Here is a 144,179-nt window from a genome sequence, read left to right on the forward strand (position 1 = left end):
CTATGTTGGTAAAAGCTTTGGTTTCTTGTCTATTACAAGTGAGGACGGTTTCTAAAATATAAAAGTTTTCAGGAAGGTATCAGGAAAGATTAGCATCCAGCAGAAATTGAAAATAATCAAGATTTAGTTAGGTATTTTATTATTAACATGTCATTCCTCTATTGCTTCTTCCAGTCTACTTCCTTTTACTTAATGAATCTCAAAATTTTATTTTGTCTTTTACTGTGAAAGCTGTGAGAGAAATGCCAGGGTTCCATCCCTGCCCTCCTGAGTCAGACCATCTGGTGTGTGGAACTCATTCATCTATATATTTAGAAGAATGTATAAAATACAACAAAATTGACCATCTAAATCATTTTTAAGTGTACAGTTCAGTCGCATTAGCTATATTCACATTGTTATGCAACCATCACCGCCACCCACCTTCAGAACTCTTTTCATCTTGCAGAGCTGGAAGTCTATGTCTATTAGACAACAACTCCCCACTCCTTCCACCTGCCCCGAGCCCCTGGCAACCACCATTGTACTTTGTCTTTATGATTTTGGTTACTCTAGGTACCTCATGTAAGTGGAATCATACATTGTTTGTCCTTTTGTGACTGTCTTATTTCATTCAGTTTAATATCCTCAAGGTTCTTTCATGTTGAGGCATTTGTCAGTTTCATTCCTTTTTTTAGGACTGAATAATATCTATTGTGTGTATATGCCACATTTTGTTTATCCATTCATTCATCAATGGACACTTCCACCTTTTGGTTATTGTGAATAATGCTGCTTTGAACTTGGGTGTACAGATATCTCTTCAAGACCTTGCTTTCAATTATTTTGGGCATATACTTAGAAGGGGATTGCTGGGTCATACGATATTCTATTTTTAATTTTTAAGAAAGCACCAAACTTTTCCACAGTGGCTGTACCATTTTACCTTCCCACCATGAGTGCACAAGGGTTCTGATTTCCATATATCTTTCCAAAACTTGTTTCCTGGTTTGGATTCTTTTTTAAATAGTAGTTATCATAATGGGTGTGAGGTGGTATCTCATTGTAGTTTTGATTTGCATTTCTCTAATAATTAGTGATGTTGAACATTTTTTCAAGTGTTTGTTGGCCTTTTGTATTTCTTCTTTGGAGAAATGTCTATTCAAATCATTTGCTCATTTTTAAAATTGGTTGGTATGGTTCTTGTTAAATTGTAGGAGCTTGGGGATCCCTGGGTGGCGCAGCGGTTTAGCGCCTGCCTTTGGCCCAGGGTGTGATCCTGGAGACCTGGGATCGAATCCCACATCGGGCTCCCGGTGCATGGACCCTGCTTCTCCCTCTGCCTGTGTCTCTGCCCCTCTCTCTCTCTCTCTGTGACTATCATTAAAAAAAAAACTGTAGGAGCTCTTTATATATTCTAAGTATTAACTCCTTATCAGATATATGATTTGCAAATATTTTCTCCCTTGAAAAGTTGCCTTTTCATTCTATGGATTTTTGTCCTATGCACAGAACATTTTTATTTTGATATAGTCTAGTTTATGTCTTTCTTTCTTTTGTAGCCTGGGCTTTTGATGTCCTTTCCAAGAAATCATTGTCAAGTCTTGAACTTGTCAAGTTCATTGTCAAGTCTTGTCAATGTCTTGAACATTTTTCTCCTATGTTTTCTTCTAAGAGTTTTATAGTTTTAGCTCTTAGATTTACTTAGGTCTTTGATTCATCTTGAATAATTTTTTCATATGGTATATATGATGTAAGGTAAGGTAAGTTCCAGAGATGTTTCTGGTGTTTGTGAACCACTGTGTTATGCCAGTGATATTTGGCTAGCTCACTTCTTCTCCAAATATCAGATGACCCATTTGTGGCCCAAAAAAAACAAAAAACAAAAAACAAACAAACAAAAACAAAACCTAAACTAAAAGGGCCAAGCACAGAGACAAGTATGTCTACAAAATTCACATACACTAACTAGATTATGTTACTATTCGAGGGTAATTTAAAACGTGAAATGACTGCTACCCACAATGATATTTCCATATTTTTTCTTTTTTCACAACTATTGTCCCAGATCTCCAGCCCCCTTCCCCAAATCAAGCCTATAAATAAGAATTTAAAAAGAGGTTCTGGCGGCATCTGGGAGGCCCAGGGTCCTGGGATAGAGTCCCACATCAGGCTCCCCATGGGGAGCCTGCTTCTCCTTCTGCCTATATCTCTGCCTCTCTTTCTGTGTCTCTCATGAATAGTTAAATAAAATCTGTAAAAAATAAATAAAAATAAAAAGAGGTTCTGAGTTAGTTACAGAGCTGCATCTCTGGAAAAAAAATAATCCTCCTATTGGGAGACTTATCTGTAACCTAGGCCTCACAGTATGACCACAAATGAAGCTTCTTTAAAGATGAGCTCACAGTCCAAATTATAAATATTCAAGGAAATACTTATCAAGTCTGAAAGTCAGCAGAAAAATCAAATATACTTTATATAATAAAATTATCAAATATAATACATTGTGTTTGAACTTATGATTTTAATTCTATCTTTTGTTTCTTAAATACGAAAAATAAGATAAAGTATTTTCTGCTTTAACACAGTCTATGTTACCCAAGGTTAATTGAGCTAGAAAGTTTTCTGTTAATGTTACAGACCCACCTACACCCACTTCCACAAAACAACCAAGTAAGAATATTATTAGAACTAGTGTGATGGAAATTAACTGATTAATGAGGGGGGGGGGAAGCCTTTTTTTCTGAATATAGAAAGAAATTGATAGAATTTAAATTTCTGTTCAGGATGAAAGTTCACAGACAAGGGAATAAAACACCTATAGTGTGAAATTCACTTTACAGTACGTATTCTATAGTTACAAGGTGTATACTGTGTATACAGTGTTTATACTATGCATATACAATATAATCTCATTCTGTTAAAAATCTATGTGCATATATTCTTGTAGTTCATTAAGGTGTTAATAATCATAAGCTCTGCTAATAGAAATATAATGTTTTTTAAGATTGATTGATTCATGAGAGACACACAGAGAGAGAGAGGCAGAGACATAGGCAGAGGCAGAAACAGGCTCTGTGCAAGGAGCCTGATGTGGGACTCGATCTGGGAACTCGAGGATCATGCCTTGAGCTGAAGGCAGATGGTCAACCACTGAGCCACCCAGGCATCCAAGAAACATAATGTTCTTATATGCAGTTATCTATATATTCTCACTTTCCACAATGTACATACGCTGACTTTGCAAAAATAGAAGTAAAAACAAAAAACTATAGCAAATATCATACTTAGATGTGAGATGTGAAACATAGGAGTCAAGGAGACCCCTGCTAGTTCTTTTATTATTTTATTGGAAGTTATAGTCAGTTCAAAAAGGGAAGGGATTCTTTTTTTTAAGATTTTATTTATTTATTTGAGAGAGAAAGAGCATGAGTAGGGGGAGAAGCACTGGGAGAGGGAGAAACAGACTCCTCCCCAAGCACAGAGCCTACAAGGGGCTTGATCCCAGGAGCCCAAGATCATGACTCCGCTGAAGTCTAATGCTTAGCCAATTGAGCCACCCAGGTGCCCAAGGAAAGAAAAATTTTTAAATGATATAAGGAAAGAGGGGCCCCGAGGTGGCTCAGTTACTTAAATGTCTGACTTTGGCTCAGGTCATGGGATCAAGTCCCAAGTTGGGCTCTGTGCTCAGCGGGGGTCTGCTGCTCCCTCTCCCTCTGCCCCTTCCTACAACCCCCCCAAGTTCTTTCTTGCTTGTGCTCTCTCTCAAATAAATGATCTTTTTAAAAAATGGCATAAGGAAAGAAAAAGATGTTTATGAACATAGAAAACTCAAGAGGATCTACAGAAAAATGATTCAAATTTAAAAAGTAATTCAGGGAGCGCGGCAGGTGCGGCGTTTCCCCAGTGGGCGGGGGACAAGGTGCGGCTCCTGCTAGTTCAGGCACCTGGCGGTGGGTCCGGAAAACGTGAATAAAGGTCATAAAAGCCGCCACTCCCCGCGAGCTCGTGGGCGAGGCGCTCGCGCCCGTTACCCCGGGTAGGCCGCAGCCCGCGCGGCGGGGCAGGTGTGAGTCCTCCCGCCCTTTGCAGCCCAGACGGAGGCGCGGGCGTCCCGACGGGGGGCGGAGCAGAGCGGGCCCCGGGCGCCCCAGGAGGGCTCGCAGGAGGGCTCGGGGTGCGCGGTTGGCCCCGCGCCCTCCCCTCCCCGACTCTCCCGGTGCCGTGGAAGCGGCGATAGCCAAGGTCCCCAGGGCCTGCGTGGCCCCGGGCTGTGTTGCTTTTCGCACGTTTTATCATGGACGTTTCCACACAAGCTTAAATGCTTTTTTTGTTTGTTTGTTTTTGTTTTTTTTTTAATAGTTTCACGTTACACGCAGGGAAATTGAGGCTCACAGGGGTTAAGGAACTCCACAGCTATTGACTTGCATCTTCCAATTACTTAATATTGTTTCTCTGACTTGAAACCATCAAAATGCTCTTTGAGTCACCTTTAGCACCGGTAGTAGGGTCAGTAGGGGGATCAAAATCCTAGGAATTGTCCCCACACTGGGATCTGAAAAAAGCGCCTTGAGATATACATGTGTGTGTGTGTGTTGGGAGTAGGGAGGGCTAGTTCTGAGTAAGGGGCCTTGCTCTGGTTTTTTTTTGTTGTTGTTTGGTTGGGTTTTGGTTTTTTTTTTTTTTTTTTTTTTTTTTTTTTGGTCTGGTTCTTAGCTTCAGAAAGTCCTAAACTGGAAGGAAGGAGGATAGGATAAATAATTTACGTATTTTAGATTTGGTACCTCACCAAAGACTAATCAATGATGACTCAAAGCAGAAGTGCATTTCACTTACAAATAAAGATGCAAGGTTCAAATAAAATACTAGCAATTTGAGCAAGGTAAACCAAGCAGTGTAGTAACATAAATAAATAAATAAATAAACATAAATAAATAAAATGTAATTCAGTAAGACTAGTGGATATAAAGTCATATAAAGAAATAATTTTCATATCTATATAGCAGCAATAAACAAAATTAATTGTAAAAAAGACACATTGTTGGACATCTATTTGCCCCTCCAGATTCATTATCTTTCTCTACACTGGTAGTACCTTGGGATACTGACCTGCAGTAACAGGCTCCCTTGTTCTCTGGCTTCTCATTAGGTTTAGTAAGTGGTAGCACCAGCAGGAGATCCAAGAGAGGACGAAATGAAGATGGGGATTATATTACCTCTTCTCTCTCCCTGTGGGGTTGTTCTTGGCTGGCTGTATACCTCTACAAAGGTCATAACTCCCATCAGAGGGCTCTCTCCACATAGCTATTTCTGTCTTTGGATTCTGGAAAATTGCCTTCTTCCTATCCCTTTAAGTTTAGGAGTAGTATGATTCTCTAACGTTACTGTCCCCTAGGTACTGTATAATGCCTGGTAGTTTGCTTAAACTCTGCCTACGTCTTTGTAAATGACCTAATATGAAGGTGCTGTTTCCTATTTGGACCTTCAATGATATAGATATTATTTATGACAGCAACAAAGAATTTAACTGGAAATAAATGAATAGAGGTACAAGATCCTTATGAACAAAATTTTAAAGCTTAATTAAAGGACATTTTTAAAAGGCTATTGAGACGTACCATCCACATACAGACATTGGTTTTTCTCCAAATTGACCATAGATTTGATGAAATTTCAAATTCCCAATACCTTTTTTTTTTAAGGGACTTGGCCAGGGAAATCTAAATTTCTATAAAAGAAAAGAGGGCAAAGAATAGCCAAGAAAAATCTGAAGAACAATAAATCAGGTAAAGCCTTGTTGTTCTACCAGATAGTGAGTATTACTATAAATGTGTAGCAATTAAAACTGAAATTGGTGCATTACAGATCAATAGGGAAAGATAATGGTAATGGGACAATGATTATTCATGTGGATAAAAGCATAATAAAATTATACACCTATCTTACATTACAGAGAATATATGAATATCAGGTGAATTATAGTTGGATCATGAAAACTTTATGATCTCACATTACTAAAAGAGTATTTAAATAAGGCCTAAAACCCCACAGTAGATGCAAAGGAAACATTTGATGAATTTGACTACATTCAATTTTAAAATTCTGTGCATTAAAAGTCATTTTAGAGAAAGTAAAAATATAAGCCATGGCTTGGAGAAAACAAAGTAGACATCCATGTAATAGCATGTAGTAAGCTCACAAACATGTGGATTGAAAAGCTATTTAGGAAGTATGGCTCAGTCTTATTAAACATGCAAAATAATATCACACGTTTAGAGGTATTAAAAGTATAAAGGCAAGCATGGGGATGATAAATGCTATTAAAAACAGAATAGTGCTATCTCAGGCAGAAGAAATGAGACCAGAATATGGACAGTGGTGCATAAAAATTGCTTCCACAGTTTTTCTTATGTAAGTTTTTTCTTTTTTCTTTTTATTAAGATTTTATTTATTTATTCATGAGAGACACACACACAGAGAGAAGCAGAGACAGGCAGAGGGAGAAGCAGGCTCCCTGCAAGGAGCCTGATGTGGGACTTGATCTTGGATCCCAGGATCATGCCCTGAGCCAAAGGCAGATGCTCAACCACTGAGCCATGCAGGCATCCCAACTTATGTAAGTTTTCTTATGGAAACATGGGTGTTCATATTATTCTCTATACGTTTATGTTGAAGATCTTACTGATGCAAGTGGACATGACACAAAAGTAGAAACTAGATATCAGAAATCAAAGTCCAATAAACCAAAAGTTGTGGGATTTAATTGAAATCTTATAAACTGTTATATAAGGAAAAAATAGGAAAATATCAGCGTTGTTGAAATGAATAGGTGCATTAAGAAGAAGATAAAGCAAAATACTTCCTTATTAACTGGAAGCCAAAACAGATTTTCTTTCTTTCTTTCTTTTTTTGGATAGAAAACTAACCAAGATGTTTTTCTACTAATAATTCGATGTTAACCTAAGGTAAAGGCAATGCATCAGGAAACAAAAGTAAAAAAAAAAAAAAAAAAAAAAAAAAAACCATAATGAAATTAGATGAAGTAGGTATAGGTACAACTAGAGTCCATGATCACAGATGTCCTTGAGCACTTCAGAAATTGGTAAAGAATTTCACAAAACCACTCTTGATCATTTTATGAAATTCTGGTAGACTGCCTGCTGAGGTTCTGAATATAGAAAAAAAAAAGTCAGCACAATGACTATTTTTTAAATGGAAAAGAATGGCTTTGGTATTGTAATATGTCTATCAGGTCAAATTCCTTGCCCAGAAAGCAATTGAAACTTTTGTGAAAGCATTAATTTGCAAATCTTAAAAAATAATGTTGGACTTCAATTCAACATGAGTTGGTGAAGATTAAAATCTGTCAGTTGAATCTAATTTTCTTCTGTGATGGGTCTGTTAAAGGGCAGCGACAGTGTAATTAATTGCTCGAGGCTCAGAAACCCAATTAATCTCTAAGTTGATTTTTATTTCATAGAATGTTAGTGCTAGAAGAGGCCTCAAGGATTATCTAGCTCACCCTCTTCATTTTATAGAGGAGAAAATAGACATCAAGGAGGTCAAATAACTTGTTCAAGGTCAAAGATACTGTCTGTCTTTGCCAGTGCATCCTGTAAATAGGTTCAGAATTGCATCGTTTAAGCTTTTATGAGTTTCTTTGCTTTGGATCATGAAGTATTATTTGAACACAGGTTTTTCTTATTTCATAAAATACCTGGGAACTCATCTCATGAATGTCTCCTTGCAAAGGTTTCTAAGCCTCTAAGTTTTCAAAATGTGAAGCCTGTTCCATAATGATTTTGCAGTAGTAGAGGAGTTGGACGGGGCAGTGTGCTAGTCTGCACACCCAACAGGGGAACTCTAGAAACAGAGGAGCAGCCCTCTGTGGACTTGTGGAAAACTAGGGGTCCTAGTTTGGTGGTGGCAGGGACACCGAATCCTGGTGGTACTGTGCAGGCCATGTAATCTCTTAGGGATTGATGTGCTGGCTGCCAAGATTTAAGTAGAAAAAGTGGCCACAGAGTATTTTCAGAGAATGTCAGCAGAGTAACAATGATAACAAAGATGACATAGGAGAAGATCACAGGAAATGAGACAGGTGCTGGAAACGTGGGAAGCAGAGTGGCACTCCATGTGTCAATGTAGCAGTCATGGAGGTGCTCTGCTCAATCTCTTTCAAGGAAGTTGCTTCAAGGAAAGCAATTGTCCAAGAACCTCCAGTTGCTGTACACAGGGGTCTGCTGCAGCATTCATGCTGTGGCCGTACTCTGCCAAAGCTGCTCCCAGCCAATCCCTGAGCGTGATCAGGGTATTAGAGCCAGGACTTTTTGGCTCAACATGGAACATCTCTAATGGGAAGGCTTTGCTTGGGGACTCCCTACTGGCCTGGCAGAGACTTTATCAGTTGTGCTGCAGTGTGAGGCTCTTCCTGTTTTCCTCTCTCCTTTTATGGATGGGTGTCAGACCAGTATCAGTTCTGAAGGCTCTCCATGCCTACCTCTACTTGTCCCTCTCTCTTTCTCCTTTATAGACTTTTTCCTAAATAAACCTTTTGAACAGCCAGTTTGGTCTTGGCATCTGTATCACAGAAGACCCTAGCCAATGCTGAGTATAGCAAATTGCCCTGGTCGATGTCAAGGAGGGATTAAAAAAAAGTATTTGAGAAAAAAATGGGGATTCTGCTTTGCTGAGGGATGGTTTAATAGCAATAGTTTCTGTTTGGTTGTTGTAGTTACGATTATGACAATTTATTAATTGTGCTCCTTCATGATAGCATGCCTTAGGATATATGTGTTATAGCAAAATTTACCTCCAGGGGGAAAATCCATGTTTCATATACTCTAAGGTATACTTTTTTTTTTTTTTTACTTTAGTCTTTCTGAAATTGGAATGGGTCTTAAAATAAATGGCATGCCACAGTTAAATTGGAGGGATTTTTTTTTTTCCTTTACTGATGAATAAAATACTTTGGCATCCTACCATTGATGGTGTCATAGATTCAATAAGAAACATTAGTTCAGTTCAGGTCACCAGATGCCAGGTACTATTATAGATCCTAAAGATCTAAGGAGCTGAATTAGCTTTTATCAGTTATTATTGGGCTGTTTCTTAGATATATCTACCAGGAAAAGAAAGAAAATCCTAAAGAACAGAATTATATGTTAGAGAGGTATACTGTGGATGACCATTTTTATGGGTATATCACTATAGAAATAACTAGAGATCCAAAGAGGTAAAAAAAAAAATGTTAGGGGAGGGGTGCCTGGGTGGCTCAGTCTCTTAAGCATTCGACTCTTGATTTTGGCTCAGGTCATGATCTCAGGGTCATGAAATCAAGCCCAAAGTGAAGCTACCACTCATTGGAAGTCTGCTTCTCTCCCTCTTCCTCTGCGCCTCCCCCTACTTGCACATGTGTGCTCTCTCTCAAAATGAATAAATAAATCTTGAAAAAATAAGTCAGAGGACACAGGACATATGCTCTTTGTCACTTCTGGCTGTATTCACTCATTTCCTTTTCTTTTCTTTTTTGCTAATTTTACAGCTGATGTTTCCTTATAGGAAACATTACGGGCCAGAGCTAACTTGTTCTGGTTACTCTGTCATTCTCCCAGCAGTATCTTGTATCTTGTATAATGAGATCTATGTGTTCAACATTCAATGTATTAAACCCCACGTTGATACATGGTCAGAAATCCCGAGTCAAGGACCGAGCAAATCCAGTAAATTTACCAACAGTCTTCCAGGGACACAGATTAGATGTAAGGATCTGTAGTCTGGATTCCCCATAAATGTATTTCATATCTAAAATTGTATTCTCTGGCATTGACTGCTTCCAAAGTTAGGATTGAAACCTTTGTTTCCTTTCTCTCTCCATGTGGTCTTTATGCTTGGATCACCATATTTCCAAAATCCTAGGAAAGACTAAATGGGGACCATTTTAATATACTACTCCATAGTCATTGGAAAAATCGGTATAGTTCATGGAAAATACTTCAAACATATTAGATTCACTGATTATTTGAAAAAAATGATTTTGGGGGATCCCTGGGTGGCGCAGCGGTTTGGCACCTGCCTTTGGCTCAGGGCGCGATCCTGGAGACCCGGGATCGAATCCCATATCGGGTTCCCGGTGCATGGAGCCTGCTTCTCCCTCTGCCTGTGTCTCTGCCTCTCTCTCTCTCTCTCTCTCTCTCTCTCTCTCTGACTATAATAAACAAATAAAAATTAAAAAAAAAGAAAAAAATGATTTTGTATGGAATAATGTCCTAGACATTGTGGAAAATATTCCATAAAATGAGAAATTTGGGCAGCCCGGGTGGCCCAGTGGCTTAGCACCGCCTTCGGCCTGGGGTGTGATCCTGGAAACCCGGTATCGTGTCCTACGTCTGGCTTCCTGCATGGAGCCTGCTTCTCCCTCTGCCTGTGTCTCTGCCTCTCTCTCTCAATGTGTCTCTCATGAATAAATGAATAAATAAAATATTTTTAAAAAATGAGAAATTTGTTGTAATAAAAGTTAGAAGCATCTCCTCTCTAAGATTGGGAGAGGCAGTGTGATCTAATTCAGTAGTTTTTAAACTTTTTTGACACTGATCCATAGTAAGAAATACATTTTACATCATGATTCAGTATTTTCTTTTCCTTCTTTCTTTCTTTCATCTTTCTATCTTTCTTATTTGTCATCCACAATTTGAAAAATACTGGACTTTATGAAAGACCATGAGCTGGGGAGGTAGACTTGATATGAAACTCTATCCACAACTAGTCCCTTCCATGAATTTGGCAAGTTGCTGCTTTTAAATCTTAATTTCTTCATATGTACAATGAATTGGTTTGACCTGATGTTTACAGACCATTATATATGAAGTGACTAGCATATAATATATGCTCAATAGATATAAGGCAGCAGGAAAATGCTTTCTAAATGTTTTGCACTGCAATTCCTTATATCCTTTGTCACTTATTACCTCAAGGTAAGGTTGTTACAGATTCTGTTAGCTCTAGAGTAATTGATACAGCCTCTCTTTCTCTCTCCCCACCCCTGACTTCCCTTCCCCACTTTGCTCCCTTCTTCCCTGTCTCCCTTTTCCTTCTGCTCCATAATTTCTCTCTGTTTTCTGGCAATGCACCAAACAAGGTTGGGTCTCAAGACTATGTAAACAGCCTTGCACCAATACTCCTTTGCCTTGCTTCAGGTGCTCACAACCAGCTTGGGTTCTTTGGCTCTCCCTCCTCAGGATGCTGCCATCTTCATCTGCCATTCCTCCTGAAGAGTTATTGTGTCCCTCTTTCTCAACAGGATCTTAGAGTGGGTGCTCAGGTTCTAAGTGCCCAGTCATTCTCCCTTCTTACAAGTCTGCTCAGGTTCTCTGCAAATTACTTCTCCTGGGCCTGACTCTCTATCCCCCAGACATACTCACATTTCTCTAGGTACATAGCTGATGTGCTATTATTTATTTAATCATTTCCTTACCATTGCATATTTGCATTGCTCCTCTTTTTTTCTAAATTGGAAAATTCCACAATTAATAAAATAATGCACTTGGTGGTTTAAAATTTTTGGTCTAGCTAATTTTCCATTAGAAAAAAATGCCACAATTTTACCAAATTTGATCAAAGTAGGTACTTTTCCCAAAGTTAAGAAGAGGAAAAAAAACCTTTCTAATGATAGTTTACAGATATATCTACTTATATATTAATATGCACACACATATTTTTAAAGATCAAGAAGAGCTTTATAATTCAGAAAGGGACCCTTTCCACTCTTTACAATGAATTAAATATGGTCACCTTTGCTTCACCACTAACCAGATTACAGTCTCTGTGTATCAAATGACAAATTCCTAAGCAATTATTACTTGCTGTTGCATATCCTGTTTTTATATACATGATATGTATGTGCCAATCCCTTATTTTAGTAGTAATTTATATCATTTTTCAATTCTGTTCCTATACCTGTTGTGTCTGAACTGGTTTTCTCCTATGCTTAGACTGTGACAAAATGCACAAGAATGGGCAATTGAGGCAATTACCTAGATGAAGGTAATAATTTTTTTCAACTACACGATATTTTATTTTATTAAGTAATCTCTACACAGAACATGGGGCTAAAACTCATGACCGTAACATCAAGAGTCACAGGCTCTACCAACGGAGTCAGCCAGGTGCCCCTGAACTACCATGGTATTTTAGATACAAGTGGCTTTAAAAAAAATTGCCAGATAAAATTTTATTCATATTCACAATGAATAAGCATTCTTCCTGTGTAGTGTTCCGCAACCTTGGAAATGCATGTATAACATTTCTACAGTTACTTTCCAGGGTTACTTTGGAATTCACTGAGTCAGCAATTTCCTATTTCCTATAGACTTGGTGAGGATGCAAGAGCAAGGATGAAAAGTAAGAGAGCAAGGAAGGAAGGGACCCACTAATCTAGGTTTAAATGGGACAACAAGCAGTTTAGTGGTGTCATTTTCCTCAACCACCTCCACAATAATTATTAAGCTCTTGATCCCATCATCACCTAGTCAGTGTGATTCCCAGATTATGGTGGCTGAAATATCCAGGAACAGATTTTATTGTCTTAATGAAACAATTAAATTCAACATATGGAAACTGACTTATACTGAATCAACCAGAAATAGTCACTTCCTAACTGCATATCACAGAGAGACAAAGTAAGAAGGGAAGTTATATACAATGAAACCATTAAATGCAGATTTGCCACAAGGCAAGATGGTAATGCTTGAACATTATGAAGTGCGAAAACTGCACAAACACATTATATTTTAAACACTTCATCTATTTAACAAACTATGTACACTCTTCAACTAAATAAGATGAATTGAGATTCAAGAGGCAGCATCGTACTGGCAAATCTCATCCTAAAGGCATCCATTAATATAAATCAACAGTAGCAATTTGGTTTGATCATTTATTTGCAAGAATCATTAAGGTTTATTAGCATAATTATTCCCTGTGGGATTTCATGTCAAGGAAATGAAAAATGGCGTTATCAATATTTAAAAGATAAGTGTGTAATGTTCAGAGTACTTAAACAGTCATCTGCAGGTGGTGTCCAGCTGCAGCAAATTAGATTAGATCTGGGCATTTTTCTGAATGAAAGAAAAATTGCTTTGTTTTAATTGCTTCGTTTTATAAAGCAATACAATTTTGTAAATAATTTCTACTGTATAGATAGAACTTATAGTGTATACCTATTAGCATTCCTTATTTCAGATCAGGAACTATGTTATGTTCAACCCTGTTATAACTACTAGCAAATATTAATCATATAATCCAGCATTTATTATTAGGGAAAGCTCTTTGCCTTCCATATACTAGACCTTTAGTCTAGACCTGTGGGTGAAAAGCTATGTTCCAAAGAGAAATGAACCAGAAAATTTCTCCTTCATGCTGGGAGGGCATAAATCCTTCCTCAACAATAAAATAGCTTTTATGATAATAATTCATCAGGAAAAAATAATATTTAAATGTAATGACTATTTTTTAAAGTCATACAAAGGAATATTATTTAGTGATAAAAATAAATGAGCTATCAAATTACAAAAAGACATGGAGGATTCTTAAATGCATATGAGTAAGTGAAAGAAGTCAGTCTGAAAAGGCTACATACTGTGTGATTTCAAATGTATGACATTCTGGAAAAGAAAAAAAACTTTAGAGACAGTAGAAAGATTAGTGGTTTCCAAGGGTTTGGAAAGAAGGAGAGAGGGATGAATAGATGGCCCACAGGGGATTTTTTTTTTGAGCAATGTAACTATTCTGTATGATACTATAATGGTGATTACATGACATTATGCATTTGTCAAAGCCCATAGACCTGTACAAATAGAGTGAACCTGAATGTCAACTATGGACTCCAGTTAATGTATCAATGTTGGTTCATCAATAGTAACAAATGTACCACACTTTCATATGATGCTAATGACAGAGACTGTGTGAATGTGGAGGGGGGAGAGGACATAACAGAACTCTCTGTAGTCTATCAATTTTTCTGTAAATCTAAAATCATTCTAAAAAAAGCAAACTCTATTAATTAAAAATTTAGTCTATTATTTTCAGGTAAAATCAGCTAATTGTTGCAGTTGTTTAAATTTGTCTTTAATTTGGATGAACATTCAGGCCAAAAATCTTTCTCTCTGACATATCCCCTACTAAATTACATAAATTATCGTAGAATCTTTCTACAATACCCATGTGTGGACTGGAAATAAGAAACTATAACTAAAATTCCCTTTAGAACCAATGGTTCTCAGAGAAGCAAAAAAAAAAATAATGAAATAATAAACACATGCTTGCTACTTTCCAATGATACATGACATTTCACTATTAGGAATTAGCAAATTGTACGCTATTAAACCTATTATATCCTGAACCTGTGCTCATCGGCCATCACTATAGAAGCCTAACCTTTTGGGGAAGTGGTTATATCAAGAAATGTGCAGCAGACTGCTTTCTTCATTCCAGGTCAATTCACGCAGAACACCAAGAGGGAAAGCTTGTGCTTTCTGTTCCTTTCAGACAATATTGCCAATAAATAGAGCAGGAGAGATAATATTGATATGCAACCATGTGATCAATAACCCAAGGACAGAGGAGGAAAAGGTTTGCAGCTCCAGGAAGTTCTTTCAGAGCTCAGGTTAATCGTTTTATGAGTGCTTCATATTCCTTACCTCACAATCTCAGTCTTTGCCACATATATATCTTTTTTAAACTCCTCACCAGAATTTCCTACATGAATGTTGCAAATAAAAACAAAAACAAACAAAAAACCCCCCACAAAGAACAGCAACAACAAACGCCCATGAATGTTGCATATTTTAGCTCTTTTGTGTATGGCCTGACCTATCCTTACTGTTTCGTTCATTAGTACACAGTGCTCTTATTATAATGCCATTCCTTTAAGGTAGGGGGTCCCTTTACCAGGGTAACAGGGAGTGCAGTGTGGTACTCTTAGACCAAGATTTGAATTCCACTTGTTCAGAATCCTGTTGGTTTTTCAGCATCCCCCCTTCTTGTGATTAAAAGCATGCCAACCATTCCATAAAATTCTTCTTTTCTCTCTTCTCTCATAATTTCTGGTCACCTATATAGTTTCACCTTAGTTTATTTATACTAAATGCAAAGCTTTTCTCTCCTCTGACACAACAGATTCCTCATCTGAATTATCCTTTTGAACATCCTAACACTCAAATTACTGCATTCTAAAAATATTATCAATCCGTCAAAGTATATTTATTAAGTTATACTGTGTTCAGGGCTCTGTGCTAGCCACATTTTAGTAAATTGAGACAATTAGTAGTGCACTTAAACTATTCCTTATGTGTGTGGTGTTCTGAAATGTTATTTGCATGTTTTGAAAAGCAAATGGAGTTGATTGATTTATTTAGCTGCCTAACTACACAGATAATCTATGTATTGATGAGTGAAATACTTTGTGTATTTGATTATGAGGTAGTTTTTAAGTTACAAATATTTCTTTGAAAAACTAATATATTGGTGTGATTTAGAAATCCATTGCATTTGAGAGGGCTTATATTTAGTTCCTAAGTAACTAAACATTTAATGATCAGATTTGTACCCTGTTAATGTTAAGACATTTATTTTTATATTTATGTAAGACACCTATATTTAAGACATTTAAGACATCAACAAATATCATAGTTCAGGTAAATAATGTTAACCTGAGTCTATGTATACAACCAAAAAAATCTGTCATTTGGTTGCTAAGCACTCCATTGGATTGCGTTAGGAGATAAGGGAAATGAAGAAATCATAATGTATCTAGACTTCAGTGGAGATTTTTTTTTTTGAGAATTCTCCTAATAAGAGCTTATAGAAAGGTATACAACTATTGGTAGCTTATTAGGAAAATTGGTGTATTGGTAACTAGTTGATCATATTCCAGGTTTGCTGATTTAGTTCCCCTCAGAAAGCTACTCCAGTGGTGTATGTCAGGGCTTGTGTTCTTGCAACCCTTTTCTACATTCTTATCCTTGAAGTATTTGAAAAAACAAATGGCATGCTTATCCAATTTGTAAATGACATGACTCTGGGAGTTATTAAACATGTTACATGGGTATTGCAGAAATCAAAAGCAAGAATTAAAAGTTGTGATCAAGATTCTGAGAGGACAGAGATTAAGGGAAGGGAATTAGCTAGTAGCTTCTAGAAATTAAAGAAGTGAGAGAAGAAAATGCGAGAAAGGAAACCAGAAGTCTTCTATTCTACCTTCTAATCTATAAAATCAAATATTGATTTAAAAAGGTAATTAATTCTACAAAAAGCTTTGTTTTTCTTAATCATTTTCACCCATGAGATTAAACAGAGATGATGGTTTGTTAGGAATTACATTTGGCTAACAATAATAATAGAACCCCGAGTGAAGGAGAGGACACAGAGGCTTAGATAAATTAGGAACTTATTCTTTCATACAGCATGAGGTCAGGAGTTAGGCAGTCCAGTGCTGGTGTGGTAGCTCTGTGGTCATGAAGAACTGAGCCTCCTTCTATTTTTCTGTTCTGTCATCCAGGATTCAGAGCATTATTATCTCACTGACCAGGTGACTGGTGGGGTTTTAGTCATCACATGCTCTTATTTATTTTTAAGATTTTATTTATTTATTTATTTATTTATTTATTTATTTAAATGAGAGAGAGAGAGAGAACGAGAGAATGAGAGAGCACAAGCAGGGAAGTGCCAAAGGGAGAGGGAGTAGAAGACCCTCCCACTGAGCAGGGAGCCCAATGCTGAGCTTGAGGATGAGTTCAGTCCCAGGACCCTGAGATCATGACCCAAGCTGAAGGCAGATGCTTAACTGATTGAGCCACCCAGTCACCCCAGTCTCATGCTTTTATTAAGGGCAGAGACTCACACATGCTCCTTCTCCTCTGGCAGAAAGGAATTCAAAGAAGTCCATTTTGGCTAAAGTTTGAAGAAGAAACCTGAAGAGACAGACATACAAGCCTTTAGAGGTCAGGTTAAGGGTTTTAGATTTTTTTTTTTTTTTTAAGTAATAAGAAAACAAAGTGAGTACTTTCCATTAAGGAACGTTTTTCCAATTTATGAGCTCCCCACGACTAGTGTTCCAGAACCCACCTAACACTGAGACTAGACCAGAATAACAGAGTAGCCCCTCCTCCCACCAACTGGCTAGCTAGCATGAGCCACAAAGAACAGCCATTGCCAGGCGTGCGGGAGGAGGAACTAGAGTGTGGAGACAGTCTCTGTCGTGCCAGGAACATAGGGAAGGTCTTAAGCTAAAGGTGAACCAGGAACATTAAGAGAAGCCTTCTGGAAAATAGCCTCAAGCATAAGCACAAGATAACACTAGAGAAATGTGAAGATAGTGGTGTACTGAAAATAACCAGAGCGACACAAAAGTTCAAAACCAGCTCAACTCCTGACTGCATGGGCTCAACCTCCTGCAGTAGTGTTACAGCAAGAGAAGAGATGGACTTACTTCAGACCTAAATACGATATGCCTCAGTCTCTACTGTCTTACATGTCTGGCATTCAATCCAACATTATGAAAATGGCCAAAAATCAAGAAAAACCATTGTTATAAGTGTAATATTGGGGGTGCCTGAGTGGCTCAGTTGGTTAAGAGTCTGACTCTTGATTTTGGCTCAGGTCATGATCTGAGGTTGTGAGATGGAGTCCCATGTCAGGCTCTATGCTGGTGATATATATTTATATCTCAGGCACTTAGCAATGTTCAAAACAAAACAAAACAAAACAAAAAACTTCCTGCTGAGAGCCCAACCAGCAAAATTTTAGTTAGAGGCTACTTTATAAGAAACTATACATAACTCATGTTTTTTTCTAGAGTTCTCATGAAAGATGCTAGACAAACAGGATTAAATGCTTTCAAAATGTTTTGCACTGTATCCATATGGTCAATTTGACTTTTGTGGTAACTGGGTTTATTTTATTTTTTTAAAAGATTTTATTTATTTATTCGAGAGAGGCAGAGACACAAGCAGAGGGAGAAGCAGGATCCATGCAAGGAGCCTGATGTGGGACTTGATCCTTGGACTCCAGGATCACTCCCTGAGCCAAAGGCAGACGCTCAACTGCTGAGCCACCAGGCGTCCCGATAACTGGGTTTAGATGTTATCCCAAAAGACAGAAACCTTGACAATTGTCACCCCCCCCCCACCCAACACACACACAGAAAGTCCTCTTCTAATGTAGAAAAACAATTTGATTCTAAGGTGAAGTCCACAAGCCCAACAGGATTATCTATTTACTGCTAATCTCCTTGCATTTCAGTTTGGGACGTTTCTGTTGCTCTATCTTCAGGCTCTCACAGTGTTGCCCAGTCCCCTATGAACTTGTCCAAGGCATTCTTCATTTGTTACAGTGTTTCTTATTTTTAGAATTTCTTTTGGATTCTTTCAGTTTTTGTTTCTCTGCATTCATTACCCATCTGTTGTACGTTGTCCCCATTATCCATTAGATCCTTTAGCACATTAAGCAGTTATTTTATATTACTGTTTAATAATCCTCCAATCTGTGTCATAGCTCAGTCTAGTTCTGTCGCTTACTTTGCCTTTCAGACTGAGTTTTTCCTTGCCTTTAGCTTTGCTGTTTTTTTTGTTGAAAACTGGCTGTGGCATATTGGGTAATGAGGATTGAGATAAATAGGGCTTTAATGTGTTTTTTTATTATGTGACTAGGAACTGGGCTGTGTTTAATATTTGCTGTAGCTGTTCATTCTAGAAGTTTTAAATTCCTCTAGTGTTTTTGTTTCCCATTGTCTTTGGATTTCCCTAAAAATTCTTGTTAGTGTGTTTCTGCAGTGTTTCCACCTGTACTCAACTGACACTACACTGAAGCACTGTTGGTGCAGTAGTAAAGTGTGGGAAGAAAAGCATTCTATAATTTTATGATTAAACCTTTTGGTGTCCTTGGGCTGTGACTTTCACAAGTGTTTCTTAACTTCCTCCTCTCTACTTGGGAGAGACAGGAAGGCTGCAGAAGGCTGTGGTCAGAGAACCATCCTTGCCTTGGGATATGGTTTTGGTAAAATCTTTTCTTCTAGAATGTAGGCCTTTATTAAGGAGAAGGCTCTGGATATATTTGACAATAATTATTAATCTTATTCCCCTGCTAGAGCCACAGGAGACAAGAGATCTTTCTTGGTTTTTCATGGTGAAAACTTGCTGGAGTTTCTGGAAACGAAATCCATGCAAGTGCTGGGGCCTCCCAAGCCTGCAACCCCCAATAGCTTCACTTACCCTAGTCCCACTCAGTCTCTAGGAATTCATTAAAATTGCCATTCAAGTATTCCTCCTTTATGGTTTCAGAGGCTTCTGTTCTAGGTAAGCAGGTCTCAGATATGAGTCCTTGGATTCACCTCTCCAGATTTCAGGGCTGTTATTTGTCCTGTGACCTCAGTTCTATGATGAGTCCAAGAAAAAGCATTAGTTTTTAGTTTGTTCGGCCTCTTCTGGTAGTAAGGATGGAAGTTGATGACTTCCAAGTTTTTACATTTTGGAGCTAAAACTGGAAGTCCTCTTGGTTATTATTAATCTTTAGGCAGACATATTGCTGCATAAGATGGATTTCAAATTAGATAACACAAACTAAGCCAAGTTCTCAACACTTTTTTTTTTTTTTTGGTTTGTTTTTAAGGGATCTGTCATTTCTAAAATCAATATATTTGACTAATTTTTCTGATCCGGTCCTATTTTTAAATTCGTCCATTTAAAAATGGACTTTAGGGGATCCCTGGGTGGCTCAGCGGTTTAGCGCCTGCCTTGGGCCCAGGGCGCGATCCTGGCGACCTGGAATCGAATCCCACGTCGGGCTCCCGGTGCATGGAGCCTGCTTCTCCCTCTGCCTGTGTCTCTGCCTCTCTCTCTCTCTCATGAATAAATAAATACAATCTTAAAAAATAAATAAAAATAAAAATGGACTTTAGCGTCTACTTGCCAGTTAAATCTGATCACATTCCGCCTCCATCTATCTGCTCTCACACTGGTGCTTGGACCATGTATTCCACAGCAGAAGATCCACGTGCCCATACATTTCTTTTTCTTTTTTTTCCATACATTTCACTACCAAAGTTTACCAACAGCATCCGTTGGGGGTGGCGGTGAAGGCGCCTCCGAACACACTACCCCCAGTGCCTCCCGGTTACCAGCCAGGGGGCCGGTGACCATGCCTCCTGCCGCTCAAGATGAAGCTAGTCATCAACTCACATGGACCGTGTATTGAGGGCACAGGATACTCTTTTTTAAAAAATTTTATTCGTGAGAGACCCAGCGCCCCACTAAACTGCAAAGAGCTCGCGGCAGCACGCGGGATCCGAACTTCCCGCGCGTCTCTTAGACCTGGAGCCGCAGCGTCCCCGCCTGCCCCCCAAAAAGCTCAGTGCCGATTGGCTCCTGCTGCGTCCAATGAGAGGCCGCGCCTGCGCCGGTGGGCCGGGCCCCGCTGGGGGCGGGGGCAGTTGCCAGGAAACGGCGTAAACAGCGGCGCTCCCAGCCGGCCCCTGCTCTGGCCGCGGGAGGTGGTGGCCGCCGGAGCCCGAGAGGGGGACTTTATCTGCCAAGATGGTGAGCCGCTTGTTTGTCTATTGATTTAATTGTAGTATTTGGAGCCAGTCTGCATCTAAAAAAGGGATTCGGAGGTGCCTATTCTGAGCAACAAGTGGGAAATTCGTTCAGTTTGCTTTCAGAGGCCTCGTGGGCTATTGTTTCAGCGACGCTAGCGGTGGCTTCCGACCTTTTTCAAATGTTCCTCAGACTCTATTACATCTGCCCGGTGAAAATCTTGCTTTCCATATTTCTGGAAATTTGGGAAAAGATCAAGAACGTTGAACGAAATAGTGGGGAAAAAAAAGTTTGGGAGAGAACAAATGAATTAAGTGGCAGCGGTTAGGGCGGCCCGGGTGGCCCAGCGGGTTAGCGCCGCCTTCGGCCCAGGGCCTGACCCTGGGGTCAAGGGATGCGGTCCCGCGTCGGGCTCCCTGCATGGGGCCTGCTTCTCCCTCAGCCTGTGTCTCTGCCTCTCTCTCTGTGTCTCTCATGAATAAATAAATAAAATCTAAAAAAAAAGTAGCATCGGTTGACTTATTAAATCTGTATTAGGAAAACCTGACCAGCTTCTGAGCGGCACTTTCTGGCCAAGGGTAAGGGAGGCGCTGGGGGGAATGAGGAGAGGAGGCCTTCTCTGTGCTGCGGTTGAGAGCTAGGTCTGTAGAGCTGACTGCGGGTCTTTGAATCCCAGTATGCTATTTAAGTTTTCGAGGAACCTTGGGTAAAGTTGCTTTTACTTTTCACGTCTCATCTAGAAGATGGGGAGTAATAAGAGAACTTTATAGATATATCAATATATTTATCTACCATGCGTACATTTTTTTATGTTACATTTCTCTGAATTTAGGAAGGAAGCCAAACGCCCTTTATTTATTACTGTTTCCTATTTTTGTACCTGGAGCTTACAAGGTATACTTTTTTTTTTTTTTTTTTTTTTTAAGATTTTATATGTTCACGAGAGACACAGAGAGCCTGATGTACGGGACTGAATCCCAAGACCCCAGGATCACGGACTGAGTCAAACGCACAGGTTCACCCACTGAGCCACCCAGCCATCCCTACAGCGGTATACTTTTAAAAATCAGATTTTGGAATACCAAACTATGTGTGCTTTTTTTTTTTCTTTCTCCCATTATAGGCTTCTAGAAGGCGAGCCTTGAGCTTCAGTGAAAGGCATCAGAAATTAGTAGATGTAAATTACGGCAAACAATTGCATGTCCAATCACTAAGAAAGATAGAGAATACTATCAAGGACCGGGTGGTGCATCATGAAAATGATGACCGCGTGGAGCGCAAGAGATTCCTCAGATTATTACAGAACGAACAATTTGAGTTGGATATGGAAGAAGCCATTCAAAAGGTACATTGTCTTATTCATTTTGACATTTTTTTCTTCATTTTCTCCTCGGAAGTGATAAAAACCAACTGCTGATACTGGAATTGAGTAGATAGATAATAGCAGCAAAAGTAAAGGATGCCTCATTGTAGGTCAGCCCAGTGTAGTGGTAAAGAGCTGGGTTTTTGGAGTTAGACTTTTATGACTTTAAATCCTAGTATCGCTGTACCTAAGCAAGCTCTGGAACCCTCGGTAAATTGATTTTACTTTTCTGCTTCATCTCTAAAATGAAAATTATAATAGTATTCATTTTGTAGGATTGTTTTAATAAGGAGTTAATACATGCAAAGCACTTGGAATGGTGCCTGTAACAGAGTAAGACTCAGGGTTTGGTTTTGTTTTTCATAAATACGAAATCCATAATTACTAACTTCCACAGTTTTGTTCATATAAGTAAAATTTGGTTGCTTTCCATAAAATATGAAAGAAAAAATTTAAGAGTAGCTTTTCTGAATTTACTAAGATTAAAAATATTCATTCAATAGTAGAAAATGAACACGTATATATTGGATATGAATTAGGTACTCATTTTTGATCTTGAAATACTGCCTTGAATTCATGTACAGTATGTATATAACTTAAAATATGGAGATAATTTTTCTGTGGAAACTTCTAAATATTTTAAAGGATGAGGGTGGTATAAAAGGGAGACCAAAATATGAAAAAAGTGTTCTGATATTTAAGTACTTTTTGAGTTCCTGCTGTATGTTAAACATTTTGTAGGATATTGGAATGGCAAAAGCAACTTTTAAAAGTGGTATCCGTCCCTTTGAATTCCAAATTCATAAGGCTTAGACATAATTTTTCAGCTCTGAACAATAAGATCCTAGAGATCAGATATTTTTTACTATGCTTTTTATTATTTTTTCTTTAAAGTCCCAGATGTCATGTCACCTCTTTCCAGTATACTTCAGTATGCATCTTATAAAATATAGATATTTTCTTACATAGTAGTAGAATAATGCCACTATCTCACCTAATAGAATTAACAATAAATTCTAGGTATCATTTAATGCCATTCCATAGTCAAGTTGTTATGATTGTGTCAAAATCTGCTTTTACAGTTGGTTTGTTTTCTTGGGATCCACACAAGGTTCATACAGTGTATTTGGTTGTTATGTCTATTACTTTGAATTCTTTATTCGGTAGATTATTTATCTCTGTATCATTAAGGTATTCTTATGATATTCTGTCTTATTCTCTCATCTGGAACATAGTTCTCTGTTTCTTCATGTTGTTTGGCTGTTGCCCTGAATTAGGCAAAACAGCTACTCCTTTCAGTCTAGAAGAAGTGGCCTTGGAGAGGTGATGAAACTTCTCATTCACCATTGATTAGTTCTTGGTCGTCTCTTGAACCTTTGTGATTGTCTAAACAGTCTGATTTATTCTATATATGTTTCTGTTGCTGAGGGTGTGCCAAGACCTGTCAGAGTTCCAAGGGGAGGAATCTTATTCACCTAAATTCAGGCTGAATGGAAGGTTAATCGATTGTAACAAATATACCACTTGGTGGGGGATATTGATAGTGAGGTAGAGCAGTGCATGTGTGTGGGCAGTGGGAACTCTATTATTTCTGCTCAGTTTTGCTGTGAACCCAAAACTGCTGTAAAAAATATCTGTTAAAATAAAAAGTCTTGAAACTAGATGGTGATGGTTGTTGCACAACACTGTGAATGTACTAAAAACCACTGAGTTGTGAATTGTGAAGGTTGAATTTTATGCTATGTGAATTAAAGCTCAATTTTAAAATAAATAACGTGTTCCAAGACCATTATATACATGGGATCAAACAGTATGTAATCTTCTGGGATTGGATTGTTTCACTCAGCTCAATTCCTAGAAAGTAATCCAGGTTGTTGCTAGTGTCAGTACTTCATTCCCTTTAGCCACTGAGTAGTATTCCATGGTATGGATGTACCACAGTTTATCTGCCTATTCACCCATTGAAGTATGTCTGTTTATTTCCAGTATTGGCTATCTTGAATAAATCTGCTGTAAACATTTGGGTATAGGTTTTTAAATAAACATAAGTTTTCATTTCTCTGGGCTAAATGCATTAAGAGGGCTGTAATTGAGTCATATAGTAATTACATGTTAGCTTTATAACAAGCTACTGAACTGTTTTCCAGAGTGGCTCTGCCATTTTACATTCCCACCTGGCAATATGGGAGTAATGCAAGTTTCTCACCAACATTTGCTTTTGCCACTATTTTTTATTTTAGCCATCCTAATAGGTTTGTAGTGATCATTGTAATTTTAATTTGCATTTCCTTATGGCTAATGTTATTGAACATCTTCTCATGTGCTTATTCCTTCCAAATACAGAAGTTAGTCAAGCCTCTAGATCTTTCTACCATTTTATAGCAGATACAAAAGAGAAACAAGTTGAATGCTATCCTGGGGAAACAGTCAAATTCAGAATGTGGGAGATTCTGTGGGCTACATATTCTAATTTCTACAACAAATTAGTGGCTTGGGGAAAAGTATATATATTGGATAACTGTTACAGAATGAAAGAGACTTAAGAGAAATAATAACTAAATGCAACATGTGGACCTTATTTGGATTTTGATTGAAAAAGCAAACAAAAAGTATCTTTGAGACAATTGGGAAAACCTGAGAATGGACAAGGTATTATTCCTTACTAAGGAATTACTCTTATTTAGACATGCTAATGGCATGGTTGTTACATAAGATGAAATTCTTATCAGTTAGGGATTAATACTGAATTATTTATATAGTAATGACATATCTAGGATATATTTTAAAATAGTCTAGCAAAAAAAGAACTAAGAAAAAAATGAAATTGGAGTGGAAGAATAGAGAAAGAAGATTGGTAAAATATTGATAGTTCTTGAAAGTGATGACTGCCTGAGGGTATACTTTAATCTTCTTCTTACTATTGATGATGCTTGAAATTTTCCATGGTAATATATCAGGAAAGTACTTATTGATATAGTATTTTGTATTTAAAAATAAAACACAAGTGTTTGTTGCTCTCAAGCCTTGATGAAAGAAAAATCTGATTCTAGAGGACAAATAACTAAAGTTACTTCTTAAAAAAAATTCAGGCAGAAGAAAACAAAAGATTGAGGGAACTCCAGCTTGAACAAGAAGAAAAATTGGCTATGGAATTGGCAAAACTAAAACATGAAAGTCTAAAGGATGAAAAGATGAGGCAACAAGTAAGAGAAAACAGGTATCTTGGTTTTTATAAGTTTCATTTACTTTGTCTTTGCTTTTATGTAATGCTTAGCACCTAAGAGTGAAATATACTTCTTTCTATCATTGCACTGAGTTAATATTTTGTCTGGAAACATTTATTGCTTTAAATGCTATATTTATTCATTTGAGAAAAGAAGTTATATTCAAAGAAGTAAAGTGTTTAAGGTGAAAATAAATAGCAATTTTTTCTCTTTCCTCTAAACATAGTTTTTTTTAAATGACCTAAAAAAAAAAAAAATAGACTCATGAGGGGCACCTGTGTGGCTCAGTTGTCTTAAGTGACTTTGGCTCAGGTCATGATCTGAGTCCTGGGATTGAGCCCTGTGTTGGGCTCCCTGCTCATCGGGGAGTCTGTTTATCCCTCTGTTCCCCTACTCCACACTTGTGTGCTTTCTCTCAAATAAGTAAATAAGTAAAATCTTTAGAAGAAATAGACTCATGAATCCTACTCTGAAGTGAGACCTTAGGAAATACATAATTAAATTTTCTACCTGGACATAAATTTCTTACAGCATTTCTGGAAAGTGGCTGGTCAGCTATAGCTCTAGCTCTCTAGTGATTGGGATAGGAACTTCTTTTTTCATTCAGTCCTAACTTTGAATAATCTTTTTTTCCCTATTGTTTCAAAATTAATTTCCCTATGACTTTCATGCATTTATCTCACTTCTGCTATCTGATGAAAAACATATTTAGTTCTTATTTAGGATATCTGTTCATATTTCTGAATCCCCTAGATGTTTTCTTCTATAAGTTACATATCCTTCATTTGTTGCCTATATAATAAGGTTTCAAGCTTCTTCACCATCCTGGTTTTCTTCTGTAGATGTAATTTACATAATTATTCCTTAATAAAATATTGACTTCATAATTATGTATAATGCTCCAGGGTACTGCTTATTATCCCTAGTAGTGGGACTGTTAACCACATTGTTAACCACATTGTTCTAAAATATGTTTCTTCATGTTACCGAAGATGGATTTGCTTTTTAGGAACAGCCATGTCACACTGTTGATTAAAACTTAGGGCTCACTAAATGCCCATCCTATAGTTATATAGTTGAATATAGTAGCAATTTACTTTGATAGTTGATACATATTATCTTAACTGAGCCAGACTTCTGTAGGATATTATATGACCCCTGGGTTAGCTTCAGGGATTTTGAGCTTCATTAAATTATGTTTGACAAATGTACCCATTGTATTTTTCTGTGTCTACAACTTTTACCAAATTCTTTAAGAGATTACTAATGCCTAAAGATTTAAAATTGCCACTAATGTCTTCATATTGTTCTAGTTGCAAACTGTCTTTTTGAATATTAATTCTCTGATCATTGTTAGCTATCCCTCATGGGTTTATGTTATCTGAAGATGAAATAAATATTTCATCATGTATTTGTCTAATTCACTGATCTAAAAATTAAATAGACAAGGTGATTCAAATAAATGCTGTCTCTGAGAACAGAGTATCTGGAAAAACTATAAAAGTGAGATCTGGAAGAGGAAGGAAACCAGAATGGTGAGTTGGCATTTGTAGCTACATTTCTCCTGGAGGTTCTGCTGATTCTAGAAGTATGGCTGAGAGTTAAGAACTGAAGCAGAGCTTAGCCAATAAGTGAATCGCAAGGTGTTCAACATCATTTTACAAGTCTTATGCTCAAGATTTGGGTATTTTAGTGTCTGCTTTACTTCACTAATACACAGTTCAATTTGATTTTATTAGATAGAAACAGATGAAGAAATAATGTGGAATATATCCAGAATACAGCACAGAGAGACAAAAGGGTAGAAAAATAAGAAAGAAAACTTATAAGAGATAAGGGCCATGATGAAAGGTTCAAACAGATGTATAACTTTAGTTCTGGTAATAGAAATAAAAGAGGATGATGCAGAAGCAGTATTTGAAGAGGTAACTGCCAAGAATTTCCAAAAATGGTAAAAAATGTAAAGCCACAGGTTAAAACACAACACATGATGAAAACTATACCTATACTTATCCTAGTCAAAGTTTTGAAATCCAGCAATAAAGAAAACCATGAAAATCACAAAAGCAGCTCCACAAAAGACTTACCTTCAAAGAGCAGCAATAAGAAGTATGACTAGATTTTGAAAGCCAATAGTGAAAATTAAAAGACTGTGGATTTAAAGGGCTGAAAGAAAATAATGGGCCATCTAGAATTCTATACTTTGTGAAAATGTTCTTCAAACTTAAGGCAAAAGTCATTCAGTTGGGTACGTTTTCTTTTTTCTTTTCTTTTCTTTCTTTCTTTTTTTTTTTTTTAAAGATTTTACTTACTTATTTATTCATGAGAGAGAGAGAGGCAGAGAGAGAAGCAGGCTCCATGCAGGGATCCTGATGTGGGACTCGATCCCCGGTCTCCCGGATCACATCCTGGGCTGAAGGCGGCAGTAAACCGCTGAGCCACCAGGCCTGCCCTAGTTGGGTACGTTTTCAAATAGAATATGCTGCTTTTCATCAGTGTCAAAACTAGTAATTCCACCCCTAAATAGATACCCACAAAGATTGAAAACTGAACCTTAATCAGATATTTGTACACTAATGTTTAATGCAGCATTATTCATTATTCACAATAGCCAGAAAGTGGAAACAATCCAATGTCCATCAACAGATGAGCAGATAAACTCTGGTTTATATATGCAGTAGAATAACATTCAGTTATGAAAAGGAATGTAGTTCTGATACATGCTACAATATGGCTGAACCTTGAGAGGAATATATTAAGTAAAATAAGCCAGACGTAAAAGGATCAATACTGTATAATTCCACTTATGTGAAATAACTAGTACAGGTAAATTTATAGAGACAAAAAGTAGTTAGAGGTTACCAGGGGCTAGGGAAAGGGAGGGATGGGGAGTTAAACAAGCTTAAACAAGTACACTGTTTCTGTTTAGAGTGATGCAAAATTTTTGGAAATAATGGTAGATGGTTGTAGAACATTGTGAATGTAATCAACACCACAAAACTGTGCACTTAAGATAGTTAAAAATGGCAAATTTTTGTTTTATTGTATTTTACCGCAATAAAAAAGTTATAGAATTAAAAAACCCCAAAAATGGGGTTTAGCTAGAGCTTTTATTCAAGAGTAATTAATAATCAGAATTACTATTAGAAATGAAGGTTCCAGCTGGAATTATTAGAAAATGATCAGCAAATTTCAATCTGGAATGATTATAAAGAGGATGTAGAAGAACAATAAGAGCAGAAACAAATACATTAGAATATAAGCATAAAGTAGAATCAAAGCCAAAAATTGTGCCTTTATTTTTTATTTTTATTTTTTTCTATAAAATCGTGCCTTTAAAGAGGCTAATAAAATTGATAAAATTGATAAATGTAAAAGAATGCACAAATAACCAATTTTAGGGATGGATGATAGCATATCACTATAGATCATACAAATATTTGCTAGATATTGTGAACAATTTGATAGAAATAAATTTGAATATTTAGATAAATTCATAAAAAATTTACCAAACTGATGGGCACAAGTAGAAACAGAAATCTAAGTGTTTCTATAACTTTCAAAGATATCTGTAATTAACTTTGTTCACAAAGAAACAAAGTTTCTAGGTTTGGCTAGGTTTGGTGAATTTTACCAAACATTCAAATAATAGCACCAGTCTCGTATAGTTTTGCAGAGTGAGACAAGAGGGAACACTTCCCGATCAGTACCTCAATAGGATTAAAAAAAAAAATAGATGAGTTTTTCTCTCGAATTTAGCTACTGTAATCTGAAATTAATATCAAATCCAGTGGCATGTGAGAAAGATATATCTGACTATTTTAACTTATTCTAGGAATACAAAGTGACTTAGCTAGAAAATCAATAAGTGTAATTCATTCCATTAATAAAATATAATAGAAAAACTGTATGAGCAGAAAAAGCCAATTGATTTAAATCAGCATTACTCTAAGATTAAAGGATTAGCAAATTAGGAATAAAATGGACTTTATAGTAACATCATACTTAATGGCAAACATTAAACACTTTACCTCTACTAGAAAGACAGGGATGCTTGCTATAATACCTTCTATTAACCATTGTATTGGACATACTAGCCAGTGCAATAAGTCAAGAAAAGTAAATGAAAGGTGTTAGGATTGGCAGTATAGAAATAAAACTTTCATTATTCCCAGATGATATGATTGTGTATGTAGAAAATAAAAAAGAATCTATGTATGAATTATAAGTTCAGCAGTGTTGTTGGATGTGAAGTCAATATACAATATTAGGTGTTTTCTGTGAATTAGCAACAATTAGAGAATGAAATTTTAAAAATTATTTGTATAAGAGCATAAAATTTTTTTAAAAAGAGCATAAAAAATAAATACCTAATGAAATAGATATAAAACCTCAACACTGAAAGAAAACAAAAATAAACCATTACCAATAGAGTTTTTAAAAACCTAATTGGAAGGATATACCATGTTTATTGAAGACCCAGTATTGTAAATGTACCAATATTCTCCAAGTTGAGAATAATCAATATTCTCAGTATAATAATAATAATTATTATAACAATTATTTTCAGTATAATCCTAATCAGAATCTCTGCCAGTATTGTTTATTGTGACATTTGACAAGCTGATTCTAAAATGTATATGGAAATGCAAAGTACCAAGAATGGCTAAGATGATCTTTAAGAAGCCCAAAATTGGTGATTTATTCTCTAGGATATGAAAAATTATTATAAAGCTACAATAATTTAGATAGTGTGGTTTTAGCACAGCATAACAAATGGATCGATGGGATAGAATGGAGCAGATCTTCTCAACCAGAAAATTTAAACCCTAATGGTCCAAGGTATCCTTTATCTGTAACGAATTAATTAACCTCCTGTGGATCTAAAACAATACCAACTATATACCATCTATGAGAAAATTAAAATGTAGCTACTCAGTCTTCTGCAGGATTTAATTCCCTTATGGGACCCCAGTTGAGGAAGGGTGGAATACATTCAAAAACAGATCTATGCATAGATGTACACTTAAACCTTGTGACACTGCAGAACATTGTCACTGCCCTGGTACTGCACAGCATTCAGAAATGGACATTTTTATAAAATAGTACTGGATCAATTCAATAGCCATATATACAAAAATGAACTTGATTTTTACCTCACAGTACACACAGATATCAATTCTTGAATGATTATAGTCTAAAAGTCAGTGGCAAAACAAAGTTTTGAGAGACTAATAAAAGAAAATACCTTTATGTCTGTGCAGTAGGCAACATTTCTTAAAACATGACACAGAAGTCATTGACAATGAAGAAAAAGATTGATGAATTAGAATACTTCTCTTCATCTAAAGAAACCACTGTGAGAGTAAGTATAGAATGGAATGAAATATTTGCAATTTATATAAGCAACAAGAGACTTGTGTTAAGAATATATAAAGAACTTTTATGCGACAATAAGAAGTAGACAATTTAGTCTAAAATAGGGCAAAAATTGAACAAAAACTTCACAGAAGATACAGAAATGGCTCAAACGTGAAAAGGTCTGTTTCATTTTAATAATAGGGAAACAAATTAAAACCCCAATGATATATTACACACTCACAAGAGTGATGAAACAAAAAAGAATGATGAGACTGGAAAGTGTGGCTGGGATGTATAGCATAGTGCTTAAGCACTATGAGTGTAAATCTGTACAAAGCATTGGAAAGCTGGCATTTTCTACTACATTTGAACACAGCCTTACCCTGTGACTCAGAAATTTCACTCCCCAGGTATATATCCAACAGAAATGTGTGTGTATTTGTTCTTCAAGTGAAGGTCATTTATTTGCATGTTAGTTTTTTAAATTTGATGCACTTTGTTTTGGAGAGGTAATATAAATTGTGATTGGGTTCATACATTGGTTTACAAATATTAATACCTAACTCCAACAAAAACCCTTGTAAATATACAGGGGCCCTCTTAGAGTTAAATATGTAGAGTAACCTGGAAACTTAATCCTCATTTATATTATTATTTTTATGAAAGAAAGCAATTTTTTAAAGGATTTCATTTATTCATGAGAGACACACAGAGAGAGGCAGAGACATAGGCAGGGGGAGAAGCAGGCTTCCCTGCAGAGAGCCTGATGTGGGACTCAATCCCAGGACCTTGGGATCACAACCTGAGCTGAAGGCAGATGCTCAACCAATGAGCTACCCAGGTGCTCCGAAAGAAAGCAGTATTGTGTCATACATACTGACACCTACAATAGTAAGGGCAAGAAGAACACATCACAACACCAATACCTCTCTCTTCCCTTAGTCATGATGACTGTCTCTTTGAAGGTATAGGGTACTTGTAAGTTGTTGGGTGTGTGCCTGTGTTCTAGTAAGAATTAAGGTGTGTTGGGGGCACCTGGGTGGCACAGTCCATTAAGCTTCCAACTCTTGGTTTCAGCTCAGGCCACGATCTCAGGATCATGAGATAGAGCCCTGCCTCAGGCTCAGGCTCAGCAGAGTCAGCTTCAGATTCTCTCTTCCTCTCCCTCTGCTCTCCCCACCTCTCTAAAATAAATGAACCTTTTTTTTTTAAGATTTATTTATTTATTTATGATAGACAGAGACACACACAGAGAGAGAGAGAGAGGCAGAGACACAGGAGGAGGGAGAAGCAGGCTCCATGCCGGGAGCCTGATGTAGGACTCGATCCCGGGACTCCAGGATCGCGCCCTGGGCCAAAGGCAGGCGCTAAACCACTGAGCCACCCAGGGATCCCCTGAATCTTTTTTTTTAATGAATTAAGATGTGCATCTAAGTAACATCTAAAGACCCTTCCAGCTCAGAATTCTTATATTCAGAATTATGTCTGGCACATTAAAATGAAAAGTTGTGTATAGCGTATTGTTTTCCACTATAGTTAGGGAAAGGGTAGATTCAAAAGTAGCTCAGAGATTTTCTGGGGCAGTCTTCATTTTTAACAGATCAGTAAACAAGCCCAGTTACCTATGAAGGATAACTTATTTTTTTTTATAGTTACTGGAGTTACACTCCATCATCATCATCAAAAAATAGTTACCATTTATAGAGTGTTTACTGTGTAACAGGTACTTTTCTAAGCTTTTTAAATACATCAACTAATTCCCATAGCTACCCCTTCTACAGATAACAAAACTGAGGTACAAAATTTAAGTAATTTGCCCTAAACCGTTCCACTATCGTTCTTTTTAGCTCGATAGCATTAGTAGTAGCTGGACGGAAATTTTAACTAGTATTGATAAACCATCTTCTCTCAGTCACACAGTGGCAAAAAAGATTTTATAGTGATGATTATTGAAAATAAAAGAGTTGTTTTGTCTGGAAAATTAATTATAATGTCTCATTTCATATGCATTCTGATTTTTCTTTGGGTGAAGGGAGGAAAGGATATTGTTTTCAAGGTATTTAATAATATAAATATCTTTTACACATTTAGAAGTTTTTTATTTTAAATACAGACTTTTAAAATAGTAAAAGAGGGGGCAGCCCCGGTGGCTCAGCAGTTTAGCGCCGCCTTCAGGCCAGGGCGTGATCCTGGAGACCCAGGATCAAGTCCCACGTCAGGCCCTGCATGGAGCCTGCTTCTCCCTCTGCCTGTGTCTCTGCCTCTCTCTTTCTCTCTCTGTGTCTCTACTAAATAAAATCTTTAAATAAATAAATAAATAAAATAGTAAAAGAAATATGGTCCTCAATTTTAAATTTCTGTCTCTTTTTTTTTAAACAGTATTGAGCTCAGAGAATTGGAGAAGAAATTAAAAGCAGCTTATATGAATAAAGAAAGGGCAGCTCAGATTGCAGAGAAGGATGCCATTAAATACGAGCAAATGGTAATCATGTTTCTGTCATTATGTTTTCTATATTTTTACCTTCATTTAGAAAACCAAAAATAGACCAATTTTTTCAAAATTGTTGCATACTATAAAGAATTTACACTGCTAGTTTTCTTAAATACTTTTATACTTCTCAGATACTTAAGGTACAGGAACTCCTATATTATTTAATAGTGAGCCTTGTCTAATTTCATGTTAGAGTCTTTCAGAGACACAAAGAATGAGGTTGCTGTTTAGAATGAATAGCTATACTCAGTAGGTCTGAGCATTTCTTGTGTTCTCTGATTATTCTTTGACAAACCAATGTAATAACATTTTGTACTTGTAAATGTTTTAAAAATTAAAGTGTTTTATAATTTTAGGTGGGAAACTTTCCTGTTTTATAAGTAGCTATCTCTTCTTCTATTTCTCTCTATTTTTATACCCTTTTCTAACTTCTAACATACTGCCAAGTTCAGGGCAAGAATTACTCTTGAACAAAGGAGTTTCAGACACACTGACCAGTGGTGTTTTATGGTAAATGTAGAATAGGGTTTATTGGGTTAACACTTAGAAGCAGGGTGACACCATCACTTGAGCTTTCATGGTCCCACAGAAAGGCTAGATGTAGATGAAAAGGTCTGATTGCAATATTACATGGTCTTGTAAGTTCTCTTCTCATAGTTCTCTATTATTATGTAGAACATTTTGGTGGTAGCATTTCCTCTCTCCTAGATCCCTTTCAAAGATGTTGTACAGCTATTAAAGAGAGGAGGCCCAGGTAAATATTCTGACTTTTAAAGTTGGCCTGAATATATTATATGTTAAAAATAAAAAAGCAAGCTGCAAACAAATCAAGTTGGAGAGTAATACATATCACAAACCATTTTTATTTTTTAAAACTTGTACCTGTATATCAACCTATGTGTATATATCAACACACACACATATGTTCACACACACACACAATTAGAGGAGTAATATCAAAATACTTAACCAGTGCAGTGCAATATGGGCATCTAATATGACGAGATGCTGAGATGCTGGCCATAGTGATGTGTCTGTGCATGTGTGTTATTAGTATGAGGGTCACACAGCATGCTGGTGACCGAGATCACCTTTGGTGTGGCAGGTTACAGGAGAGCACAGGAGATTTGGTTTCCTGAGCCATGTAGTTCTTTTCTACCTTTGCAGAGATAAAGTAGAACATAAACAGTATACTTTTTGACTAGTAGCTTATAGTTTTATCCTGATAATTGAGGTTTCTCAAAGCAGTTGTACATTTTAATCTGACTCCTGAAAGAATTGCTGCTATTTTCTAAATAAAATTGGTCCACAAAAATTAAACTTAAATAGTCCTGGGACTTCACTAGGTGTTGAGATATCTAGGTACTAGTTTGGGCTCTGTCTCTCTGAGCTTTAGCCTTATCTGTGAAATGAGAATGTTGTATTTCTATAAGTGTATGGCAATGTGAAAAACATAAATATTTTTGTCATTTCACATTTTTTTAAAGAACCTAATACAGCATGTGGTAAGAAAATAGAAGCAGAGAAAGAGTTGGTCAAGCTATATTAATAGTGTATATGGTAAAGGCATCAATTAGATCAGGAATGGCACTCAGCATTCATATTTTAATCTGTTTCTTCTTGCCTATTTGACGCCATTAACCATTCTAGCATTTAGATTGTGCCATCATAATGGCAAAGAGTAATAAAAATGGCCTCAATATATATAATTGACAAATTGTTTTGTTAAGTGATTTCAAAATGCTCAAAACAAATAAGAGGTTTAACCTAATTAAGAAGCAAGATTTCTCTAACTCAGAGGGAATGGTCTTGAATGAATGAATTAAAAGCTACAAAAAACAGGCGCAGTGGTATATATGACTCTTTAAAGATTATAAAGGACATTTAATAAATGAGAAATGAGAGACTTCAAAGGCCAATGGCAAGAAAGTTTAGACTGGGAGAAACATTAAGAGTGGTTCAGAGCTGTTTAATAGTAGACCTGTCTCAAAAAGAGTACCATCCTTGATGTAAATGGTAGCTGATACACAATGGAGCTAAAAATTGCCTCTATCAACTTTTAAATAAGAGAAAAAGATAACCATTGCTTTTTAAGCACAGTGTTAATAAAGTCCTTCTAATTTTATTTGCTGTTTTTCAAATGTGGAGTTATCAGTTATCCTGTATTTCCTTCAGACCTACTTGAAGGAATGGGAAGGCCTCTTTAGGGTTTGACTCATCATTTAAACCCTTCAGGTGACAGTAACTTTCCTTAGCTTTTAACCTTGACGGATGAAAATATTTTATGCAATAGGCTTTATAATATTCCATTTTGTCTGTTTTGAAAGATTCTATGATACTGTGCTCATTTCAAATGTAATTACCAATATCGCTGGGTTTAGATCTATCATTTTTCTACTGCTTCATCTGAAAATGATATTCTTTTGAATATTTGAAAATGGAAAGATGAATTTTATCCTAATAACAGAAACGTGATGCTGAAATAGCCAAAACCATGATGGAGGAACACGAGAGAGTAATAAAGGAAGAGAGTGCTGCGGAGGACAAACGAAATAAAGTAAAAGCACAGTATTATCTGGACTTAGAGAAACAACTTGAAGAACAAGAGAAGAAAAAGCAGGAAGCATATGAGCAGTTATTAAAAGAGAAACTCATGATTGATGAAATTGTTAGGAAAATCTATGAAGAAGATCAATTGTAAGTTTATCCCAGCTTCTTTATATGCCTAAACATTGAGATTTGATTTATCTTAGGCTTGTTGTGAAGATGTAAAGCAACTAAACAGTGCCTAGTACATAGTAAGTCCTCAGTAAATGTTACAATCACATGAACTGAGATCAACTCCTGTTTATCTTCGTAAGCATGATAATTATAACAAATGCTTACTAAGTAACAGAATGATTAAACCTTTGTTTTTCTTAAATATGCTCGTATCATGTCAGAGGACTTCTGATCATTTCTTTGCTAGACAGCTGAGTGTAATGTAAACAGGTTGTTGGCCTTTCTAAAGCGAGATGCATAAAACTTCACTAATAGGTTAGAGAAAAGTTAGAAGTAGTATTTTACTTACAAGATTCATACCTGTCATGTTTAGTGGCACATAGTGTATACTCAAAATGTTTGTGATATGAATGAATGAATAAACTATAAGTAGAAAAGCTGTGAAGTGCGATTGCCACTCAGGTCATGACCTAAGGGTTATGAGATCAAGCCCCATGTCAGATTCCGTGCTCAGTGGGGAGTCTGCTTGAGATTCTCCTCCCTCTCTCCCTCCCCCTGCTTGTACTCTCTCATTCTCTTTCTCTCATTCTCTTTCTCTCTCTCAAATAAATAAGAAAAGCTGGTTTTCCCATATTATTGTCAATTGAAGGAAATGACACATTTTTCAATATTATTTGTTACTTTAAAACTGCACTATTATTACTTTTTAGGGAAAGACAACAAAAGTTAGAAAAAATGAATGTAACTCGAAGGTATATAGAAGAATTTCAGAAAGAGCAGGCTCTGTGGAGAAAGAAGAAGCGTGAGGAGATGGAAGAAGAAAACAGAAAAATCATAGAATTTGCCAATATGCAGCAACAAAGAGAAGAAGATCGGATGGCAAAAGTTCAAGAAAATGAGGAAAAAAGGCTACAGCTTCAGAATATGGTATTAAAATAATTACTTCTTTAACATTGGAGAAATTCTGAAATACTTATTAATAGAATTTGCTTCCCATTAATGTTTGTGTGTTTCTGTAAAAATTTATTAGCTGACTCAGAAATTGGAAGAAATGCTGCGGCAACGTGAAGATTTGGAACAAGTGCGACAAGAATTATACCAGGAAGAACAAGCTGAAATGCATAAGATGAAACTAAAAGTAAGTTTTGGATATGGAAAGGATTACTAACATAGAGAAGAATATCATTTTCAGATGAAGCAGTAGAAAAATGATAGATCTAAACCCAGCCATATTGGTAATTACATTATGTGTAAATAACATAAACATTACAATTAAAAAATTTCAGGCTGGATAAAAAAGCTAGACTTGGGCAGCAGTTCACAAACTGCATAAAAAGTGTGATTCAGTTGTGTTATCTATAAGAAACACAATTTAAGTATGAAGACATATAGTTTAAAAACAAAAGGATGGAGAGAGATATACTAAACACTAATCAAAAGCAAGTTAGGGTGAAATCAACATGTTAATAAGGTAAATTCATGTAGAGAATATAACAGCCCTAAAGGTGGATGAATCTAAACAAAGATTCAAAATGCATGAGGTAAAACTGAAAGGAGAAAAAGACAAATCCATAATTATAGTTGAAGATTGCAGTATTCCTTCTCATTAGTGTATAGAATAGTCAGAAAACCACAGGATACAGTGTTAAAGAATATAAAAAAACTTGATCTCAAGATGACTTGCCAATTTTCTAATTTGGTTGTTTGTACATTTATTGTAGAGTTTTGATAGTTCTTTATGTATTCTAGATGCTAGTCCTTTGTCAGATGTGTAGGTTTACAGATATTTTCTCTTAATCTGTCTGTAGCTCATCTTTTTGTCTTCTTAACAGGGTTTCTCTCAAGCAAGTGTTGTCAGTTTCTATGAGGTCCAACTTACCAATTTCAATTTTTATAGATCGTAATTTGACATCTATTCTAGGAAGTTTTTGCCTAGATCCTGAAGAATTTTTTTTTTCTAAAATTTTTTTACTTTTATATCTGTGACCCATTTTCAGTTAATATTTTACATAGGGTATAAAAAGAAACTGAGGTCAAGATTTTTGCTTTTAGATGTTCAGTTGTACCATATCATTTGTTGGAAAGATTTTCTATCCTACATCAAATTGCTTTTACAACTTACTAAAACACAGTTGAGTATATTTGTATGGGTGTGGGTCTGTTCCTGGGATCTCTGTTTTGTTCCATTGATCTATGTATTTATTCCTTCACCAATACAACATAGATTACTGTAGCTATATAATAATTCTTCATATTTGCTTTAGCCTTTCTATATATATTTTAGAATAATCTTATCTTTAAAAAAATAGCCTTCTTGGGACACCCAGGTGACTCAGTGGTTGAGCGTCTGCCTTTGGCTCAGGGCGTGATCCTGGGGTCCTGGTATCGAGTCCCATATTGGGCTCCTTGCATGGAGCCTGCTTCCCCTGTCTCTGCCTCACTCTGTGTCTCTCATGAATAAATAAATAAAATCTTTAAAAAAAAAAAAAAAAAAAAGCAAAAATAGCCTTCTTGGTTTTGATAGGAATTGCATTAAATCTAAGTATCAGTTTGGGGAGAACTGACATGTACACTACGTTGAGTCTACCCGTCCATGAACGTAGAATGATTCTCCATTTATTTAAACCATCTTTGAATATTTTCCTCAGTTGTAGTTGTAGTTTTCAGCATACAAATCCTGTTAGTGCTTTGTTAGATTTAAGTATTTCTTTTTTTTTAAGCAATTGTAAATGCAATTTTAGTTTTAATTGTAGTGTCCACAGATTCATTTTTAGTGAATTAACTTTTTTATGCTTATCTTGTATCTCACAATTTTGCTGTATTCACTTAGTAACTGTAGGACTTGTTTTTCCCTATATAGCCAGTCATGTTTTCTGCATATAAGAACAGTTTTCTTTCTTTCTCATCTGTATCTGTTTTATTTCTTTTTCTTGTTTTTTTGTACTGGCTAAAACTTCTAGCATTGGCTACCACTATGCTGGATAAGAGTGATGAGATAGACATCAACTTTCTTTGTTGCCTATCTTAGGGGAAAGCATTCTGTTAATTGTAGTTTGTTTTGTAGATAGATGCGCTTTATTAAGTGGAAGATGTTCTCTTTTCCTGTTTTTGAAGGTTTTTATCATGAAGGGATGTTAAATTTTATCAAATGCTTTTTCTGCATTTATAGAATAAGATCATGTGCTTTTTCCTCTTTACCTTGGTGGATTACATTGATTTTTTGAATACTGAACCAGCCTCGATTCACTGAAATAAATCCCACTTTGAATAGGTGTATAATTCTTTTAATATATGGCTGGATTATTAATGGCATAAAAGAATGTTTAGTATGTACATGTCTTTTTTAAAAAAAACTTAATGTAACTCATATATATATATATATATATATATATATATATAATATCAAATTACCCAAAAAATTAAGAATAAAATGATGGATGAAGGCATAACAGGTATATATAAACAAATGGAAAGCAGATAGGCAAGGTCATCATCAGATAAGTAGAACATCAAATGAATCCCAGATATCACAGATGAAGGGTATAATTGATAATGAAGGTTCCAAAGAATAAACATTTAACTTTCTATCAGACATTGCATTGAAGTATGTAACTTTAGAAGCTATTAAATCTCTAAAGAAAATTTACCAGAATAACCAAGGAGAAATGGTGCTTAACACCACTATATTTTCATCTTCTAACTGAAAGTCTGAAAATATTTTTTTCAATCATTATTGGTTGAAGAGGAAATTTGCCGGTTAAATTTAAAGGATGAGATTACTACATATCAAAATCTTAACAGATTTATAAAACTGATCTCTGAGGCAATCGATTATTAAACAAGAAATATTGGTAAAATTTATCTAGGCAGCCAACTCAGTAACTTAGAAAAACAAGACAAATTCAAGTATGAGGCAATAATATGGAAGGAAATCATAAAGATACAAGTGGAAATTTCCTGAAAGTAAGGAAAATACATTAGCATAATTAATCCGATTACTTAGTATTGGGGGACAAGGATTTTACTCTGGAAAAACATACTAAAGAAGAAAAGCAAACCAAAACAAAAAGGACTAAAGGGTCCATAAAGGAAAAAGATTAGAAAATAGTGAACAGTGGAACACCTGGATGGTGCATTCAGTTGAATGTCCAACTCTTCATTTTGGGTCAGCTAATGATCTCACGGTTGGGAAATGGAGCTTCACTAGGCATGAAGCTCAGTGTAGAGTCTGCTTAAGACTTACTCTCTCCCTCTCCCTTTGCCCCTCCTCCATCCCTGCGCACATGTGCTCTCTCTTAAATAAATCTTTTAATTTTTTAGATTCATTTATTCATGAGAGACAGAGAGAGGCAGAGACATAGGCAAAGGGAAAAGTAGGCTCCCTGTGGGGAGCCTGATGTGAGACTCAATCCCAGGACTCTGGGATCATGACCTGAGCTGCAGGCAAACCCTCAAGCACTGAGCCACCCAGACGTCCCTAAGCAAATCTTTTTATTTTTTTATTTTTTAAAAAGATTTTATTTATTCATGAGACACAGAGAGTGAGGAGGCAGAGACACAGGCAGAGGGAGAAGCAGGCTCCATGCAGGGAGCCGGATGCAGGACTCGATCCCAGGACTCCGGGATCACGCTCTGAGCTAAAGGCAGGCACTCAACCACTGAGCCACCCAGGCATCCGTTAAATAAATCTTTTTAAACAAATAGTGAAAGGATCATTCAATTGTATACTCCTAAAATGGGAAGATAATTTAATGTACAATATTCTGCATTAAAAATATGGTGATTTCAAAAATGGAAAAAGATGAAATAAAATTACTAAGGATATATCATATGAAAAGCTTTTGATGCCCTGCCTCATACCCTCTTATTCCCACCTTTGATTTCAGGGACAGCTGTGGGGAACACTCCTGAGAGCTTATACTGACTCTGTTGACAGCTTTCCAAAGTGTGGCAGTGTTGGTGGGGACAGGGAGTTAACACCCTGTGGGGCATCCCTCAACCAACAGGGGACAGAGATTAAAGGATGAATGCTTCTTCCTGTCAGCCTGGGGACAGACCTGAAAGATGCTCCATGCATTCCTTACAAGGTCCTGGCAGGATTCACCCACAGCTGCCCACATAGTAACCAGTTCAGTGATGCACCCATGTGTTGGCTTTTCTTCCTTCCCTTATTTCTCTCTGCTTGACGCTCACTGCTGCTTCCTGAGATCTCCCTCTCATAAAAAATGTATATACAAATATTTGTAAAGGGCTCTGCTTTCAGAGGAGAACCCAGACCAAGATACCTCTGAAAGTTTCCAGGCGTAGAGTAGTTTTTATAGCAAAGTATTTCAAACCTTCAGTGAATAGCTATTTCTTAAACAACATTATGGGATGTAAAATTATGTGGTTTATATTATACACACACACACACACGTATAAAATCCTGACCCAGACAGGATAAAGAGTACAGAATACTTTTCTAGTCAAAAAAAATATAATCAATTGTGTTTTGTTTTGTTTTGCTAACACTTCCCTGATTTTTAGCCAGATGTCTTTACCAATGATTGGATAATACTAAAATTTGTATGGTAGATGGATGCCAGAAATGTCAATAGTTCATTTGGTTCAATGTATGTTTTCTGTGTATATGGTATTATGACAAGCTCCAGAGGAATTCAAAGCTGAGACAGTATCTGCCTTCAGTGAGCCTTCTGACTGACTTCTATACAATACATGGCAGATGAACACAAACTATAAAATCATAAAAAATACTGTGCCTAGCATCCCAAGGAAAAACAATATATATAATATATAAAATAATATAAAAATGTGCCCTCTAGGAATTTACTCTTAGTGAGGAGATAAAAGACATGGGAATATGAAGTAAAATTAAATGATGGGAAAATTAAATGGTATCAGAGGCCCAGATGTGGGAATTGAAGTAATTGGAAAAGACTTTCTGGAGGAGGCAGGATTTGAACAGATTAGATAAAGTGAGGAAAAAGAGGTTGAATATTCAAGATAATGAACAAAGTTATTATAACTGATGTTTCAGATTGACTCACTTAAAACCCACTCCTGTCCTTTTTGTCTCAAAAAAGACTGTAAAGTTAAAACCACATTTCCCTTCTTTTAGCTAGAATTCTTCATAGGACCTAGGCTATCTTCAAAGTTATCACTTCACCTCAAGATGTGAAGATAGAAGTGAGCAGTAAAATTGCAGTCACACGTGGAAGACTGGGGCATTGAGAGTAGCTTTGGTAGTTACTGCCATGGAACTTGAGCCACGATGGTTAACCAAAGATAGATGGGAACCAAGATGGCAGCTGCTTCCTGGCCCTGTTGGAGGTTCTTTCTCTGCCACCTGTTGGCCTGTAGTAAATCCCTTATAGTTTGTGTTAACTGTAAGAGCCCTGACCACACAGCTGTTGTTAAGGCAGTATTTCGAATGCCTTAAGGATAATGGCTTGCCTCCTGGAAATTGTGTTAGAATTAGGTAAGGTTGGTTACAGTTGAGAAGGAATTAAAATTTACATCAGTCCTAACTGGTTGGATGATAAAGGAAAAATAGTAAAATGTTATTGATAGAATCTAGGTGTTAGGTAGATGGGTGGTCACTGTAAACATTTTTCAGTTGTGTTTGAAATTTTTCATAATAACATGTTAGGAAAATTAAAGCTTATAGGAAAAGAGTTTAACTGCTCTAAGTAAACTTGAATTTCCCCCAAAAACTTGTGATTATCATTTCGAGATTATTCTGAAAAATACTATCAGTGATTTGAACCAAAGTTTCAGGCAAGATTCTAGAATGATTCATAGTCGGTACAGATTTCACAGAGCACAGATTTAATAACCCCAGGTGTGCAAAAAAAGTTTTATCAGCTCCTTCCAAAATATATACAAATTAAAATTTAAAAATAAGTCAATCAAAACGTAACATGTCCTTTATCCAAACGAGTTTTAAAAAGATGGGGAAAAGTGTTATCTGGAAGAGGTTTAATTTTTCAGTTTTATTTCATATTGTAACACTGTGCTCAACCAAACTCTCTCCACCCTTTCATTATAAATCTGCTGCAAAGAAACAGTTACTGAATTAATGTTTATATGTATTGTTGTTTAGGAGGAAGCAGAAGAGAAATTGAGAAAGCAAAAGGAGTTGAAGCAAAATTTTATAGAACAAATGGCCCTGAAGGAACTAGTACTCCAGGCTGCCAAAGAGGAAGAGGAGACCTTTCGAAAGGCTATGCTCGCAAAACTTGCTGAAGACGATCGGATAGAACTGATGAATGCTCAGAAACAAAGAATGAAGCAACTAGAACACAGGAGGGCTGTGGAAAAACTCATTGAAGAGCGTCGCAACCAGTTCCTTGCAGACAAAGTAAGAAAAACTGTTGCGTCTTTTTTGTTATTATCACTGAGCAACAATCAGCTCATCTGCTCCTCCACTAAATGTTTAACTGAGACCTTTATATGTGCCAGAGGTGGTTAGGTATCTGTTTACTAATTATATGGTATAGATATTTCTGACCGTTTACTAATGCATCGAGAATATATTGATGCTTTCTATGTACTGGATACTGGTTGGTTGGTTTTGAGAACATAAATACAACCAAGTCCATGATATCTATGGGTTTATGGTCTTGGTTAAAGAAAATATATAAGAACAATCATTATAAAGATAGGCCAAGTACCTGTGATAATAATTATAAGGTGTGGGGATCTTAGTATGGTAGAGGGGACACATCATGAATGCACTGGATGCTATTTTAAGGAAAGTGGTCTTTATGCAGGGGGACCCGGTGAAGAATTAAGAAATCTAGGCAGCCTGGGTGGCTCGGCAGTTTAGCGCTGCCTTCAGCCCAGGGTGTGATTCTGGAGACCAGGGATTGAGTCCCACGTCAGGCTCCCTGCATGGAGTCTGCTTCTCCCTCTGCCTGTCTCTCTCATGAATAAATAGATAAAATCTTTAAAAAAAGAAGAAAGCTACATAAGTTCTGCACTTGGCAAGATGACTTGAGTAGGGGTATTGGGGGTAGACATAAGGGGAGTAAGACTGGAGACAGGGAGTCCAGTTAGGACATTACTATAGTTAAGTCCGTGATAGGCAGAGAAAGCCCATGCAAATGGAGAAGGGGCCTGTCCAAGAGATACACTTGATGGGGCTTGGTGACCAGTTAGGTCTGGAGAGGTGAGATCAGGATTATAGCTGCTGCTGCTACTACTAAATAATACTATTGCTTCCATCTTCAGTGAGTGAGTAGGTGAGGTCCTAAAGAAAACAAAAATAGATTTCAAAGGGGCATGTAATTCCATTTTGTCCACATTAATTTTGAGGCCCCAGGGAGATTTCTTAGTTGGAAATGTAGATTTAAGAGAGAAGGAACTAGATTTGTGCCTTTGGACACATCGATTTGTCAGTTTCATTCATAAGCCTGAAATAATACTTATATAATCTGCCTCACTAGATTGTTGTGCTTTGAGAACCAAGTAAGATAACATGTGTTTTATAAACATAAACAGCTCTAAATATGAAGAGTACAGATTAGGCATATGATATTTTAAAATATTAATAGAAGTGGTAGTGATAACCACTAACAGTTATTGAGTGTTTACATGTGTCATTCACTATTCTAAGTCCATTAAAAGCAAAGTGATAACCTTAAACTTTCAACCCTTTGAGTTAGGTACTATTGGAAACTAAGGCAGAGGGAGATTATATATATTGCTCAAAGTTTCACAGCAAGTAAATGGCAGAGCTGGGATTAATAATTAATAAAGTGATGATCTTTTCCTGTATGGGTAGACAGGAAGAAAAGACTTGATTAAATATAAAATTATACTAAGAACACAACTCTTAAATCTGTAAACATTTATAGAATTTGGTAGCTGTAATTTGCTAATTGTGCAATTTAGTTGACCCATGAATAGCACAGGTTTAGGGGTGCTGACACTTCCTCCCCAACCCCAGTGAAAAACCCACATACACTTTTGACTCCCCCAAACTTAACTAACAGCCTACTGATGACCAGAATAATAATAATAAAATTTTGTTTCCAGCAACGTGAACTGGAAGAATGGCAGTTGCAGCAAAGACGACAAGGATCCATTAATGCAATTATTGAAGAAGAAAGACTAAAACTTCTTAAAGAACATGCTACAAAATTACTAGGATATCTCCCTAAAGTAAGTGAGATTTAACTCAAGGTATAATCTTCCTGTCCTCTAATAGCAGGGAAAATACATGGTAATTAGGATTTCAGGGGGCCTGTGTTTCACTTAGTTCTGGCGTTACAAAGTAGCAGTGGGATGTTAGGCAGTCATTGACCTCTGTCTCTAAAATGAGAGCATTGGTCTTGAACTTTCTTAGAAGTATACACTAGATTTCCTGAATTTATATTCTAGAATTTTTTTCTTCCCTTTTGGTGTAGTAAGTCTAAAACTAAACTACCCTAAAGCAGTTGTGATACTTTGTACACCAAAATTGATAATACGCAGGAAACTCTTGTAATTGGAAACACCGCTAATAGACACCTGCTTGAACCAAGTCCGAGACAGATTTGCTGTATGATGAATGAGAGGCTATAAGTAGGTAGTAGGCAGCTTGTTTTTTTAAAAGCACTTCCAAAAGATAACATTTTCATGTATAAGTGGTGAGATACATTCTGACTATAAATGAAGTAACAAATAAGTTTCATAAACCATGTAAACATCTGGATGCTTGTAAATACGATTTCCATCCTTCAAATATAGACATGTCATTTGACTTTTTATTCATTTGGAAGAACTGGTGCTTATTTTGTGTTCAATGCAGTGCTCAGGAAGGAAGGAGAAAGGGAAATGAGTAATTATTGCTTTTCCACAGGATGTTATAGTCTAACTGGTTGATAGGATTAATGAATATGAAATGATGTATTAATTTAAAAACAAGACTATAAATTCCAGAGAGTCTGGGATTTAGAGATTTTTAAAAGGAAATAATTGTAGAGATGGGGGAGAGTCTAACAAACCTAATAATTCTCAAATGACCTGAATTATTCTTTAGCTCCTTTAAATTATATAAGTAAATATTTAAGAGCCTTTTATATATAGTATAAGGGAAAAGAAAAGTAAATAAAAGCTTGGAGATTTTCATAGGGCTTGTTTAAATGGTGTAACTCCAAGCCTGGAGACTTTCCTAGAAGATTAAATGTTAGCTGATCAGTCCTTGAGTGGAGGCAAGAGTCAATCCCATGCACGAACCTGGCAAAGCTCAGTCTCTTTACCCTGACCTCTCTCTCATACCTTAAATTTTTTCTCATTCAGCCAGTGCAGGCAGTGGTGACAAAGAGCCCAGATTTGTATTACAAATTCTTACACTGGAGCTGAAAGATATATCAAACTAAAGAATATTTAATATAATTTTCAAAGAATAGTGTTATTTTTCATAAACCTATTAAATAGATTTCATTATTTTGGCGATAACTTCACAAATTTGTAGTCTATGTATTTGTTAGTCTTAAAATTTAGTGAAGTGCTCTGGTATTCTGGTATTTCAAGTAACCCACAAAAATTTTTTTCTTGTAGGGAGTTTTTAAAAAAGAGGATGATATCAATATGCTTGGTGAAGAATTTAGGAAAGCATATCAGAAAAGGAGTGAAATTTGTGGAGAGAAATGATACCATCAAGATTTGGTAAAACCCAGATTGTTTTTACCACTAGATGTCACCATAACTTTTGTTTTATGGATTCACTATCACTGAAATGTAATCTATTTTTGTAAACAGTTGTTTTCTAATTAAAAAATTACAGAATATTTTTTAGCTACAAAATTGCTTTTAGACAAACTCTTGTTCTTGAAATGGTAATTTGAAGATCTGATTTCCATATCACTACCCAAGAGACTAATTTCTCCATTCTACTGCTGCTGCTCAGAGCTTTTTCTGCATCTCCATTCAGACTGCAGTTCCACAGGTATTTGTGTTTTAGGAACTTTATTTCCCAGATTTGGCCAAAGTATCTTTTCCTCTGTATTGTAAGGGAAAAGAACAGTTAAAACTGAGGAATTTCAAAGTGCTTTATTGTCAAGAAGAACAATTTCTATCTCACAAACTATCACTTATGAACAAGTGGGTTATCCTATTTTATAAAATATTTCCTTTAATAATTACATGTCAATTCTGTATCCCCTAAATCTAAACAGGGAATTCTCTGGAGTTACCTGATGAAAGCCAATGAAATCAAAGTTTATAAAGAGTAAGAATAAATCATTAAAGTTTTAAATACAATGTATATGGGTCACATAGTTATAAAGTAGATCACTTATGAATTTCCCCATTCAAGTGCCTTCATAAATTCCTCTTCGGTAAAAGACAGCATCTTGGCAGCTTCAATATGCATCTGCATTTATAACAAATCAATATTGTTTTAGTATTAAAAGTAGACTACAGAACAAGAGAAAATTGATAAAGGTATATAAATATGCTATCAATTATCAGCTCTGTTGGAATGTGTACTTGAATTCCAATAAACGTGAGATTTGAAATAATTACATTCAATGGTCAGCCTGTAAAAGCCTATTTTGCCCATGGTGGTTACTGCACCAATCTATTAAGAGAATATAGTAACATTTTAATTTATAAATTATAAATATAGTAACATTTAACTGTTACAAAAAGAGAAAGTGGCAGAACCATGACTTCATATCCTCTCACTACCAGGTGATTCATGTGCACAGAAGGGAATATAGCTTGGAATCAATCTTCAATGTTTCAAGAGGCAAGCCAATCCCCTAAGATAATAGTTGTATATAATTAGGGAGTACCCATACTGTATTTCCAGTCCCATTTGCCACATTACTAATTTACTTGCAGGAAAATATCCATGTGCTTGGATGACAGATATATAAATCTTATTGTGTATGTTATATAGATAAAATTTTGTGCCTAAGAATGTCAAACTATAAAACATATCTAAAGTAGAAGTAACTATTTTAGTAGAGCAGTCCAAATAATATCTATGGTTTAACTTTTTTTTTTTTTTTTTTAAGATTTTAGAGAGAGAGAAAAGGAGCAGGGGGAGGGAAAGGGAGAAGCAGACTCCCCACTGAGCAGGGAGCCTGATGTGGAGCTCAACCAGGACCTTGGGATCATGACCTGAGCCAAAGGTAGATGTTTAACTGACTAAGCCACCAGGTATTCCTGTGTTTTGTTTTTTTTTTTTTTTAATTTTTATTTATTTATGATAGTCACACAGAGAGAGAGAGAGACAGAGAGAGGCAGAGACACAGGCAGAGGGAGAAGCAGGCTCCATGCACCAGGAGCCCGATGTGGGATTCGATCCCGGATCCCCGGGATCGTGCCCTGGGCCAAAGGCAGGCGCCAAACCGCTGTGCCACCCAGGGATCCCTATTCCTGTGTTTTTTAAGGACAGACTCACCTTTTGCCTTTTTAAAATATCAATTAATTTTAATTGTTTCTTGAACCCTATCATTAATTCTCCTTTTTGTTTTTCTAGCTTCTTATTTTCTGATTTTAATGCTTCAATTTTTTGGTGTTCCTCATTGGCTATATCCTGCAAAAGGAAAAAAAAAATCCCATATAGTCTTCACAATCTTTACTGGAAAAAATATTACTAACATGACAATAGTTTTTATAACTTTTTAACTGAAATATAAAATTTTTGTTGTCTTCTTTGCATTACTGAATAAATGTAACTTTGATAACCTGTAGTGATGCTCATGTCTCACACATTGTAAACATTTTAGAAATAATTCAGTTCCAATAATGACGGCTTGTAATAGACAACTCTTCTGAGGGTAACAAAAAACATTTGAAGGTATAGATGAGTAATTGGTAGTGAGCAGAAACTGGAAGTGATATGATCCTTAAAAAAAAAGGAAATATACTGGCTGAAGTCCACATTCAGCTGACTTCTCAGAGCACTTTCTACCTTATGGGTTCACAAGAGAGACCTTACAGAAAAAGTAGTCTTACTGGGCTGAGGAATGAGACAGCAGCTTTGCCAGGGTGGTAGAAATTTCTAGGCGGCAAATCCTAGAAAGAATGGAGCCCTTGAAATTCCCTCAAATCCTTGGCAGACACCTAAATACCCCAAATACCCATGTGCAGGGTGAGACCCCTAGAAACACAAGAAAGACAATAGCTGTGGTCTAGCAAGCTGAGCAGAGAATTCAGCCACTGGCCTGACAAGGGAGAAAGAGTTTGTAATTCTGGCAAAAATTAACTGAATGAGCTCTGCAGCAATTTGGACAGTGCAGAAAAAGGACCAGTGAACTTTAAAACAGACCAGTAAAATTTAATGAAGTATAAGAAGATCTACTTAAATGTTAAAGGAAGTCTTTCATGAAAACAGACCATGATACCAGAAGGAAATCTGAATATGCATATGCATGCATAAAAAAGTACCAGAAATAATAACATATAATAAATATTAGACTTTTTCTTTTTAAAATAAATCACTTTAAAAGATAATTGATGTCACCAAGATGGTAGATTAGGAAGCTCCAGGCCCTTGCCCCCAATGAACACACATGGAAACATTGAAGATACAATGCAATATAAGAACTATAGAAGCCAATTAAGTAGCAGTAACAACCAAGCAAACACCTAACCAAGTAAAAGCCACATTCAAAATGATAGGAAATATCATGGCATTTATGCTCACCCTTTCTCCTTACCCTCCTGGGATATGGAAGGAAGCCTCTCAATTCATGGAAACAAGAGTAGAACCTGATTGTAATGTTCTGACTTGTCTGAGGATTGTTTGAGGGACTGTCTTGTCTGACTCAGAGCACTGAAGGAATGGTGGCACAGTTTAGATTATCAGGTTGGAGGCTGCTGAAAGTAGTGGGAAATGCTGCACATGAGGGCTAGAGGGGGTCTGCAGAACCACAAATGCAAGAGATTATAGGCAAAAGAATAAAATATAACATTTAAGGCCCTTAGAAGAAGCAGGGCTGAAGCTCCTAGGAAATTAAGACATTTAAGTGACTGAAGAGCTTTAAGAACTTTAATACAAAATGGCAATAGGAAAGTTCTTCCCCATCAGTAATAACTTGAAATGTAAATGAATAAAATTCCCCCTAGATTGGATAAAAAAAAAAAAGACATAAGTGTATTCTGTCTACAAGAGACTCACTTCAGATCTAATGATATATATATAGATAGATGAAGGATGAAGATACTGCATGCAAATAGCACCCAAAGAGGATAGAGGTGGCTATATTAGATAGACTTTACGTCAAAACAGTTACAAGACAAAAAAAGGCCATTTTTTAATAAAAGGCTCAATTCACCAAGGAGTTTTAACAATTACATATGTACCAAACATCAGTTCCTAAATATATGAGGCAAACAATGACAGAACTGGTGAGAAGAAAAAAACAGCTCTGCAATTAATAATAGACTTCAATACCCCACCTATGGATATAACTAGAAAGAGCAATAAGAACAGTACTTGAATAACCAACTGGACCCAAAAGACATATACAGAACATTCCAACCAACAAAAGCAAAATACACTTTTTTTTTCTCTAAAGATTTGAGATAGAGAGAAGAGGGTAATAAGGGCAGAGAGAAACCCAAGCAGACTCTGCTGAATATGGAGCCTGACACAGAGCTTGATCTCACCATGCTGATACCACAACCTGAGCCAAAACCTAGAATCAGCCCTCAACCGACTACACCACCCAGGTGCCCCAAAATACACATTTTTAAAAAATGCACATGAAAGATTGGCCTAGATCATGTTAGGCCACGAAACAAGTATTAATTTTTAAAGACTGAAACCATACAAAGTATCTATCCTGCTCACAGTAAAATGAAACTAGAATTCAACAGAATTTATGGAAAATCCATAAATATGTGAGAATTAACACTCTTAATCAATGAGTTAAAGAAGAAATTGTCAGGGAAATAAGAGAATATCTTCAGATAAATGACAATGAAAACACAATGTACCAAAATTTATAGGATGTAGGGAAAGCAATACTAAGGGGAAAATGTATAGCTATAAATGCTTATGTTAAAAAAGAATAAAGATCTCAAATCAACAACCTAACTATAACTTAGAGAACTAAACCCAAAGCTAGTTGAAAACAGAAAATACTATAGGTTAGAGATAAATGAAATAGAGAATAAAATAACCAGAGAAAAATCAATGAAGCCAAGAGCTGGTTCTTGGAAAAGGTCAACAAAACTGCCGAACCTTTACTCTAGACTAAGAAAAAAAAGAGAAGACTCAACAGCAGAAATGGAAGAGGGGATATTACAACCGACTTTACAGAAAAAAATTATAAATGGAAGAGAAGACATTACAACTGATACCACAGAAATACAGAGGATAAGAGAATACTCTGAACAATGGTATACCAATAAACTGGATAACCTAGACGAAATAAACTCCTAGACACTCCCAGTCTACTAAAACTGAATGATGAAGAAACAGGAAATCCAAACAAATACACAACTAGTTAGGAGATTGAAGGAGTATTTAAAAACCTCTCAACAAGGAAATCCCCAAACCAAATAGCTTCACTGGTGAATTTTACCAAATATTTAAAGAAAAATTAACACCAATCATCCTCAAATTCTTTCCCCAAATTAAAGAGACCAAAATACTTCTAAATTCATTCAATAAAAGCCAGCATTAACCTGATACCAAAGCCAGACAAAAACACTACAGACCAATAATCCCTCACAAATGTGAAAATCTTCAACAAAATAATAGCAGACTGAATTCCACAGTACATGAAAAGGATTATACAGAATGACCAAGTGGAATATATTCCTGGAAGCAAGGATGATGGTTCAACATACAAAAAATCAACTGACGGAACACTCCACATTAACGGAAGGAAAAAAAACACACAATCCTCTCAATTGATGTAGATAAAGCATATGAGAAGATTCAACACAATTTCATGATAAAAACATTACAGAAGGAACAGAATGCTCCCACTTCAACATAATAGCCATATATGAAAAGCCCACAGATCATATACTCACTGGTAAAAGACTGGAAGCTTTTTCTCTATGATCAGGAACAAGACAAGGATACCTGCTTTTGCCAGTTTTATCCAACATAGTCCTAGAAATCTTGGTCAGAGCAGCTAGGGGAGAAAAAATAAATCAAAGGCATTCAAATAAAAAAGAAGCGATTATTCCTGTTCACAGATAACACAAAATGCAGAAAACCCAAAAGATTCCATAAAAAAAACTAAGAATAACTTCATTTGGTAAAGCAGCAAGATACAGAATCAATACACAAAAATCACCTATATTTTTATATATTAATAACGAACATTCCTAAAAATTAATAACCATCAAAAAGAACAAAATACTTAGGAATAAACGTAGCCAAGGAGGTGAAAGACTTCTACATAGAAAATTTCAAAACACTGCTGAAAGAATTTAGACACAAATGGACAGAAATTCTGTGTGGATTGGAAAGATTTAATAGTTATGATGCCAATACTACCCCAAAGATACAGTTTAAATGTAATCTCTATCAAAATCCCAATTGTTTCTTACAGAAATAGAAAGATCCATCCTAATATTCATAGGGAATCTCAAAAGATCACAAATAGCCAAACAATTCCGAAAATGAATAACAAAGTTGGAGGTCTCATACTTCCTGATTTCAAAATTTATGACAACGCTACAAGAATCAAAAACAATATGATACCTTCATAAAAGACATATAGACCAATGGAATAGAGAGCCCAGAAATAAACCTATGTACATAAGAACAAATGATTATGGACAAGGGTGTCAAGCCTGGAAAACGACATCTTCTCTAATAAACAGTGCTAGGAAACTTGATATCCCCAAGCAAAATAATGAACTTATACCCCTATATTATGCCATATATAAAAATTAACTCAAATTTAGTTAGTTTAGACATCTAAATGTAATCCTAAAATTATGAAACTGTTAGAAGAAAACAGAGGACATGGTACATGATATTGGATTTAGTTAGGATTTCTTAGAACACCAACAGTACAGAAGAAAAAATAAACTGGACTGCATCAAAGGACGAAATCAACAGAGTGAAAGGCAACCTATAGAATGGTTTGCAGATATTTGCAAATCATGTATCTGATAAGGAGTTAAAATCCAGAATATGTAAAGAACTCCAAATCATTAAAAGAGCACAATGAGTCCTTTGCATATTTTTTTAGACCTTTCTCCAAAGAAGATATATAAATGACTAACAAGCACATAAAACGGTGGTCAGCATCACCACTCATTAGGGAAATGCAAACCAAAATCACAATGAGAGAACCACCTAATAAACATTAGGATGACTACCATAAAATAAAACCAAAAGCAAAAGAAACAACAAATGAGTGCTGATGAGGATACAGAGAAATTGGCACCCTGAGAACCTGGGAGCTAAGTGGTTGCGTGTCTGCCTTTGGCTGAGGTCATGATCCCAGGGTCCTGGGATTGCGTCCTGCATCAGGCTCCCAAGAGGGAGCCTGCTTCTCGCTGGCTATGTCTCTGCCTCCCTGTATCTCTCATGAATAAATAAAATCTTAAAAAAAAAAAAAGAAGTTGGAATCCTCATGCATCAATGGTGAGGATGCAAAATGATGCAGCTGTGTGGAAAAGCAATATGGTTGTTTCTTAAAAAAGCAATATGGTTGTTTCTTAAAAAATGAAAGATTTACCATATGATCCAGTAATTCCACATCTGGACATATATCCAAAATAATTGAGTGCAGGGTCTTAATTAATTGTACACTCATGTTCATGGCAGGATTATTCGTAATAGCCAAAAGGTGGGAGCAACCCAAGTATTTATCCACAGACTAGTGGATAAACAAAATGTGGCTGGTTTGTTTGTATACACACACACGTGCGCATGCGCGCGCACACACACACACACAGTGGATTATTACTAAGCCTTAAAAAGGAATGAAATTTTGACACATGGTACAACATGGATGAAACTTGAAGACATCATGCTATGTGAAATAAATCAGTCACAAAAAGAGAAACACTGTATGAACCATTTATGTGACATAAACCACCATATAGAGTGGTCAAAATCATAAAGATAGAAAGTAGAATTGTGGTTGTCAGGGTGATGGAAAGGGGAATGGGGAATTGCTGTTTAATGAACACAGTTTCAGTTTTTGCAAGATGACAAAAAAGTTCTGGAGTCTGGCTGCGTAATAGTATGCATATATGTAATACCATGAACTGTACACTTAAAACATAAAAGGGTATTTTTATGTGTACTATACCAAAATTAATTTTTAATTTTTTTTCAAAATTAATTTTTAATTTAATTTATTTATTTTTAAAGATTTTATTTTATTTATTCATGATAGACACAGAGAAAGAGAGAGAGAGAGGGAGAGACACAGGCAGAGGGAGAAGCAGGCTCCACGCAGGGAGCCTGACGTGGGACTCGATCCCTGGTCTCCAGGATCGCGCCCTGGGCCAAAGGCAGGCACTAAACTGCTGCACCACCCAGGGATCCCCTAATTTTTAATTTTAAAAGGTAATTCTTTAAGGCAAAAGGTAATGATGTAGTGTGGAGTTTGTGTATAAGTAAAATATATAACAATAGCAAAAATGGTACGAGAGTAAATGAAAGTACACTACTAAAAGGTTCTTACATTATTCAAAAAGTGCTGTAATATTACTGGAAGACAGACAATGGTAAGTTAAAGAAGTGTATGATAAATACTAAAATGTTCATAGAAAAGTTGAGACAATACAGGAGATAAAACGGAATCATTAAAAGAATATTCAAAAGGAGAGAAAGAAGGGAAAGAAAATTAGGTATAAAAAACAAGAACAAAATTAAACCCAACCATATTAATAATCGAATTAAATGTAATTCTAAACATTCCATTGAAAAGTCAGAGACTGTGACATTGAACAAATGAATGAATAAGTAAAAAGTACTCAACTGTATGCTGCCTATATAAGATACAAAGGAGTTATAAGTAAAAGGATGGAAAAAAGATATCCTGATGCTATCACTAATTAAAAGACAACTAAAGTGGGTGTCTGGCTGGCTTAGTTGGTAGGGCATGCGATGTGACTCTTAATCTCAGGGTCATGAGTTTAAGCCCCTCATTGGGCATGGAGACTACATTAAAGAAACAAACAAACCTTAAAAAAAAAAGCTGCAGTTACTTAATATCTAAGAGTATATCACAACAAAGACAATTATGAGGAATATAAGTTGTATCACAATAATAAAGGGTTCATCTCATTATGAGGACATAACAATCTTATATTTTAATGTATCTACCATTAGGCCTCCAAAGTACATGATGCAAAAACTGCCAAAACTGAAAAAGGGAAAATAATCCACAATTCTGTTTGGAGATCAGCACCCCTTCTCAATCACTGATAGAACAAGTAACTAAAATATGTAAAGATACAGAAGACTTGAATACACTATCAAGCAACTTGACATGATTGACATTTACTGAATACTCCTCCCAGTAAACACAGAATATACATTCTTTACCAGGAGACAGGGAACATATGCCAATTTAAATCACATTCCAGGCCATAAAACAAAGCTCTATAAATTTACAATGATTCAAGTAAGAACAAATGCTCAGGAAGACCGAGTAGGAGGTCCCTAAATTAACCTTGTCCTGAGATACAACTAGGTAACACTTACATCAGTGCAGATAACCCAGAAAATGACCTGAAAACTGGAAGAACAAACTCCACAACTAAATGTAGAGAAAAGGCCACATCAAAGAGAGTGGGAAGGGTAGATATGCAGTTGGCAGCTAAACCCCACAGGTCTGGCCACCAGAGAGAGGAAGCGGTAGGTGTGGAAAGGGGTGAGAAACAGACTATCACACTGGGGAGCCTGCAGAGGGAAGACAAAGCCCCGTGGCATTTGGCTGTGAAAATCAGAGGGGTCAAATTTCAAGAGTTCTTAGAACCAGTGATACTAAAAGCCTGGAACTTTAAAAATCAGCAGGCCCAGCTATGGGAGATCCCAGAGGACAATAGGAAGCGGAGTCCCCACCCTTAAAGAGTCAGCACAAAAAACAGCCCCAGAGACACAGCTTAAAGCAGCAGTTTGAAAAAACATCTGGGGGCACCTAGGTAGCTCAGCTGATTAAGCATCTGACTTTGGCTCAGGTCACAATCCTGGAGTCCTGGAATCAAGCCTTGCATCAGGCTCCCTGCTTAGCAGGGAGTCTGCTTCTCCCTCCACCTCTGTCCCTCCCTCCATTTGTGTGCTCTCTCTCTAGGTTGCTCTCTCAAATAAAATCTATAAAAAGAAAAGAAAAACATCTGGGAGAGTTAGTTACTAACTTCGGAGTTCCCTGAGGAACTTCTCTAGGAACAAAGGAGCTGGCAGCCTCCATTTCCCTCTCCTGCCCCCAAGCATAATCACATGATCACCTATGGGAACCAGCTCAGCATCTGCATTCACTACCTAACTTGCTTAGACCATGCCCTACTGCCTCCAAACACAACTGCTTCAGTCCCTTCATTGTAGGTCCCCTCCCTGAGAATAGTGCAATCTTTGCCAATACTGCATCTCCCAACCTCCTACGGATGACATGCACACATTGGTAAAACTGCACCCCTCGCTTGCCTGCTCCTGTGCAACCTGCAGAGCATCCCAGATGCCTGGTCTTCCCAACAGCTCCATCCCCTGGAAGACCAGCACCACTTTGCTAAAAATACACCCCCTACACCCCCTGCCCACTACGTTTTGGCACAACAGAGGTAGCTGACTTTCCCAACACACAGGAACAAAGAGAGTTAGGCAAAATTAGGAGACAGAGGAATATGTCCCATATGAAAGAACAGGACAAAATCTTAGCAAGACACCTAAGAGAAACAGAGATAAATATGCCTGACAGAGAATTTAGTAATGATCATAAACATACTCACTGGACTTGAGAAGAGTAAAAGACATTAGTGGGATCCTTAACACAGACATTTTAAAAAAAGAACTGATCAGAGATGAAGAAAAAACAATTGAAATTAAAAATATACTTGATGGAATAAATAATAGGCTAGAGGAAAGAGAGGAACAAATTAATGATCTGGAAGACAGAGTAACAGAAAGTAAGCTGAGCAAATGAGAAAAAAATTATGTAAAATGAGAATAGACTTAGGGAATTCAGTGACTCCACCACATTTAATATATTCACATTATAGGGATTCAGAAGAAGAAGAGAGAAAAGAGAGCAGAATATTTAAGTGAAGACATAACAGCTGAAAACTTCCCTAATCTGGAGAAGGAAACAGATATCCAGATCCTGGAGGCACAGATATTGCCCAACAAAATCGACTCAAAGAGGTCCATACCAAGACATAGAAATTAAAATGGCAAAATATAGTGAGAAAGAAAAGAAACTCAAAAGCAGCAAGAGAAAAGAAGAGTTACATATAAGGGGAAAGCCCATAAGGCTATCAGCAGATTTTTCAACAGAAACTTAGCAGGCCAGAAGAAAATGGCATGACACATTCAAAGTGCTGAAAGGGAAAAACCTGCAGTGAAGAATATTCAATCCAGTAAGGTTATCATTCATAATAGAAGGAGAGAAGAAGAGTTTCTTAGACAGGGGCACATGGGTGGGTCAGTGGCTGAGCATTTGGCCTTTGGCTCAGGGCATGATCCCGGGGTTCTGGGATCCAGTCCTGTATCGGGCTCCCTGCAGGGAGCCTGCTTCTCCCTCTGCCTATGTCTCTGCCTCTATGTGTCTCCATGAATAAATAAAATCTTTTTTTTTTTTTCTCAGACAAAAACTAATGGAGTTCATAAGCACTAAACAAGCCCTACAAGAAATATTCAAGGGGACTCTGAGTGGAAAGTAAAGACGATCAGTGAGAGTATGAAAAATAGGAAACACAAAAGCAGTAAAAATAAGTATGTCTATAAAAATACTCAAGGGATTCACAACATAAAAGGATATAAAATATGACATCATAAACCTAAAACAAGGTAGGAGAAAAAAATGGATTCAAACTTAAGCAACCATCAACTTCATATAGACTGCTAAATGCAAAAGATGTTATATACACACCTAATGGTAACCATAAATCAAAAATCAGTAATAAATATGCACAGAATAAAGAAAAATGAATCCAAGTATATCACTAAAGAAAGTTAGCAAACCACGGAAGAGAGCAAGACAAGAAAGAATCAGAAAAACTACAATAAAAACCACAAAACAAGTAACAAAATATTAAATACTTATCTATCAATAATTACTCTGTAAATGGACTAAATGCTCCAACTGAAACAGAGGGTGACAGAATGGATGAAAAAACAAAACCCATCTATATGCTGCCTACAAGAGACTTACTTTAGACCTAAAGACACCTGCAGATTGAAAATGAGGGGATAGAGAAACATTTATTGTGCAGTCGGATGTCAAAAGAAAGATGGGGTAACAGTACTTATATTGGACAAAATAGATTTTAAAACACTAACAAGACAAAGAAGGACTATATAAAATAATAAAGGGGACAATCCAATAAGTAGATACAATTGTAAATGCTTATATACCCAACATGAAAGCACCCAAATATGTAAAACAGTAAAACATAAAGGAACTAATGGATAGTAATGCAATAATAGTAGGGGACTTTAACACCCCACTTATATCAATGGACAGATCAGATCATCTAAACAAAATCAACAAGGAAAGAGTGGCTTTAAATGATACAATGGACCAAATGGACTTAACAGATATATTCAGAACATCCTAAAATAGCAGAATAGAGATTCTTTTCAAGCACATATGAAACACTCTCCAGAGCAGACATTTAGGCCACAAAACAAGTCTCAACAGATTAAAAAATACTGAAGTCATACCATGTACTTTTCTGACTATGGTGCTATGAAACTAGAAATCAAACACAAGAAAAAAATCTGGGAAGAGCACAAATACATGGAGGCTAAATAACATGCTACTAAAAAATTAATGGGTGAACCAAGATATCAAAGAAGAAATAAAAAATTACATGTAAATAAGTGAAAATGAAAACACAACAGTGCAAAATCTTTGGGATGTAGCAAAAGCAGTTCTAAAAGAGAAGTTTATAGCAATACAGGTCTACCTCAAGAAACAAGAAAAATCTCAAACTACCTAATCTTACACCTAAAGGAGTTAGAAAAAGAAAAAACAAAACCCAAAACCAGCAGAAGGAAGGAAATAATAAAGCTTATAGCAGAAATAAGTGATATAGAAACTATAAAAACAACAGATCAATGACACCAGGAGGTGGTTCTTTAAAAAGCTCAAAAAAATTGAAAACCTCTAGCAAGACCCAAGAAAAAAAGTGAGGGGCAGGGGAGAGGACTCAAATAAAACCACCAAAGAGAAATGACTACAAACACCACATAAATACAAAGAATTATTATTTGCCACAACCTGGACAACCTGAAAGAAACTGTTAAGTTCCTAGAAACACATAACCTACCAAAACTGAAGAAATAGAAATTTTGAATAAACTAATTACCAGCAATGAAATTGCATAAGTAATCAAAAAGATCCTAACAAACACAAGTCCAGAACCAGAAAGCTTCACAGGAAAATTCTACCAAATATTTTAAAAAGAGTTAATAATACCTATTCTTCTCAAAGTATTCCAACAAATAGAAGAAGGGAAACTTCCAAATTTATTCTATAAGAGCAGCATTACTCTGATACCAACACCAGATAAAGATACAACAAAAATAAAACAAACTATAAGCCAATCTCTCTGATGAACATATATGCAGAAATCCTCAAGAAAATATTAGCAAATGAAATCCAACAGTACATTTAAAAAAATCATTCATCACAATCAAGTGGGATTTATCCCTGGGATGCCAAGGTGATTCAGCATTCATAAATCAATCAACATGATAGATCACATTACTAAGAGAAAGAATACAAACCATAATAGTCATTTCAATAGATGCAGAAAAAAAAGCATTTGATAAAGTGCATCCATTCATGATTTTTAAAAACCCAACAACACAAAAAACCATCAACAAAGTAGGTTTACCTAAACATAATAAAGGCCTTCTATGAAATCTCACAGCGTACATCATATTCAATGGTGCAAAACTGAGAGCTTTACCTTAAAGTCAGGAACAAGACAAGGATGTCTACTCCCATCACTCTTATTCACTATAGAATTGGAAGTCCTAGCCACAGCAATCGAACAGAAAGAAACAAAAGGCATCCACATTGGTAGTAAAGAAGTAAAACTTTCACTATGTGAAAGACTTGTACTCTGAAAACTGTGTAACATTGACGAAAATAATTGAAGACAACACAAAGAAATGGAAAGATATTCCATGTTCATGGATTGCAAGAACTGTTAAAATGTCCATACTACCAAAGCAATCTACAGATTTAATGCAATCCCTATCAAAATACAGCCAGCAGGGGCACCTAGGTAGCTCAGTTGGTTAAGCATCTGACTCTTGATTTCGGCTCAGGATTGTAAGATCAATCCCCACTTTGTGATCAGCACTCAGTGAGGAGTCTGTTTGAGATTCTTTCCCACTGCTCCACCCTCACCTCTCGCTCTCAAATAAATAAATCTTAAAAAAATAATACCACCAGCATTTTTCACAGAACTAGAACAAACAATCCTAAAATTTGTATGGAACCTCAAAAGACCCCAAATAGCCAAAGTAATCCTGAAAAAGAAAAATAAATCTAGGGGTACCTGAGTGGCTAAGTGGTTGAGCATCTGCCTTTGGCTTAGGTTATGATCCCAGGGTCCTGGGATCGAGTCCCACAGCAGGCTTCCTGTAGGGAGCCTGCTTCTCTCTCTGCCTCTCTCTGCATCTCTTATGAATAAATAAAGAAAATCTTTTAAAAAAAGAAATCTAAAGGTATCCTAATTGCAGACTTCAAGTCATACTACAAAGCTATAGTAATCAAAACAGAATGGTACTAACACAAAAATAACACAAAGATCAACAGAACAGAATAGAGAGCCCAGAAATAAACCCACAATTACATGGTCAATTAATCTTTAACAAAGGAAGAAACAATATGCAATGGGAAAAAGATGGTCTCTTTAACAAGCCAAGTTGGGAAAACTGGACAGCTACATGCAAAAGAATGAAACTGGACCCCTTTCTTACAACATACACAAAAATAAATTCAAAATGGATAAATGTCTAAATGTGAGACCTGAAACCATAAAAACCTTAAAAGAGCATAGGCAGTAATTCCGACTTTAGCTGTCGCAACATTTTTCAAGATATGACTCCTGAGACAAAGGAAATAAAAGCAAAAATTATTGGGACTACATCAAAACAAAAAGCTTTTGCACAGTGAAGGAAATAATCAACAAAACTAAAATGCAACCTACTGAATGGGAGAAGATATTTGCAAAAGACATATCCCATAAAGGGTTAACATCCAAAATATATAAAGAACTTCTACAACATCCCCCCAAAAAACAATCCAATTAAAAATGAGTAAAAGACACGAATAGACTTTTCTCCAGAGTAGACATATAGATGGGCATCCAGGAAATGCAAATCAAAACCGCAAGACGTATCACCTTATACATGCCAGAATGGCTAAAAAAAAAAAAAAAAAAAAACAAAAAAACAACACAAGAAACAACAAGTTTTGACAAGGATGTGGTGAAAAAGGAATCCTTGTGCATTGTTGGTGAGAATGAAAACTGGTGCAGCCACTGTGGAAAATAATATGAAGTTTCCTGAAAAAATTCAAAAATAGAAATACCATATGATCTAGTAATTCCACTACTCAGTGTTTACCCAAAGAATATCAAGAGTATTTAAAAAAAATTCAAATTCAAAAAAATATATATATATGTTTATCTCTTTATCGTAGCATTATTTAAAATAATAAAATACAGAAACAGCCCAAGTGTCCATCAACTGATAAATGGATAAAGAAGTGGTGTATATCCAATACAAAATGAAATATTATTCAGCCACAAAAACGAATGGAATCTTGCCACTTGCAACATCATGGATAGAACTAAGGGAGTATAATGCTAAATGAAATAAGTCAGCCAGAGAAAGAAAACTACTGTATGATTTCACTCATGTGGAAATTAAGAAAATAAATGAGCACAGCAGAAGAAGAGTGATTGAGAAAAAGAGAGAGAGAGAGAGAGAGAGACAAATCAAGAGTTAATGAAAAAGAAATGATGGTCACCAAAGGGGAGTTGAGTAGGGCAATGGGTTAAATAGGTGATGGGGATTAAAAAGTATACTTTTCATGATGAGCACAGAGTAATGTATAGAATTGTCCAATCACTCTATTGTATACTTGTAACTAATATAACCCTGTATGTTAACTAGGTTTGAATTTAAAACAAAACAAAACAAGAACAAAGGCATGGTATGCCCACTATGGGATTAAATTAGAAATCATTAAGAAAGGTATCTGGAAAAATTCCCAAATATTTGTTAATGAAATGACAAGCTACTAAATAGCTCGTAATAAATCAGAGGAAAATTAGAAGGTATTCTGAAAATGAAAATGTGACAAATCAAAGTTTAGCTGAAAGAATGCATAGAGGAAATTTATAATGTTAAATGCTTATATTAGAAAAGAAAGGTTTCAAATCAACAGGTCTGCTTCCATTTCAATAAACTAGAAAAGAACTGAACCCAATTAAGAAAAGAGAAGGAGGGCAGCCTGGGTGGCTCAGCGGTTTAGCGCTGCCTTCAGCCCCGGGCCTGATCCTGGAGACCCGGGATCAAGTCCCACGTCAGGCTTCCTGCATGGAGCCTGCTTCTCCCTCTGCCTGTATCTCTGCCTCTCTCTCTCTGTTTCTCATAAATAAAAATAAAATATTAAAAAAAAAGAAAAGAAAAGAGAAGGAAATAACAAAGAGCAAAAATCAATAAAAGAAAACTGAGGAAAAACAATGAAAGCAGATTTACTAAGGCTCTAGTAAGACTGAGCAGGAAAAGAGGATACAAATAACCAATATTAAGAATGAGGGGAAAAAAGGAAACCTATGATAATGTGGAGGAACATCACTATAGATTAGACAGTTATTTAAAGGACAATAAGGGAGTAAAATTTAAAAAAAATGTGAGACCTGAAACCATAATAAATTTGACAACATAGATAAAATGGAGAGATTCCTTGAAAAACACCCAAATCACACAGTAAGATACAGATAGCCTCTATATAGAATACTTTTGTATCTGTAAAGAAATTGAAATTCAAAATATTTTCACATGAACTAATAAGGATGATTTTGACAAGGCTAAATAAACTAAAAAAAAAAAAAAAAGAAAGAAAGAAATCTGGTGAAGAATATGCCACAGGGACCATATCAGCCCACAAAACCTAAAATAGTTATTAGCTGGCCCTTTATAGAAAAACTACGCCTACCCTTGGCCTGTGTAGAATTCTAAGGATTCAGGGCGTCTGGTGGCTCAGTGGTTGAGCGTCTGCCTTTGGCTCAGGTCATGATCCTACGGTCCTGGGATTGAGTCCTGCATCAGGCTCCCTGCAGAGAGCCTGCTTCTTCCTCTGCCTATGTCTCTGCCTCTCTGTGTGTCTCATGAATAAATAAAATCTTAAAAAAAATACTAAGGATTCTAGAAGAAAAAAATTCTAGATTTTAGCAAAGTTTCAAGATACGAATTGAATATATGAAAGTAAACTGCATCTCTCTATTCTAGCAACAAATGACTGGGAATTGAAATTTTAAAAATTTATAGTAACATGAAGAGAGATTAAATATAAGGGCTAAGTGTGGGGGAAAAATGTATAAGACCTGTAGGCTGAAAACTACAAAAATATTGCCTAGAGAAAATGAAGAAGGCTTACAAAATAGATATGCTCTATTCATGATGTGAAAAACACAGTATTGTTAAGAGGCCACTTTTCCCCAAATTCATCTACAGATTCAGTGCAACTCCAATGAAAACTCCAAAAAAACTTTTTGTAGAAATAGGCAAGGTAATTCTAAGATTTATATGGAAATGCACAGGACCTAAAACAGCCAAAGCAATTTCTAAAAAGAACAAAATCATACTACATGCTTTCAAGATTTTATTATAAAGATGTAATAATCAAGACAGTGTGCTATTAGCATAAAGACAGACACAGAGATCAATGGAACAGAAGAGAGATTCTAGAAATAGTAGCACACATATGTGGGCAACTAATTTTCAACAGAAGTGTCAGGGCAATTCAATGGTAAAGGATAATCTCAACAAATAGTGCTCCATATATACCAATAATGAAATGAACCTTGACCCTTATAAACAAAAATTCAGGATATTGGGGGGAGGGGCAAGATGGCGGAAGAGCAGGGTCCCCAAATCACCTGTCCCCACCAAATTACCTAGATAACCTTCAAATCATCCTGAAAATCTACGAATTCGGCCTGAGATTTAAAGAGAGACCAGCTGGAATGCTACAGTGAGAAAAGTTCGCGCTTCTATCAAGGTAGGAAGACGGGGAAGAAAGAAATAAAGAAACAAAAGGCCTCCGAGGGGGAGGGGCCCCGCGAGGAGCCGGGCTGAGGCCGGGGCGAGTGTCCCCAGGACAGGAGAGCCCCGTCCCGTCCCGGAGAAGCAGGAGCTGCACCAACCTTCCCGGGTGGAAAGGCACCTGCAGGGAGTTAGAGCAGGACCCAGGAGGGCGGGGATGCCCTCGGGCTCCCGGGGACACTAACAGACACCTGCGCCCCGGGAGAGTGCGCCGAGCTCCCTAAGGGCTGCAGCGCGCACGGCGGGACCGACCGGAGCAGCTCGGAGGGGCTCGGGCGGCGGCTCCGCGGAGGGGGCTGCAGGGCGGGAGCGCGAATCCACCAGCGCAGGCTCCGGAGCACAGGGCGCCGGGACACAGCCCAGGATCCGGCCTCCCCCGGGACAGGCAGAGGCCGGGAGGGCCCAGGACAGCAAGGACGCTCCCGCCCCGAGCTGAGCAGATCAGCGGCCCCGCCCCGGAGCCTCCAGGCCCTGCGGACAGAGAACCGAGAGCCCGAGCCCCGTAGTTCCTGCGGAGGCTAAATCCAGGCTTCCAGAGTTGCCATAGCCACTGCTGCTGTTCCTCCTGGGGCCCCACGGGGTAAACAACCCCCGCTGAGCCCGGCAGCAGGCAGGGGCAGAGCAGCTCCCCCAAGTGCTAACACCTGAAAATCAGCACAGCAGGCCCCTCCCCCAGAAGACCAGCTAGACGGACCAGTGATACTCCCCCGTGTTCCAATACAACTTGTTTTTGGCCACTCTGCACTGAGCAAAATGACTAGAAGGAAAACCTCAACTCAAAAGAAAGAATCAGAAACAGCCCTCTCTCCCACAGAGTTACAAAATCTGGATTACACTTCAATGTCAGAAAGCCAATTCAGAAGCACTATTCTACAGCTACTGGTGGCTCTAGAAAAAAGCATTAAGGACTCACGAGACTTCATGACTGCAGAATTTAGATCCAATCAGGCAGAAATTAAAAATCAATTGAATGAGGGATCCCTGGGTGGCGCAGCGGTTTGGCGCCTGCCTTTGGCCCGGGGCGCGATCCTGGAGACCCGGGATCGAATCCCACGTCGGGCTCCTGGTGCATGGAGCCTGCTTCTCTCTCTGCCTGTGTCTCTGCCTCTCTCTCTCTCTCTCTGTGACTATCATAAATAAATAAATAAAAAAAAAAATTAAAAAAAAAATCAATTGAATGAGATGCAATCCAAACTAGAAGTCCTAACGACGAGGGTTAACGAGGTGGAAGAACGAGTGAGTGACATAGAAGACAAGTTAATGGCAAAGAGGGAAACTGAGGAAAAAAGAGATAAACAATTAAGGGACCATGAAGACAGATTAAGGGAAATAAATGACAACCTAAGGAAGAAAAACCTACGTTTAATTGGGGTTCCCGAGGGCGCCGAAAGGGCCAGAGGGCCAGAATATGTATTTGAACAAATCCTAGCTGAAACTTTCCCAATCTGGGAAGGGAAACAGGCATTCAGATCCAGGAAATAGAAAGATCCCCCCCTAAAATCAATAAAAACCGTTCAACACCTCGACATTTAATAGTGAAGCTTGCAAATTCCAAAGATAAAGAGAAGATCCTTAAAGCAGCAAGAGACAAGAAGTCCCTGACTTTCATGGGGAGGAATATTAGGGTAACAGCAGACCTCTCCACAGAGACCTGGCAGGCCAGAAAGGGCTGGCAGGATATATTCAGGGTCCTAAATGAGAAGAACATGCAACCAAGAATACTTTATCCAGCAAGGCTCTCATTCAAAATGGAAGGAGAGATAAAGAGCTTCCAAGACAGGCAGGAACTGAAAGAATATGTGACCTCCAAACCAGCTCTGCAAGAAATTTTAAGGGGGACTCTTAAAACTCCCCTTTAAGAAGAAGTTCAGTGGAACAATCCACAAAAACAAGGACTAAATAGATATCATGATGACACTAAACTCATATCTGTCAATAGTAACTCTGAACGTGAATGGGCTTAATGACCCCATCAAAAGGCACAGGGTTTCAGACTGGATAAAAAAGCAGGACCCATCTATTTGCTGTCTACAAGAGACTCATTTTAGACAGAAGGACACCTACAACCTGAAAATAAAAGGTTGGAGAACCATTTACCATTCAAATGGTTCTCAAAATATACCCTAAAAACTACAGAACACTTCTGAAAGAAATTGAGGAAGACACAAAGAGATGGAAAAATATTCCATGCCCATGGATTAGCAGAATTAATATTGTGAAAATGTCAATGTTACCCAGGGCAATTTACACGTATAATGCAATCCCTATCAAAATACCATGGACTTTCTTCAGAGACTTAGAACAAATTATTTTAAGATTTGTGTGGAATCAGAAAAGACCCCAAACAGCCAGGGGAATTTTAAAAAAGAAAACCATATCTGGGGGCATCACAATGCCAGATTTCAGGTTGTACTACAAAGCTGTGTTCATCAAGACAGTGTGGTACTGGCACAAAAACAGACACATAGATCAATGGAACAGAACAGAGAACCCAGAAGTGGACCCTGAACTTTATGGTCAACTAATATATGATAAAGGAGGAAAGACGATCCACTGGAAGAAAGACAGTCTCTTCAATAAATGGTGCTGGGAAAATTGGACATCCACATGCAGAAGAATGAAACTGGACCACTCTCTTGCACCATACACAAAGATAAACTCAAAATGGATGAAAGATCTAAATGTGAGACAAGATTCCATCAAAATCCCAGAGGAGAACTCAGGCAACACCCTTTTTGAACTTGGCCACAGTAACCGGAGAAGGACAAACAGTGTATGTTCTCATTCATTTGGGGAATATGAATAATAGTGAAAGGGAATATAAGGGAAGGGAGAAGAAATGTGTGAGAAATATCAGAAAGGGAGACAGAACATAAAGACTTCTAACTCTGGGAAATGAACTAGGGGTGGTGGAGGGGGAGGAGGGCGGGGGGTGGGGGTGAATGGGTGACGGGCACTGAGGGGGACACTTGACGGGATGAGCACTGGGTGTTATTCTGTATGTTGGTAAATTGAACACCAATAAAAATTAATTTATAAAATTAAAAAAAAAAAACAAAAATTCACCTAAAAGCTCAAGCTACGCAACTTCTAGAAAAATACATAGGACCAAATCGTCGTGACCTTAGATTTAGCAAAGAATTCTTAAATAGGCCATAAGAAGCACATTATAAAAGAAAAAACAGATTAGGCTACATCAAAATTTAAAAGTTCACTCTTCAAAAGAAGTGTTACAAAAATAAAAGGCAAGGGATAAGACACTTGCAAAGCATATATCTGACAAAAGACATGTAGTTAGAATACATAAAAACTCTTATAGCTCATTTATAATAACAAGTCAACTCAATTTTTAAAAATGAACCAAAGAGATTAAAAACTAAGGAAATCTGAATAAAGTATGCTCTTTAGTGAATAACGTTATTGATTCATTCATTAGCTATGGTAAATGTACCATACTAATGTATATGTTAGTTTCAGAGGAAACTGTGTTTGAAGATTACAGAAATGCTCTGTACTAACTTTACAATTTTTATGCTGATTTACAACTTCTATAAATTAAACTTCATTAAAAATTATTAAGAGAAAAAACTTTTTACCAAAACTTCACCAAAGAAGGTATCTAGACTCTCCTGAACAAACAGGTCAAAGAAGAAATCAAAGGGGAAATAAAACAGTATCTTCAATCTTGATAGAATGTTGATAGGAATTGCATTCAATCTGAATAGCTATCATCAAAAAGCAAGAGACAACAAATGATGGAGAGGATGTGGAGGAAAGGGAACATTGTGCAATATTAGTGGGATTGTACATTGGTAAAACCACTATAGAAAACAGTTTAGAGGTTCCTCAAAAAATTTAGAATACAACTACCATGCAATCCAGCAATTCCACTTCTGTGAATATATCCAAACGATATGAAAATACTACATCAAAGAGATATCTGCAATGCCATATTCACGGCAGCATTATTTATAATAGCCAAGACATGGAAACAACCTAAAAGTCCATCAATGCATGAATGGATAGAGAAATTGTGGTATATACACTCAGTGGAATAAATAAGAGAAATCCTGCCATTCATAAGAACATGGATGGACCAAGAGGGCATAATGCTAAGTAAGTCAGACAAGGAAAGACAAATACTGTGTGATCATACTTATACTTAAAAACTCTTTTTAAAAATGCAAAGAAAAACAGATCAGATTTATGGTTAACAGATGTAGGGAGTGGTGGGAGGCAGGAGGGGAGATTGGAGGAAGGTGGTCAAAAGGCACAAACTTCCAGTTATAATAAAACACTAGAGATGTAATGTATATACAACATGATAACTATAGTTAGCTGTTGTATGGTATATTTGAAAGTTGTTAAGAGAATAGATCCTAAGAATTCTCATCACCAGGAAAAAAGCTTTTCTTATTTTTTGTATCTCTGTGAGATGATGGATATTAAATGAACTTACTGTGGTAATCATTTCACAATATATAAATCAAATCATTATGCTATATACCTTAAACTTAATAATGCTGTATGTCAATTATATCTCAATAAAACTGGGGAAAATAGAAAATCTCAAGATAGCAAATGAGCATATGAAGATGTTTGTATTATTCACTGGTCATTAGGAATATGCAAACTAAACCACAATGACATACTGTTAGTCACCCACTAGAACAGTAAAATGTAAAAGCCTGACTATGTCAAATGTTGGTCATGACATGGAACAGCTAAAACTTTTATATACTGCTGTTAAGAATATAAATTGGTAAAACCATTTTGGAAACCAGTTTGGCAGTTGAACGTACATCTATAATAAAACCCAGATGTTTATTAATTTTAGGTATTTACCCAAGAGAAATGAAAACACATGTCTACACAAAGACATATATGTGAATGCTCATGGCAGCTTTATTTGTAATAGTGAAAACTGGAAACAACCCTAAGTCCATCAATAGATGGTATTGTTTGTTATATTTATACCATGTGTAAAATTATTAAAAGTGTACTACTGTCACATGGAACAATGGGATGAATCTCAAGATGTTCTAAAATCTTTCCCAAACCTACTCCAGGGAATGGCACTATCTATCCAGTTCTGAAAACTAAAAGTCAAAACATCCTCTCAAAAGCTTCCCTTTTCCACAATTCCATCTCTACCCATCATCAAGTCCTAGTAATTTTTCTCTCTTCAATGTATTTTGATACTTATTTCTCTCCATTTCCACCACTATCAGTCTAGTCCAAGCTACTTCATCATCTCTCATACTGCTCCTCTTAACCTGAGTTCATTGCCTCCATCTCTCACACTGCTACTCTTTAGCCAGAATTCATTGCCTCCTTCCAATGAATTCTCCACACAATAAACAAAAATACTTTCCAGGCACACATATGATCACTGCATAGTCTCCCCTTACCTTGTTCAAAATAACCATGCAGTGGCGTTGTACTATATTTGGATAAAACCCCAAATATCAACACAGCCTGAAGGATCTAGATGGTTTGGCCTCTACCTGCTTGAGGCCTCACTTCACAACATTCTCTTCACTTCCATCCCTGACTTTCATGACCTAGTTTTTTTTCCTACCACAGAGCCATTTTATACATAGGATTCCCTTTGTCCATAATCTCTTCCTAGCATATAACTTGTTAATATTATTCAGATCTTAACTCAGAATTACGTTTTTAAAAAAAGCATGCCTTTACCTGGTTACCTGCTCAAATCACAGTTGCACCTCAGTTTTGCTTGATGAATTGTCTAAATAACACACAGCTTCTCCACTACAGGGAGTATATGATTACAGGAATCATATTTATTTATTTATCTTTATCACTTTTGCATCTCCAGTCTCTAGGAAAGGTCTGGCAGGTACCTAGAAGGCCTTCGTAAATATTTCTAAATGAATTAATAAAGAATTTGAAATTATCTGTTCCTAAATGAAATAACATGGACTTGGTGATATATTTTATTTATTTTATTTTTTTAAGATTTTATTTATTTATTCACGACAGACACACACACACAGAGAGAGGCAGAGACACAAGCAGAGGGAGAAGCAGGTTCCATGCAGGGAGCCCGACGTGGGACTTGATCCCGGGTCTCCATGATCACGCCCTGGGCCGAAGGCAGGCACTAAACCACTGAGCCACCCAGGGATCCCTGGTGACATATTTTAAATGGACTATAAGCAAACAATCTAATCAAATGCTCTGTTTTTAAGAATTCCAATTAAACCATCACATAGTTGTCTTTCCTCATTCCTTCCTATAGTATATTTCAGAGGCAATTACTATGTTCCAGGCACTGAAACACAGCAGAATGAGACAATCGGGGTCCCTGCACTCATGCAGCATCTGATTGAACTTGACTGACTTTTCATTTCAAAAGTTACTCTTACTCTAAGGCCAGATTAGTTTCCTTACCTCTGTGCAGAATATATCATTTTTTAAAATAAATCTTTAACTTTTTCATGACTAGGAGTCAATCTTGTCCCATTTTATGGAAACCTTACTATTTCTTAAACATACCAACCTGAATAATTTTAATTATCTACCTAATCATATGTCTAATTAGAATGAGAAGCAAGGTACAAAGAATTAAAATGGAAAAAATATACCTCCTCACAAAAAAACTTATATATAGGCTAGACTACAAGGAAAAACTAAATAGCATAAGCCCAAAATGTTCTTCAAAGACAGAAGTTAGGGGACTCCCGGGTGGCTCAGCAGTTTAGCACCTGGCCTTTGGCCCAGGGCGTGATCCTGGAGTCCTGGGATCAAGTCCCACATCGGGCTCCCTGCATGGAGCCTGCTTCTCCCTCTGCCTCTCTCTCTCTATCTCTCATGAATAAATAAATAAAATATTTTAAAAAAAAGACAAGTTAGAAATGAAGCAAAATAATTGAAAAAAATCAGAAACTTAAGACTCATACACATATTTTTTCAGAAATCTAAAATAAGTTACATCTAAGAACTCTGATTTCAAAATGTCTACTTGATAGCAAATAGTTACAAAATGTTCTCCTACTGCATTTAAACTGATCACCCATAATGCAGACTTTGGATCAGAAATTTGTTTTGAACATACTTGCTTTTACAGTGTTGATGGTTTTAAACTAATTAATGAGGACTTGGTATGTCAATTTGCAAAATGGCTCAATAGGATTATTGCTGTCATGGAAACAAGTTTTTCCTTCTACTTCTCTAATTGTGCTAAAACATCAACAACTAAGAATTAGCAAATCCTGACATATACATGGTTATTCCATTTTATTTTCTTCAAAATCCCTCCAGAGTGAACCAAATTGGAAATAATATTCCAATAGCATGCTAATTATTGGCAAGTTATAAAGATGACTTCCTCATTCATTTAATAACTTCTGTTAATAAATCTCCAACATACCATCATCGATGGCTCTTGAACATGAACACAGTCTGATTACACAATACAAACTATCTCACAGAAGATATCTCAAAACTCTGTAGTCACTGTCACATTTTGCCTCTGTTAAATATGTTGGAGGATTTATCAAGTTCAGTCTAGTTTTATGTCCTATTAAGTGCTGTTAGTTTATTGGAAATGTATCATCTGTGTATGTCACAAAGGTGGCTCCTAACTTCATCAAGCCTCTGCTAAGTGTAAATTATTCAGTATTATCCAAAGGGAGAGATTCCAATGGAGCATCACTTTTAGGTTGACAAAGAACCAAAATTGAATTAGTCAAAATTTATAGAGTATGCAAACAGTTTTCATACACAATGATATTTGAGCCTTCATTTATTCAACAGTTATTTCAGGCATTGAGCGCTAATTCTATACCAATCATTGGCTAGATACTGGGATACAACAGTGATTATCAAAATGTTGTCTCAGAACCAGTGGCATCAGCATCACCAGGGAACTTGTTAAAACTGCTTATTAAAACTAGTTAAAACAGGCCTCACCCTAGACCTACTAAATCTGAAACTCTGGGTGTGGGGCCCAGCAATCTGTCTTAACCAGCCTTCCTGGTAATTCTGATACATGCTCAAGTTTGAGAACCACTGCCCTATAAAGTAGCCCTTTGCATTATATTAGAAAAGTGAGTAAAGAAGAGAAGGAAACAGATTTGAGATACAAAAGAGACTCTTTCCTACCATTTGTATCCAGAGATTAGAAAAATGTCTGGCATATAACATGGGCACACAATAAAGATTTGTTGAAAATTACATAACAATAATGAATGTGCTTCTGAAAACAGAAATGTTCACATAACATTAAGAATTAAAATTTAAAAACTATTATTTTTGACTCTTGCAAAAAAAGTTACCAAAGGTGATCATTACCAAAACTATTCAATTTTTCCATACCTTGTTATTTTGCCTTGATTTACTTAACTCCAATTTGTACTTTTCTGCCTCTTCTAGAGCTCTATTCAACCGAACTTCTGTAGCACTTTGGCTAGTGGCAGCCTGTTTTTGTAGTCTTCTTTTACTTTCTAATTCCTATATGGTAGAAGAGATATATGGAACATTTATAAGTTCCCTCTATTATTCTGCTTTTCCATTTCCATATTCCTTGCTTTCTCCCAAATTTTACACACACACATACACACACACCTCAAAGGCTGGGGGCTGAGCAATGAGTGAGAGGTCTCTGGGAATTCTTACCCTGAATTGGTATTAGACAGATATATCCTTAAAGATGTAGTCAAGAATTAGGCTTTCAAATTACTTATTGTTTGAAATGTTCCATCTCTTTTTATATAGTATAGAAGTCCTCTATATTTATTTTATAAGCAACTCTTTGTACCTATAGTTCTTCCTTTGGGAACCTCCTCATAACAACTATGTAAGGCACAAACTCTCATAAATACTGTGTTTGTATAAACCGAACAAAGTATATCATATAAGAAATATTTGTTCAAGGGATGCCTGGGTGGCTCAGAGGTGGAGCGTCTGCCTTCGGCTCAGGGCATGATCCCGGGGTCCAGGATCGAGTCCTGTGTTGGGCTCCTTGTGGGGAGCCTGCTTCTCCCTCTGAACTACGTCTCACTTCTCTCTCTGTCTCTCATAAATAAATAAATAAAATGTTTTTTTAAAAAAGAAATATTTGTTCAAAACAGAGCATTCTACATTAGCCTTACAGGGTAAATTCCAACTCTTGAGCAAAAAATCATGTTATGGGTTAATGTTCCACATCTTGGGGTAGATTTAGACTTGTATGTCTGCAAATATTCTAAGGGATGCTGTCACAGAGTCTACAGGTCTGAAGAAACATGAACATGTAGAATAAACCCCAAACTCTACCATTATCTGGCACTATAATCTTATCTCCTGCAAGATGTTACCCTTCAGATATATCAGCAGTATATGGAACTCTCCCAAACAGCTATGATGTTTCTTGTCTCTGAGCCTTGGCTTATCTCATGCTCTTCCTTCTTCCTTGATCCTTCCTCCCTGCTCATTTTTACCTGGCCAGCAACTATTCATCCTTTAAGACTCAATGAGGGATGTACATGAGGGTTTGACCTCCACCAGGAAGCCTTCCCTCATTCTCCTCCTCATTCTCCTTCCAGGCTGAATTAGGTACCCTTTCTTCAGAGCTTCTACATCTTGACACACATATATCACAGTATCTGCTGTGCAGAACTGAAACTATTCATTTACTTCATTTTCCACATTATTAATGTAAGCTCACTGAGGATAGAAATGGTCCTAATTTCTGTATTCCCAGAACTTAGGGGCACAGAGGAGGCACTAATGACATGTTTATTCAACTGAATTTATTTTGTAATACTTAACTCACCCTTCTTTGCATCCCCTACCATGTCTAGTACAGAGCCTAATACACAACAGAGATTCAATAAATATTATGGAATTGAAATGATGCAATTATAAATATAGTTGTCTATTTTATTCTTTTATTATAAATTTTTTTCTCCTGGCTGTATCACTGTTTTATTTTAAAACTGATCTCCCTGGCCCTAAGTAATTAAGGGCAAAACAAAACAAAACACATGCTGCTCTTTATGTAGGTTTCTAAACAAATCAAACTGTGTATGGATACCATCTGCTATCACCAGCCTTCTTCACAGCTTTGTGGGTGGTAGCTACAGTAAAAGCAAGCTTGATTTATCTCACTGTTCACATGGAAAAGGCAGAGATTCTTATTAGCTACAAAGTCCACAATTCTAGCTGCCTCATTTTAGCCTCTTCTCCAAAGAATATGAAAATAAATCTTTGCCCTTCTCTTTCCTGCTGGTGACTTTGTAACCTACTTCACAGAAAAATGAAAACCATCCTACACCACATTATGTTCCTTTAACGGTGAATCAATATGGCTCCCTTCTTGGGAGAAGTGAAAAAGAAAAAAGGCATTAGAAAAGTAAAATAGGAAATAAAGTATTCCCAAATGAACAAATCCACTAAGGAAAGGGAAAACCTACCAAAAACTTGAAAACATTTATTTTTTTGAAAACATTTATTTTTAATCACATTCAAGTACTTTGTAATCTACAAAGTAGACAAGATACCAGTATTTTTTATGATACCTTATATGCTAAAAATAGTAAAGCAAATCTACTGTTACCAAAAAAATAAGCAGTTTACATGTTGTTAAAGACAAATATTAGGAAAGACCTTAAGCCCTGAATTTTATTTTAGCCTTTTTTAAGAGAAAAACTTAGCTTAAAGAAATTAAAAACTCACTTAAAAGCTCAAATACTATGAGATCCAAGAAGAAATAATTTGCCAACCTCTCTTAACTTTTAAAGCATTCATAAAGCACTGGGAGAGGGCAAGAAAAGAGAGAGGTATTGTATCAGTAACCACAGCACAGGATAAAAATGGTAGTAAATACTTTAGAGTAACACAAATTGTCACAGTAATTCAGAAGAGGAATATTCAGATGAGAATAAATGATCAGATAAGGTTTTAGAAAAAAGTGCTAAGATACAAAAAGCAATGAACATGGAGTCAGAGAACCTATGAGCTGTGGTAGACTCAGTTCCCATATCTAAAATTGGTAGTAATGATATCTATACCTACTTACTTCTTCAGCACATTTATCAAGCATTTACTGTGTGCCAGGTACTATTCTACATAAATGATGGGCACATGAAATTAAGAATATATACAATGGATAATTAAGTAGTGCACCATGAAACTTAAGCTGGGGAAAAGGGAATAAAGAGCTAGGGGAAGGTGCAGATCTATATAATAAAACCATATGACTACACACAACTATCATATGTATGTGATCGCAATTTGTAAACTATACAATATTAAACGAAGATAAGGACCATTAAAATTATGGCTTTGCAGGATACATACAGGCAAAAATTTAAAAGCTTCCTTTGCAAGATAAGGACTTGAAGAAATAAAGAAAATGCTTTTGAGGCGCTTTGCTACAGAAACAAAGAACAAAGCATCTTTAGAAAATGACACAAACCTCAATTTTAGCTGGAATGAAAGAAAAAGAGAGCAGACTTTTTTTTTAAGTGAGTTACTAGTGATAGGAATGTTTGTGTGACATAATCCATGGTCAGAGAAACTTGTGGAATGTACCTACTGACTATAATTTGACCCCCCCCCCAAAAAAAAACCCAAACCCCCAAAAAACCCTAAAACAAAGATTAAGGCTTCTACTCATGATGAAATAAGAACCTAAGATAAAAACACAATGTAAACTAAAGAAAATAGACAAAATGTGTTATATAACTATTTAGAGATAAAGGAAAACAGTAGGATTATGACTCCTGAGAGAAGAAAAATAAATGGAGTAGTGTTACAATCACCCCAGCATTCTGCCTGGAGGCAATGTCCACACTGTGGGTATAATGTGGAGAAAATACAAACACAGCCGAGGTCTGCTAAGTTGAGGGACAGAGATGGAAGCTGGAGGAGACTGAGGTCCTTAGAATTTATGAGAAGGGTTCAAGTAGAAGGAACTCCATTAGGAGGGAGCTTCAGGAATCTACACAGGATATCCTTCCAGTATACTGAGGACGAGGCCGCACCTACATACAGAGAAACCCAACAAGGCCAGCAAAGAACAATCAGGGAATGTAAACAGAACAATGCAAACATAGTTCACACAAGGAAGGATGACATCTGATCTCTAACCTGACAGAAAGGAGAGACCTTAGTGATCATCTGAGGCATTCAGAGGAGATTCTGGAAGGTCTCTTTAAGGGAAGCCTTAGTGGTACAGCTGAACTATTCCCCGACGCTACTCTAGACACATGCCAGCCAAACTTAAAAACAGGTCTCAAAGGGACTAAACTGGCAAATAACTACCTGTGTTCAAAGAGCACACTAAACACAACCACTCAACAATATAATATTCACAATGTTTAGCATTCAGTATAAAATCCCTAACCAAACCAAGAAGCAGGAAAATGTGATTGATATACAGAAGAAACAGTAGTCAATAGAAACAAATCCATAAATGAGAAATATGACAGATCCATCAGACAAAGCTGTCAAAACAGCTATTTTAATTATATATGTTAATATAATGAGGACATTGAGAATATAAAAGAGAATCAAATGGAACTTCCATAGATGAGTAATGTATCAAAATGAACATTTCACTTGGTTAAGAATAAGAGCATATTAGACACTGCAAAGAAAAGATCAGTAAACTACTGAAGACATAGCAATAGAATCTATCCAAATAAAAAAGGCTAAAAATATTAGTGACCTAATATCACTGATATATTTTAAGTGTAATAATATCAAGCAGTCTAAGAGAAGTACAATTGAAGTTTCACATTGGGGGAGGGAGAGACGGGATAAAGACATGGGTGCCATGGTAATTAAATTGAGAAAGAATAGTATTTTCAGCAAATGTTGATTGTCTGAAAAATAAACCTTGACCTTACCCTCATGCCATATACAAAATTAACCTGAAAAAGGTTACAGATCTATTTATATATGCATGTACACACACACACACACACACACACACACAGGCTAAAACCATAAAACTTAAGAATACATGGGAGAAAATCCTCATGACCTTGGACTGGGCAAAGATTTCTTAAATAGGGTTAAAAAAGCACAAACTAGAAATAAAATAAAATAAAATACTGGAATTCATCAAACTTTAAAACTATCTTTTGAAAAATGCTGTTAAGAAAAAAAGCCAAGTAAGACTGTGAGAAACTCTTCACTATATATTCTAGCAAAAGAATTATATAAGGAAACATAAGGACTTCCTATGTCAATTCAATACTTTTTTTTAAAAGGGCAAAAGGAATAGACAAAAGAAGATATATGAATGGCCAATAACATAAAAAAATGTTCAAGATCAATAGTTATAAAATACAAATTAAACCACTATGAGATACTAATATGCTGCCCCTCTGGAATGGCTAAAATTCTGAAACCCAGTTTGGCAGTTTCTTATGAAGTTAAACATACACTTTCTGTAATACTCAGAAATTCTACCCTTAGGTATTTTTCCAACATCACTGGATGTGCCTATACAAAAACATGTGTCTCCATAAAAACTTGTATATGAAAATTCATAGTGTCTTCATTTCTAATAGTTCAAAGCTAGAAACAACAGAAATGTCTACAAATTGATGGATAAACAAAATTCAGTACATCCATAAACAAACATTACCCAGCAATACAGGGAATGAACCACAAAATATGCAACAACAATGCATCTCAAAATCATTATGCTGAACAAAAGAAGCCAGGCATAAAAAAGTACATACTTATGATTCCATCTGTATGAAACTGTAGAACAGGGAAAACTAATCTGTAACAAAGGAATGCAGATCAGTGAGTGGATGGGCCATGGTCAGAGGTCAGAGATTTGGAGGAAGGGAGACAAAGGAAATTTGGAGGAAGTGCAGTGATGGTTATAAGGATATACTATTTTGCCAAAGCTCAATGAACTGCACGATTAAAACAAGTAAATTTAATTGTATTTATTTCTCAATAAAGTTGATTTTAAAATAGATTAACTGAAAAACAAAATTGAATGCTGCAATAAAATGTTTTGTTTTTGTATTTTAGAAATGGCTCTGTTAGTATAATAGTTGTAGTAATTTTTTAAATAGTTGGCTTTTATAGGTTTATAGAAGCAGCTCCATCAAACTCAAGCTCTGTTTTGCATTTCTATCAAATGTCCATTGAGGGTTTTTTTTGTTTTTTGTTTTGTTTTGTTTTGTTTTGCAGAATTAGCCAAAAAAAAAAAAAAAGACTCAATATTGAGTTCTGCATAACCCATGAGAGTTGTTATACCTCTCTGTCTGGTAGGTAGATAAGGATTCAAGCTGGGAAGTTCAGAGCTAATGAAAAGTCATTATAATAAAAATCTTCAGATAGTCGATGTATCATAATAGCTTAGAAGACTCACTGTGAACCAAAGGTTCAAATATTTAACTCTCAACAGCAGTGAGATTTTGGAATAGTAGACCACTTAATTTTGAGGGGTTGGAGAAAGAGTCTACATGATTTGTGGAAAGAACACAGACTTTGGAGTCAGACAAACATGGCTTGAATCCTGCTCTGCCACTATCTGTATGACCCTGGGCAATTTGCTTAACCTATTAGATTCAGTCTCTTTCTATAATATGTTTGCCTGACACATAGTACTCAAAAAAAATATTAGTTCCATTTTTGCCATACAAAGGTGGAGTTATAATCATATGTGGTCTTTTGGGAATATTAATCTATTGACAGAACATAGGATACAATGGATAAGGAAAAGAGAAAGGACATAAAATAATCAGTGGGGGGATTCAGAAAGAAGATAATAATAGCTTGAATCAAGAAGGGGCAATGGAAATTGAAAAAAAAAAAAGAATGAAAAACATGTGAAGAATGCATAGGATTGGGTATAAAGGCCAAGAAGAAGAGAATCAGAGATGTAGACAAGGTTTCAGATTATGTGAAATGATCCTGATGACAGGACCAGAAACTTGTCAGCATGATGACAAATGATAAAGTATCATGACAAATTAAAACTCTGGTTTCCCAGATACAATGGTTTTTTCTTAGAACACTGGTCTATAATTTTTAGACTAACAAATATAATATGAATCATATATGAAATTTAAAATTTTCTAGTAACTACTTTAAAAAGAAGTAAAAATAATTTTAATACTATACTTCATTATATATATCTATACTTCATTTATCCCAATATATCTAAAATATTTCAATATGTAATCAATATAAAAAGATTCTCGGGATCCCTGGGTGGCGCTGCGGTTTAGCGCCTGCCTTTGGCCCAGGGTGCGATCCTGGAGACCCGGGATCGAATCCCACGTCGGGCTCCCAGTGCATGGAGCCTGCTTCTCCCTCTGCCTATGTCTCTGCCTCTCTCTCTTTCTCTCTCTCTCTGAGTGACTATCATAAATAAATAAAAAATTAAAAAAAAAGAATAATTAAAAAAAAAGATTCTCTTTTTAATTCTTTATTGTATTAAGTCTTCAAAATCTGGTATTTATTTTAAACTTATAGCATGTCACAATTTGGAATAGCCACATATAGTTAGCTACCATATTGGGTAGCACTTTCTGCTACTAGATAATGTAATTAATTTTTATTTCCGGACATACAGGTAATCAAAATGTGGTACATCCATTCAATGTTATACTACTCAGCATTAAAAAGAACAGATTTCAACATGGATTAACCTCAATTGCTTTATGCAAGTGAAAAAAGACTCAAAAGCCTACAAGTTATTCTATGTGATTCTATTTACATGACAATCTGGAAAACACCAAAATGTAAGAACCAAAACCAGATTAGTGGCTGCCTTAGACTCAAAGTATGCAAAGGATTTGACTAAATTCACAAGGGAACTTTTGGGGATGGTAGAACTATTCTATATTTCAATTATGGTGATAGTTATATAACTATGTATTTGTCAAAGCTCACAGAACTGTATACTTAAAAAGGGTGATTTACTGTACACGAATCTTATCTCAATGAATCCAATATTAAGAATTTTTTTACCAGAAGATAATGCTAATTATACAAGACTAAAATGTTCAAACATATGGTCTTTTATATGAACACACTAAAGAAAAATATAGAAATGAAGACATAATTTCCTACTTCCTAAATCTCTTATAATACATAATTTTTATCCTAAGTCTTACAAAGTAATACCATACAGTATGCTTTATTTTTATTATCTCAACGGCACAATATAAAATTTTTAATAGGATAGCTTATTTAAAATGTATTATCCCCTTAGATTTGATAAGAAAAGCACAAATAACCAAAGAAAAATTAGATACACTGGATTTCAAAATTAAAAAATTTTGTGCGTCAAAGGTCACTGTAAAGAAAGTGAAGAGACAACCTAATGAATGGGAGAGATATTTAGAAATCTGTATCTGATAAGGGACTTGTATCTAAAATATATAAAAAAAACATTTACTACTCAAGAATTTAAAAGTTCCAATTTAAACAATGAGCAAAGAATCAGATATTTCTCCAAAGAAGACATACAAATGGCCAATAAACATATGAAAAGAAGCTCAAAATCTTTAGTTATCAGAGAAATGAAAATCAATATGACAAGATAACTTTACGTGAGTAGATATCTAGAATCAAAAAGATAATCTGGGATCCCTGGGTGGCGCAGCAGTTTAGCGCCTGCCTTTGGCCCAGGGCGCATCGGCTCCCAGTGCATGGAGCCTGCTTCTCCCTCTGCCTGTGTCTCTGCCTCTCTCTCTCTCTCTCTCTCTGTGTGTGTGACTATCATAAATAAATAAAAATTAAAAAAAAAAAGATTATCTAACATGTGTTGGTGAGGATGTGGAGAAAACAGAACCCTTATACACTGCCGGTGGAAATGTACAAACAGTATAGCTGGTGTTTTTCATAAGATTAAACACAGGGTAACCATATGATCCAATGATTCTACTGTTAGGTATACACACAAGACAAATGAAAACATATGTCCACACAAAAACTTGTATGTTAATGTTCATAGCAGCATTATTCAAAATAGTCAAAAAGTAGGAATAAAACAAATATCCATCATCTGATAAAGAAATAGATGTGTTATATCCATATAATGGAATATTACTCTATAAAAAGGAACGAAGTACTGGTATGTACTATAATGTGGATGAACCTCAAAAACATTCTTATACGAAAGATATCCCAAAATATCTCATATTGTATAATTCTGTATATATGAAATGTCCAAAATAGGCAAATCTATCAACAGAAAATAGATTAGAAGTTGCCTAGAGATGGAGGGGACTAGGGGAAGAAGGTTAGGATACGGTGGCTCAAGGGTACAGAATGTCTTTTTGGGGTGATGAAAATGTTCTAAAATGATCATACTGACAGTTGCACAACTCTGAATATGTTAAAAGCCACTAAATTGTATACTTTAAAAGGGTGATTTGTATTATTTGTGAATTGTATTTCAATAACGCTATTAAAAAATATTCTTATATTGGAAGACATTTTAGTAAATACTAACAAAATAACTGAACCAATAAAAGTAGTGTCTTCACAAACATGTAAACTTTAAAGTTTTATAGTATCTTTAACATTAGGTCCAGAAAAATAGCAAAATTATTACCTTTTCTACTGAAGATAGCTGTTGCTGTAATCCATCACATTTTTTGTTTAGCTCTTCAAAAAGAGTTTTATATTTTTCTGTTTGAGACTGCTGCAAATTAATTGTTCGCTGCTGTCTCATACAATCTTCTTCAAAGTTTTTTATTTGTGACTTTAAATTCTGAATTTCATTTTCCTATAGTTATGAAATTATACATTATGTGAAAAAATGCACAAAGTTTAGTATCAAAACAAAGCAGTAAAAAAGGAGCTTCATATGATTTCAGATATTTATATTCATTTCACAAAGAAAAACAAATTACATTCCATTTTCATCTTCAAAAATGGAAGTGAGATATTTTGTGTTTAATAGCTTACATTTGTAAATCTTACACAGAAAATTCTAACTGCTAACAAGTATTTAAAATTCTTTAGCTCAGTGAAAATTCACTATTTCAGAATAAAAGTTGAGTATTTATATATAATTTAATTCAAAATTTAACAGTAAATTATACCTCAATGAATATATTTTTAAAATAATTGAAACTGCTACTAAAATATCTTTGAATATTAGGGAATTTGAGAGGTTTTTACCTTTTTATTACATTCATATACAACATTATCCAATTCTTCCTGCATAACACGGAGTTTGGCCTTTAGAAATCTGTTCTGGGCTTCTGTGAATTTAAATAATTACATTTATTGTCTTTCACTGAATCTAAGATGCCATCAATTACAAGATAGATCATTATTTCATGAGGAAAAAAATGTTCAAGATGGAGAGTTTATCAGGAGATCCTTGTTTGAGAATACTAAAGACACTAAATACCCCCACTGTAAAGATAAATGAAAAACAAATCCACCCAATGAAAAGGAATTGTCCACATCTCAACCTGGAACTGAGTAAAGAAAGAAAAACAGCAAAAAGCTCTCCTGAGAATCTGAACCACAAGCTAGTACTCACATTAAGTTTGCAGACTGAATTAGTCTTTACCAAGGTGGTCCAAAATACCTCAGTCAGAAAACCTCAAGTGGTTTCAGGTTGGTAATGTCCCCAAGTGTTTGGCAGTAGCACACATAAAACCTCTCTAGCAAAACTCAACTTCAATCTCAGCCACCGTGATTATAAAATACCAGTGACTGTAATATATATCCCGATTTCACAGAAGTTAAAATGTAATCTATGTGTCATAAAAGCAAAGAATTATGCTAATGATGTACTGCTGAAGCTTTCTCCACAACCCCTAAAATCTGCCTCTGGTATTTCATCACTACCTAAAGTTCTTTATTCAACAGTATCAGCAGTAAATCTTTGATGTTTCTCTAACTATATAACAAAATAAAGTGAAAAGTGAACTTAGAACTCACTCCACAATTCATTCAAGCATTCATTCAAAAAATATACATTAAGTTTCTATAATGTTCCAGGCATAGTAGGGATAAGACAAGCTTTGCCTTCACGGATCTTATCTTGAATAAACACCTGGAGTTGCCTCTGAGAAATCATTAGGATATATCCCAACAGAGCACAAAACATCTCCATACATACTGCCTGTTACAAAGCTCTTATTAAATGCTCCCAGTGTTACCATGGAGCTGATTAACAATGACTGGCTCTACTTCACCTAGAGCTCTCTAGCCTCAACTCTCCTTCAAGCCTCTCATGTCACTCCAGGTTAGCACAGTATAGAAGGGAAATGATACATTTAAAAATGTGAAGTTTGCAGGAGCTCGTCTCTAAAAAGAAAGGAGAAAGAATAGTCTTACAAAAGCAGTATATACTATTAAATTACTTTTTCATCTTTTCCTCTTGCCCATAACAGCCATTCAGGCAATCATCTGGAACAAGAGAAAACTCCCCAGAAGGGCGGATAGCTTAGCCAAAGATTCTGGGAAGAGAAGACAGGGAGGCAAAGTGGCAGAGAGGAGATTCAGCAATAAAAAGAAAATAGCAATTTCAGGTGGTCTGTCTGTACTGGTCCTGTGTATCTAAGAGCAAGAATATTGTCCCAGGGTCATGGTGACTATGTACTGAAGAACAGTCAACATGTGATCACTGTGTCCTTGAAGGAATCTTGACAGAGACATAAAGGCAACTTCCTGCTTCACTTTCCTTCTCTTCTGAAGAGTACTCCCAGAAAGCTTTGATAAGTCAGTAAAGGTAATAAATTCGCAAATGAATAGCTCATTTATGACTGACTAGCATGCAGCACAATAATCATTACCCATATGTTATGGTTTTCACAGAATCAAGAGAATTTTAAAGATAAATCTTATGACCATCTAATACAAACTGCTAAATTTTGAAATGAAGAAAATGCTATTACAGAGAGGCTAACTGGCTTGCCTGAAGTCACAATTATAGCTCAGTATTAACCATGGTCACATACACTCAATTGTCTTAGTCTTTATTTCCAAAAGCATAAGTGGCTTCTCATAAATTCAACAGTTCTAGAGATATTACTGGTAACTAAATTTTGTTTTTAGATGATCTAAACTTAGTATTATTATTTTTCAAAGTGATATGCAGAGAATGAATTTATAAGAAAGAAAATTACATTCATTAGAAAATTAATGATTATTTTAACTGATGCCACATCAATAATTCATTTTTTTTAACTTGCACTAAGTAGAATACAGTATTCATAAATGAAAGGAATTCAAAGAAATATTGGGTTTTTTTGTTTTTGTTTTTTTTTTTAGATTTTATTTACTCATGAGAGACACAGAGAGAAGCAGAGACACAGGCAGAGGGAGAAGCAGGCTCCCTTTGGGGAGCCTGATGTGGGACTTGATCTCAGGACTCCAGGATCACAGCCTGAGCCAAAGGCAGATACTCAACCGCTGAGCCACCCAAGCACCAAATATTGGGTTTTAAAAGTTATTTTAATGTGGGGTACCTGGGTGCCTCAGTTAAGAATCCAACTCTTGATTTCAGTTGTGAGGTGGAGCCCTGCATTGGGCCTGCTTAAGATTCTCTCTCTCTCTCTCTCTCTCCCCTTGCCCGCAAATCCCCACCCAAAAATGATAAGCTATGGGGCATTTTAACCTTAGTTGAAAAGTGGTCAATGAAACCAGTACCATATAGTCTTCTTTTTTTAAGATTTATTTATTTATTTGAGGGTGGTGGGGATGAGAAGAGGCAAAGGGAGAGGGAGACAACCTCAAGCAGACTCCCTGATGAATGAAGAGCCTGACATGGGGCTCAATCCCACAAACCCGAGATCATGACCTGAGAAGAAATCAAGAGTCAGATGCTTAACCAAATGAGATACCCAGGTGCCCCCCAATATAATCTTTTACTCTTTATAACAGAAAATATCAAATATACATAGAAGTAGAGAGATGAGGTCAATGAGAAACGACTTCCCATCACCCATTTTCAACAATTATTGACTCATTACCAATTTTACCTATAATTCCACTCACTCCTCCTACCATGTCCCACTAGATGATTTTGAAACAAACACAAGATATCACAATACATTTTTTAAATACAAAAAAAATAGTTCCCAAATGTCTTTTTCTACGTAATGGTGATACAAGGATAAAAATTAAAGAAAACTTACCCGTTCCAATGTCGTTACTAACGCCACAAAAAATATCATCATCTATATAATCAGGTATGCCTTCTTCCTCCAGTTGCCCTTCAATTTTGCTAATTGTTTTTGCAAGAGAAAAGTCTGAGAAATCTTCCGGAATAGCAACATCATTGGCAACATGTACATCAGGGTATTTCAATTTTATACTATAAATAAATGAATACATAAATAAACATACACACACACATATATATACACACACTCATATATACAATGTTAATATGCAAAGGAGACATGACTTTTTTATTCAAATAACAAAGATCAAAATTATTAATTTTAAATTTATGATGAAATCTACAATTGATATTTCCAAGGATGATATTATAAAAAAACAATTAGTTGACTTTCAATTTTTATGAATCACACAGCTTCAGAGCTAGAGAAGGCTTACGAGGCCAGTTCTTCTAGACATTGCCTCCAAACAAGTAAACATAAAAACTAGGAGGGTTGTGCCTCCCAGATCAAATCCATTCTGCGGTTTTTATTTATTTATTTATTTTTTTATTTTTCATTCATTCTGTGGCTTTTAAACTACATGCTGCTGAGGAAGAACTGTATAAAGTGATATTGCTTATAGCCCTAATTCTGTAAACAAAGAATACCTCTATAGAAAAAAATCAGAATGAACAATTATTAGATCAATCAAAATCAACTTTTTTTCCATCTAAAGAAACATATTCTCGCCAGAATCAAAGTCAATAAAAAAATGAGATTTGATTTTCTTAACAAGGGAAGAAATATGAAATAAAAATCACTAGTAAAGGCATTAAGGAATGGGCCAGCTCTAACCCATCAAGTTTATGGTTCTGAAAGCCTTATTTTTAACGTTTTACTTAAAGCCTAACTTACTTTTTAACAAACAAGCAAAACCTTCAAAATTCTGTTTAGAAAAATAAACTTTTCTTTAAAAAGTAATGCTGACACCTGAAAATAAGATAACCAGTAATGTATGCAGTATATGTTCTCTTTTCTTCTATCAATCTATTTTAGATTTATTGTCTCTTCATTATCCTCTATTTTTCCTTTTATTCCAAAAGCAAAAAAGCTAGTTAGCCAATTAAAAGACACTAACATTAAGAAATATTTTTCCAGGATTATAATGCAACGATCAGTCTGAGTAAGTAAGACATTTAATAAAAAGAAGTTGGTTGGTATAATCCGTTGCAGGAGTGACTTTCCTTCTCTAGGTCTCCTATCCTAGAGAGCCTCTTCAGTCCCCTTTTCAAGCTTAAAATACTAACAGTCTTGAATTCTTTTTCACCAAAAATAGAATGCAAATTATAGTGATCCTACAGTCTTTTTTTTTAATTTTTATTTATTTATGATAGTCACACACAGAGAGAGAGAGAGAGAGACAGAGAGAGAGAGAGGCAGAGACATAGGCAGAGGGAGAAGCAGGCCCCATGCACTGGGAGCCTGACGTGGGATTCGATCCCGGGTCTCCAGGATCGCGCCCTGGGCTAAAGGCAGGCACTAAACCGCTGCGCCACCCAGGAATCCCGTGATCCTACAGTCTTAGAGCACACCAAATCACTCTGTATGTCAATATATACAATAATGTATAGTTCTATTAAATGCTCAAAAAAGTAGATGAGCCTTAGTTCTAAGAAAATATCTCATTAACAAAAATTTGAAATGTGGTGATTTTGCTTAAGAGAACATAATATGGGGATGCCTGGGTGGCTCAGTAGTCAAGCGTCTGCCTTCAGCCCAGGGTGTGATCCTGGAGTCCCGGGATCAAGTCCCACATTGGGCTCCCTGCATGGAGCCTGCTTTTCCCTCTGCGTATGTCTCTGTGTCTCTCATGAATAAATGAATAAAATCTTTAAAAAATAAAAGAACAGGGAACCCTGGGTGGCGCAGAGGTTTAGCGCCTGCCTTTGGCCCAGGGCGCGTTCCTGGAGACCCGGGATCGAATCCCACGTCGGGCTCCCAGTGCATGGAGCCTGCTTCTCCCTCTGCCTGTGTCTCTGCCTCTCTCTCTCTCTCTCTGTGTGACTATCATAAATAAATAAAAATTAAAATTAAAATTAAAAAATTAAAAAAAATAAAAGAACATAAAATGCTTAGTAACTGCTGCAAGACATTTCTGAGCAGAACATGTTTTAAAATTATTGAATGTAGATAAGATATATACAATGTAAGGTATAAAAAGATCTGGAGAAACAGAGCTTTATAATTAAAATGATGAAAAAGAAAAAAATAATTAAAATGATGGTACTGTCAATCATAAGACTAAAAAAGGAAAGTAATACTGTTAAAACTGTACCTTGAATTTGCTCTCCTTCCTTTATTTGCAGAGTGTCGTTTATTTTGAATCTTATTTACTGCATCAACATTTTTGGTCTTTGGCTACATCAAAAGAATTTAATTATTGATTGGTTAGATTCTAATAATTTGCCATAGAACGCAATTTTGTAATACACAGAATTCTATTGAATTAATCAATTTGTATTTTAAAGAATCCCAGATTGTATAGCTATAAAATATAGGTATTATTATCACCAACAGATTCAAAGATAAGGCAAATTAGCCCCTAAAATTCAAAGATATTCAGCTAGCTCCTAGAACATTAAACTTAATGTTCTGACTCACAGAATTCAGTTCACTTCACTGATTATTCCCCAGACTGGCCTTCACATATACTGTTCCCTTGGTCTAAATCCCAGTGGGTGGAGAACTTGTAGACCCCAATTTGCCCAGCACCTGCAATAGTGATCTATACACTGCAAATATTTAAATGAATTAACAAACCCTTCAAATTACCTTCTTTATATATAGATACTTTTCTTTTTTGGGTGGTAGATCTAGTGAATTGGGACTTCAGAAAGAAAATTAAAAATGCTTAGATTACAAATTCATTTTACTTAGAATTTTTTCCAATATGTAGTCAGTGAAATTATGAAACAAAAAAGGATTCAACTTATTTTATGAACAACATTTCATGAAGGCATCTCTTCTAAGAATCAAGGCTTATATTCTATAGTCATACTCCTGTTTTGTTCTAATAAGTCTAAAATAACATAAATTCTGCAGAAAGTAATCACATTTACAGAAAGTTTGATTTCATACCTTAGTTTCTGAATGTAGGTGAGCTATCCCTTCAGACAACAGACCGCTACAGACCAAAAGTAAACATTATACATTAATAGATGATACTAAGCTGAGACACAATAAAATCCAACAGTAATTATATCTGAAAGGGAAAATAGACAACTATCAAGTAAACTTTGCTATAATTCTAGTTATGCACATGTTTATTTATTTTGATAAGTGTCACAAACAAGAAAAGTTCTTTGGTTCAGTAATTCACCTTTGAGAAGATACACTATAATACCCACATCTCTAATAAAGTATACCACAAATTTTAACAAATGAAAATCATAAGGAGTACTGGTTACACACAGGGATTACTGATTTTACAAAATGATTCACCACAAGGCTTTTTAAGTGTGAGCCCCCCCACAGTTATCCTTTGTTAATGTATTTAAATACTTGGTCAGTGTCTGTTTTCCCCACTATACTGTGAACTCCATGAGGGTAAGAATCATGTCTGCTTTGTTCACTGCTCTACACCTATAACTTGGCATAGTACCTAGCATATGAACTCTTAAACTGTCACTGAATAAGCATTTGTTAAATGCATGAGTAAATATATCTAAAATACAACTCATTTTTATTTTTTTTAAATTTTTATTTATTTATGATAGTCACAGAGAGAGAGAGAGAGAGAGAGAGAGAGAGAGAGAGAGAGGCAGAGACACAGGCAGAGGGAGAAGCAGGCTCCATGCACCGGGAGCCCAATGTGGGACTCGATTCTGGGTCTCCAGGATCGCGCCCTGAGCCAAAGGCAGGCGCCAAACCGCTGCACCACCCAGGGATCCCTACAACTCATTTTTATGCACAGTTTTCAAAATCTGTTTTTATTTAAAACACGGAGTGTTTATGGGGTCTATACTTTATGGCCCATGGGTTGAATCCACCCACATCCATTCATTTACACATTATCCATGGCTGTTTTCACACAACAGCAAAGTTGAGTAGTTATGACAAAGACTGTAAAGCCCACAAATACAAAAATATTTATTATCTGCCTCTTTATAGGAAGAGTTCGCCTACCCCTGATCAATGGTCTAGATCAGCCCCATTACATGTATTAATACTTCTTAAAAACCTACCATGTTACTATCTATTGTTGCTATTAAAAAACAAACCAAAACAAAAACTCCATCATATCCCCTGAGAACTCATAACCATAATAAGGACACAAAAACAAAATTACTTTCCATCAGATGCTACCTACTCGTCTAGTCATATATAAGTTATTTCAATATTAAATGCAAAAATATACTTAGATAATATTATATACAACCTCTTAAAGAACGAGCAACAGCTCTGGAAAGAAAAAAGGGAGCTTTCAAAATACCTTAAAATTACAGGGACTAAAGAATCATTCTCATATACAACATTAAAATGTTACCAAGTTTTATACAAATTTTAAGTGTCCTCTTTAATGGCTTTTTTATCAAATTAATATTTGCCATCTCCTTACATTTTCTGCATCTCCCACCTCCCCTCCCACTGACACACATATGTATCAGCCAAGAAACATTTACAAGTTATTGGTCTCCTTCAGGTTTAGCAGAGTGACATTATTTTGGTAGTATTTTGACAAAAAATGAACTAAAATATAATAGCCTAGTTATTTTTGTTACACTTCTCCATGAAAGGTTTGTATGTAAGACTGAAACTATTAGTGTGCTAAACCCAGCTTCCAGGAGACTGAAGGATATTTCTTAAATGAAATTCTGGTTTCCCGACCATATTGTTTGGCAGAGAAACCTTGGATGTTAAAGACCTATTACATACTGCCTGACGACCAGCATTTAGGTGAATGATGGTTCCAAGCTAAAATGGATTGTCTCTTTACAGAATTATCTCGCATCTTTAGCAATTTGCAATAGTCAAGCAGCATGTTTTACCTGGTAAAAGCCATTTGTTCAAACAGTAGTTTAAAAAAAAAAAAAAGCCACCTGGTCAAGGTAAACACAGGTGTCATCACCACTTTGCACTTAAGGAAAATTCAGTGCAAGGAAACCAACAAATTTATTTTTATGCTTGTGAAGTCTCTCACTCGAAGCAACAGAAACTAGGGATTAGCTGTTGTTCCCATCATTCTAGTCTTTCAGTTTACTTGATAAAAGTTGTGCCTAATCTTTGTAATCCAAATTTTGGAATTTTGATAACTGCTAAACATCATTTCCCATAAAATATCAGGAAGTACTACATATAATAAGGATAAGGGGCAGCCCAGGTGGCTCAGCGGTTTAGCGCCGCCTTCAGCCCAGGGCCTGATCCTGGAGATCCGGGATCAAGTCCCACGTCGGGTTCCCTGCATGGAGCCTGCTTCTCCCTCTGCCTGTGTCTCTGCCTCTCTCTCTGTGTCTCTCATGAATAAATAAATAAAATATTAAAAAAAAATAAGGATAAGTATTTTCATGTGTGTATATCAAATAAAGATTAAAAATTTTAAATATACTTTTTAGGTACACAGTTCTATATATTTTAAAAGATTTATTCATTTTGAGAGAGAGAGAGAGCAAGTGAGCGAGCGAGCAAGCACGGGGTGACTAGGCTGAGGGAGAGAATCTTTCAAGCAGATTCCCTGCTGAGCAAGGAGCCTGACATGAGGCTCAATCCCATAACCTATGAGATTATGACTGAGCAGAAACCAAGAGTTGGACACTCAACCAAATGAGCCACCCAGGAGCCTCTACAGTTCTATAAATTTTAACAGATTCTACTGACATGTAACCACAACAACCAAGATAAAGAATATTTCCATCGTCCCCAAAAGTTCCCTTATACCCTTTGTAGTTAAATCCCTCCCCTCCACTGCACACAACCACTAATCAGATTCTGTCCCTATAACTTTACCTTTCCAATAATGTTAAATAAATAGAACATGGGGGAGGGGAGACAAACCATAAAACAGACTTAACTCTAGAAAACAAACTGATGATTACTGGAGAGGAATTAGGCAGGGGGATGAGCTAAATGGGTTATGGGTATTAAGGAAGGTACTTGTGATGAGGATTGAGTGATGTACAGAAGTGATGAATAATTCTACACCTGAAATTAATATTACACTGTATGTTAACTGGAATTTAAATAAACTCAAGAAAATGAAATCATACAGTATACTAATACGCTTTATTTATTTATTTATTTATTTATTTATTTATTTATTTATTGCTAATACGCTTTAATTTGGCTTCTTTCACTTAGCTTCCATGTTGTTGCCGCGTCAATAGTTCCTTGCCTTTTACTGCCAGTACTATTCCATTGCATGGATATACCATAATCCACTTATCCTATCTGTCACCACTTGATATTTGAGTTGTTCCCAGTTTTTGGCAGTTATGAATAAAAGTGCTATAAATATCTGCATACAGGTTTTCATTTGGGCACATGTCTTCATTTCTATTGGGTAAATAGCTAAAGGTGAATTGCTGGATCATATGCAGTATTTTCGAGTAAATGAATAATGCCCAATATTTCAAGTACAAGCCAAATACACTGTTGCTTAAGTAAAACATTTCTTTTTTGTTTCTAAGCCCTCTAAGGTATTTAAACATAATACCCTGTTAGGGCCCTGCTGCTCTCATAGCCTGTTTCTTCATCTTAGAAGACTGGGAGGATCTATAGCTGTTTTGAGATTTAAGCAGAAACAGTTGTAGTCTACCACTCAAAGGTTCTTAGCCTGTATAACACCCCCAAAACTAGTGGATTTCATATCTATTTGATTCCAGTCAGTTCCATATGCCATTACCACATCCACATTTTCTTCCAAGACTATTTCTTTATACTGAACACCTCACCCTCCTTCTACCTCTCCCCAACTTTAAAAATGGCTTACTTTGAGGTTGTCAGGCTTCTATGAGGAAGCTATACCTTTAGTTAGAGCTTTGCCCTAACACATTTTATCCAAGGAAAGTTTCACTAGGTGCCATTCAAAATGATCCTTGCCCAGAAGAAACTTAATCCATTATAAAGTTTTATCAAATAGTATGAAGACCACATCTTTAGTTTGATCTTTGCATCAAGGTTGAGCTTTGAAAGGCTTTTGTTCCTCAAAGATTCTCTTAATTTTATCTCATATTTTTTTTGGTCTAAAAGCAGCTCACCCTACAAACCTAACCCTAACTGTAACCAAGACAGTGCGGTACTGCCATAAGAACAGATCTGTAGATCAATGGAATAGAAATGAGAGTCCAAAAATAAAGCCACGTGTCTCTGGTCAGCTGATTTTTGACAAAACTGCCAAGACCATTCAGTGCGGAAACCTCTCCCCCCAGCGCACAAGTTCATTTGACACCTGTTCTGGCTTCCAATTTACCAAAGGTGGCAGTTTTACTAAATCCATTGCGACTGTATTAATAGTACTTCTCTCTCTTTCCAGCCTCCAGGATTAGTTTCCTTGCTACCACTTAACTATGAAGCTAAGCAACACTTTCCAAGTTTTTGTCATAGGACACCTGATTCTCAATACCAATTGCTGTATTAGTTAGGATAAGCTAGGACATTAACCACAAAATTTCATTGGCTAAACACAAGGTAGCAATAGAGAAGGACAGAAGGCCCTTTTCCCCCCATATGTTCCACATAGTCACCCAGAGACCAGGTGGGAGGTTTAATCAACTGGATTGTCACTGATAATGGCAGAGAGCCAACTGGAGTTCAAAAAAGAGCTCATATCTGTTGGCTTGGAAGAGAATAATCTGATTTCTGCTTATAGCAAGAGACTTAGAACACTGGGTGATCACCAATGCCTCTGCTATAAGATTTTACAGTTTTATTCATACAGATCTTTTATGTTTCCTGTTAAGTTTATTCCTAAATACTTTTGGTTCCCTGTTTTTTTTTTTTTTTTTTTGACATACCTGAAGTGCACATGAAACTCAAGGAAGAAAGATCTAATATATTGTATTGTATTTTTACTAATTTATTTTTATCTAACTTACATATGCAATTTTAAAAGGTAGTATAACATGTAAGAACAGGCTCAGAAATCTTACCAACTGTGGTTTGCATCTCAGTGAAATCACATATTATCTATATATCCTTGGGCAAGCTACTGAACTTTGCTAAGCTCCAATTTCCTTATTTTTAAAATGAAGACATAATATTTATTTCAAAATAATACTTTGAGAACTAAATGACATAAAGTAGGTAAAGGGTTTACATTGTGTCTGGCTGGTATAAGCCCCAATTTTGGGATGTCTGGGTGGCTGCGCGGTTGAACATCTGCTCTGGCTTAGGGTGTGGTCCCAGAGTTCCGGGATCAAGTCCCACATCGGGCTCCTTGACTGGAGCCTGCTTCTCCCTCTGCCTGTGTCTCTGCCTCTCTCTCTCTCTCTCTGTCTCTCTCATGAATAAATAGATAAAAATCTTAAAAAAAAAAAAAGAAAAGCCCCGATTTTATGAGTATATATTATTCTTCAAATTATAGATTTCCAATACTTACATGCAAAAAGATTTTTAATAAAAGATCTACATATATCATCAAAAAAATGATGTTTGAGAATTTAAGTTACTTACCTTAAGCTGTAATCCTCTTCCTTTTCATATGATTTAATTTGTGTTGAAACCGGCCTTGATTGTACTTCTTGCTGATCTCTCTAGTTAAATGAGTAAAGTTTTATATATATATATAACTTATTCCAAATCTGACAAATAATAATGAATCTGTATAAGGCATTAAAACAAATTATTGCCTATTCTTCACTACTATCCCCAAGGGGGATGGGAGAATTTAAAAGAAAAAAGTATAGAGTAAAAATTGAAAAAAGTCTGAAATCAGCTATTTTACTGGTCTAAGGAATACTACTATATCCTATCAATAAATGGGAATGTTAATGCTTAAAAAGCTGCTTAAAGTAGGAATAACCAATTTGATAGCCAGAATGGGGCAAAATACGCTTACATTATCTAGTGATATAACTTTACTACATTTTTTTCTAACTATAAATCTTACTAGTCTAGCCCTAAGAATTTGAATTACTTTCAAATGCAGAAGAAACAAATTATCTGAGTATGAGTAATGATTATCTTTTATTCAACTTTTATCCTGAGCCCATTTTATTTCTGAATTACCAGCATTCGTTCTATACATCTACTCTCAAATATTAAAGTACTGGGAAAGATTATTAAATATTAATGTTCTTAATAATTATATGATTGGAACATCTAAGTGGAAAAAGCTTTTTCAGTGGCTTTTAGGAAATGTGTGCCTATCAAAAACATATACATGCATAAAAATATATACCTATTCATATATTCATGTTTAATCTGTGATAATTCATTGAGCTACAAACTTATGCTTTGGGCACTTAAGAAAGTTAAAAAAACAAGCACTCACATGAAATTAATAATAACTGCATATTCACTTACTATTACTTCCTCAGCCTGTCGAACCAAATCCGCTGTTTTTGCCTGTAATTCTGCATTTAAACGCCTAAAAAGCCAAAAATAATTTAACATTTGGGAAATACTGAAGATTCTAACAAAAATAAAATTAAATTTCAGTAACTACACTTTAGCCAATGAAGAATGTCAAAACATACACGACATTTTTATTCTAAAATTACCATTACTATTGGAACACTTACCTCCAACTTTTCATGATTCCTCATCTTTTGTGGTAGAAATTCAAACAATAACTCCTGGCCTCTCTCTGGGCCTCACTTAAGGTGTAATGACTTATTTGGGTAGGATAAATTGGGTGGGTTCAACTCAGTTCCAATCTCCATCTTCTTGGAATCAATTCCAAATGGGGGCAGGAGTGGGGCATGGGAGGGGAGAGGCCTGCTTTGGTCTGGGGTGTTGCTGCAACCGGGGAGATAAATCTGGGGTTTAGTGAGTAGGCCTAATATGGCTCACATCTTAGCTCCACACTTCAGTATCAGCTTCAGAAACAAAGGTGCTTGTTTTGACCTCTACCTGCCACTCCTTTCCCCACCTTCAATCTATTTGGAATCTAGCAAAGAACAGGAATATTATTTGGCCTCAGTTAGAATGGAAGAATGGCAATATCACTGAAGGAAACCATTTTTAAAGACAAAATGCTCATAATCCTACCACCATCATCCAATTGTTTCTATTTTTCATATTCCCTTCTAAGTTTCACTTATATACACAATTATATAGTTTCCCCATAAATACATAAAAGGAATATGTTTAACTCTACATAATCTCTATAATTCATGCCTTAAATGGCTACACAATATTGTAATGAGTTGCACTTAACATGATATACTGAACTGTTCCTACTATTAAAGTCCCTTTTTCACTTTTAAAGGTTAACACTACAATAAACAGCTTCAAAAGAATATAACTTTAAAATTTTATTTTATTCATAGCTCACATTTCCAGACCATCTAGGCTCTTATGAAGGGAATATGTTGAGCAATTTTTAAAATGAGATATCTTTTTTGTCTTAGATATGTGATTCAGAAGTAATAAAGATCACCAACAATCCCCACTTCCAGAAAAAAAAAAATAATGCTCTATCTCTTCTTAAAACAGTCTAATGTTTTAAGAAATATTTTTATATCTTAGGATAAGTTAATCAAAAGAAAAATATCTAATAAAGACTTAGAGTTGTATTTAAGATACCATTATTTGATTTCTCATATTTCCTTAACAAGAATCCTGAGAGCTTAAATAGAAGCTTCTGGTCAATATAGTGTTCTGAGATGACTCAGAACTCTATTCTGCTCCAAACCAATGGACATGTTGGATAAAATGCAATGAAGGAAATATCGCTAAGCTCCAACTCAGGCAAGGGAAATACCCTGGCACTAAAAATAAAGCAGCAACTCAAAGTGAGAGCAGTAAACAGGAACAGAAGCCAAAACAGTCTAACAGCTAAAAATTGATGCATGTGTGGGAGTCACGAAGGGCTACACCTGTGAAACAGACTACAAAAACACTACCCATAACCTTAGATGAACAGAAATGAAACTGGAGCCATGGGTGGAAAAAATTCTCTTGTGAGTAATCACAGCAAATTCATCTTACCCAGATGGTACAGGGACCGTATGCCAAATTTTACTATAGAAAGCTGCACCAAAAAAAAGAAAAAAAGAAAGAAAGAAAGCTGCACCAAAACCAGTGAAAACTCTGATAAGCTAGGAAAAGTAAACATGAAGTCAACCTAGAAGGACATTTACTTATCTAGAATATATGAAACTCTCTCAGAAAGCAAACCTTGCTAAAAATGACTTCACCAACATAAGTGCATCAAGAAAAAAATTGCCAAGACAATCAGCAGACATGACACAATTTCTATCATAACTAGATTACCTAAATCTAAAATCTATTTTAAAAAGATTTTTAAATCAGCATTTTTCATTTGCCCACTACCCCGAAAGCAGGAATAGAAACCGTTAGGCAAGAACAAGTATTTATTACAAAAGAACACTGAATTTAGAAAAGAACCAAATAGAAATTACATAAATGAAAAACACAGACATTGCACTTAAAAACTCAACCTCAATGGCTACACTGAACAATAGAATGAATTGAAGAGGAAATGAATGAGAAGACAGATATGAGAAAATTCACCTAAAAGGAAATACAGAGAAACAAAAAGATAAAAACACAAAAGAGAGGCTCACATACATTGAAAGACTGTAGGACAAAGACAGAGGTCTATTTACCCAAAAGAAGTTGCAGAAGGAAATCCCAGGGAAGGACAAAACGTCAATATTTGAATACTGAGAATTTTCCAGAATTGAAAAAAGACATGGATCTCAATTAGAATTAAGAAAACAGGGGTGCCTGGCTGGCACAGTTGGTAGAACATGTGATTCTTGAAATCGGGGCTGTGGGTTTGAGCCCCACATTGGGTGTAGAGATTACTTAAAATCTTAAAAAACAGAAAAAAAAAAAAAGCCCACACCTGTATACATCATAATAAAATTGCAGAACTTTAGAGACAAAAATAACATTTAGATTACCAAGGATTATTTGAAAAGAACCAAGAAAAATAGACTACTAGCATGATGCTCTAAAAAGCTAAGATGGCTTTTCAACATTCTAGATTCCAAAGGACAATGAAGTGTTATCTTTAATGAAGAGGAAGAAAACGGACCACTTAGAATTCTATATGCAGCTAAATTGTCATCGAAGAATAAATGTAACAAAATATTCAGAAAAGATGAGACTCAGAAATAATGAAGGGGGGCAGCCCCGGTGGCGCAGCGGTTTAGCGCCGCCTGCAGCCCAGGGCGTGATCCTGGAGACCCTGGATTGAGTCCCACGTCAGACTTTCTGCATGGAGCCTGCTTCTCCCTCTGCCTGTGTCTCTGCCTCTCTCTCTCTCTGTGTCTCTATGAATAAATAAATAAAATATTTGAAAAAAAAAGAAATAGTGAAGGGTCTACACTTCAGGAAGTAGGAAGCTGACTCTTAAAAAGAAAATTATGATAAGAAAAAACATTAGGAATCATAATGATAAATCTAAATTAGTACAGAATATAAAAATAACATCAATGATAACCTGAAGAGTAGGAGTATTCAAAACAAAGAGGAAGTAAAGTATTATCTAACTTAACGGATGGAAAAACCAAGTTAAAGCACTTTAAGGTTAGGCACCTGCCTTCCGCTCAGGTGTGATCCTGGGATCAAGTTCCCTATCAGGCTCCCTGAGAGGCACCAACTTCTCTTCCTGCCTATGCCTCTGCCTCTCCTCTTCTGGGCCTCTCATGAATAAATAAATAAATCTTTTTTAAAAACCAAACAAAACTTTAAAGCATTTTAAGGTCTTCCCAAACCAGAAAAATAAAGACATAACAAAAATTCCTTCAATCCAACAGAAGACAAAAGAACAAAGAAAAGGGATAGTAAATAGAAAATACAAAAAATAAGATGGCTCAAACAACTTCAAATTAGTAAGCCCATTAATGTAAATAAACTCACTCATCAGAAGGCAGAAATGATTAGGCAGTATATAAAAAGAATGTTTTTAAACTAAAGGACATAAGAAGCTTGAAAATAAATAAAAATAGCACTGAATAATAATGAAAAGAATTCATCTAGAAGATTTAAGTAAATCAAATAATATAGCATCCAAGCAAAAATGGACATAATTATAAGAAGAACTATAGTTCATTTTAATACACATCTAACAGGAACCAACAGAAGTAGCAGGGAGAAAAAATAGTGGGGATACTGATGTTATGGACAGCCAAATTAATTAGCTTAAACTAAGAGATTAGTCAACAAATAGTAAATATCCTATCAAAGAATACCTGAACATTTACAAAAATTGAGTATGTACCTGCTCACAAATTTAGTTTTTAAAAAAATAATATATAATTCTCTAACTATAGTACAATTAAAAATAAATTTTAGGGCAGCCCTGGTGGCTTAGCAGTTTAGGGCCTGCCCTCAGCCCAGGGCGTGATCCTGGGATCGAGTTCCACGTTGGGCTCCAGTTCCACGTTGGGCTCCCTGCATGGAGCCTGCTTCTCCCTCTGCCTGTGTCTCTGACTCTCCCTCTCTCTCTCTCTCTCTCTCTCTCTCTCTCCCTGTATCTCCATGAATAAATAAATACAATCTTTAAAAAAATAAAATTTTAAAAAATTTAAAAATTTAAATAAATTTTAAAATAACAAAAATAAAACAAACACCCTATATTTTTGGGAACTCCTAAATAACCACTAAAAAAAAAAAAAATCACAAAATATTTAAAACTAAATAATCACAAAAGAAATACATGTCAAAACAGCTCCTGAAATAAGCTGTAGAGAGAAATCTAGAAAAATTAAATGTATTTATTAAAAAGAAAAAACTAAAAAACAAGTAAAATTTAAAAAGTAAGCTAAATATAAACTAAAAAGTTAAAAAATAAATAAATAAATCCACCATAATCAGAAGAGCTAGAATAAAGACCAATGAAATAAAAAAATAACATGGATTAGCAACAAAATCAAAAGCTAGTTCTCTGAAAAGACCAATAAAACAGAAAAACCTCCCAGCAAGATTGATAAAAAGACAAACACACATACACACAATGGAATATTATTCAGCCATAAACCAAGAATGAAATCTTGCCATTTGCATGGATGGAACTAGTCAGTATTTTGCTAAGCAAAGTAAGTCAAGAGAAAGACAAATACCACATTTCACTCATGTGGAATTTAAGAAACAAAACAAACAAGCAAAGGAGGAAAAGAAAGGGGAGAGATAAAGCAAGAAACAGTTTCTTAATTACAGAGAACTGATGGTTACCAGAGAGGAGGTGGGTGGGGGATGGGTTAAATAGGGTGATGGGGATTAAGGATGGCACTGTTGTGATGAGCAACAGGGAATGTATGGAAAAGCTGAATCATTCTATTGTACACCTGAAATGAATATAACACTATGCTAACTATACTGGAATTTTAAAACATAATTAACTATTAAAATAAAAAGATACACAGAGTATATTTATACTATTACTTTAAAAAAGATTTTATTTATTTATGCATGAGAGACAGAGAGAGAGAGAGATGCAGAGGGAGAAGCAGGCTCCATGCAGGGAGCCCAACGTGGGCTATTAAAATAAAAAAATACACAGAGTATATTTATACTATTACTTTTTTAAAAAAAGATTTTATTTATTTATGCATGAGAGAGAGAGAGAGAGAGAGAGAGGGAGAGAGGGAGGCAGAGGGAGAAACAGGCTCCATGCAGGGAGCCCAACGTGGGACTCGATCCTGTGACCCCAGGATCACACCCCGGGCGGAAGGCAGGCTCCAAACCACTGAGCCACCCAGGGATCCCAATGCTATTACTTTTTAAAACACACATGAAGTGGAGACTTTTCTAGAAAACCATTAAATAACCAAAATTTATTCTGGAAGCACTTGTACATCTAAATAAATGAATAATCATCAATGAAACTGAATTGATAGGCAAAAAGATTACATAAAAAGGTACATGATACTCAATTTCACAATTTTAACTGAAGGATAGATGATCTCTGATTACAAAAAGGCTCTCAAGAACAGGAAAAAACATAAGGAAAACTACTGAGTTATTTCATGTGGCTAGGATAATACTGATATTGAATCAGAAAGGAAAGGAACTAGAAAGAAGTATAAGAGTTCAGTTCAAAGATGCAAAAAATTTACATAAAGTTATAGCAATCAAATCCAGCAGTCTTCAGAGGAAAATAAAAAATCTGCTTGGTAGTTCAGTATGTTAAAACATTAAATGCGTGTGTGTGTGCAAGCATTTAGGACAGGACATTTAATCATCTAAACTGGGGAAAAAAAAGTTTTGAAAAGATTTAACATTCATTCAAAATAGGAACTAAAGGAAGCAATGTCCTTTAACCTGATTAAAAGAATCTACCAAACCACATCAAATTTCAAATATAGTGATAAATTAAGTGGGCTCCTTAAAATCATAACCAAGATAAGGATGCCCACCACCACTTTTTCTATTTCACACTGTAATGGAGGTCCTAACCAAATTGAGAAAAAAAGATGCGTGGGAAACTGTGAAGAGACAACACTATCATAATTTGCATATGATATAACTGTCATTATAAAAAATGCAAGGTGGGGCACCTCGCTGGCTCAGTTGATGGAGCATATAACTCTTGGGGCACCTGGGTGGCTCAGTCAGTTGAGTGTCTGACTCTTGATCTCAGCTCAAATTTTGATTTCAGGGTCCTGAGTTCAAGCCCCAAGTTAGATTCCACATTTAAGGGAAAAAAAAAAAAGCCATTCATTACAGCCACAAAAACCGTAAGACACTTTGAAACAGATTATGTATGTGAGAGTTTAACGTGGTAATATAAGATATTAAAGGAAACAACAAAAAAAAACCCACCCCTGTGTAAATGGAAATGTATCATATTTATGGCAGGAAAGATTCAATAGCATAAAGATGCCAGGGTTCTGCAAAATAATCTATAAATCCAATGTAATTGGCATTTATAGGCATGGGGTGTGGGGAGAGATAGGACTTGCCCTACCAGCTATCAAGATCATTAAAACAGATGTCACGTAATCTTACTGTTGAGTTTTCTGGTTTTATAACATAGGCACGAAATGTAAAAATCTACTGACTTGAGCCACCAGCATATTCTGTAGTCTATCCTCTCAGACAGTGATTATTTCCTCCAAATATTCAACAGCAGCTGATTATAGAAGATTTTGCATTGGGATCCCCATGAAGTGATGTGTTCTGCTGATTGAAAACATCCCAAATATGCTTAATATCAAGAATATGTGGCATAATACTGTTATTAACTCATATTCTTCTCTACAAGAATGGTCTTTTTACTCTTCTGCATGGCACAGAGATAATCTAGTACAGAAGTAATTTATAGCCTCAGGCTGAGCCTGGGAGCTACTCTATATGGATATGTCTCAGAGCTGCACACCTGAGTAAATAAACAGAACAAGGGGATCCCTGGGTGGCTCAGCGGTTTGGTGCCTGCCCTGGCTCAGGGTGTGATCCTGGAGACCCGGGATGGAGTCCCACATCAGGCTCCCTGCATGGAGCCTGCTTCTCCCTCTGCCTGTGTCTCTGCCTCTCTCTCTCTCTCTCTCTCTCTCTGTCTCCCATGAATAAACAAAATCTTAAAAAAAAAAAAAAAAAAAACCAGAACGAGTAACTGGCCACATTTGCCACAAAATGACTTCTGCTGAAATAGAATAGCTCTTGTAGATATCTTTTTTTTTTAAGATTTTTTATTTATTCATGAGAGACACACACAGAGAGAGAGAGGCAGAGATAAGGCAGAGGGAGAAGCAGGCTCCATGCAGGGAGCCCGATGTGGGACTTGATCCAAGGACTCCAGGATCACACCCTGGGCTGAAGGTGGTGCTAAACCGCTGAGCCACCGAGGAGTCCCTCCTGTAGACATTTTTAAGATTTCAAGCAGGACCATTACAACACATCAGTGCCAGGTGCAAAACAGACCCTTAATTAAGTAACTATATTATCCTAATCAATGAAGGTGTTTGGTGCTATCTGTATATGGTAATGAAATAACCATTTGGGGTTGAGCACAGCTGATTCAGACCTGTGCAAGATCAGTTGCTTAGGTACAGTCTTGAACTGGATTAATAGGCCCATTTCATTAAACAGAGGAGAATGCTATGGCAAATTAAATAAACCGTCTAGTTCATCAGAAGATAGTACAGTTCCATTTTAACTTTAAGTATGCTTTAATTTTATAAAACAAGATAAAAACAGAAAAGCAAACCATAAAAGACTCTTATATAGAGAGAAAAAAACTGAGGGCTGCTGGGAGGAGGGGGGAGGGGAATACCAGGTAGGTGGGTGATGGACGTTAGGAGGGCGCTTGTTGGGATGAGCATTGGGTGTTATATGTAAGTGATGAATCACTAAATTCTACTCCTGAAATCAATACTACACAATATGTTAACTAACTTGAATTAAAAAAAAAAAAAAAAGGAAAGGTGCCTTGGTGGCTCAGTTGGTTGGATGTCTGCCTTTGTCTCCTGTCATCATCCCAGGGTCCTGGAATAGAGCTCTGCTCAGGCTCTCAACTCAGGCTCTCTCTCTGCTCAGGCTCTCCCTGCTTCTCCCTCTTCCTCTGTGCGCCCTCCTGCACTCTCTGTCTCAAATAAGTAAATGAAACCTTTTTCAAAAAGAATAAATAAATAAACTAGTCAGAGAATCTAAGTACAAATCATATGGTAACTCTATGTTTAACCATCTGAAGCAGTGCTATAATGTTTCCCGAACTTTAAATTAGGTAAATGGTAAAGAAAATGAGTTGTTAAAATATAATTTTGTATGGGCATATACGATGACCAGAGACCTGGTCTCTGACTTTAAAGGATTTACTGACCAGTGGAGGAAACAGACAAAGAGTCACTGGGAAGCTTAACATAATCAGGAACACCAGGTTAGCTGTCCAGGTGTAAGGCATGTGTGTGACTGCCCTCAAGGGAAGAGCTCTGAGTAACTTAAAGGCCAGGGAGGCTGGAGACTGGTAGGCAAAAAAAAAAAAAAGGGAGGGCACTAAATCAAACAAGGGACAGAAGCTAGATGTGACAGTTTCTAAAGTACACCCGGCAACCACTGCAACGTTCGAGGCAAGGCACTGACAGGATCAAATTAAATGATTTAGCCCCGGCTTCTGTGTGAAATGGTCCAAGAATGAAAAAAGCACGTGTGGTCAGAGTAGGCGTAATTACGCTGAGAGCAGAAAGAGGGAAGGACATCCTCCTCCCAACTCCGCCAAATGTAGATGAGAACGAGGGTTCCAACCGCACCACTGAGAGAGAAACCAAGCCTTAAAGAAATCCACGAAATTAAACTCTAGGAGCTCCAAATTAAGTGGGTTTTCTTAAACTAGAAACTGAACTTTTGGCAACGCCTGCTTTCCAAATCACCTCTAGCAGTTATCACTTTGCGGATGGGCACGTTTACTTGAGCAAAATAAATGTTCGCTCCTTCCCAACAGCTCAGGCGCAGGGGAAGAAAAGATGAAGACCAGCGAACCGGATGATGAAAAGAGAAGGGTGAGCAGGGAGTGATCCCAAAGACCCAGTCAGTCACCAGGAAAGCACTTGCGAGCAACCTCCTCTGGGTAATAAAAGAAAGAAGGAAAAACGGAACGGCCTAATCTCTTACTTATATTCTTCCTCCCTGGCAAAGAGGTCCCGTCGAGACGCAGCAGGTTGCTGACCACGCGGCGGGAGCGGAGTGCCTGAAACGCTCCGTCTCTGTAAAAGAGAAAGAGACGTTCAGACCCAAAGTTAAATTAGGTTCCGTGTTCTCCGGCCGGCTGAGAAGCTAGTAGTTAGCTCCCCGGGGGTCGGTCTGAACTAACCTGGGAACCAACACTTCGCCCCGCCATCTTCGGCGACCGCGACGCTGTTACCAAGGCAACGAACGTATCTTCCCGCGAGAGTTACGGCATCGCCGACGGCCTACCGCCCTGAGCGCAGGCTCCGCCCATTCCTGGGCTCTGGGCAGCAGGGGTGGGGCCTGGCGGCGGGGTAGAGCGCGGTCTGCTGCGCTAGCTGCGGGCGGGGAGGGCGACCCCAGCTCTGCGCTGCCCTCGCTGCGGAGAAGCCAGCCTAGCGCGCAGACAGAAACTCTTAAGTTGGAATTGGGGAGGTTTCAACCAAGGCAGGCAGGTCCGTTTCTAAAAATCAGTAAGAAGCAAGCTAGTAAAGCCCCTACTCTGTTATTTCTCTTCCAAACTTACTGGCCACTTCGACCTCCACCTGGTTTTTTTGAAACATGAACTCTTCGGGATCCCTGGGTGGCGCAGTGGTTTGGCGCCTGCCTTTGGCCCAGGGCGCGATCCTGGAGACCAGGGATCGAATCCCACGTCGGGCTCCCGGTGCATGGAGCCTGCTTCTCCCTCTGCCTGTGTCTCTGCCTCTCTCTCTGTGACTATCATAAATAAACTAAAAAAAAAAATTAAAAAAAAATAAATAAATAAAAAAAATGAACTCTTCATTGGAATTCTTTTTTTTTATTTTTTAGATTTTATTTATTTATTCATGAGAGAGAGAGGCAGAGACACAGGCAGAGGGAGAAGCAGGCTCCGTGCAGGGAGCCCGACGTGGGACTCGATTCCGTGTCTCCAGGATCAGGCTCTGGGCTGAAGGTGGCGCTAACCGCTGGGCAACCCGGGCTGCCCCCATTGGAATTCTAAGTTCTAATTTCACACATTTATTTACAGCATGATTAAAGGCTCAGTCTTTCAGTCACCCTAAGTTCACGTTCCGGCTCTGCCACCTAACTAGTTGTATTGTCTTGGGTAAATCACTCTGTATCTTGGCTACTTCGCTGGTAAAATGGGAGTAAGAACAGTACTATGAGAAGTGAATTTGTGATTAGGATTGTGGCTGACACACAGAAAGGAGTTAAATTTTTCAACTCTTGGAATAAAATCAAGAGTACATAAATAAACCTTCACATTTAGGGTGTTAGCCTTAAAAAAAATTAAACTGCCTGTTATTTTACCAGCAGAAATGGATTTATTTGGGGATACAGAATTGCCATCTGAAACAAGCAAGCTGAAGCAGAACTACAGGCAAGTCCACGGAACAAAGGGGAGAACCGCTCTTACACAAGAAAGGGGGATGCTGGGAAAGCAGTTATAAACAAAAGTCCATTGAAATAAACTGGGAGTTTGAAGTGCAGTGGCTCTCCATTGGTGGGGCGGTGACAGCCTCTTATTGGCTGGGCTGTTGCCAGGGGATGAGGAACACCCTTCTTCCTCTTACTGGGATAGTAAAGTGTATCCACGTGCAAATCTGTCTCTTCCTGTTGGATTTGTAATCATCAAGTGGTAAAGTTTGAGAACTACCCCCGAATGGTCTCCTGACTCTATTCTCAACAAAGTTTCCATTTATTAATTTTCACAAGAGTCAATATTTAGCAAGGGTGCCAAGACCATTCAGTGGGGACAAGAATTGTCTTTTGACAACTGATACAGGGATGAGTGGATATGCGCATGCAAAAGAATGAAATTGGACCCTTACTTCACACAGGATATAACAATTAATTCGAACTGGATCAAAGACCTAATCTTAGATAAAAATATAAAGCTCTTCAAAGAAACCATACGTGAAAATCTTCATTACCTTAAATTAAGTAATGGTCTCTTAGATATAACGCCAAAAACAAGCCACAAAAGAAAACTCAATAAACTGAGCATCATCAAATCAAAAACATTTTGTTTAAAAGGATACCATAAATAAAGTGAAAGATGAAAAATAAAAAGTCTTGGGGGAAATATGGAGAAATTCAAATCCTCATACACTTTTGGTGGGAATATAAAATTGTGCAACCACTGCAAAAAACAGCCTGGCAGTTTTACATAGAGTTGCCATGTGAGCTAGCAACCTACTTCTAGGTATATATCCAAGAAAAATGGAAATTTTTCATATACCTTCACAGAAAGTTGTACACAAATATTTATATAGAAGCATTATTCAGAATAGCCAAAAGGTAACCCAAATGATCATAAACTGATTAATGGCAAATAAAACTGATTATTTTTTTAAAGAATGATATAATAGTTTTATTTTTTAAAGATGTTTATTTATTCATGACACACACACAGAGGCAGAGGGAGAAGCAGGCCTCCTGCAAGGAGCCTGACACGAGACTCAAACCTGGATCCCGGGATCACTCCCTGAGCCGAAGGCTCCTGAGCCACCCAGGCCTCCCCATAGTTTTATTTTAAGATAATTTTTTTTTTTTTTTTTTAGAGAACAAATAGAGGGTTGCAGGTGGGAGGGTGGCTAAAGGAGGGATGGGTTTTTCTTTTAAGATTCATTTATTTGACAGAGAGTGAGAGAGCAAAAGCATGAGGAGTGGCAAAGGGAGAGGGAGAAGCAGGCTCCTTGCTGAGTAGGGAGCCTGATGTGGGGCTTGAACCCAGGACCCTGGTATCATGACCTGAGCTTAAGGCAGCTGCTTAACTGACTGAGCCACCCAGGTGCAATACATACAATGGACTATTATTCAGCACCAAAAAGTTATGAAGTACTGATACATACTACAATATGGATGAGCCTTAGGATAAAATGAAATGTGAAAGAAGCAATTCACAGTAGACTAAATATTGCGTGATTCTAATCCAATATGACCACATATTATATGAAATATCCAGAATAGGAAAATACATAGAAACAGAAAGGAGATTGGCGGTTGCCTAGTTTGACAGATGATGGGGGATTAGCTAAGGGGTTGCAATGGTTGTTGTGGGATTAATGTAAATGTACTAAAATTGATTGTGACGACGGTTACACAACCTTGTTGACTATACTAAAAGCCAGTAAATAGTGTGTACTTTTTATGGGTAAATGGTAGGTATATGAAATATGTCAATCAAGTTGTTAAAATATTTAAAAATTTAATTATTAAATGGAAAGGTCAAGGGACAGAGAAAGGAATACCACACTAAACCTAATCAAAAGAGAATTGGAGTAGCTATATCAATCTCAAGCAACGCTGACTTCAGAACAAGGAAATTATCAGCAACAAAGAAAAGCATTACACAATGATAAAGAGGTTAACACTCCATACAAACACAACAATCCTTTATGCATATGCACCAAACAATTTAATGTTAAAATGCATGAAGCAAAACCTAAAAGGACTGCAAAAAGATAAAAATAAATCCACTAACATATTGGGGATTTTGATACCCCTTTTCAGTAATTGATAGTTAAAACAGGCAGAAAATCAGTAAGGATATAATTGTCCTAAATAACACTATCAATCATCTTGATCTAATTGACATTTATAGAATACTCCCTTCAAACAGAATATACATTCTTCTCAATGTCAAAACATTCACCAAAATAGACCACATTCTGGGCCATAAAATACATATTAATAAATTTAAAAGAATAGAATTTATATTAGTTTCCTAGGGCTGCTGTAACAAAGTATCACAAACTGGGTGACTTAACACAGAAGAAATTTATTGTCACACAATTCTAGAAAATAGAAGTCCAAACAGGTGTTGGCAGGGCCATGCTCATTTTGGAACCTGTAGGGGGGAATCCTTCCTAGCTTATGGTGGTTGCTGTCACTCCTCAGAATTCTTTGGGTTGCAGATGCATCATTTTAATCTGTACTTCTGTAATCACACAATGCTCTCCCCAAGTGTCTCTGTCTTCACATGGCATTTCTTCTCATAAAGACTGTAGTCATATTGACCAAGGACACTGTTTCATGCCAATCTCAGCAGTGATGCTATTATCTAGGAATGCCTGGGGCACTCACCTGGGCCCATACTACTTGTGGCAAGCCTGCATAGATATTTCCACAACCAGAGCCAGTGTTGTGAGTGGACAGGCCCTTTTGGTTCTTATTATGAATGCAAGATGCACCTCAGCCACAACTATCAGAGAAAAACAAGTTTTATTACTTACAAATCCTGGAGGGTACACAGCATGCCCAAGGACCAAGGAGGTTGCAGGTAGAGAGAGAGGGAGTTCACACCTGGGGTTCTGCCTTTATCAGGATTGAGAGTGGGTTGCCTAGGCTTTCTGTGATTCAGTCTTTATTGGTGAGTTTTCAAATGTAAGAATGGGAATTTGGGTACAAGGAAGGGAAAGAAGTCAGTTACTTAAGCAGTCAGTTATGTAGGTTACCCAAGACTTCCTAAAAGGAAAATTTCATGAGTAGGCGAGGCCTGGCTCTTTATCTAGCTGTCTAGGTAGTAACTGTGCCATCCAGCTGGCAACATGTTTATTCAAGATAGATGTATTTGAGGGGATCCCTGGGTGGCTCAGCAGTTTAGCTCCTGCCTTTGGCCCAGGGCACAATCCTGGAGTCCCGGGATCAAGTCCCACGTCGGACTCCTGGCATGGAGCCTGCTTCTCCCTCCTCCTGTGTCTATTAGCAAATAGAATCCAACAATGTACAAGAAGAATTACACAACATAACCAAGTGGGGGATTTATTCTAGGTGTAGAAAAATGATTCAACATTCTAAAATTGACATAATTCAGCATATAAAGAAGATAAAGAAGAAGAATCGTATGATCATTAATACTGATGCAGCAAAAGCTTTTGAGAAAATCCCAAAACTTATATTCTAGAAAATTTCTCATCAAAAAATTCTCAGAGGAAAACATTCTCAACTTGATTAAGAACATCCACCTAGGGATCCCTGGGTGGCGCAGCGGTTTGGCGCCTGCCTTTGGCCCAGGGCGCGATCCTGGAGACCCAGGATCGAATCCCACGTCGGGCTCCCGGTGCATGGAGCCTGCTTCTCCCTCTGCCTGTGTGTCTCTGCCTCTCTCTCTCTCTCTCTCTCTCTCTCTCTCTCTCTGTGACTATCATAAAAAAAATAAAACTTTAAAAAAAAAAAAAAAAGAACATCCACCTAAAACCTACAGCAAACGTCATACTTAATGGTGAGAAACTGAATAGTTCCCCCTAAGGTCAGGAACAAGGACATCCTCTCTCACCATTCTTATTTAATATCATACCTAAAGTCTTACCTGGTAATAGGACAAGAAAATGAAATAAAAGGTATAGATTGGGAAGGGATAAATACAATGTCTTTGTTCAGAGAAGACATAAGTATCTATGGAGAAAATTTCAAAGAATCACCAAAAAACTACCTCCTGCAACTAATGAACAAGATTGATAAACAAAATGTGGTATACATATACAGAGAAATTTGGATCCATGCTTTAACATGAATGAACTTTGAAAACACGTTAAGTGAAACAAACCAGACACAGAAGGACAAATATGATTCCACTTATATGAGATACTTAGAATAGGCAAGTTCAGAGACAGAATATAGAATGTTTCTGGGGAGAGAGGGACCAGGTAGTTATTTTTTAATGGGTACAAAGTTTATGTTTGGGATGATGAAAAAGCTCTGGAAGTGGAAAATAGTGGTCATTGCACAACATCGTGAATGTACTTAATGCCATCAGACTGTATACTTAAAAAATAGTTAAAATGGTAATATATATATTATATATGTACACATATATACATATGTATGTGTGTGTGTATAACCACAATAAAAAAATTCCAGTTGAGGAGCATCCTACAAAATACCTGATCAGTACTTTTCAAAATTATCAAGATCTTCCAAAACAAGGGAAGTTTGAGAAACAATCATAAGCACAAGGAGCCTACAGAGACATGACAATAAAAATGTAAAGTGGTATTCCATATAGAATCCCGGGACAGAAAAAATACATTAAGTTAAAAAACAAAGAAATCTGAATAAACTATAGACTTCAGCTCATAATAATGTGTCAAGAATGGTTCATTAGTTCTAACAAGTGTGCCATACTGGTGTAAGATGTTGATGATACGGTAAACTGGGTGCAGTGTATATGGAAACTCTGTACTATATTCTCAGTTTTTCTGTAAACCTAAATCTGTTCCAAAAACTAAACTCTATTTAAAAAAAAATAAGCTAAAAGAAACGTCTTTAACAGAATTGTGAGCTAGATCGTCTGCAGCACCCTCATCCTGTAAAACAACCAGATTCTGTCGAACATATTTGCGTTGCTGAGTCTGCAGAAGTAAGGCAAATTTCTGTGTCCTCCTGACATCTCTCACTCCAGCTCTCTGCCCCCTCAGATAAACAAAACTGATTCTGCAAATATGCAATTAAGAATAAAATGGACTAACCCAAGAAAATGCACATAAAAGAACTGTGCTCAGAAAACAAGACTTAGCTCAATAGTAATATGAAGGGGTTAAACCAGAGACTCTTGCTGTAAGCTACTAAATTAACTGATAAAGGTTCCAAAATAGTTCCAAATTGGTAATGTCCCTAGGCTTCCAGCAAGATCAAACACAAAACCTCTTCAGCCCCCTAGATTCCTGGATTAAGATCAAGAAAATGTGAGTGCACCATCAAAAATCAAAAGAAATTATAAATATTTATAACTCCAAAGAAAGTCGGATATCAAAATTTCATCATTCTGGAGTGCCTAGGTGGCTCAGTTGGTTAAGTGTCTGCCTTCTGCTCAGGCCATGATCCTAGGGTCCTGGGATTGAGCCCCACATCAGTTTCCCTGTTCAGCAAGAAGTCTCCTTTTCCCTGTGCCCCTCTCTCCCACTTCAACACTCTATCTCTCTCGCTCACCCTCTCAAATAAAGAAAATCTTTGAAGGAAAAAAACAAAACAAAAAACCAAAATTTTATCAGTTATGTAATATAAAATATCTATTTAGAAAATATTTAAAGAAATAAGGGATAATTATAGCAATGAGTAAGCAACAAAGGACTATCAGGAATGGTCAAGTAGTTGTGACTAATAATTATAGAAAGCTTTTAGATATTAAACACATATTTGTTGAAATAAAAACATTCAGTGGATAGGTTGAATGTCACATATTACACAGATAAATTGTTAACCATAAAATACCTAAGAGAACTCTCCAGAATGAACAGAGAATGATAAGGACATAGTAAATATAAAATAAACGATAATTACAGAAGTTAGGCTGAGAAGATCTGACATATTAATAACCAGATTTTCTTTTTTCTTTTTTTTTTAGATTATTTATTTATTCATGAGAGACACAGAGAGAGAATGAGGCAGAGACACAGGCAGAGAGAGAAGCAGGCTTAATGCAGGGAGCCCGATGTGGGACTCGATCCTGGGACTCCAGGATCATGCCCTGGGCCAAAGAAAGACTCAACCGCTGAGCCACCCAGGCGTCCCAATAACCAGATTTTAAATGTTGATAAGCAACATTACAAAAGTTAATTGCTTAGAATTTTTGAGAATTTAGGAAAGACATGAATGTACAGATTCAAGAAGCGCAGAATATCACAAGGAGGATGAAGTTAAAAACCTATTCTTAGATCTAAAATCCAAAAAAATTTTTAAAAAGCATCTTTGAAACAGCCAGAGAGAAAAAAGGCAACTTACAAAGAAGGGATTAGACTGAGAGCAGATGTTTTAAAAGCAGTGATGGAAGCCAGAAGACAGTAAAATAGTGAGTGAAATTCCAGAATAGAAAGCGCCATTTTAGTGAGAATTTGTATCAAGTATGATGGATGACTAATCACCAATTAACCATTAATGATTGGCTGCCTTCTCTCTAGATCCCATTTTCAAACTGGGTGGAATAAACTTTTATCTTCCAAGTGGATGAGATAGAGGATGTGGAAGGATGAAGAAAGAGCATGTAAAGGCATGTGGGAAAAAGGAAGCACCCTATCTCAGGATACAATGCAGCAGAGGGTAAGTCCTTTATTCCCAATATTCTTCTAGTCCATTCTCCTTTGATGAGCCTGACTTTTTTTTAAAGATTTTATTTAATATTTATTCATGATAGACATAGAGAGAGAGAGAGAGAGAGAGAGACAGAGACACAGGCAGAGGGAGAAACAGGCTCCATGCTGGGAGCCTGCCACGGGACTCGATCCCGGGACTCCCTGGGCCAAAGGCAGGCACTGAATCACTGAGCCACCCAAGGATCCCTGATGAGCCTGACTTAATTGGTCCCACCTATGTAGGAGATTACTATAAATTACTATAAATGCTGTCACTGTCCTGGAAGTTCTAGCCAGTGAGACATGATCCAGAAATGGCACCACTGGTGTTTATTTTGAATCAGACAGCCACCACCAAGTGGTGCAGAACCACAATCAGGATGAGCAAAGATTTAATTATAGAGCCAGACCACTAAAACTTCTAGCCAACCAGCTAGACAGACTCAGGTGACTCATTTCTTTAATTTCCACAATAAACCCACTCTTCTTTTCACACAATCAGAAATTTTCATCTTCACTGATCATATTCTGAGGGGATTTTATTATATCTTCAAAGTGATAAAAATTTTCAATCTAGAACTGTGCACTCACTGCTACTACATTGCAAGAGTGAGGATGAAATAAAAACATCTTCAGATAAAGATGATCTAAGAGATTTACCACTCAAGTATACATAATAAAGGAACTTCTAAAAGATGTGCTTTAGGAAGAAAGAAAATCATACCAGAAGAACGCTTTGAGATAACTGAAGAATAGTAAGCATATAAAATGGTAAACATACATGTAAGTCTAAATACTGTTTAAAATTCCTACTAGGGATCCCTGGGTGGTGCAGCGGTTTGGCGCCTGCCTTTGGCCCAGGGCGCGATCCTGGAGACCCGGGATCGAATCCCACGTCAGGCTCCCGGTGCATGGAGCCTGCTTCTCCCTCTGCCTATGTCTCTGCCTCTCTCTCTTTCTCTCTCTGTGACTATCATAAATAAACAAAAATAAAAAAAATTAAAACAAAAAAATAAAATAAAATAAAATTCCTACTAATAACGATGCCTAATCTGTGGAATTTTGTTTAAAGGAAGACTGAACATTGGATTCTCATCAAACTTGGCAGAGAAAGGAACTTCTTCAACCTGATAAAGAGCATCTCAAAAAAAATCTATATATAACCTCATATTTAATGATAAAAAAGCAAATGCTTTCCCCCTAATTTAAGGAACAAGACAAGAATTTCCATTCTTACCACTCTTATTCATAATCATATTGCAGAACTGAGGGTCCCATAATAAGGTAAAGTAATCAATCAGTCTTGGAAAGGAGGAAACAAACTGTCTCTATTCACTGATGACATGATTGTCTATTTGAAAAACTCCAAAGAATCTACCCAAAAAAGTCCATGGAATTATTTAGAGATGTTAGCAAAATTGTAAGATATAGAAAAACTACTTTTAGTTCTAAATGCTAGCAGTGAACAATTGGAAATTGAATTTTGAATTGCAGTACTATTTACAACAGCACCAAAGGGACATGAAATGCTAGAGTATAAATGTACCAAAATATGTGCAAAATCTATATGCTGAAAACTGCAAAACACTGGTGAAAGATACCAAAGAAGACCAAATAAATAAAAAGATATTTCAAGTTAATGAATTAGGACACTCAATATTATGAAAATATCAACTCTTTCCAGTCAACATCCCAGCAGGATGGGAATGCAGTGTTGATTATTCATTACCTAAAATAATGAAGGAATTACACTAGCCAAACAGTTTTGGGAAAGAACAGCAATGTTGGAGGAGTCACAATACCGGATATTAAGACCACAGCAATCATGACAATGTAGTCTGAAAAAAAAGTAGACATGCACATCAATGGAACAGGAAAGACAGCCCAAAAGTAGACCCACACATTTTAATAAAAGTACAAAGGCACTCAATGGAAAAATAATAGTCTTTTTAAATAACTATAAATCCATATAAAAAAGTTAACTGATGGGGCACCTGAGTGGCTTAGTTGGTTAAGCATCTGATTGGCTCAGGTCATGATCTCAGGATTCTGGGATTGAGTCCCACATGGGGCTCTCCGCTCAGTGGAGAGTCTGCTTCTCCTTATCTCTCTCAAATAAATAAATGAAATCTTGAAAAAAAAAAAAGTTAACCGATTGCTACTTCACACCATATAAAAAAAATTTGAATGTGACTTACAAATTTGAACCAATAGTTACCATATAACCCAACAATCTAGGTAATTACCCAAGACAAATGAAAACACATCAAACACAAAAGACTGTATACTATATGATTCCATTAATAATAAATTCTAGAAAAGGCAAACCACAATGACAAAGCAGATCAGTGGTTGCCCGTAATTGGAGGTGGGAGGAAGGCATTGTGTGGAACAGGCCACAAGGAAATTTTAATTGTTGGAAATGTTCTATAATCTTAACTGTGGTGGTGTATATATGGCTATATTTAAATACCAAAACTCATTAAACTATTCAATTAAAATCAACGAATTTTATTGTGTAATTATTTTTCAATAAAACTGTGGGGGGGAAAGATTAAGATATTCCTAAAATTCCTCCAATTTGGGTTGACTTATTGAAATAACTTTTTAACTAAGAGTCATCAGTGTCCACCCTTTTCTATATAGTATTATCTTTTGTATCATCAAGTGTGGGTTATGCAGCATTTATTAAGAGTGTTCCATTATTTTATTTTTTCCAGAATTTTCTTCCAAGCTTCTGACATCCATTCAGCAAGTTTTAATGTGAATGTTGGAGCAATGATAATTATAACCAAACCTTTTCTGTTTCTACTGTTTGTCTGACTTTAACTACAAGATGCCTTCTGACTTCAGATACATTAAAATGTGGAAGAAGAAGGACATTTTGAAATTGAAATGTGGGAGAAACAAGCACAGTTTAAGTCCTGGTAAAACAAACATTTTATTATTATAAAATAGTCTATCTCCAATAATGCTTTTTGGCCAATTTGATCTAATATTAGTATAACTAACTTGGCTATTTTTGATTAGTCATTTTCCTGGTCTATCTTTTCCTCCTCTTTTTCACTTCTAGAGCTCAGCCCACATTTGACGATTCAAGGAATCGAGGGGGCCAAAGTTGGTGTATGGCAGAGTCCAGGATGCTTGATGGGAGGGAGGGAGACACCTCACAGAATAGTACCAGTACCTTTAAGATAAGATTTGTTTGTAAGTACAGGAGAGACACCCCTAGGAACCTCCAGAAATACTAGAAAGACATTGCAGAAGTTGGTAGTATATCCTGTAAGCAGGTGAAACAAATGCCAGAGATATGTGATTATTAATGAAGGAATGACTCCTATCTCCGACTCAGGATACAAACGTGCCAAATACATAAATGTGTTTAAACCAGGAAAGATTCCACTAAAATGAAAACAAAAACAAAAACAAAAACAAAACGCCAACAACAACAAAAGATTTCACTAAAATGTTCATGGAAATTGAATATCTTTTAAAAAATCTGTATTTTCTAATTCATTATGAAGAACACATTACTTTTCTAATATTTAGAATTCTAAAAGTAAAATGAAATGAATATGAGGTGACCCATCTAAAATACCATGGAAAAAATGAGCAACAGGCAGACTGAGAAAAGGCCTCTGGATTTAGCAAGAGATACTGGTCTCAGGAAGGTTATTTATAGTAAAGTGGAAGAATTAGAAGCCATGTTAGAAGGGAATGAGTGGAAGGCAGTTACTATCAACGATATGTTTGAGGAATCTGGTGCCAAAGAATGGTTGTACACTTTTCTTGAATCAGTCCATATCTAAAAACCTGAAGCTTACACCTGACCAACTGAATTGATTTGTGCTGCTTTCTCTATGGGCCACTTTACATTTTTTACCACATCATCTCTTTTTGTTAGATCTTTTCCCCACTTTTTATTGGATTTTATTTTAAATAAGTAATTTTAATCATGGTCAAAAAACTTCTTTTAATAATTATTTGATTCCTTCTTTATTAATGTGAATTTTAAAGAAGCCTGTTACAATTTATGAAATGTAGATTATATTTTTCAAAAATGCCTTCTATTAATTTAGAGTGCTGATGTGATTTTATTTTTCCCCAGTAGTACTGTAGAGATATCCAAAATTGAATAGTATTTGTTAGTTTCATTTTTTTTCATTTAAAATATCCAGAGCTAAACATTTCTTTGTGGCATCCTTAGGAGTGACTATTCACTTTTCAACAGACTTTCTTTAAGGTAAGTAACCAGAATGAAAAACAACAACATATACACTAATTTCATTAAAACAAGCGCATATATTCAGAGTTCTTCTCAACAAAAAATAAAATTCTATTGCAAACAATAAAATAAATAAAAAATACATTAAGATGTATAGTTATAAGTGGATAAAAAGAAAACAAAGCCAGTCTAGTCTGGACAATAAGAAGATTACAGAACCAGCTTAGTCTTAGTTTCTCTCCTCTTGGTTATAAGTTTAGTAGAAAAATTTTAAATGTGTTTTCCAGCTTCAGTTATCAAAGAACTTTATAACAAATTTATATAGGGAAAGTTCTTTTTCTTCACCTATAGAAAAAGCCAATGTTATTAAAATATGGATAATCTCTTCAATATCTTATGATAAATAATAGATGCCTAAATAAAACCTGTTTGTTGAAATTATTTGCTTTAAAATTATTACCAGAAAATACTATTTTTTAATTTAAGCTTTAAGAAACAAACTAATCTAGGGATCCCTGGGTGGCTCAGCGGTTTGGCGCCTGCCTTCAGCCCAGGGTGTGATCCTGGAGTCCCGGGATCAAGTCCCACATCAGGTTCCCTGCATGGAGCCTGCTTCGCCCTTTGCCTGTGTCTCTGCCTCTCTCTCTCCCACTCTCTCATGAATAAATAAATAAAATTTTAAAAAAAAGAAACTAATCTAATGCAATACAATAATGTACTGTGGAAGAGTCAACTTCTTATGAGTCATGCTTAATACATAAAATGAAATTAAAAAAAAAATTTCCATCTCACTAGTGTCCCTAAATATGTTATATAATCTATTTTGGGAGGGTGATATAATTTCTGGGTGTCCTTCTTCCTCAACAGTTTGACAACTGGCAGTAAGCAATAAGGCACATTCACACCCCTTATTCTTTGTTATGTGTTTTTCAGCAACTGTTCCCTACCTTCAAATATTGTGTAATTAATGTCAGATGAAGTCAGACAGGAGTGTGTTAAATCCATAGCACTTCCTAAGCAAAAGCAGAGCATAGCTGTAATTATTAAAAACCTTCTTTATGTCACTGTTTATGTGCAATAATTATTAGATCTGGTTGCAAAGCTGCACCATACTTTGATCTGTCGTCCCTCAAATGACAGAGATCTCCTCAAGTCCTGCCCTGATTAAACCAAACCTCTGGTGTTTTTCAATAATACTTGCTATCGACTAAGTGACTTAAAGACTCAGCTATAAGTCAAGTCATGGATGGCACACATCGTCCCTCATAGTGTCACTTTTAAATAGGATGTACTTTGTGATAAACTTTTTAGTGTTTTTTATTTCTTCTTTGAATGGAACTTGAAAATTCACAACTAGTCTTCCATAATTCAATTCTGCAAATATGTGAAAAAAATTAGAAATGTTTAGATAGTCTATGTAGCCACCCCATCTGTTTTGAAATAATGTTTCACAGTAATGAAGATTTATAAAACATTCCATTTTGATATGGAAACATTGTGAAAACAAACAGGAATCTAAAGGATGTTGTGAATCAAGAGTCAGATACTTTACCGAATGAGCCACCCAGGTGCCCCCATTCTTTTTTCTTTTCTTTTTCTCTTTTCTCTTCTTTTCTTTTCTCTTCTTTTCTTTTTTTGGCTTTCTTTCTTTCTTTCTTTCTTTCTTTCTTTCTTTCTTTCTTTCTTTCTTTCTTCTTTCTTTCTTTCTTTTGAGGTAGATGGGGAGGGACAGAGGAAGAGGCAGAGAGAATCTTAAGCCGGGTCCACACCCAGCACAGAGCATGACTCGGGCTCAATATCATGACCCTGAAATCATGACCTAAGCTGAAATCAGGAGTCAGACACTTAACTGACTGAGCCAGCCAGGTACATGTAGATGTTATTTCTTAGTAGGAACTTATAAGTAGTGCATCAATCACTTAGTATGTAGCCCATAGAGTAGGTGTTATCTAAGCCTGTTACTCAAAGTACAATCAATGGGCATGGATTAACAAAATCAGTGTGAGCTAGGAATTTCTTTTTTTTTATTTTTATTTATTTATGATAGTCACACAGAATGAGAGAGAGAGGCAGAGACATAGGCAGAGGGAGAAGCAGGCTCCATGCACCGGGAGCCTGACGTGGGATTCGATCCTGGGTCTCCAGGATCGTGCCCTGGGCCAAAGGCAGGCGCTAAACCGCTGCGCCACCCAGGGATCCCTGACCTAGGAATTTCTAAAACGGAGAATCTCAGTCCACATCCAAGACCTACTGAATCAAAATATGCATTTTAACAAGATCTCAGAAGATCTGTATGTACACTAAGTTTTGAGAAGCACTGCTGGACTGTTTAGGATTATAAAGAACATTCTCATGTTATTTCAATTAATAAGAATCTATTGTGGCCATACTGAGGGGAGGTTATTGGAAGAAAAGGAAATATTCTCAATAGCCATACCACCAGGCTATGGAGAACTGGAATATCATTAAGGAAACAACATAATTCTAGTATGCTATCTAGTATTCTGCTTACTTCATCATACCAACAGTAGGAGAGTCTTGCTTCCAATTCCAGTGTTCATTTACCACTCATTTACTGTCTTTATTGCTACTACTCCTGCCAATAACAATGAAATAACTCTTTGACAGTAGGATTCTCATTCAAACTCTCTAAGGGAAGTCTCCTTTGGTATTGGCCAGTTATTGGGCACAGGGCACCACGCTTAGCCAACGCTCTCATGATAGGCTTACTCACCTGCATGTTTGGGTCTAGTCAACTGTGGTTATTATTTTGAGATCCTATAAGCCTAAGCATGGCCACTTATGTGTAAGGGCTGCTTCTGATCTATTTGTTCAGAAAATGGCTATGAGCGGGTCAGGCACACAAATATACCTCATATCACAAGGACCCAAGTATTTGTTAATCAGTTTTGCATAAAAATAGGAAATAATTAACTTTTGATGGTTTAGAAAATAAGTGAAATTGAAAAGAAGATGGAGAGGGAAAAAAAGAATTCAAAGGTATGTAGAAATGTATTTTTCAAGGACTCATATATTCTGAAATTATGTAACAGAGCTCATATTAACTGACTGGATATCTTAAGATTTTGAATTGGAGTAACTAAGATTTTTTGCATGAAAAGCTTATTTTTTAATTTTGAAGAAATTCATTTCTGATGTGACAACAATTATGTTTACTGCTTCCCAGTAACTTGATATAAAATGTCACATGACAAGAATACTAAAAACAAAAATAATAAACAAGAATAGAAGTGCCATCAGCCACTATATTGCCAAAGAAATAGTAAATTATTTTTTAAAATCTGTACTAATGGAAGACACATGGCAAAGTTTGCAAGAGAAAAGCATCAATCAGGGCAGCCCTGGTGGCTCAGCGGTTTAGCACCGCCTTCAGCCCAGGGTATGATCCTGGAGACCGAGGACTGAGTCCTATGTCAGGCTCCCTGCATGGAGCCTGCTTCTCCCTCTGCCTGTGTCTCTGAATCTGTCTGTCTCTGTCTCTCTCTCTGTGTTTTTCATGAATAAATAAATAAAATCTTTAAAAAAAAAGCATCAATCAACATCTGGATATTCCTTTAACACCCAATCACTCAACATTTTCCAGACTCCTGTCTGAGATTCTTTTTAAACCCATACATGCCAACTTCTTGGAAATAAAGTTCATTCCCCAAAGTATTGAAGTTGCTTCCTTTTCAATCTTGTTCATGTTAGAATAGCTTTAAGCTCTATGTAGGGATACATTCAGATCAAAAGCTTCATTATGTACTTATCATACATCCTCTCCTCATCTCGAGTACTAAAGAGGATAACAATAGTGTCTAAAGTGACTTGTCAACAAAGTTACGTACTAAGATTTAGAGAAATCAGAAGGAAGCATTTTATATACCTCCACTTGGTACTTCAGCTGAAAAAAACATTTTGAATTAAAGAAATATGTGATGCCAAATAACATAACAGTTCTCCCTTTCATACATAGGATATTTAACCCAAAATTTGTGACTACATTAAAATATTTTATGAAACTGGAAAAATCTTTAAAGATTTTATTTATTTGAGAGAGTGCATGTGCACGAGGTGGAGGGGTTGGGGAGGGAAGAGAAGGGGAGATGGGGCAGAGGGAGATGGAGAAGCAGGCTCCCTGATAAGTAAGGAGCTGATGTGGAGCTCCATGTGAGGCTTAATCACAGGACCCTGGGCTCATGACCTGAGCTAAAAGCAGACACTTAACTGACTGAGTGACCCAGGTGTCCCTGAAGCTAGAAATCGGCGAAGAGGGAGAGTTTGACTTCTTCTTTGCCAATTTGAATGCCTTTTATTTCTTTTTTGTTGTCTGATTGCTGAGGCTAGGACTTCTAGTACCATGCTGAATAGCAGTGGTGAGAGTGGGCATCCCTGTCTTGTTCCTGATCTTAGGGGAAAGGCTCCCAGTGCTTCCCCATTGAGAATGATAATTGCTGTGGGCTTTTCATAGATGGCTTTTAAGATGTTGAGGAATGTTCCCTTTATCCCTACACTCTGAAGAGTTTTGATTAGGATATTTTGGCAACTGCTAAGTCTGATGCTTACATCATTCGCTGAAATTAAAATTAATGACTTCTAGCTAGGTGTAATTTTTTGCCTAGCTAGAGACCTAGAGATCATCAAGGATTACCTTGCAATTTCTTCATTCTTCTACATTCATAACCATATTACCATCACATTGGTTGCAAACTCTTGTGCAACTTTAGCCCTCTGCTGTGACATAGTTTTTTTTTTTTCTTTTTGTTATATTGAAGTAGAACTACACATCTGATATTTGGAAACAAATCCAAAGGCTTTTGACTATGATTAGGTGTCTTCTTTAAAGGAGGATGGAAAAATCCTTAAAAAAAGGGGGGTGGGCAGGTGGCTCAGCGGTTTAGCGCTGCCTTCAGCCCAGGGCCTGATCCTGGAGGCCCGGGATCGAGTCCCACGTCAGGCTCCCTGCATGGAGCCTGCTTCTCCCTTGACTGTGTCTCTGCCTCTCTCTGTGTGTGTCTCTCATGAATAAATAAATAAAATCTTTTGAAAAAGAAATAAAATAAAGGAGGATGGAGGGCAGCCCAGGTGGCTCAGCGGTTTAGCGCTGCCTTCAGCCCAGGGCCTGATCATGGAGACCCGGGATCGAGTCCCATGTCGGGCTCCCTGCATGGAGCCTGCTTATCTCTCTGCCTGTGTCTCTGCCTCTCTCTCTCTCTCTCTCTCTCTGTGTGTGTGTGTCTCTCATAAATAAATAAATGAAATTTTTTTTAAAAAAGGAGGATGGAGTTTTAATACTCTTATTTGCTTTTTGGGCTGAAATGTGCAACAGTGATGGTATACTATCATAACTCCATTATTTCATTTGAGACCAGTTATTTAGCAGGTCTTTCTTTATCCTTTACTGGAGACGAAAAACAGCAACCTGGCATAAACTTCAAAGCTACCTTGCACCTATGATGTCCTGTTTATTGCTACTAAATGAATTTATTTCTCTAAGAAAGAGATTCTCTAAATCTCAGTAAGACTTACTCAGGAATCGTGGTCTATAGCTACAAATTATTTTACTCTTTTTATTAAAAAGAGGAAAAAAATTCATTGTACCTTAAGTGTCTGGAGTTTGGAAGCCTATTAAGGGAGAATTGACTAATGATCCACTTAAACAGTGACCCTTCATAAAACTATGGAAATGTTTTATATTTTCTGTTTTTCCATCATACCCACTCCACTGCCATCAGTTAATTAACTATCTTCTAAACCATTAGCCTTCCCACAGGTATTTTTGCTGTATTTAGGGACCTCTTAAGGACCAATATAAGTTCAAGGCCTAATGAAATGAATAAAAAATTATGACATTTCTAGGACCAGGATTGATGTATCCACAGCAGAAATAAACTTTAATCATTTAAGATCACCAGCCTAAGGGTCAGACCTATCCAATTTTAAGGCTATTCCAGACTAAGTGAATAAAATTTTAAATTGGTTGGCATGAATGGAATGAGAACCCTCCAAGCACCTGTAGACCACTATGTGGCTTCCTTGTTCTCTGCCCCTTGTCTTTAGTGCCTGCTCAATAGGATAAATTTTGGCTTTAGTTCCTAGTTTAATTGTCATTCCCACTTCTGGGTCTGGAACTTTTCCAAGAACCCCAGTCTACTTATTTATCTCCATAGCCATCCTAAGCTTACTAAGCCTAACTATTATATTGGACATGTCTCCTTGAACTCTCTGGTTTGAATATTTGGCCACTACACATTTACCAACATGAAGAGAATCATAAAAATTATTTTCATCTTTTTACAGCTGACCATACAGTTAACCATTGACCAATGTGGAGGTTAAAGGCACCAATCCCCCCAAAAGTTAACTTTGACTACTCCAAAATGTAACTACTAATGCCCTACTATTGACTGGAAGTCTTACCAATAACATAAACAGTCAACATACATTTTGTATGTTATGTGTACTACATAATGTATTCTTACAATAAAGTAAGCTACAGAAAAGAAAATGTTATTAAGAAAATCATAAGAAAAAACATTCACAAAAGTACTGAAGTTATCAATACCATAAGCTTACATTGCCTGTTTACAAGATGAACTGTCAGTTCCTATATCGATATTGTTTTATTTGATATAAAACACTGTAGATGCTATGCATGTTTACTAACCCTGGACATCAAAATTAAAAAGATAATATCAAAAAAGGAATTTGTAATTATTTACAGGAATAAGGACTCATGCATTAATAATGAAGAAGCAGCAATATGATTGCTTTGCTTCATGGTAGCCTAGCCTATACACTAATGAATAAGGTGTTATAAAATTTTTATGGCATACAAGTATTACAATTAGATTCATAATACAGTTTTTTAAAAGATTCTGTTTTTTATTCATGAGAGACACAGAAAGAGAGGCAGAAACACAGGCAGAGGGATGAGAAGCAGGCTCCATGTAAGGAGCCTGATGTAGGACCCGATTCCAGGAATCCGGGATCACGCCCTGGGCCAAAGGTAGACACTCAACTGCTGAGCCACCAGGGCATCCCTCATAACACAATATTAGAAACAATGTAAATCTTTGAAACTGAAATGATAAAACAGTAAGAAAACTAAAACATTATTAATTTTATATTAACTGTAATTCACTTTATGCCTATGTGAGGATAGGCTGTCCACTTCCATACCAGTCTTATACAACGTTCTACATGATGAACACTTGGGCAATGATGATAATGGTGAGACAAAAACATCTCACACAGTTCCTGTCATACAGTTATTAGGTTTTTATATGAAGATACTCATATATATATACAACAGAGAAGTTTATTGATTGTACAGCATGATGATTATTACTATTCTTTAAGTTGAAGTGAATCATTTTCACATTGAGTGGGCTGAGGAGGAGGAGGAAGAGGAAGGGTTTGTCTTGGTGCCTCAGGGGTAGCCGAGGGGGAAGAATTAAAAGAGGTAGGAGGGGAGGCAGGAGAGGCAGGCACACTCACTGTGACTTTATGGAAATATATTGTAATTTCTGTCTGACTCTTTTTCCCCACTTCTCTAAAAACGTTTCTGCATAGTACCAATTCTTCTTCTACCATTTGCTTTAGTTTCAGTGCCTATGTCATAGAAGTGTCCAGGTTATAGAAGAAGTCAAAGCAGTCTTGAATAATCTGAACCCTTCTGCCAGGTTCTCTAATGTCAATTTATTTTCTGAAACCACTTCTACATCTTCCTCATCATCTGGCACTGGCTTGGAAGCACTTCTTTCCATCAAACTATCAGCTCTTGGATTTCTCCAAGATCCATATCTTGAAACCCATTACCCCCACACCCTTTTATCTCCCATACCCACAATCTTCATAGTTTCCTTGATTGTCTCTGTTGTAAATCCAGTGAAGTCATGTACTACATCTGGACAGTTTCTATGATAGGGATTTATTGTTTAAGCCTTGATGATTTAACAGCTTTTTAAAAAAATAAATGATGGCATTTTCAATAGTATGATCCTTGAGGCTTTCATGATATTCTATCAGTCTCTTCCATGACCTTGACAATCCTTTATAGAGGACCATGTATAATGAACCTTAAAGGTCCTTATGATCCCCTGATCTAGGGATTGAATTAGAAATATTGTGTTTGGGAGCAAGTAGACAATTTGATGCTTTCAGTATTGAACTCATGGGGTCTTGGGGGGGCAGGGACATTGTCTACTATCAAAAGAACTTTAAAAGGCCATCCCTTACTGGGAAGGTACTTCCTGACAGGGACAAAGCATTTATGTACCAACCAAGAAAAATTGTTCTCATTGTCCAGGCCCTCTAGTTATACAACCAAAAGACTGGCACCTGGTGTTTATCTTTTCCCTTCAAGGTTTGGGTTTAGCAACTTTATAGATGAGGGCAGTCCTGATCATAAACCTGACTGCACTTACACAAAATAGTAGAGTTAGCCTATCCCTTCCTGCCATAAATCCCAGTGCTCACTTCTCTTCCTACTAATAAGTGTCCTTGTGGTATTTTTTTTCCCAGGATAGGGTACTTTTGTCTGCCTTAAAAATCTGTTCAGGCAGATATCCTTTCTCCTCAATGATTTTCTAAATAATATCTGCCTATTAGACAAATAGAATTTGTCTTCTGCCTTGTGGTTGACAGAAGCTGCTCCTCTTGTTTTCTTGACATTTAAAAAATTAAACCTCCTTCTAGAATTATCAAACCATCTTTTTTTGCTGGCATTAAATTCTCAAGCTTTAAGTCCTTCACCTTCCTTTTGCTAAGTTGTCACATAATGATTATGGTTCTTCCTGAATCATATTAGAGTCTATAGGTATGCATTTCTTATGCCAATGCTGTACCAACCTGAAAGCTGAATTTTCAATATGAGATTAAAAAGTATTTTGCGGGCAGCTCGGGTGGCTCAGTGGTTTAGCATCGCCTTCAGCGTGGGGTGCGATCCTGGAGACTCAAGATCGAGTCCCATGTCAGGCTCCTTGCATGGAGCCTGCTTCTCCCTCTGCCTGTGTCTCTGCCTCTCTCTCTCTCTCTTTCATGAATAAATAAATAAAATCGTTTTAAAAAAAGTATTTTGCAAAAATCGCAAGGTTTTTACACCAGCTAGTATAGTTCCAGTGGTGGTTTTGTACATTTTATTTTCTTTCTTTACGATGGTCCTTAATGCTGGATTAATTTCTCTTGAATTGGGGAGCAACCACAGCTGCAGACTTCTATCTATGATACATATCAAGGAGTTCAACTTTTTCTTGTAATGTCATGACTTTTCTCTGCTTCTTGGGAGGACTTCCAGCACCCCTAGTGGCACTTTGTATGGATCCCATGGTATTATTTGAGGGTTATGGTATTGTACTAAACACAATAAAAATATATGAGAACCAATAGATCACTTTTTGCTGTGATATGCAATTTACTGGAGAGACCAACTGTTCACACAGAGATGATTAGCATCACATGGCATTTTAAACAAATACTCCCAACACCTGAGCTCACTGCAATAGATCAGGTGGCTGAGCTAATAATAGGAGGTGGCTATGAAATTATTACAGTAGTACAGCATGTAGTACAGTTAATTTTATGCAGTTATGATTTAATACTACATTATAAGTTTGTCAACTGTGAATGGTGCCATGTAAACTCTATAAATGTTTGCAGAAATTCTGATAAACTGTAACACTGTAACTTTTTATAATAGATCTGTGTATATTTTATGGCAGCAAATGATAAAATGGACTAGCATCTACATACATTTGATGTATTCGTGACATGCCTAACTTTTTAATTTTTTCAATATTTCTAAAGCTATGTGATTTGTCTGCAAGTTTTTTTCAACTTGTCACAAATCTCTAAACAATTTTCCAATATACTGATTGAAAATGATCCATGTATAAGCATACCCATGCAGTTCAAACTCATGTTGTTCAAGGGTCAACTGTATACATACACACACACACACACACACACACGTAACAGAACATTCTGTACTGATATGTCATTTTTTTATATATATGTATATACACAGTACAGTACTGTAAATGTATTTTTACTTCCTATGATTTTCTTAATAATATTTTCTTCTCTCTAGCTTACTTTACTGTAAAAATACAATATGTAATACATGTAACATACAAAACATGTTTTAACAACTATTCATGTTAGTAAGGCTTCCAGTCAATAGTAGGCTGATAGTAGTTAAGTTTTGGGGGAGTCAAAAGTTACATGCAGATTTTCGACTGTGTGGGGAGTTGACACTCCTAATCCACATGTTGTTCAAGAGCCAACTGTAAATATGTATACATCCCTATCTCTATCTATCTACTATCACATAATTCTATAAGATACGTAATATAGGGGGAGGGGCAAGATGGCGGAAGAGCAGGATCCCCAAATCACCTGTCCCCACCAAATTACCTAGATAACCTTCAAACCATCCTGAAAATTTACGAATTCGGCCTGAGATGTAAAGAGAGACCAGCTGGAATGCTACAGTGAGAAAAGTTCGCACTTCTATCAAGGTAGGAAGACGGGGAAAAAGAAATAAAGGAACAAAAGGCCTCCGAGGGGGAGGGGCCCCGCGAGGAGCCGGGCGGAGGCCGGGGCGAGTGTCCCCAGGACAGGAGAGCCCCGTCCCGGAGGAGCAGGAGCTGCACCAACCTTCCCGGGCGGGCGGAAAGGGGCTCGCAGGGAGTTGGAGCAGGACCCAGGAGGGCGGGGATGCCCTCGGGCTCCCGGGGACACTAACAGACACCTGCGAGCGCAGGAGAGTGCTCCGAGCTCCCTAAGGGCTGCAGCGCGCACGGCGGGGACCAACCGGAGCAGCTCGGAGGGGCTCGGGCGGCGGCTCCGCGGAGGGGGCTGCGGGGCGGGAGCGCGAATCCCACAGCGCAGGCCCCGGGGCACAGGGCGCCGGGACACAGCCCAGGATCCGGCCTCCCCCGGGACAGGCAGAGGCCGGGAGGGCCCAGGACAGCGAGGACGTTCCTGCCCCGAGCTGAGCAGATCAGCGGCCCCGCCCCGGAGCCTCCAGGCCCTGCGGACGGAGAGCCGAGAGCCCCGAGCCCGAGCCCCGTAGTTCCTGCGGAGGCTGAATCCAGGCTTCCAGAGTTGCCGTAGCAACTGCTGCTGTTCCTCCTGGGGCCTGGCGGGGTAAACAACCCCCGCTGAGCCCGGCAGCAGGCAGGGGCAGAGCAGCTCCCCCAAGTGCTAACACCTGAAAATCAGCACAGCAGGCCCCTCCCCCAGAAGACCAGCTGGACGGACCAGTGATACTCCCCCGTGTTCCAATACAACTTGTTTTTGGCCACTCTGCACTGAGCAAAATGACTAGAAGGAAAACCTCACTTCAAAAGAAAGAATCAGAAACAGCCCTCGCTCCCACAGAGTTACAAAATCTGGATTACACTTCAATGTCAGAAAGCCAATTCAGAAGCACTATTCTACAGCTACTGGTGGCTCTAGAAAAAAGCATTAAGGCCTCACGAGACTTCATGACTGCAGAATTTAGATCCAATCAGGCAGAAATTAAAAATCAACTGAATGAGATGCAGTCCAAACTAGAAGTCCTAACGACGAGGGTTAACGAGGTGGAAGAACGAGTGAGTGACATAGAAGACAAGTTAATGGCAAAGAGGGAAACTGAGGAAAAAAGAGATAAACAATTAAAGAACCACGAAGACAGATTAAGGCAAATAAATGACACTCTAAGGAAGAAAAATCTACGTTTAATTGGGGTTCCCGAGGGCGCCGAAAGGGACAGAGGGCCAGAATATGTATTTGAACAAATCCTAGCTGAAAACTTTCCCAATCTGGGAAGGGAAACAGGCATTCAGATCCAGGAAATAGAGAGATCCCCCCCTAAAATCAATAAAAACCGTTCAACACCTCGACATTTAATAATGAAGCTTGCAAATTCCAAAGATAAAGAGAAGATCCTTAAAGCAGCAAGAGACAAGAAGTCCCTGACTTTCATGGGGAGGAATATTAGGGTAACAGCAGACCTCTCCACAGAGACCTGGCAGGCCAGAAAGGGCTGGCAGGATATATTCAGGGTCCTAAATGAGAAGAACATGCAACCAAGAATACTTTATCCAGCAAGGCTCTCATTCAAAATGGAAGGAGAGATAAAGAGCTTCCAAGACAGGCAGGAACTGAAAGAATATGTGACCTCCAAACCAGCTCTGCAAGAAATTTTAAGGGGGACTCTTAAAACTCCCCTTTAAGAAGAAGGTCAGTGGAACAATCCACAAAAACAAGGACTAAATAGATATCATGATGACACTAAACTCATATCTGTCAATAGTAACTCTGAACGTGAATGGGCTTAATGACCCCATCAAAAGGCGCAGAGTACCATGGACTTTCTTCAGAGACTTAGAACAAATTATTTTAAGATTCGTGTGGAATCAGAAAAGACCCCAAACAGCCAGGGGAATTTTAAAAAAAGAAAACCATATCTGGGGGCATCACAATGCCAGATTTCAGGTTGTACTACAAAGCTGTGTTCATCAAGACAGTGTGGTACTGGCACAAAAACAGACATATAGATCAATGGAACAGAACAGAGAACCCAGAAGTGGACCCTGAACTTTATGCTCAACTAATATACGATAAAGGAGGAAAGACGATCCACTAGAAGAAAGACAGTCTCTTCAATAAATGGTGCTGGGAAAATTGGACATCCACATGCAGAAGAATGAAACTGGACCACTCTCTTGCACCATACACAAAGATAAACTCAAAATAGATGAAAGATCTAAATGTGAGACAAGATTCCATCAAAATCCCAGAGAAGAACTCAGGCAACACCCTTTTTTAACTTGGCCACAGTAACCGGAGAAGGACAAACAGTGTATGTTCTCATTCATTTGGGGAATAGGAATAATAGCGAAAGGGAATATAAGGGAAGGGAGAATAAATGTGTGAGAAATATCAGAAAGGGAGACAGAACATAAAGGCTCCTAACTCTGGGAAATGAACTAGGGGTGGTGGAGGGGGAGGAGGGCGGGGGGTGGGGGTGAATGGGTGACGGGCACTGAGGGGGACACTTGATGGGATGAGCACTGGGTGTTATTCTGTATGTTGGTAAATTGAACACCAATAAAAATTAATTTATAAAAAAAAAAAGATACGTAATATATTTTATCAACACAGAATTTTTTAAAAATAGCTTATGCACCAGATCTTATATAACATACAGGAATATAAAGGTAAATAAATTAGAGTCACTAAGCTCAAATTCTTATAGTTAGTTGAAAAAGAAATATACACATAAATAACTTCATTAAAATATAAGTGCTATAAGCAAATTTGACACAAGTCCCTGTGAAAGCCCAGGGGAGAGACACCTAATCAACTCTTATGTAACTAACTAACTTTGAACCTAAAGAAGATGAAACTAAGAGAGGCTTTCTGTGAGGAGATAGTCTTAACTATTCTTGACAGATGTTCTTTTAGTTAAAAAAAAAAAGAGAGAGAGAGACAGAGAGAGAGAGACAGAGACAGAAGGGAGTTCAAATTCTGGTATGACTAATCTATTAGACCAACATTTTTGCGGATAACAACAATAAAGTTTGAACACAATAAATAAAATCACCTGTAGGAACTGGGTGATGACTAAAACCAGATGATTTGTGAAAGAAAAATTATACTCGACTACAGGGAATGGCATAGAGTGAACTTCTCATCATTATAGCTTTTAACAGAAATGAGAACTAAATCACAAGAATAAGATTGGAAGGATTTCAAACACGTGGAGGTTAAGGACCATCCTGCTAAAATGTGAAAGGGTCAACCAGGAAATTAAGGAAGAATTAAAAAGATTCATAGAAACTAACAAGAATGAAGCTACAAACATTCAAAATCTTTGGGATACAGCAAAAGCAGTCCTGACGGGGAAATACATCGCAATACAAGCATCCATCCAAAAGCTGGAAAGAACTCAAATACAAAAGCTAACCTTACACCTAAAGGAGCTAGAGAAAAAAAACAGCAGATAGATCCTACACCCAGAAAAAGAAGAGAATTAATAAAGATTCGAGCAGAACTCCATGAAATAGACACCAGAAGAACTGTGGAACAGATCAACAAAACCAGGAGTTGGTTCTTTGAAAGAATTAATAAGATAGATAAACCATTAGCCAACCTTATCAAAAAGAATAGAGAGAAGACTCAAATTAATAAAATCATGAAAGAGAAAGGAGAGATGACTACCAACACCAAGGAAATACAAACGATTTTAAAAACATATTATCGGGATCCCTGGGTGGCACAGCGGTTTAGCGCCTGCCTTTGGCCCAGGGCGCGATCCTGGAGAACCGAGATCGAATCCCACGTCGGGCTCCCGGTGCATGGAGCCTGCTTCTCCCTCTGCCTGTGTCTCTGCCTCTCTCTCTCTCTCTCTCTCTCTCTCTGTGTGTGTGTGTGTGACTATCATAAATAAATAAAAATTAAAAAAAATAAAAAAAAATAAAAACATATTATGAACAGCTGTATGCCAATAAATTAGGCAATCTAGGGGATCCGTGGGTGGCGCAGCGGTTTAGCGCCTGCCTTTGGCCCAGGGCGCGATCCTGGAGACTCGGGATCGAATCCCACGTCGGGCTCCCAGTGCATGGAGCCTGCTTCTCCCTCTGCCTGTGTCTCTGCCTCTCTCTCTCTCACTGTGTGCCTATCATAAGTAAATTAAAAAAAATTTTTTTAAAATTAGGCAATCTAGAAGAAATGGACGCATTTCTGGAAAGCCACAAACTACGAAAATTGGAACTGGAAGAAATAGAAAACCTGAACAGGCCAATAACCAGGGAAGAAATTGAAGCAGTCATCAAAAACATCCCAAGACACAAAAGTCCAGGGCCAGATGACTTCCCTGGGGAATTCTATCAAATGTTTAAAGAAGAAACCTTACCTATTCTACTAAAGCTGTTTGGAAAGATGGAAAGAGATGGAGTACTTCCAAATTCATTCTATGAGCCCAGCATCACCTTAATTCCAAAACCAGACAAAGACCCCACCAAAGAGGAGAATTATAGATCAATATCCCTGATGAACATGGATGCAAAAATTCTTTTTTTTTTATTTATTTATGAAAGGCACACAGTGAGAGAGAGAGAGAGAGAGGCAGAGACACAGGCAGAGGGAGAAGCAGGCTCCATGCACCGGGAGCCCGACGTGGGATTCGATCCCGGGTCTCCAGGATCGCGCCCTGGGCCAAAGGCAGGCGCTAAACCGCTGCGCCACCCAGGGATCCCGGATGCAAAAATTCTCAACAAGATACTAGCCAATAGAATACAAAAATACATTAAGAAAATTATTCACCATGACCAAGTAGGATTTATCCCCGGGACACAAGTCTGGTTCAACTCTTGTAAAACAATCAATGTGATTCATCATATCAGCAAGAGAAAAACCAAGAACCATATGATCCTCTCAATAGATGCAGAGAAAGCATTTGACAAAATACAGCATCCATTCCTGATCAAAACTCTTCAGAGAGTAGGGATAGAGGGAACATTCCTCGACATCTTAAAAGCCATCTACGAAAAGCCCACAGCAAATATCATTCTCAATGGGGAAGCACTGGGAGCCTTTCCCCTAAGATCAGGAACAAGACAGGGATGTCCACTCTCACCACTGCTATTCAACATAGTACTAGAAGTCCTAGCCTCAGCAATCAGACAACAAAAAGAAATAAAAGACATTCAAATTGGCAAAGAAGAAGTCAAACTCTCCCTCTTCACCGATGACATGATACTCTACATAGAAAACCCAAAAGACTCCACCCCAAGATTGCTAGAACTCATACACCAATTCGGCAGTGTCACAGGATACAAAATCAATGCCCAGAAGTCAGTGGCATTTCTATACACTAACAATGAGACTGAAGAAAGAGAAATGAAGGAGTCAATCCCATTTACAATTGCACCCAAAAGCATAAGATACCTAGGAATAAACTTAACCAAAGAGGTAAAGGATCTATACCCTAAAAACTATAGAACACTTCTGAAAGAAAATGAGGAAGACACAAAGAGATGGGAAAATATTCCATGCTCATGGATTGGCAGAATTAATATTGTGAAAATGTCAATGTTACCCAGGGCAATTTACATGTTTAATGCAATCCCTATCAAAATACCATGGACTTTCTTCAGAGAGTTGGAACAAATTATTTTAAGATTTGTGTGGAATCAGAAAAGACCCTGAATAGCCAGGGGAATTTTAAAAAAGAAAACCATAGCTGGGGGCATCACAATGGCAGATTTCAGGTTGTACTACAAAGCTGTGGTCATCAAGATAGTGTGGTACTGGCACAAAAACAGACACATAGATCAATGGAACAGAATAGAGAATCCAGAAGTGGACCCTCAACTTTATGGTCAACTAATATTCAACAAAGGAGAAAAGACTATCCACTGGAAAAAAGACAGTCTCTTCAATAAATGGTGCTGGGAAAATTGGACATCCACATGCAGAAGAATGAAACTAGAACACTCTCTTGCACCATACACAAAGATAAACTCAAAATGGATGAAAGATCTTAATGTGAGACAAGATTCCATCAAAATCCTAGAGGAGAACACAGGCAACACCCTTTTTGAACTTGGCCACAGTAATTTCTTGCAAGATTCATCCATGAAGGCAAGAGAAACAAAAGCAAAAATGAACTACTGGGACTTCATCAAGATAAGAAACTTTTGCACAGCAAAAGATACCATCAACAAAACTCAAAGACAACCTACAAAATGGGAGAAGATATTTGCAAATGACGTATCAGATAATGGGCTAGTTTCCAAGATCTATAAAGAACTTATTAAACTCAACAGCAAAGAAACAAACAACCCAATCATGAAATGGGCAAAAGACATGAAGAGAAATCTCACAGAGGAAGACATAGACATGGCCAACATGCACATGAGGAAATGCTCCGCATCACTTGCCATCAGGGAAATACAAATCAAAACCACAATGAGATACTACCTCACACCAGTGAGAATGGGGAAAATTAACAAGGCAGGAAACCACAAATGTTGGAGAGGATGCGGAGAAAGGGGAACCCTCCTGCACTGTTGGTGGGGATGTGAACTGGTGCAGCCACTCTGGAAAACTGTGGAGGTTCCTCAAAGAGTTAAAAATAGATCTGCCCTACCACCCAGCAATTGCACTGTTGGGGATTTACCCCAAAGATACAGATGCAATGAAACACCGGGACACCTGCACTCCGATGTTTCTAGCAGCCATGTCCACAATAGCCAAACTGTGGAAGGAGCCTCAGTGTCCATCGAAAGGGAATGGATAAAGAAGATGTGGTTTATGCATACAATGGAATATTACTGAGCCATTAGAAACGACAAATACCCTTCATTTTCTTCGATGTGGATGGAACTGGAGGGTATTATGCTGAGTGAAATAAGTTAATCGGAGAAGGACAAACATTATATGATCTCATTCATTTGGGGAATATGAAAAATAGTGAAAGGGAATAAAGGGAAGGGAGAAAAAAATGAGTGGGAAATATCAGAAAGGGAGACAGAACATGGAAGACTCCTAACTCTGGGAAATGAACTAGGGGTGGTGGAAGGGGAGGTTGGCGGGGGGTGGGGGTGACTGGGTGACGGGCACTGGGTGGGCACTTGACGGGGTGAGCACTGGGTGTTATTCTATATGTTGGCAAATTGAACACCAATAAAAAATAAATTTATAAAAAAAATTCTAGCGGGATCCCTGGGTGGCGCAGCGGTTTAGCGCCTGCCTTTGGCCCAGGGCGCAATCCTGGAGACCCGGAATCGAATCCCACGTCAGGCTCCCGGTGCATAGAGCCTGCTTCTCCCTCTGCCTATGTCTCTGCCTCTCTCTCTCTCTGTGTGTGTGTGTGTGTGTGTGTGTGTGTGTGTGTGACTCTCATAAAAAAATTTAAAAAAAAAACTTCAAAATAAATAAATAAATAAATAAATAAATAAATAAATAAATAAATAAATAAATAAAAAATAAAAAGATTCTAGCTTTTAACATGAGAGCAAGCTCTAGTGGGCACAGCACAAAATGGCTAAAACTCTAAGAGAAAACCCATAGCCTTTCTGATCTAAAGAACCAGACAATAGAGTTTGGAACAGCTTGAAAGAGCATCAAAGAAGAAAAGCACAAAATTCTGTGTATAAATTATACCCAAAGCTCTAGCTGACCAATGAATTGCACATGCATGGGAAGATTTCAAGCAGCTCAGCTAATAATGAAAACACCTGAGATCTAAGGTGTTTCCAAGAGAAAAAGTTTTCAGATCGAGTCTGACCAACTTAATTTCATTCTCAAACAACTCTTCGGGGGAATATAATAAGATCCAGAATCTCTATACTATTAGTATTAACATTATTCAAGGTACAACCCCAAATTACTTGACATATATAGAAACAGGAAAATATGACCTATTCTCAAAGTAAAAGATATCAATGATAACTGACCTTGAGATAACCCAAATGTAGAAATTAGTGAACAAGGAATTTATTTTTCTTAAAGATTTTATTTATTTATTCATGAGAGACACAGAAAGAGGCAAAGGCATAGACAGAGGGAGAAGCAGGCTCCCTGAAGGGAGCCCAATGTGGGACTCCATCCCAAGACCCCGGGGCCACAACCTGAGCCAAAGGCAGAGGCTCAAACACTGAGCCACCTATGTGCCCACAAGCAAGGAATTTAAAGTTGCTATCATAACTATTATCAGTGAAATTTTGAAAAATTCTTCAGATGGGCTGACTGGCAAAGTAAAGATGACAAAGGAAAGTCAGTTAACTTGAAGATTAATCATTAGAAATAATTCAATCTGAACAATTAAGAGAAAAATATTAAAAATATGAACAGAGATTCAGGAGCCAATAGGATAGTATTAGTTATTCTAATATACGTGATATATAAATTTTTGAAGTCACAAGAGGGGAGATTTAGAATGGGACAGAAGAAATATGTAAAGAAATAATGGCTAAAAATACCCTAAATTTGATGAAAGAAGTAAATTTACAGCTTCAAGAAGCTCAGTGAACACCACATAGTATAAATATAAAGAAAATAATGCCTAAACATTATAGACAAATATCTGAAAACAAAAGAGATAGAAAAAATTTTAATGTAGTCAAAGAAAATTAACACAAGGGATACCACCAAGATATGATACAGGTTATTCCTGACTCCCCTCCTCACAAAAAGAGCAACTAACAATTACTCAAGAACAAGACACCAATGAGCAAATTCTAGAACACAGGGTGAGTCTGAAGCACTCCACTGTACCACAGACACCAAGACAAACTGCATTAGAAGGGTAAGAGAAGTACCTATACACTGACCCACATGGCCCTCCCCCAGGCTACTGCAACACCATGCAGAGATATCTTCCCTGAGCCTCTGGTTCCTCCAGTAGGAAAGGAGAACATATGTGAGACCAAAGTCTCCCCAACATTACAGGAGCCCCTACTCTGATCCCACTCCACAGGGGTTGCAGGAGAATTTGTGGGGCCTAGCCAAAGGCAATCTGATTGGGGGAAAGAAGAAGGGAGGGGCTTGCAACAAGCAGCTCACTAATCCTGCCAGACTGAGTTCATACCTGCAGTGGCCAAATAGTAATTCCAACCAGTGCCTTTGTCAATCTGCAGAACCAACTCAGGGGTATACTCTGACCAGGGAACTCACTGGAGTGCAGATCTTATTGATCTGAATCCTCAGATAAGGTATTTTGCTGGCTTTAGAGCCCACTTTGCTGCTATCCAGGCAAGATGCTGAGACACAGCCCCACCCACTGTGCAGAGTATTTTCTAGCCCCATCTAAGCAGAAGGGCTAGTGGCAACTCATGGAAACTATCTAGCCCAATAGCACTTAAGCCAAGAATTGGATAGGAAAAGCTAATTACCCCAGGACAAAGCCAGTACCAGGCATGGAGGATTCAAATGCTATGCACAGGCAGAGGCATTAATTCACAACCAAGGCTCAGAGTTGCTGACACTCTGGCTTGATTTAGGTCCCAAACAACCAGCTATACAGGCCCTGGAGCTGGGTCCTAGCTAGCTGTCATGCCAGGGTAGGGAAGCTAATTCATAGCCCCACCTACTACTTAATATAGTACACAGCCCCAGTCATCTACTTAGTCTGACTAGATTATTCAGATAACTGTAGAACCCATACTTTGGCAAGCAACAGGACAGCAGTTTTATCAAAGAGTTTTCACCAGTGGCATAGCCCCCAATCTCTGTCCTGAGAGCTCAAATAGTTGCCTCACCCAAAATTAGACCATAGAAACTAGACCATAATATTAGACAACCTACCCAAACACATTAACAGAAGACATACTCAGAAGCCCAAACTGAACTGACTCATGAAGAATTGTTTCTGTCAAAGCAAACATGTAAAGTCTGGAAAAGGAGGTCCAGTATTTGAATGCATAGATGTCAAAACAAGGAATGAAGGTTTATGAAAAATAAAGTAAATATGAAAACACAAAGGAAACTATTAGAGCTCCAACAACTGACCCAAAGAAATGGAAATATATCAACTACCAGAGAAATAATTCAGAATAATCCTCTAAAGGGCATTTAATGAAATATAAGAAAACAGACAACTAAACAGTTAGGAAAACAATGCCTGAACAAAACAGGCAGTTTGGTAAAGAAATATCAACTATCAAACATAACAATAACAAAAAGAAACTCTAAACTTGAAAAATATAATAACTGAATTGAGGAATTTACTAGAGTTTCAAAAGAATGCTGGACCATGTAAAAAAAAAAAAAGAATCAGCAACATAGACGATATGACATTGGAAAGTATCCAGAGCAGAAAAAGGAAAGAAGGAAGGAAGAAGGGAGAGAGAAGGGAGGGAGGGAGGGAGGAAGGAGGAAGGAAGGAAGGAAGGAAGGAAGGAAGGAAGGAAGGAAGGAAGGAAGACAAAGAATGAAAGAAAGAGAGGAAGGAAGAAAAGGAAACAAAGGAAGGAAAGAAAATAAAAAGAATGAAAGCTCATAGTAATTATGAGACCCAATGAAAAGAACCAATAATTACATTATGGAAGTTCCAGAAAGAGAAGAGAAAAAGAAAGGACAGAAAGTATATTTAAGGCAATTATGGCTGAAAACTTACCAAATATAGGGAAGGAGATATCCAGATCCATGAAGCTCAAAAGATCCCACATAGGTTGAACCCCAATAGGACTACACCAAGATACTTTAAAATTAGAATATCAAAAGTCAAAGACAAAGAAAATATTTTAAGAGAAGAAAGATTAAGAAGAAATATTGCAAAGGAACCCCCCTAAGATTATTGGCACATTTCTGAACAGAAACTTTTCAGACCAAGAGAAAATCAGATGACACATTCAAAATATTGAAAGACAATAACTATCAACCAAGAATTCTATACCTGGAGAAACTTTCTTTCAGAAACAAAGGCGGGATTAGACTTTCCCAAACGCACAAAAGCTGAGGGTATACGTTACCACCAAACCTGCCTTACAAGAAATACTAAAGTGAGTCCTTTGAATGGAAGTAAAAAAAAAATGCAATTAACATTATAAAAACACAAAAATGTAGCAAAACTCTCACTGGTAGTGACAAATATATAGTCATAATTAGATTCTGCAATATAGTAATAGTGTATAATTTACTTACAATTCTTTTAAATTTTTTCTAAATTAATGTAGTAAACACCCACAAATATAATGATCTGTTGTTAGTTACACAATATAAAAAACATGTACATTGTGGGTCACCTGGGTGGCTCAGTCAGTTAAGTGTCTAACTCTTGGTTTTGGTTTAGGTCATGATCTCATGGGTTGTGGGATCAAACCCTGCACTGGGCTTCAAGCTAAGTGGGGAGTCTGAAGATTCTCTTCATCTGCCCCTTTCTCCACTTTTCATGTTCTCTCTCTCTCTCTTTCTGTCTCTCCCCACCTCTGCCCTCAAATAAATGAATAAATCTTTTTAAAAGACATGTAAATTGTAACAGCAATAACCTAAAATGTGAGGGGGAGAATAAGAGCGCACAGTTTACAAATACTATTGAAGTGAAGTTTTCATTAGTTGAAAATAAGGTGTTAAAAGTTGAAGACATCTTATGGAAGCCTCACAGTAACCACGATGAAAATCCTATCGTAATTATATAAAAGAACATGAAGGAATGCCTAGGTTGCTCAGTGGTCGAGCATCTGCCTTTGGCTCAGGACATGATCCCAGGGTTCTGGGATTGAGTCCCACATCAGGCTCCCCAGAGGGAGCCTGCTTCTCCCTCTGTCTATGTCTCTGCCTCTCTTTCTGTGTCTCTCATGAATAAATAAAATCTTTAAAAAATATATCCAAAAATATGTAGCCTACAAGAAACTCATCATAGCCTTAGATACACACATAAACTAAGAGTGAAGAGATGGAAAAAGACATTTCAAACAAAGGGTAGCCAAGAAAGGAGGAGGAGGAGAGGAAGAAGAAAAAAAATGGCAGAGGTAGCTATATTTAGATAAAACAGACTTTAAACTAAAATGTTAATGAGACAAAGAAGGTCATTATATAATGATTAAAGGGTTAATATATCAAAAAGACATAACAATTGTAAATATGTCTGTGCCCAACATATTAATATCTAAATATATAAAGCAAAAACTAACAGAACAACAACAACAACAAAAATAAACCCAGTAATACAATAATAGTTGGGATCTTAAATACCCCACTCTCCACAACAGATAGATCATCCAGATATAGAAATAATAAGGAAACATAGACCAAATGGACTTGAGAGACATATGGTTTGTTCAGCAGAATACACATTCATCTCAGGCATAGATGGAATGTTTTCTAGGATAGGCCATCTGTTAGGTCACAAAACAAGCTTTAGCAAAATGAAGAGGATTGAAATCATATAAGCATCTTCTCTGACCACAGTGGCATAAAACTCAAAATCAATCACAAGAAGAAAACTGGAAAATTTACAAAAACATGGAAATTAACACTGTTTTGAACAATCAATAGATGAAAGAAGAAATCAAAGCAAAATAAAAGTTTCTTGAGACAAAGGAAAATTGAAAGACAACAAACTTGTGGGATACAGCAAAAGCAGTTCTATGAGGGAATTTCATAGCAATAAACATCTACATTAAGAAGGAAAGAAAATCCCAAACAACCTAATTCTATGACTTAACGAACTAGAAAAAGAAGAACAAACTGAGCCCAAAGTTAGCAGAGGAAACAATATAATAAAGATTAAACCAGAAATAAATGAAATAAAGAACAGAAAAACAACAGGAAAGGTTAAACCAAACCAAGAATTGATCTTTGAAAAGATAAATAAAATTGACAAACCCCTAGATAAACTAACCAAGGAAAAAAGAGAAGGGAGCCAAATCAATAAGATTGTAAATGAAAAAGAAGACTTTACAACTGCTACCACAGTAAGACAAAGGATCATAAGAGGCTGCTATAAAGAACTCATACCAACAAATCAGATAACCTAGAGAAAAATGGAAAAATTCTTAGGAACACTCAACTTGTCAAAAACGAATCAGGAATAAATTTTTAAAAATGAAAAGATCAATTAATAGTAAAAATATTAAATCAGTAATCAAAATAGTCTAACAAAGAAAAGCTGAAGATCAGATGGCTTCACTGGTGAATTTTACCAAAGACTTAAAAAAGAACTAACACCAATCACAAAAAATCAACGAGAACATTCCCAAACTCATTTTAGGAGGCCAGTATTAGCCTGGTACCAAAACCATAAAAGGACACTGCTAGAAAAGAAAACAAAAAACCAGTATACCTGATAAATATAGATGTAAAACTTAAGATGCTAGCAAACTGAATTCAGCAGCACACAATCAAGAGGAATTTACCTCTGGGTTATAAGGATGGTTCAACCTATGCAAGTCAATCAATGTGATACACCACATTAAGGAGAACAAAAGAATGACACAATCATTTCGATAGGCACAGAAAAAACATCTGACAAAATGCCGTATCTGTTCATGATTAAAAAAAAAAAAAACTCAACAAATCAGGCACAGAGGAACATTTCTCAACATAGTGAGGGCCATATATGATGCCTTAGCCCAAAGCTAACATCATACTCACTGGTGAGAGAATGAAAGCTTTTACTCTACAACCAGGAACCCATTCCGAGAGGGTGGGTTCCTCTCTCCCACTCTCACCACTCCTATTCAACACAGTGATATAAATCCTAGCTAGACTAATAAGGCAAGAAAAGAAATAAAAGTCATCAGAAATGGAAAGATAAAATTACGTCTATTTGCATGTGATATGATTTTATATTTAGAAAATACTAAAGACTCCACCAAAAATACATTAGAACTAAATAATGAGTTAAGTAAAGTGAATTCAGTAGAATACAAGATTAACATTCAAAAATCAGCAATGATTCCACACACTAACAATGAATTTTCTGAAAAACAAATAATTGATCCCATTTGTTATGATATCATCAAAAACAGTAAAATATTGGGAATGTATAGACTCTACAGACATTTATTACATTTCTATACACCAATAATAAAGTAGCAGAAACAGAAATTAAGAAAACAGTGTCATTTACAATTATGCCAAAAATAATAAGATACCTAGGAATAAATTTAACCAAAGAGGTGAAATCATTGTAACTCTGAAAAGTATAAAATATTAATGAAAGAAAAGATGACACAAACAAATGGAAAAATATTCCATGCTCATGTATTGGAAGGATAATTTTGCTAAAATGTTCATACTACCCAATGCAATCAACAGATTTAATGTAATTCCCATCAATATAGCAACAGCATTTTTCACAGAATTAGAACAAATAATCCTAAATTTTGGATGGACCAGGAATGGCCAAAGCAATCTTGAAAAAGAAGAACAGAACTGGAGGTATCACAATCCCAAATTTTAACATATACTACAAAGCTGTAGTAGTCAAAACAGTATAGTACTGGCACAAACATAGACATACAAATCAATGCAACAGAATGGAGAGCTCAGAAATAAACCCACAATTATATGGTCAATTAATCTTCAACAAAGGAAGAAAGACTATCCAATGGGGAAAAGACTGTCTTCAACAAATGATGCTGGGAAAACTGGATAGCTAAATGCAAAAGAATGACACTGAAAAGAAAGAGATGACATAATAACTGACATCATTGTATATTCATTTTGTATACTGCAACAGTAACTGAATTCATTATTCAGTTCCAGTAGTGTTTTGGTGGAGTTTTAAGGGTTTTCTACATATAGTATTTTGTCATCTGCAAATACTGAATGTTTACTTCTTCTGTACAATTTGGATGTCTTTTATTTCTTTTTCTTCTTTAATTACTTGTGGTTAGAATTTCCAGTACTATATTAAATAAAAGTGATGAGAGTAGACATCCTTGTCTTGTTCCTTACCTTAGGGAAAAGCTCTTAATTTTTTACTTCCAAGTGTGATGTTTGCTCTATGTTTTTCATGTAGGGCTTTTATTATGTTGTTTCCTCTTGTTCCTATGTTTCCTCTTAACTTACTTTGTTGAGGGTTTTTACCATGAATGGACGTTGTGCTTTGTCAAATGCTTTTCAGGCATCTGTTGAAAGGATCATGTGGTTTTTATCCTTTCCCTTATTGATGTGATGTATCAGGTTGATTGAGTTGCAAATATTGAACCACTCATATCCCCAGAATAAATCTCATTTGATTATGGTGAATGATGTATTGTTGGATTCAGTTTGCTAGTATTTTGTAGAGGATTTTCCTATGTATGTTCATCAACAATATTGGCACATAATTCTCTTTTTTATAATGTCTTTATCTGGATTTGGTATAAGAGTGGCACATAATTCTCTTTTTTATAATGTCTTTATCTGGATTTGGTATAAGAGTAATGCTCACAGAATGAAATTGGAAGCTTTCCTTCCTCTTCTATTTTTCAGAATAGGTTAGGAAGAATAGGCATGAACTCTTCTTTAGATGTTTGGTAGGATACACTTGTGAAGTCCTCTGGTCCTAAACTTCTGTTTGTTGGGAGTTGTTGCTTTATCCTGACTAAATTTTATTGCTGAAAATAGGTCTATTCAATTTTTTTAAATTTCTTCCTGATTACAGTCTTGGGAAGTTATATATTCCTAGAAATTTATTTATTTTTCTAGGTTATCTAGTTTGTTGGCATATAATTTTTCAAATTATCTTTTATAGTCTTTTGTATTTCAGTGGTGTCAGTTATTTCACCTTTCTTTGATTTTATTTGAGTCCTCTCTCCTTTTTTTGTTGAGTCTGACTAAAGGTTTATGAATTTGTTGATCTTTTAAAAAAAACCAGCTCCTACTTTCATTAAACTGAAGCATTGTTTTTGTTTTTGTTTTTGTTTTTTTTTTTTTAGTTTCTATTTTGTTATTTCTGCTCTAATCTTTATTGTTTCCTTCCTCCTGTTGATTTTGGATTTTGTTTGTTTTCTAGTTCCTTTAAGTGTAATATTAGCTTATTTATTTGAGATTTCTCTTGCTTCTTGAGGTAGGCCTGTATTGCTCTAAACTTCTCTCTTAGAACCACTTTTGCTGCATCCCAAAGATTTTGGATCATTGTGTTTTCACTTTTCATTTGCCTCCATTTGTATTTTTAAAAATTTCCTTTTTGATTTCTTGTTTGATCCATTCCTTGTTTGGTAGCATGTTATTTAACTTCCATTTATTTGTGTTCTTTTCAGATTTTTTTCTTGTACTTGATTTCTAGTAAATAGCATTGTGGTTAGAACATATGCATGCATGACTTCAATCTTTTTGAATTTGTCAAAATTTGTTTTGTGATCTATTCTGGAGAATGTTCCACATGCTCTTGAAAAGAATGTGTATTCTGGTGATTTAGGATGGAATGTTCTGAATATACTTGTTAGATTCATCTGATCCAGTGTGTCACCCAAAGCCAGTATTGATTTTCTGCTTGGATGATCGACCCATTGATGTGACTGGGGTGTTAAGTCCTCTACAATCACTGTATTACTGTCAATTACTGCTTTGTGTCTGTTAAAAGCTGCTGCTTTATATATAAAGCATAAAGTATCTACTTTGGGTGTGCAAGTGTTGGGTGCATAAGTATTTATAATTGCTATTTCTTCTTGTTGGATTATCCTCTTTATGATTATATAGTACTCCTCTTTGTCTCCTGTTACAGTCTTTGTTTTAAAGTCTATTTTGTCAGATATAAATATTGCTATCCTGGCTTTCTTTTCACTTCCGTTTGTGTGATAAATGCTTTTCCATCCCTTCACTTTCAATCTGTAAGTGTCTTTAGTTCCAAAATGAGTCTCTAGGTAGCATATAGATGGAATTTGCTTTCTTATCTATTTTGTCACCCCATGTCTTTAGATTGGAGCATTTAGTCAATTTACATTCAAAGTAATTATTTATTGATATGCACTTATGCCTTCTCGTTTCTTGTTTTGTCATGGTTTTTGTAGTTATTCCCTAATCCTTTCTTCTCTTGCTTTTTTCTCTCATAGTTTGGTGGCTTTCTTTAATGATATACCTGAATTCCTTTCTCTTTATTTTTGGCATATGTATCACCAGTTTTTGATTTGTGGTTACCATTATGTTTGTATATAACATATTCTGCATGTAGCACTCTATATTTAGTTGGTGGTTGTTTAAACTTGAACTCATTCTTTACTCTTCTCCCTTCCACATTTTAGGTATATGGTAACATAGTTTACATCCTTTTATTTTGTGAATCCCTTGTCTTTTATAAATATATTTTTTCCACTGCATTGCTCCCTACTTTTCTTACTCCTACTTATGATCTTATCTTGCAATTCAGAGTCCCATTTAACATTTCTTGGTTTGGTAGTCATGAATTCCTTTAGCTTTTGTTTGGGAAACTCTTTATCTCTCCTATTCTGAAT

General features: G+C 36.7%; 2 protein-coding genes across 2 annotated transcripts; one reads left to right on the forward strand and one right to left on the reverse strand.

Annotated features, from left to right (window-relative positions):
• The first annotated feature begins 20,502 nt into the window (after nucleotides 1-20,502).
• On the forward strand, nucleotides 20,503-46,404 carry MNS1 (meiosis specific nuclear structural 1). The gene is made up of 10 exons (XM_055319635.1): nucleotides 20,503-20,567; nucleotides 21,688-21,909; nucleotides 25,017-25,144; nucleotides 32,892-32,994; nucleotides 35,471-35,700; nucleotides 36,435-36,651; nucleotides 36,755-36,862; nucleotides 42,827-43,084; nucleotides 44,764-44,889; nucleotides 46,270-46,404. Exons 1-10 carry the CDS (start codon nucleotides 20,565-20,567, stop codon nucleotides 46,360-46,362), a joined length of 1,488 nt encoding a protein of 495 aa, XP_055175610.1. The 5' UTR covers nucleotides 20,503-20,564; the 3' UTR covers nucleotides 46,363-46,404.
• A 601-nt stretch (nucleotides 46,405-47,005) lies between these two features.
• Nucleotides 47,006-104,205, reverse strand: TEX9 (testis expressed 9). The gene is made up of 12 exons (XM_055319636.1): nucleotides 104,165-104,205; nucleotides 103,966-104,057; nucleotides 94,747-94,810; nucleotides 93,895-93,974; nucleotides 88,366-88,411; nucleotides 87,563-87,645; nucleotides 85,261-85,439; nucleotides 82,286-82,368; nucleotides 81,714-81,887; nucleotides 72,509-72,643; nucleotides 48,122-48,256; nucleotides 47,006-47,083 (listed from the first exon to the last, which is right to left on the reverse strand). Exons 1-12 carry the CDS (start codon nucleotides 104,189-104,191, stop codon nucleotides 47,006-47,008), a joined length of 1,176 nt encoding a protein of 391 aa, XP_055175611.1. The 5' UTR covers nucleotides 104,192-104,205.
• Nucleotides 104,206-144,179: the final 39,974 nt, after the last annotated feature.

Source organism: Nyctereutes procyonoides, unplaced genomic scaffold (genome assembly GCF_905146905.1).
Source record: "Nyctereutes procyonoides isolate TBG_1078 unplaced genomic scaffold, NYPRO_anot_genome, whole genome shotgun sequence".
NCBI lineage: Eukaryota > Metazoa > Chordata > Mammalia > Carnivora > Canidae > Nyctereutes > Nyctereutes procyonoides.

Bases quoted from the DNA above. Each gene is read 5' to 3' on its own strand.
- TEX9 (XM_055319636.1), bottom strand. From the start codon at position 104,191: ATGGCGGGGCGAAGTGTTGGTTCCCAG. The intron at 81,888-82,285 runs GTAAAAACCTCT...TCATAACTATAG, and splicing joins TATATGAATGTAATAAAAAG to GAAAATGAAATTCAGAATTT. The intron at 72,644-81,713 runs GTAATAATTTTG...TCTACCATATAG, and splicing joins AGCTATCTTCAGTAGAAAAG to GAATTAGAAAGTAAAAGAAG.
- MNS1 (XM_055319635.1), top strand. The intron at 35,701-36,434 runs GTAAGTTTATCC...ATTACTTTTTAG, and splicing joins ATCTATGAAGAAGATCAATT to GGAAAGACAACAAAAGTTAG. The intron at 36,863-42,826 runs GTAAGTTTTGGA...ATTGTTGTTTAG, and splicing joins TGCATAAGATGAAACTAAAA to GAGGAAGCAGAAGAGAAATT.